Source organism: Melospiza georgiana, chromosome 2 (assembly GCF_028018845.1).
Source record: "Melospiza georgiana isolate bMelGeo1 chromosome 2, bMelGeo1.pri, whole genome shotgun sequence".
NCBI classification, from domain to species: Eukaryota; Metazoa; Chordata; class Aves; order Passeriformes; family Passerellidae; genus Melospiza; species Melospiza georgiana.
Window position 1 is genome coordinate 115,205,351 of NC_080431.1, and position 114,297 is coordinate 115,319,647.

A 114,297-nucleotide genomic window follows, 5' to 3' on the forward strand; every position below is an offset into this window, starting at 1 on the left:
GCAGGAAAGCTGCTCCAAGTGCAGTGGGAAAAACCTTGCAGCAGCAGCAGCGTCAATGAATGCTCAGGGAGACTTTAATTTGGGCTAAATGGCTGAGTAGCCTCATGCCAGCTGAGCCTTCAGCTGCCTTCTAGCACAGTTCAGGCTCCTTCTTTGTGACACTGCCACCTTCCAGCTCCCTCATACCAGCAAAGTTAACAGGAACCAGTGCTTGTGGTTGTTTCAAACAGATTTTAATCTTGTGGGGAAACTGCTGTCTAGTATTACTGCAGCATTCAGTATTGCTCTGCTCTGAAATTTAACCTCACATGTGGGCTCCTGGGAAGCTCCCTTTGTCTTCTGCTAATCCAGAGTAGAGCAGCTCCTCCCCAGGACCCAAAGGACATTTCAACACCCAAAGGACATTTCACCAGCTGTGCAGAGCTGCGTGGGTTTCCTGTAACACATTCACACCCCAAGTGTTACTTCCTGAGCTGGTGTTTCTTCAGCTAGAGCTGCTTCTCAGTGCTAAAACCAGTGCTGTAAATACTATTGATCTTGGGCTCTGCTCTGCAAAAACACAGTTCTGCTGGGTGTTGTGAACATTTACTTCTTGCTAAGCTGCTGGGAAATGCTTTAAGAGCATACAGCTTAGCAACAACATTGACCTTTATTTTTATTATTATTATTTTTTTATTTTTTAATTTTTTTTTCTTCTTCCTGGACCTCATTGCTTCCTTAGTCAGGTGGCAGCAAAGTTTGTTGCTGCAGTGACTGCCCTGAAATTAAGAGCTAAAGCAACAATGGGAAGAATTCACAGGAGGCGCCACAGCTCAGGAGCTGCGTCAGAGGCAGCAGCTCTGATGCCGGTGCTTTCACAGGGCTGACCAAACGATCTGCACCAGGCATCCTGCAAGGCATAATTGGAAATAATAATTTCACAGGATTAGAGCTCTTTGCTTTGAAAATTAGCAACTTGACTTCTGGTAAAATTTTCCAAGGTGCAGGGAGCGGAGCCTGGCTTCAGCTCAGCTCAGCTCATCAGCAGCCTACCTGGCTGTGAGGGTTGATGCTGGCAGGGGAGAAATGAGAGTCTGGGCTCAGGCTTCACCTCAGGCTGCCCCTCAGAGCCTGGTTTCCACTGCCATCACTTTTGCAGGTGTAACTCCTCACCTGTGGTAACCAAGGCCACAAACACAGCCCCACGTGCAGATTTGCCTGTTGTACACCTGTGTGCTCACATCAGGGACAACCTGAACAGGAGTGGCCCCCAGCTCCTGCTCACTTTGGGAGTGATTTGTGTGAGGGCAGGATGAGCAGAGCACAACAGAGACACCTGTTGGGGAAGATGAAACAGGAAAGCCTTAAAAATATGATTGTCTGGTAAAAGTTTTTGAGACTATAGAAACTATAAGTGAGAGTGAAATGAAAGCAAGCTTTGAGATACCTCAGTTACTGAACAACTGGAAAACAATGGTGTGGCCAGCTGAAGGTAATCCCCTTTTGATTAGACAATACCCACTGCCTGCAGACAGGTCCAAGGGTCAGAGCAGACCCTACCAGCTTGGCAGAAGGGACCCAAAGAGGAGTTTTTAGGGTTTAAAATGTAACACAGTATGGTAATGTAATGATTCTTATAGGCTGTATGGAAATGTTATAGGATTTGTATATTATACTAGATTGGTTAGTGAGAATCAGAATATTCAGCACGGAAGAAGATTTATGGAATTGTAACGGGAACCTCACTCTCTTACCCTTTTAGGCTCTCACCTTTTTTACTCCCTTATGCTCTTATCCTCTCACCCTCTCATCCTCTCTCCCCCTCTCTTCCCTCGGGCCTGCTCTGAGCTGTGGCTGGCAGCTCCCAGCAGGGCCCTGCTCCCAGGCCCTTTGCAATAAACCACAAGTTCCAGTCCTAGCTTCAGAGATCTCTGCCCTCCATCCGTCCTGACCATCCTACCCCCCTACACTCCTACAGACACCCATGCAGTGCAGCTGCACAGGGCACAGGGAAGCCCTGGGGACAAAAAGCCCCTGAACAAAACCCCACGGCAAAACTGCATTCTCCTTGGCCAGCTCTGGCTGCCTGGGGAAGCAGGAGGGGTTCCAAGCAGCCTCCATGGAGCTCTCTGCCCTCCAGAGGGGCTGCTGGGAGCCAGGAGAGCAGAGCTCACACACCACAGCCTTTCTGAGGCACTCCACACACAGCAAGGGGATCCTGTTTTCACCCTGAGAGCTCCTGAGGGGATTCCCATCCCCTCTCAGGGCCTGGCAGTGACCATCCTGCTTCTCTCTCTGCACCAGGAGATGTCACCTCACAGCTGACACAACCAGAGCACACAGCCTCGAGCTGCACCAAGGGAAATACAGGTTGGAGAGCAGGAAAAAGTTTTTTACGGAAAGGGTGAGGAAGTTCTGGAATGGCTGCCCAGGGAGGTGGTGCAGTCCCCATCCCTGGGTGTGTTTAACAAAGCCTGGATGTGGCACTGGGGGCCAGGGTTCAGTTGAGCTGCTGGGGCTGGGTTGGACTCGATGATCTTGAAGGTCTCTTCCAACACAGGGATTCTGTGAATTCTGTGAACTCAGGCTGGTCTGGTAATGCTTTCCTAAGGGCTGCCATGCCAGCAGCTTTTCCCAGGTTATCCCTCCCTCTCTCCCCCTAAGTGAATCCCACACCCGGGTCCCCTCACAAGCATCTTCTGTTCCCCCAGGACCTCCACAGCTCCAAGAAGACACAGCAAAGCCCCCTGGCACCACCAAGAACCTCTGAACTGAGGGGAATCCAGGCAGCACAACCCTTGGCACCTTGTTTCACACGCCAGCAAGAGGGATGGAGGCATAAAATTCCTTGTGGGATCTACATTATCATACATCAGCAGGGCATCCCTGCTGCTCAGAGGGCTCCTGGTGGGGACAGGGCAGCAGTAGCTGCACTGGGGTGAGCCCACACTGCAGAAACCATCCAGTTGAAGCAAATCTCCTGTTCCTGGAGCTCAGGATCACTCACAGCCCTGCTCTGGGCTCTGCTGTCCCCTGGTGCCCATCCCAAGTGCCCTCAGCAGGGTCCTGGTGGTGTTAGGAAAATTAATCCACAAACACCAGAGGTTTATGTCCAAAAAGGAGACAGAGGAGTCCTTTCTGCTTTATTCAAATTAAGGACAAGGCCATAGGGAATTCCCCTGGGATCTCTCAAATTTTTGGAGGATGCAGACTCCTTTTTATCCCAATTTCCTGGCTGTATTTCCCTTCTCTCTTTCCCCATTGGGTGAGGTACTTGAGAGGCACAGACTGCCCAGAATGCCTGATACCAGAGATTTCCCTCTAATGTATAACCCTCCTTTTGAATTTTTAATTCTTATGGAATTTAGGGGTTTTTCTTCCCCATTGTTTCTTTCATCTCTCGATGTCTAATTTCATTTATCAGCCAACCTAAAGTTTATTTGTAAAAGCAAATATCTTTTCCCATTAATCAATCAGTGGAATCTTTCCCATTGTTTGTCTCCCAGTGCTGGTTTTATCTACCAGCAGACCCACAGCTGGTTTGTAAATACAAATCTGCCATTCCTCTCAGATGGAATCCTGCCCTGGATGATGCCCGGCTCAGCTCCTGCCAAGCACTGCGGGCTCCGAGCCCTTCCAGCCAGTGGAGGGAGCCCCAGCAAAGGCAATGGAAACTCCTGCATCCCCCTGGAAGTGCGGCATCCCCCGAGCATCCCCGGAGCGATTATTCCGTGTGCAGGTCAGGAAAGCAGCACCTCTGCCGCCAGCAGGGTCCAGCACACACCTGAGGCTGCTCCTTGGCTAAAGCACAGGCAGAAAAGCTTTAGGGCCCCCATGGAGTGCCTGAGCCACAGCCTCTGCACCTGCACTGCCTCCCCTCACTGGCCAGCACAGCTCCCAGGGGATTTGGGGGAGGATTTATTTTGATTTTTCGTCTGAGCAGGGCAAGCAGAAGTGAACCTGTTGTGGGTGTAAGGTGCCTTGTCTTTCTGCAGTTTTCTGTTATGACTGGGATCTTTCCCTAAACAAAGAATTTTCTGTAAATAAATGTGAGGAATTATGTGCTCACACCGAGATAGCAGACACAGGACACCTAAATATTTCAGAGAAAAGAAATTTATTAGATTAATTCTCTTATCAGAAGAAACTATCTTCTTCCCACCGTGCACAGCCCTGATGATGCCGTCAGGATTAAGAGGAAGAAGCTGACACTGACCAGACAGAATCCTGTGTTTGAATGGAATTTATGCATCATGTATGAGGTGCAACAGGTTATTGCTTTTAAGAGTTAATTCTCTGTTAACTTGGATTCTCTTTCTGGCTTATTTTGCCCAGACTTCCAAAACTCTTTGGACTTCCAAAACTCTTTGTTTCTATTGTCTCATATTGTCCTAATCCAAATTGTCCAAATTTTTATTACTCTAATTAATTACTATTTTTATAACCATTTTATTACTATTAAACTTTTAAAATTTTAAAAAACAAATTATAGGCGTTTTTCACACTTGTCAAAAATACAACAGAAGACTGAAGAGAGAAAAGGTTACCACGCCAGGAGCAAAAAATTTTCCCCACCATGTGCTCATCCACATAAGGGAGGTTTTTTCCTTTTTAACCCTTTAACCCCTCCCAAAGTTCTGTCCATCAACCCCTTCTTCACTGTCCAGTGGTGGAGATCTCTTCCTCAGATCCTGACTGGAGGTCAGATGTGTCCATAGTGACAAGCCAGCCCTCCCAGATATCCCAACCCCAGCTGTCCTTGATATCCACGTGAGGGGGTACAACATCATTATAAATCTATAACACTTTTCTTAACCTATATACATTATATGTGTCTGTTAATTGTGAGAGTCAATCATTGCATTACTCATCTATCACAGTTCTTTCCCTAAACAAAGAATTTTCTGTAAATATATTTCAGGGTAAGTCTGGCACAATCTCCTTTTTTGTGAATGTGGAGCTATAAGCAGAGTTCAGCTGCAGATAGCAAAGGGAATGTGCAGGAGTTTTTTGCCCCTCCTACAACAACATTCTTTGATACCTCTGCTCTGGTTCTCTGGCAGAAACACCTGCTATTTTTAGATTCAATATTTGCTGATAAAAAAGCTGCACTGTGAGGGTACAGTCCCATGACAGGCTTGAGCTGAACACCTTGGCTGCTACAGTAAAGGAGAACCTTCCTTCCTTCCTTCCTTCCTTCCTTCCTTCCTTCCTTCCTTCCTTCCTTCCTTCCTTCCTTCCTTCCTTCCTTCCTTCCTTCCTTCCTTCCTTCCTTCCTTCCTTCCTTCCTTCCTTCCTTCCTTCCTTCCTTCCTTCCTTCCTTCCTTCCTTCCTTCCTTCCTTCCTTCCTTCCTTCCTTCCTTCCTTCCTTCCTTCCTTCCTTCCTTCCTTCCTTCCTTCCTTCCTTCCTTCCTTCCTTCCTTCCTTCCTTCCTCCTCTCTTTCTCTCTTTCTTTCTCTCTCTTTTCTCCTTCTCCCCCATCCTTTCTGATTTCCCTCTCCCCTCCTGCAGTGTGCTGCTCCCATCTGTGCAGTACAGCTTCATTTCCCCATCCTGAGAAAATCAAGATAAAACAATCCAGCTTATTGACTTGGCCATTTGTTCCAGTTCAAGGCACTCACAATGTGGCCACAATGGGAGATGGAACAAAATAAAATATGGGAGGGGTGGAGGGAACCCTGCCCTTCGACCCTGGGCTGAGGTCCTGCTGTACCAGGAAACCACAACCAAATGAAGACAGCCTGAAAGCAAACAAAACTATGGGATGGGCACAGCAGATCTGCAAGCTGCCTTCCTGTGTGCAGTGGGCAGACTGCTGCCCAAATGCCAGAGCACTCAGGAAATCCATCCACTCCGATCCCTTTTCCTCCTCACCAAAAAAACCAAGCTATTTCAAACTACCACACTGTGCAAAGAGCTTGTATGGGCTCAGGGGCACTGGACAAGTCATTGGAGGAGAGATGTAATGAGAGATTTCCACCAAATTCTCTCCTTTCACTGCCTTGGTGTCCTCTTGGCCCTCAAAGTACCTGAGGGCAGCAAGCAAGCAATACCTGGAGAATTCTTCAAAGAGTACTGAGAAAGGTCAAAAGACATCAACTGCTCCCACAAAATGCTTCATCCAAACTGCCCAGGACAGCCCAGAGAGGGATTTCCCTCAAAGGAGCAGCTGGCTTTGCTTATGAGATGGATTTTGCTTATTTACAGCGAATCCTTTTGGCCCTTGGAGTGAGGAGGTGGATCAGGGACAGCCCTGGGCAGCACCTCAGAAGGCTGGGAGGGGAAGTGTGAGACAGGAGAGCCAGGATTACACTCACACTGAAAGGAGAAGAAAAGGGGTTTTTCTTCTTTTTGTGGTGAATAGGGATGCCATCCCCCATGGTCACAGCACAGTGATGCTGCCCAACTGCCCACACTGGGGGAAAGCACAGGGATGAGCTCAGAGGGAGGCCAAGGGATGGGGTTCACCTTGAAAAACACACCTACATGGGTTTAGAGCTCTCCTGCCAGGCTGGAATTGCTACAGTCTCTAGTGACACCTTCTCTCCTGGCCAGGCTAGCACATATCCTGATCAAAACCTGGAATTCCTGCCTAGCAAGGGGGGCATGGGAGGGCAGAACAGGGAAAAAACAAGTGACTTGCACCCAGAGAAGGACACTGTTAACAATGGGTTAAAAAAATATTAAAAAATGAAGAAGTGGTTCTGGAGGAGCCAGAAGTGAAGCTGCAGCTGTGGGCGCCAGATGTTACTTGTGCACTGAATAATGAAGCAGAGGAGGCCACAAACACACCAGTGCTCACCACTGAGTGCAGAATATTCCTCTTTCTGTCCCCCCACCCTCACAGCCAGCTCCTGCTGCCTCGTGTGTGAGCAAGGAGACAGCATGTGCAGCCTGTTGAACCCTCCATCTGGGCCAACAAGGCTATCCCTAAATTCTTACCCTCATTCTGCTCATCTCCTGCCCACCTTGATGCTAGGAAAATCACCTGCTCTCTCTGTCTCCTCTGTAAAGGAGGGAGGGTGGCATTTTCGTCTGGCTTGTAAGGAGAGAGAGCGTTTTACACACAGCAACTGCCCCAATAATGGCCTTGACCCCAAACTACACAGCAGCTTGCTGGATGAGAGTTCTAATCGCAGCAAATATTGTGTTGAACTCAAAAGCCCTGAAACTCTATTAATTTTCCTGGTTTACAACTGTAAAGCTGTCCCTAAAAGATAATAAATCAGATAATAAATCAGCAGTGCTCCTAATCAGGGGCTGGATCTCAAAGCCTGTCCAAGGAAAAGCTTCCCTAAGACACACAGATCCCTCTGCGGTGTCTGCACTCCCCAAGGCTCTGACTCAGCATCTCTCTCCTCTTCCCTGCCACTCATCCCAGCCCAGGGACAGCTCCTGGTGCCAGGCTGCTCCAGGGCAGCCCAGCCACAGCACCAGAGCAGAGTCCCCACATCCTCACAGCAAAGGCAGGGCCAGGGCTCCCTGGGGGCCTCAGGCAGGCTCTGTCCCCCTGTGCTTGCTGCTACTGAATGGGAGAAGCCTGTTCCCTTTCCTTTCCTTTCCTTGAAATTTCCTTTCCTTGAAATTTCATTTCCTCGACATTTCCTTTCATTTCCTTTCCTTGAAATTTCCCGTCCTTGGAATTTCCTTGAAATTTCCTTTCCCTGAAATTTCCTGTCCTTGGAATTTCCTTGAAATTTCCTTTCCCTGAAATTTCCTTTCTATTTCCTTTTCATTTCTTTTCCTTGAAATTTCCCTGAAATTTCATTTCCTTTCCCCTCGTTTCCCCTCCTCTCCTTACCCCACCAGCGCTGCCGCAAGAGATGAAACAAAGCCACATCCACTCCTCCCCCAGACCCCTGTGGAAGGTACAGCTCCAAAAACCCTCACCCTTCTCTGCTGGGCTGTGCAACCTCTCCTGGGGCTGCTAAAATTGAGGATATTGTCAAAGATCTGCTTATATAACCATGGTGATTAGTGAAGTACAGGCATGCAAGGAGATTAGATGAGGCTCCCAGCTACAGCTCTGCTCTAATCTACACTGGCTGCCTTCTCAGATGATTTTTTTTTTGACATTACAACAACTTAAATTGGTTCTCTTTGCCCCCAGCTGTGCCTTGTTCCAAGGGGTGTCAAGCAGAGCACTGGCAAAATTGTTCAAAGGGCTTGGTGGGTGTGGGTCAGTAATTATCCCTGCATAGGCACTGTTAGCAAAATCCCTTTAACCTGAGAAACCAAGCCCTGTGCACTGGCCTGGAACTCCAGGTAGCTCCTTAGCACATAGTTCTGGGCTCTGGCAACAAAAAACTGCTATTTTCTAGTGAATGCTTTAAGTACTTCATGTACTGACCCCCCTGGATGAGTTTCTGTGTTTGTTTTAATCTTTTTTCTGTATCCAAGCACTGCTTTCTTTTGCTTCACAATTTTTTTTTCTGCCTTTCCTCCTTTCCTAAAACCAGCTGCTTCCTTCCTCATTTTTCCTCTCAGCCCTTTTATCTCCAAACCAGATGTGGGTGTCACCATTTTGTCCTGGGTGGATGACAGCGGGCCTTAAGGAGGCAGAGCAAAACAGAGGAGGGGTTGTGGCAGCGTTTAACCCAACAGAGCTGAGCAATTTGGGGCAGGGAGTAACCCACAGTAAATCACTAACCTGAGATTTTCAGATAGGTACAAAAAAATGGAAATATGGGAAAAGACTGGCTGCTGTTACCATGCCAGGCAGAGCACCCTTCCCCTGACTGACACTAGCACACAACCCAGCGTGTTTAAAATATTGAAAACGTGTCTTGATTCCCCAGGAAAAAATTATTTTGACATATTTCAGCTGAAGGCTTAAACAACAACATTGGAGCAAAGATCAGTGCAAGTTTGCAGGAAGGAGCAGCAGGGAGCAGGTGAGGTTTACATCCCCAAAGAGCACAGAAAGAACACAAAGGACATGGAGCAGTGTCTGTCCCTGTCCTGAGACAGGGCACAGCTCAAACCAGATCAGGAATTGCAGGAGATACCAGGTTGGATGGGGCTTGGAGTGGAACCTGGGATAGTGGAAGGTGTCCCTGACCAGGGCAGGGGCTTGGAACGAGATGATCTTTAAGGTCCCTTCTACCCCAGACCATTCCATGAGTCTGTGAACAATCCAACTGGAGCTGTGAGCTCTATGGACGGTATTTGTTACTGCTTCAGGGAGCTGCAAAACATCTGAGATGAATTTTACTCATCTCATGCTAAGCACTCAGTCTCGTTTGCTGAATCACCACAACCATTAAGTTTATTTCCTGATGTGGTTTTCAGTGATGTACAGTATTGGACTCTTCCACGTGCATTGCTGCTCCATCACAAGAATTTCAGTTCACTGGGTTCAGCCTTGCAGCTTTTGGCCTGTAATTCCATGAAACCTCCCCGTGAAAAATGCTTATTTTATGTTTGGCTTTCCACAAATGTTAAAATTAATATTATATGTGTTATGTTAGAAACTAATGCTGTATTAATTCTCTTAAGTAGTGTGTTAAATATAGTTTAGGTTATAACTTATAATGTTAAAATAGAAACTATGTATATGAGATTTTTTTTTAAGAAAGGAATGAGGTACTCGCACCAGACAGCAGCCACAGGACACCTAAATCTTTCAGAGAAAGAGAACTTTTTGCCCAATTATCAGAAGAAATTAACTTCTTCCCACCTCGCTCAGCCCTGAAGATGCCAGAGGATTAAGACGAAGAAATTGACCATGACCAGACAGAATCCTGTGTTTGAATGGAATTCATGCATCATGTATGAGGTGTATGAATATACAACAGGCTGTTGCTTTTAAGGGTTAATCCTCTGTTAACGTGTGTCCTTTTTTGGGCTTATTTTGCTCAGAAAGGGGCACCCAGACTATCTGTAACTCTTTGTTCTTATTGTCTCATATTGTCCTAATCCAAATTGTCCCCATTTTTTATTACTCTAATTACATTGCTATTTTTATAACCATTTTATTATCATTAAACTTTTAAAATTTTAAACAACAAGTGATTGGCGGTTTTCACACTCCCAAAACAACAATCAGAAAGAACTTGGTTCTACTCTGCGCTCTGCTTTTAATTCAAAAGCAAGGTTTTGGGGTTTTTTTTAATTTAAGCCCCTTCAGAACGTGCACACAGACACTCACACAAACACGCTTTTGGAAGGAATCCCTTTATTCCAGCATTTTTGGAAACCGCGACCCCCGTTCAGCTGCTTCCCCTCAGCCGCTGCCGGGGGCGGGACTCGAACCCGCGGCCTGGAGGTTCCGCCCCTGGTCCCGCCCCGCCGCCCCTGCGCGCCTGCCGTGGCGACCCCGCGTGTGGTGCGGACCCCGCCTCCTCTCCCCCCTCCTTCTCCCAGCGCAGCGTTTCCGGCGCGGTCGCTGTGACGCGGCGGCGGCGCCGGGGCGGTCCGGCGGGCGGGCGGGCGGTGGGAGATGGCGGAGTACCTGGCCTCCATCTTCGGCACCGAGAAGGACAAGTGAGTGGCCCCATTTCCCCGCTCCCCGCGCCGCTCCCGCGGCTGCGGCACCCCCCGGGCGGGAGGGGGGAAGCTCGAGGGGAGGCCGGAGGCCCGTAGCGCGTTGCGCGGGGACGCGGCCTGTTCCGATCGCGGCGGTCAGCCCTGCTTCCCTTCTCCCTGCCCCTCCTTCCCTGCGGGGGGACCCCCGGCCCGTTTCGCCCATTTCTTCCACTCCCGCCTTGGGGGCACGTCCCCCGCCTTTCCCATCCCGCTGGAACGCGGCGGGAAGAGGGAAGCGAGAGGCGGCCGCGCTCCCCGTTCCCTTCCCCCCCCCCCCACCCCCCCGCCGCCATCGCCTCCCTCAGGCCCTTCCCCTCCCCCCCCCCCCCCGCCCCCCCCATCCCAGGCGCGCGCGCGCCCGGCAGCGCGTGGGTCTCGCGCGTTCCCGCGCGCGCGCCCGGCGGCCCCGCCCACGCGCTCCCCCCTTCCCCCCCATCCCATCCCCCTCACGGGCCGGGGCCGTTCTCGGGCACTCCCTCCCCACCCCCCACTTCTTCCTCCTCCTCCTCTTCCTCCTCTCCCTTCCCCACCCCTCCCCTGGCCGCCATGAGGGTGTGCCGCGCCTCGTGGCGCGCTGCCGCCCTCCCCCGTCCTCCCTCCGCCCTCCCCCCTTCCCCCCGCGGCTGCGCCTTCCTGCCGGGGCCGCTGGGTGCCGGAGCTTCCCGCCGCCTCCTGCCAGAAAGCGCCACCTCCTCCTCCTCCTGTTCCCCTTTTGTTCGTGTCCCTGAGCCTCGCAGCAGCCTGAGAGCTCCCGCTCTGCTGCAAGGACAGCGACTGGTTATTTCTCCCCCCTCCCCAGGGTGCGGAGGATTTCCCCGACTGCTGCATCCTGATCCTACAGGCTTCTGCCTGCAGCCTTCCACGCGTCCGGGAACGCCTCTAGTTTCTCTGGTTGTTGGAAGCACACACACAAAACCCTCCTAACGAAAATTTGGTCACCATCGGCCTGACCAAACCGGCGTGTTTTTCCACTCGTAAAAATGAAAAGGGGGCATCGATGTGCTGCTGGACTAAATTACTCTTGTCAGCCCCTGGCCGTGGGGCTTCTGCTCTGCTCTGTAGCGCTGCCATTCCAGGAAAGCAGTGTCGGCAGCCTCTTTTTTGAGCTCTGTTACTGTAGCATCCTTTCACACAAAGGAGATACATAGGAATTTAATGCATTACAGTTTCAGAGTTTTAATCAGGCATGAAATTCCTGTGCAGCTCTTTTTTTCTGTTAAAAAAAGCAGACGGAACCTTCCAGAAGGTGCTGAAGTTGGAGGCACTATTGGAAATTTTGTAGTTAGGTATTTCTTTTTGTTTCAGGTTAGAGTTCAGAAAAGACAGTAAGTATTTTATCATGCTAAGTGTTTGTTTTCAAAAACATAATCAAGAGTGAGCATGTTGCAATTTTACAGTAGAATGCTTTGCTAGAGATCAGATGTGCTTTATTTAGTACTTTAATAATTCTCCCCTCCATGAGTTGATGTTGGTTACACAGGATTGTGGAAAATAATTGGTGTTAATTATGGGAATAATAATTTTTCTTCCAGGAGAATTCTAATATTTCATTTACCCATATATAGCCCATCATAGTTTTCTAGCCCTTCAGAATTTTGCATTTCCCTGTCAAGGTAACTAAACTCCTTGTGGTTTTCTTTCATCATTCTGTGTGAGTTACACCTTTTTGTGGGAGTTTCAGTAGCATTTCTAAACCCAGATCATTATCAAGGTGTCCTGAGATGGATCATTCAAGAAAAGCTTGTGGTTTAAAACAAAAAGCAGCTTACTCTTAGAATCATTCATTATATTCATGGAAATAGCTTAACTAAATGGATTTATTTTGCTGATGTGTATTCTTTCTGTAACATGATTTTCTGTTCCCTGAATTATTTTGGATACTGTGTTGGTAGCAGCCTGAGTTACCCTTAGAGTATGATTTAACCAGGTGGTTTGTAAAGGTGAGAGAGGTGCAAGTGTGTCAGTTTTAAATCAGATTCAGCTCAGCCACAGAGCTCCCAGTGTCAATTTCAGACCGGTTTTCTCGTTACTTTCCATCCCATCACCCACTGAAACTGATGCAAAGACAAGAATGGAGAAGCAGAAGATAAAACAGAGATCACTTGTGTGTGGTGAATCATGGAACCACTTTGGGGGAAATTGGTCAGACACTGGCTGTAAGTTAGGGGTAAAAGGAAAGAATATGGACAGGTTGGTTGGAATGCTTTCCTGTACAGTTCTGATGTGGATTTTTCTTTGTATTACTTATCCACATCAAGATAAAGCCATTTAGGGCATAGGCTTTTTTCAAATGATTGGTTTCTGTGCCAGTGTGTAACTACCTTATTCACTTTTTTCTTGCAGAGTCAACTGCTCATTTTATTTCAAAATTGGAGCTTGTCGCCATGGAGACAGATGTTCTCGGTTGCACAACAAACCAACATTTAGCCAGGTTTGTTTCCCCTTTTTTCTCTTTCTTGTGGAAATATACTCTGGCTTCTTTAAAACATAGAGTCTCAGATACAAGTCAATAATTACCAAGCTCCAGATTAATTAGTTCAGTTTTAGCCCCAGTTTATCTGGGTCTTTGCTTTTGTTTTGGGGTGTTCCATTTACTTCTCCCAGCATTTCTAATTATCTCCTGTCACCCTTAATGGCTGCAGGAAGCGATGCTGTTGTAAGCTTGCCTGTAGTAGAGACCAACCAGTGCTAACTTTCAGGTGAGTGTGCCTTCTCAGTGGTGTTCAGGCACTTAAACCCTCCCAGAGTTCTTAAATCACAGACAAAGGCAGCTCATCCCACCTGGCCCAAAGGTGGGAACTTCAATCTTTTATGCACATAATAAAAGAAACCTAATTAATGAATAAAAGTGACTCATTTGTCATTACACTTGCTCTCTGACCCAGGCTCTTTAATTTCAAGAGTGACTTGCATATTTCCTTTGAATGTGGAAGAAATTATTATTGAAAACAACTTGCCTGGTTGCTGAGGGTGAATTGTCAATTTTCATGACAGATTGTTTAATCTTTGCCTCAGTAAATATTATTAGGAGACAATGATGTGTGACTGCACGTCTGCCAGAAATAAAAATAAATTTGAAAAGGTGCAGGGAGTGACAGGGTTTTCATTATTGTTGTTGTTATTATTATGAGCTGTACAATATTCACAAATTACGTTCCTGGAGAAATGTATTTTTCCCTCTTTCTATCATTGCTGATTGTCAAGGTACACAGATGAATTTCTTTGGGAATTCTGTACATGAGCAATAGTGCCTTTGAAAGTTACTGCATTTTTCAACTGCACTTTTAAAATTACAGAGAAAAAGTTCACATAACAGCAGAGCCTTCTGCAAGTTCATTGAATCTGCTTAGGAGCAGAGTTGATGAGAAACGTGAGCTGATGCTGCTTTGGGGAGAAATTAGGGAGGGGAGTTCTATCCATGTGACAGGTTCAGAGCTGGGATCAAGGTAAACTGTGAGTGGGCAGGGGAACTTCTAGGGGAGGATGTCAAAGTTACTGGTAAATAGGGACTTCTGGTACTTAAGCAACAAAACCACCTCTTTGCTTCTGGAATTTTAAAACTTTGAAATGCAGATACTTTATTTCAAATGAGTATTGTCCATTTTCAAAACTATGCCATGCTGCTGACCTACATGGAGCACAAGTTGAAGTGCAGTTGGTTATTTAGAGACCTAAATTTAGGTCATTGACTATGAAACAATAACAATATTCCTAAAGCAGAGAGTTTTACAGTAGTTGTCTTTTAAGTTAAAAAAAAAAAAAAATGAAAAACCCAACAAAAAACCCCCTCAACCTTTAATTTTTCTTTTTACCAATAAAAGTTTGTGTGCAACTGCAGCTTTCTGTCAGGGCAGCCTTTAGCTTTGCTTTAGGCTGTGGGTGGCAGTGCCAGCTGCAGTGGGTCAGCAGGGCACATCCCATTCAGCCAGGGCTGTCTGGCACTGCACAGCCTCGTGCTGGCAGCTCTGCTGTGACATCTCCCAGGTCCCTGGCACTGTGTGGGGTCTGCAGAAATCTTCATTTGTGTGCAGGTTGACAATCAGCTGCGATAGAAAATAGAGCAGACATCCTGCTAATGGGAAGTTACCAGCACAATGTTTTAACCTTGTGCAGCTCTTGCTGGTGCAGCTGCTTTACAGAAGAGCTGTGTTAGGAAAGGTCACACAATCCAGGGTGATCAAATTACCCCCATCAGCAGAAACACCCTAACCAGATGCCTGATTCTGGCACTCTCCAGCTGTAGGCTGAAGCACAGGTAGTTTAAACCTGGGCCATGGAAGCACAAAGCTTTGGTTGGTATGGCTGGGCCTGTAATAAAACGAGTGTGTGGTTTTAAATGTGATGGTACAGTTGTATTTTTTTTTTACATGTTAAATGGGTAGTGTATGTAGGTGTGACATTGCTGGTCCTCTGACTTCTTTAAGCTCTGAATTCTTACTGTGACTAATAATTATAATGTCTAAGCTAAAGTTACTTGGGGATTGCCATTCATACTGACTAACATTGAGCTTGTATTTTAAGTAATCAAATCTCAATTTTTGAGCTGCTTACAGTGATATGGACGTTTGGAATTTTTTTGTAATATTAGTTTACTAACTTAAACATGGTTTGTTTTTTCAGACAACTTGATTTTAAGAAGAACGGTACAAATGTAAGGTTTCAAGTCTGCCTGGGCTAATTCTTCAAGTAAAAAGCAGAAGGGCTAAAAGGATATTGTCCTTATTTGAAGGATCGGAAACATGTGAACCTATGATGCTATTATATTATTTAAACAGAAATTCCACCAAGAAAACCCTGATGCACAAAATGAGATGTAGCAGTTGCCTCAAGGCCTTATGGTCTGGTGTAGCATTTTGGACACTGTGGCATTATGTATTACATGCTGTGCACGTAACACTTCTTTTTTTCCCCCCTAGACTTGCAGTAGTGAATCTGGTCTCAAAAGTTTAGGCATCTCCAGAGTACCTCGTGTGACATTTTAGGTTACTCACACCTCCCATTTTGAGGCTAGCTGTTGAGACAAACGCAGCTCTTTCTTGGTGGTTAATTAAAACTGTTTTCATAATATGATGGTCTGGATGCAATTTTGGAAGATACTCTACAAATACAAAAGGAAGTCTTAAGGATAAAATATGACTTTTAGCTGTTTGCAAACAAGTTGTCTCTTTGCAATTGTCTATTATATGCACAGCAGCCAGTAGAATTCCCCTTTTTATTTTTTTTCCCCGCAGACCATCTTGATTCAAAACATCTATCGTAACCCCCAAAACAGTGCACAGACGGCTGACGGCTCACACTGTAAGTCCCACAGTTGGAGAAATTTTTTTAAAGAATGGTGTTAAAGAGCCCACTCCTAATTATGATAAAATAATGTTGGCTTCTGAGCTGCTGACATAAAGCTGTTGCAAACAGGACAAGTGACGGAACTCTTCTTGCGCACAGATCAAGAATTTGTGGAATGTCTGCAGTTGTGAGTGCAGAAAGGGCTGCACAAATTGGACTTGGTGCAGATTCCCTTTTGTGCTACAAAGTGAAACTTGGTTACTTGGTAACACTGCATTCTTTTGAAAGGGTTAAACTGCAGACATTTCTCAAATTCTTGATTTAACACCCAAAAAAAAAAAAATAGGTATATATGTACGGTAAGTCCCAAACCTGGGTTTTCTTTCATCTTAACTTTTTTAGGAAAATGGAGATTTCATGTTATACTCTAATTATTGTATTACTTCCTTTCCTGGGATTTTGCTACTAAGAAGTCATTCAGTAATACCAAATTAAAATTATTTTGCTTGTAGCACGACTGCTCCATTTGGATACCACCTGTTTTCAGAGCTGTCTGAAATCATGCAAAACCCCTCTATAGTAATATTGGTGAATAGAGTGAAATTAAGAATACAATAATGGAGTATCATGAGATCTCTATTACTTTACAGTGTTAGGTTGATATAGAAAGGTCACCAGCTAAGTGCAAGTTCTCCTGCTTGGGAGAGAATAACCACCTCTCTTTCAGCACAGACTCGACTAAAGCGACCCTAAAGGAAACCAGTTTCTTGTTAAAATTATTTTCCATAATATAAAGTTGTTGCGTTTTGTATTTCAGACCATTGCCCTCTTGAACATTTACCGTAACCCTCAAAACTCTTCCCAGTCTGCTGACGGTTTGCGCTGTAAGTTCATACAAGTTCCTTCACTGGTTCCCTGGGCTTGATTGTCAGAGCTCAGTGTCGACTTAAACTGGTCTGCCATTTTAGTTTAACAGATCAAACTGACCATGTTTCGTTACATGTGTTCAAAACAAACACAAAAAAACCCAAAAAGCAAAAATAAAACGCCCCAGTTTTATTTGTCCCACTACCTTTCTCCCTGCTCCCAGAACTATGGGGCAATCTGAATACCAACTATTAAATCAAAAAGGGTTAAAATTATACTTCCCCTGTGAAGCAGTGTTGGTTGCACTGCTTTCTTCCTGTCACCTCTCTCCCTGCCAGTTGCCTGCATCCTAGGAATGGTTTTCTGTATGTTTTGTGCTATCCATTAGGTTCCACTGTCGGAAAGAGCAGGACAGTGACACATTGACTTCATTCAGAACAAATGTCCTGCTCTGTAAATGTTAAGAGAACTTGAACTGAAACTTTTCAGACTGCATGCATAAATTTGTCCTAGGTTAATGCAGCTTCCATTTAGGGAGTGCACTTTGGAAGAACACACCATGACTGACTAGCCCCTCCTGGCAGCTGTCCTTTTTGGATGGGTGCATGCTTAAAATTCTTTCCATACTTTGAAAATTCAAATTCTGATGCCGTTTGGCATATTTACCTAAGACAAATATTTTTTTAAAGTACTTTTGAGGAGGGGAAGGCATTTGGGTATGGTCATGAAGTAATTGAATGACTCCTCCTGAGATACAAATGGGCATAAGCAAACACACCTCCTGTGAGACTGGCAGCAGTTAATGCCCAGGATTGCTGATCGGCGATTAACTGATTTGTCATTGTAATTGAATCATCGATATCAAAATAAGATTTAAAAAAAAACATTTTAGAACCAAAAAAGGGTCGGTGTTCTTTTCTAACTAATCTTTCTTGTTGAAGTGAGTATTTACTGTGTGGTAATAAAGCTTTGTTTGGCTATTCTTTTTTTTTTTTTATTTTTGACTGTTGGTTTATAGACCAGTTCAGATTAGTTACCAGCATTTTGATTAGAAGTGCTTTGTGAATTGGCCACTAACTTCAAAGTCAGCACTGTCTCTCTTGCTTCTAAAAGCAATAATGGCTCTATTATGTAATTTGTGTTTTTGTCACACAATCAAGCTGGACATGTAAATGAGCTGTGTTGTTTTGTCTAGATGCTTGACCAGTCCCATTGGTTTGTAGGCTCTCTCCTTGCAGATGCTTAGTAGTTAATGCTGTTTCAGTAGACCAAAACATTTCCAGTTGGGTGTTTCCACTCTCTCCCTGAACTCTCAATGAGCTGGTAACTAATTTGCACAGAGTTACAGCAGTTTGGTCTGTGGAGCTGTTTAGATTTACAGCTGCAAGAGTCCTGCACAGATCCTCCAGTGTTGTAAATGCTGGTATCCAACTCTAGTTTGTTGTGACAAGCCAGCAGCTGTGTGCCAGAGCCTGCCTGTACCTCCTGGGGTAGAGCTGGAGCTCTGCAAGCAGTAGGTTTGCTGAAACTCCTGGCTCCTTGGTTTTTGATATTTGTCCCTACATAAGTATTTGCATGTATTTTAAATGGATAACTTGGGTAGCTGTTTAATGCCTTGTCATTGTTGCTTAACTGTCTTCCTTTCTATTGCCGTCGTAGAGGATTAACCTTAGTTTGGAACAGCAATAGTTTTCCTGAGTATTTTAATTAGTAATTGGGCTTCTCATGGTTCAGATACCATTAGCCCTGGAATATGGATGTTTGTAAAGCCTGTCATGTATACCTCCCACTTCAGAAGGTCATTGAAGTAGTCATTAACTAACTGTTGCCTGTGATATCCTAATTTGACAAAAAAAACATTTTTAGCTCTTGTCCATCTGGTAAAAAGTAATTATTCCCACTGAGGCTCCCAGAGCCCCTGTCTGATACCTTTAGAAACAAAACAAAAAAATCCTTAGGTGTTAGTAAGCTGTTATCAGTGATGTTGGCAGAACCTTGAGAATATAGTTAAGTATTAAACTGCCTAGAATTACTGGTTTAATGTTTGATATTCCTTAATTTGCTACAACCATGGGGGAGAAGAAATTTTTTAAAAGCAAACCTGTCTCAAATGCAGAAACACTGTCAGCCTAAACTATAGACCAAATGCCCCTTAGCCTCTTGTGGGGGTGAGCTGGGTGGAAGAACAGGAACTGCAGTTCCAGAGAGTGTGGCTGGTTAATATTAGAGCCTTTGAAGAAAAGCACAAAGTTTGTCCAAGTGCTAATACTAGCCAAAATTTTTTTCATACCAGCCTGAAAATGAATAAACTCAGCCTTATTGGCTCAGTTTCTTGTCTTTCACATTCTGTTAACTAAACCACTCTGGTTTGTAGTTTTAAACACTAGCATATTTTCCTAGCATAAAATGCAGGGTTTGTTGTAAAACTGCTCCGCTTGATCTTAATAAACCACTTAACTGCTGAAGAGCTAATCTAATGGCTTTAATGTATAGAGCTTGTTTAAAGTGCTGTAGACTGGAAGAAATAAATGAAACTGATTTTTATACATTTAATGCTTTCAAAAAGAGGCCACACTTATGTTGGGTTTTGTAGCAGCAGGCAAGCAGCACTCGTTTTTAAAGTCCAGCTTGTAGCATGAAAATAATATTAACTTGAATATTAGGCTGGCTTGTCTTGCACTGAAAGATGTTCTGCAGGACTACAGAAAAATGAAGTGACACTCAAACTTAAACTAGAAAATGGCTCTCTGTTGCAAAGCATTGAGGGCACTGAGAAAAATGTGTCATTTCAATGACTATTTTCAGCAAATTAAAAAAAATTCTGGGCTGTTTTACATTCTGAGCTCTCAAATTGAAGTGGATATGCTGGAGAAGTAGGCATAAATTTCTGCCTTTAGGAAGAGTAATACTAAATTTTAGTAATATTTTAAGATATGGAATTGTAACAAAGCACTTGCCTTCTGTTTAGGTAAAATTGTTGGTAGTTAGAGAGTGGGACTATACATTAAATTTTAAGTGATATTTCAGAGTAATTCTTTTCCCCTTTAAATTTGTGGCATACAACTTTGGCTCTGATTAAAACTTGCTTTGATTTGATCATACCAATGTAATATTTTGACAGATACTTTGGGGACTCAAAGCTCTTCACACATCCTTATTTTGCAATATTCCTGTTAGTTAGCTCCATGCTATATGGTGTCTCTCATGCTCCAGATGGCCTCTCTAGATTGTTTTGTAGTTTGATCAAAATCTCCCCTTCCTTATTGGCAGGCTCTAATCAGTCTGACTCTTTGACTTTTGCAGGTGCTGTGAGCGATGTTGAGATGCAGGAACATTATGATGAGTTCTTTGAGGTATGTAAAGGTGCATTGAAGTCTCCCTGGATTGTTAAATGGATGTAGTGGATAGCACAATTAGACAGATTCAGGGAAAAAAACCACTTATTTCCTTGGGTGTTCCTATAAAACATACAACTTTGTATTAAATATTTCCTGGATAACCAGTGGTTAGTTTGGCCTTCATTTGACTGCTTGAAATAGTCTTTGTGTAACATCAGCAGTGACATAGCATTTTGATTGTATAATCTCCTTTTGTATAAATTTAAAGCATTCTTAATTATTTGTATAAAAACAAAGCACCTGAAGCTAGCATCAGTTTCTGTGTTGTGTTTTCAGTGCATCCTGTGCATTCTGTAAATGCTGTGTCTGTTTTCCATAGATTTTTCTTGTATGTTGGTAGTGCTGTGCTTACAGATGGCCAAGAAAGTATTCATTTTAAACCCCCAAATGTAAAAAAGAAAATAAAAATCAAGTGATCTTGCTTTTTTCCAAGGAAGGTGTTTTTATATACTTACTTAGAGGTAGATGCAATATTTATTTCTGTACTTACAAGTAATGTGCTGCAAACTTGTGCTGGGTTGCTTTGTGCTTAGGAGGTCTTCACAGAAATGGAGGAGAAATACGGCGAAGTCGAGGAGATGAACGTGTGTGATAACCTTGGAGATCACCTAGTTGGAAATGTATACGTAAAGGTAGGGTGAAGAGATGTTCATGCAGGCAGGGGGGGTGGTGTTTATTGATTTGGAATTTTAAAAGCTGCTGTGTGATTGTAGCTGCTCTGCAGGAAAGCTCTTCAGTATATAAGCTACTCTCCAACCTCACAATTTAAAGTAAAAATGTTAAAGGAATCCAAAAGAAATTTTAATGAATTTTGAGAAGCTTTCTTGATAGTCAAAATCCATGTAATTTTCAGAAATAGAAACTTTTCTTTTCTTTTACATAGTTATAAACAGTCACCACTAGTAGACTGCTTAGTTTGGCAGGGTTAATTTGGGATCTGTCTTAGCATCACGCTGCCCCTGAAGCACATCAGTGTGAGAGAGGTTTTATATGCCACAGGTGCATTAATTTTCTAACTTCCCAGTTAAACACAGTATCTGTGACCAAGTTAGATTTGGCAGTAGCTGTGTGGTTTAAGGTGCAAACTGGAGCACTTAGGCTTAACTTTAAAAAGTCATTGGTATCTCTTGAATAATGAGTACAAAATTGTCACCTGCAGAAATTTTACTGTGTGTTCAAAGTGAGGGGGAGGTGTGAGAGAGTTGCTTTGAATATTTTGGCTGTACATTCCCTCAGCTGGAAAGTATTTTCACACCTGAAATTCTTCACTGTATAGGTCATAATCAGAAAAAAAAGTTGTTTTAAAAAATTACTGTGAAAAGACGTTTCAAATTTAAATTTTACAGTCATCGTAAAATGGGATCTTAATTTTTGCAAATTCTCATATAAATGAATGCAATCTCCAGTTTTTATATAAATTTCCCTTAAATGTTTGAAAAATGCATTACATCAGGACTATGGTGCTCCAGAAACTCTTTACAAGCATTCTCTTGGTTTAAAGCTGTACCAAGAAAACACAGTATCTTGTATTGACTAACTTTCCCACTTGAGACACCAAACAGAGCATAATGAAGAGGAAAATCAATGTTTTGATTAGCCCTTGAGTCCCAGCTAATGAAAAGCTTTGATGGACTGTCCAAGAAATCTGAAGTAGCTTCTAATTTCATTACTAGAGCCCTGAGCCTCAGCTATCACCCAACTGAAGTGATAGGAATCTTTCATCTCTTGCTGATTTTGCTTTCAGTTCCGCCGTGAGGAAGATGCCGAGAAGGCCGTGATCGACCTGAACAATCGCTGGTTCAACGGGCAGCCCATCCATGCCGAGCTCTCCCCTGTGACTGACTTCAGAGAGGCCTGCTGCCGTCAGTATGAGATGGGGTAAATAAACAGGGCCTTCCTCCTGCCTTGGCCACCAGGGAGGGTGCTGGAGTGTGGATTTCATGGAGCTGAGTGCAGGAAATAAACCACTGCAGGTACCAGTAGTGTGGGCGGCTGTGGTGTTTGTGAGGGACCCAGGACGAGGTGAGAGATGAGAATCTGATTTATTATTTTATGATATATATTAAAAGAATGCTATACTAAAACTATACTGAAAGAGAAAGGATACATCAGAATGCTTAGCAAGAACGAATAATAAAAATTCGTGACTGACTCAGGAGTCCAGCATTGTCACAGACACATTTTATGAAAAATCATTTCCATAGGATATTTTCTCCTGAGAAGCTGAGGGGCCTCAGGAACAAAATGTAAACAATGATTATCTGCTGCTGTGGAATGCAACAGGTGCATCTGGGATTGGTGTCATGTGGTTGTTTCTAATTAATGGCCAATCACAGACTCTCTGTCTGAGCCACAAGCCTTTGTTATTCATTCCTTTTTCTATTCTTAGCTAGCCTTCTGATTAAATCCTTTCTTCTATTCTTTTAGTACAGTTTTAATATAATGTATATGATAAAATAATAAATCAGCCTTCTGAAGCATGGAGTCAGATCCTCGTCGCTTCCCTCGTCCTAAGACCCCTGTGAGCACTGTCACACGACATAGCTGGCCGTGATTGGCCATTAATTAAAAATAATTCACATGTTGGGATAAATAATCTCCAGACCACATTCCAGAGCAGCAAAACATGGAGAAGCTGAGGCTTCTCATCTTCCCAGGAGAAAAAAGCCTGTCAAAGGGATTTTTTCAGAAAATATCACAGTGACAGAGAACCTGCAGTGTGAACCTCTTGACTTCTACCATCTTTTGAGGATTTTCTCCTAGAAGTATGACAGGGTCTAGGTCACTAGTAATTTACTGTGTTTAATATCAGAGGCATTGAGGTCTTAGCAGATAGTGCAGAGCTGGGAATTGTAACTGTGCCTCTTGATTTCTGTTCCAGAGAGTGTACACGAGGAGGTTTCTGCAACTTTATGCATTTGAAGCCCATTTCTCGAGAGTTAAGGCGCGAGTTGTATGGGCGGCGTCGTAAAAAGTAAGTTTGTTTTTAAACACTGCTAAAAGTAATTTAAGGATCAGTTGCTGAAAAATCTAAAGGCAAATCTTTAAGCTTGTGCCAAGTCCTCTTGTTTTTTCTGACACATTTCTGGCACATGCCAAAGGGCATCAAGTCAAGCTGGCAGGTGGCCAGTTTCCAACAAAGGAGTAGGGCTTTAAAAACATGGTGCTTCTTGCTCTGCAATGCTGTGGATTCTGAAGGTTGGTGTGGCAGGCAGGGTTCAAGGAGAAGAAGACTCACTGAGTTACTGAGGATATATAGGCCCTTCCTGTTCAGGTACAGATGGACATCACTAGAAGTTGCTTTATGCTTCTTCTGTTTTATTCTCTTCTAAATGTGTTTGCTCATGGCCTTTGTTAGATGCAGGCTACTTGGCCAATGGGCATTTTGGCAGCTTTCAGCATTATGTGCAATCAAGCATTTATAGATTATACTAAGGATCAAACCTTATTTGCCCTTAACTGTTAATGGTGAAATGTGGTAGCCTGTATTCATTTCTTACTGTTTAATACCAGCCAGTTAGTGTATGGAGCTCACTCTTAGCTTCACAGTGTGTCCCTTGATAGGAATTCCCAGTGGGAAAAAGGAGAAATAATTTCACTTAATGGTAAAGAAGAAATTTATAAAGACATTTCATTATGTACTGAATTATTCATTTAGTGAGGTACCTTGCAGAAAGGCTTTTACCACTGCTGTTACTGTGATGGTTCACTTGGAACTGGATTCAATCTGGTTGCATTTAAGACCTTGCTATTTGGAATAGGCATATAAAATCTTTGATCTTGCTTTTATATAGAGTATGATTTTTGTAGCTTTCTCTCAATCACACAAGGAGCCTGGGATTGTGAATGTGTTTTTCCTGTGAACGTCTCTAATTGGCAGTGTTTCAGAATCTGTGAGGATGAATTAAACTTCAAAAAACATAGATTGTGTTGCTTAGCCACATATATTTGTGGCTAAGTAATTTTTCATGTATTTGAATGCTTTATGAAAAAGACCAAGTGTGTTTTATATTAACCTTTTGATCACTGTTACAAATCTGGAACTCTCAGGTTCGGTAATGCTGATTGGTAGTGGCTGTGATAGCAGTATGTTCTGGGTGGTTGTAGCTCCCTTCCTGAATTTATCAACCTAAGAGGCAGGGAAGATCATTTGCCAGTGCTTGTGTCCTGGAGGGGTAGAAATCACATAGAGGGAGCAGCAACAGAGAACTGGATTTTAATTGCTACTTAATTGATTTAATACAAGTGGACTTAGAAGCAGCTGTAGACTTCTGGTGTGTGTTGCTAAGAGCTATTCCTGTCTGCCAAAACAGGTGTCCCCTTCTCCTGCTTTAAATAACAGCAGTGTAACCGTGCCTCTCCGCAGGGCTTGCACATCCATTGTAAGAGGAGACTGCAGGGAGCAGCCAGTTCTTGTACCTGTTTGTGCTGACTCCCCAGCATGAAATTTGGGCACTTTGTAAATCCGTTGTGCTTTGCAGCCCGAGTGCCAATTAACCAATCCTTCTAATGACACACTGCTTTCTTCTCCCTCATCACTCCCATCCTTAATTACATGCTCCACTGTGTGGTACTGCAAGTAAATTACTGCCTGGGGTGAAACAATAAAATGTCCAAACTCTCTTTGAAGGCATCGATCCAGGTCGAGGTCCCGTGAGCGCCGGTCCCGATCCAGAGATCGCGGCCGTGGCGGCGGCGGAGGAGGCGGCGGCCGCGAGCGCGACAGGAGGCGGTCAAGGGACCGCGAACGATCCGGTCGATTCTGAGCCATGCCATTTTTACTGTATGTCTGCTAGAAAGTGTTGTAGTTTGACCAAACAAGTTCATAATGACATTTTTTTTAAAAGATGGGCTTCTGAATAAAAAATTTGTAGTGATACAGTATTCTTTGTGTAACTTGTTTCTTGTGGGGGGAGTCTTTTTAACTGTCATTCCTCTATCTTGACAAATACCTGGATAAGTCTGCCTGAGGGAAAGGTGGTAAATGTATTGGAGGAGCGCCAGTTCTGGTTTGGGTTTTTTTTAAATTTTATTCGGGTATCATTTGAACTGTTGATGAAAATGTGTGTGTATATAATATAAAATATTATATACATAGTAAAAATAATATACTGCTTAAGAAACAGTTACTCACATAAGTTTCCCTTTTCTGCTATGCTGTCTGCTTATTTAGGTTAGTTTAGGCACATTTAAGAGGAAGGCTGTGCGAAATGCATTTATTTACTGAGTAGAAACGCTTAGTTACAAAAATGTATGTTTGTTTGTTACCAGAAGTCTGTGCTCTGTCTATCAATGTGACTGTGGCATTTACAATAAATCCAATTTCTTGGTGTAAAATCTAAAGCCTATTTTCTAAGCACTCTGGAGTAGTTGAGTTGCTACTCCTAGCTGCCTATTTTCTAAGCACTCTGGCATAGTTGAGTGGCTGCTCCTGGCTGTGCCAGAGTTCATAGTTCAGGTTTTTATAATTCTTGACTAAACTCCTTTCTTTAGCTGGAAAGAAAGTTGCCTAGTGCAGTGTGGAAAAAAATAATATTTTTATTGCAATGATTCATAATAGGCAGGTGAGGGTTTTGTGAAAAAAAAAAGCCACCAAAATTATGCTCCATGCAACATAATAGAGAAGTGCTATTGAAGGAAATGCAAGGATCAAAGTCCTTAACAGACATTTTTTTCTAATCTATGCTCTCTCACCCGTCATTTAATAAAAAGCATTTTGTTAGCATTCAAGGTCATAGAAAACTAATTGGATGCTAGTGGAAAATAAATCTTATTTCCACCTTTCTGATGGTCTGGAGTGTGATGAAAGCTAATGGACAGATGGCAGTTCCTTCACAAATACTTCTTTTCTTTTTTTTTGAGCTCAGATTGCTCAATCACTGAACATTGTAGGTTGTGTCCCAAAGCATTAAAGCTCCAGTGGAAATGTTGGCATTCTGAGAGACAGTTTGTACAATGGTTGACTTGCAGTTTCATCTCATTCATGTCTGCTTTTATTCAAAGTGTAATGTAGCAAGAAGTTTTGGTCATTGACCATATTTCTGCAAAATAGAACTGTGTGTACACAAAGCTACGCAATAAACCGCAGCTTTCCAGTGGGGGAGAGAATTTGCTACTGCTTCCTTAGTTCTGAGCCAGATAACTTGCTAAGTGATAAATCTCCTTGGTGATTCTTTTTAAAAAAAATGGAAATAGGATAGGAGTGCATCACATAGTCAGATGATTAACAAACCGGCTTCTTTCTGCCTCTTAAGTATAGACCATTTTTCTCACTGGAAATTGGAAAACAAAACTATCAAAAATTGAGCTTTTCTAAATTAATCTGCTTTGCTTCTTAGACTAAATTCTTGTATCAATTCAGTTTGAATTTTTTTTGTTCCCACTGGATGGTTTGGCTAACCAGACTTTAGAACTTGGTGTGCCAGGACCCTTTTAGAAGAAATATCACTCAAGCAGTGAAGCCCATCTCCACATGATGTTTTGTTGTAAGTACATAAATCAAATGATGCTTTACTGAAAGAAATTGAGCAGTGCCTGGCATTAAATGACTGAGATGAAATGTATTTCTGCTGGGCATTAGAAATTTCACATTGATAATTTAGTTCTTAGAGTTTACAGGATATTAATCCAGTTTCATATTTCTCGTAAATGAGATTCAGGATTATTGGTGAGCTAATTTAAATTTCAAACTACAAAAGGTGAGGATAGTTTTTGGTTTTTAAACAGTATCTAATACAATGTGGATAGTATTTAAAAGGTTTAAGATCTGCTCTATAAAGCTAGTTTAAAAGTTAGTTGTTCTATAAAGTTAGTTTAAAACAAGTACAGATGTGTCCCTGTAATGGCTTTAATCAATTTATCTAAATCCTCTTTCACTGCAGGTATATTTTTGCATGAACAGATAGTGGAAGGTGGATTTTTCTGTCTCCCCTAACACAATTTTGCTGAAGAAAGCATCCTAGAATTCTACCAAATGTACAATTTTGTGATCTGATTGCACAGTTGCCCAAAAATTCCCCAAGTAACTGGGATATGTTGGAATGGGCACTGAAAGCAGTGGATTTTACTGGATACTCTAATGAGTGCCTAGTGACAGCATTCAGCATATGAACTAAGCTCATGACATATCTTTTTAGGTTATCCTTTTGAGACTGTGCTGCCAGTAAAATCCATCAAATTTGAAATTTAAACTGCACCAATTTGGTTAAACATTTACACCAAGTGTTCGTTCACCAATACAAACCAAGTGGAAATCCTACCTCCCCCTCCTCTTGTTGCCCACAATGTCTTTAAGATTTGTTTTTTTCCCCCTCCTCCCCAAGGTTCTTACTTCTCAAATATTTCATTGTTGACTCTTCTGTTGAACAGTGGATCTTAATTTATGGAATTCCTTTACCTCAAATAAGTGACAGCATACAGGATTTTCTGAGGTCTGAGTCAATTAGGTTGAAACTGTTAATCCCAAGTGGCTTTGTATTTGGCTCTTATTCTGTGAAAACGCTGCTTGTCCATGAATATGATGTATGTGAGACTGTAAAACCAAATGGAGAAAACTTGTTCAAAATAAAGCCTTTTTTTTATAAGAATCTGACAAAAATTATCCCTTTCCTTTAAATTGGATGCCGCTCTCTAAATATCTGTGAGGACAGACTAAAGTTTTAAATTCTTATATCTTAAGCTATTTTTTTGAGCAATTCTTTGCCTTCTGTTTTTCAGAGCTGGTGAACCATGTCTTCAGCTAAAATAACCACATATTATTGACATATTGACATATTGACATGATCAAATTGGATTTTAAGAGTGCAGCTTGGGGTTAGGAGTTGGGGAGGGTTGGTTTGGGTTCTTTCAATTGATAAAGCTTTTGGTAAGGCTGTTAAGGTTAGGAAGAACCTGCAAATTTCTGTTGTGTTCTGCAGAGGACAAGAAAGGTCATTTTTACAGAAGGAATGTGTTCATTTGAAAAATTAGGTAATCAAAGGGGGTCATGACACTTTAAAAATTATTCTTCCTGGTGTTGCACCATCCAGGCTGCAAAATTTTGGGTGTTAATGATTGTTAACATCAGCACTTTAAACTGCCTCTGTTGTCTTTAATACATTAGAAGTGAAACTTCTATGGCAGCTGTGGGTAAATAATTTCATTTTCCTGACACTGTTTTACTGAAGATTCCCTAAAAACAGTCCTGGTCAGGAAAAGTTCCAGCTGAAAAGCAGAGCTGGGGTGGTGTTTTCTTTTTAGCTGGTAAGGAAGTAATGGCTGAGTGGCAAGGCTGTCACAGGAGAGAATATTTGTTGCTGCATTAATCACTTACAGCAAGGCTGGACTGAGCTGTGTTACTGTACAGTCTTACCCTGGAGCAAATGAATTTCAATTAAAAAAAAAATACCAAAATTATATCCAGATGTCTGTAAGAAAAAATTAATGTGTCTTCACGTTGAATTGATACCTGGTGCTTTCTAAAGCCATCCACAAGTATTTCAGGATTCATCCAATTAACTGTTTTTTTATGAAGGATATAATAATTTGAATTGGAAGGCACCTCAATGACCATCATGTTCCACCCCCCCTGCCATGGGCAGGGACACTTTCCACTGGACCAGGGTGCTCAGAGCTCCTTCCAGCCTGGTCCTGAACACCTCCAGGGGCAGGGAGTGCACAGCTTTTCTGGGCAACCCCTGTGGCACTGTCAGTGCTGAGAGTGTCTCCAAATTGTTCTTATATTTTGTGATTTTCATCGTGTTAAATGCACTCGTATAAAAATTCAGCAAGTCTCCTCAGCTATGTAGAGAGTCTCTCCTTGTCAGCAATGTGCTCATCAGCCAAGTACTTCTGATCCTGTTAACCTTTCATATTTCATTTTTAACAAAATCATAACCTTAGCAAGAAGAGCCGTGAGCAAGAGAGGTCATCAGCCAAAATCTTCTGATCTCATTAACATTTCATGTTTCATTTTTACCAAAATCATAACCTTAGCCAGAAGAGCCACGAGCAAGAGGCCAGCACAGTCCCACTCAGCAACCCCGTGGTTCTTCAGCACCAGACCTGCTTTAGCAGATCCCTGTTTCCCTGCTGATGGTTCCTGCCAGGAGCGGAGTTAATTCAATTGATCTCAAGTTTCAGCTGTAAATGGGATGTGTGGGATCGGGTGGAACGGTGGCAGCCGAGAGCCCAGGGCAGCTGCCAGCTCCGGTAGCAGCGGCTCGTTCGAGGTATCAAAGGCTGGAGGGGGCGGGGTGTGCTTATCTCTGATTATCTCTGTTCAGATGCAAGCGCCGACTTCTTGGTGCTCTGCTAAGCATCGAGCCCGGTACTTTTGCATAATTTGTGTTGTTGGGTGTTTGCTTTCCAAGATTGTTTTTACAGGACAGCTGCTGAAGGGTGGGATGTGAGTGAGGAGTGGACAGCAGCCTGTGTGTGTGGCTGCCCCTTTTATCCAAGTGCCTTAACAGCATTTTTGGAGCTGTTTTCCCTAGGAAGAGATAATTACTGTAATCCAGGTGTTCCTATGGGATAAACCCGTGTGTTAATGACAAAAGTCTGCAGAACATTTATTACTGCGCCTGAGTGGGCGCTGCTGGTGATAGAGAGATGGTGAATCTTGTTTCTTGAATCAGAAGGCTTATTTATTAAGATATTATATATAATACATTATTATACTAAATAGAATATAGAGAGAGGTTTGCAGAGCAGCTAGGCTAGGCTAAGAATAGATAGAAAAGAATCTATAACAAAGTTGTGGCCAAGGACTCAGTCCCCTAGCTTGCACTGGTGATTGGCCCTTAATTATAAACATAGGAAATGAGCCAATCAAGGTGTCCCTGTTGCATTCCACAGCATCTGATAATAATTGTTTACCTTGTCTTCTGGAGCCTCTGGCCTCCTGAAGACACAGAAATCCGAAAGAAAGGATTTCTGTGGAGAAATGTCTGCGACAAACATTGTTTTCCCAAGCAGTGTGGGACTCTTCAGCTCTGCCCTTCCATGACTGCACGTGTAATTAAGTCTGGAGGAAAAAAATAGTTTCTGCTGTGATTGAACAGTGAGACAAAGTGGGGAGAAAGGCAGCAGGGAGCCATGGAGTCTCCCTGGCTCCTTGTTTTTCAGGGAAAAGCCTTTAGTCTGCCAGGCTGAGCCCTGCTGTGCTTTTGCCAGCACCTGGCTTCATTTCAAGTCTTGCTACCTATTCAGCTGAATATTGGATGTGTTTCAGATCCTCCTCACTGTCTTCCTGGAGCTGTCTGGGATTCTGGCCAGGCACAGGGGGAAGGAGGGAGGAGCTGCTCCCACTGCAGGCTCTGCACCAGCCTGCTCCTGGGCCCGGGGGCTGGGGGAAGAGCCAAGGGGAACCACTGCTCCTCCCTTCTCTGCCACCCATTTCCTTGAGAGCAAATGCTGCTCATGTCCTAGAGAGAAATGGGAGAGAACCTCACAGATCAAAACAGTCTTGTATCTTCCATCATCCTTTTTCCTTCCTCTTCAGTGAACATGAAAAATGTTTGCTCTTGTGTTGGAGGAAAAAAGTCCTGGAGAGAGGAGTTGATAAAGGGACTCCAGGCAGGACGTGAAGAACTGATTTCTGGACAAAGCACCAGTGGAGAGTGAGCGGCCAGCCCTCACTGGCTTGGGGATTGCATGCAACATTAATTATTGCAGTGCTGGACTGGAGATGGGCAAGGGAAGGTCCAAAGTCTCACCAGAATCTCACCAAGTAACTGTCTCGTTAATGTCTGGGCCATTTTTTCATTCTGCAATGGTTTAACTTGTTATATTTTACCCTTTCATGACCACAATAAAGAGACATTTAACTGCCTTCTTTGCTCAGTCTCCAAGGAGGCCAGCCTTTGGTTTTTTGGACAGCCTTGGGATTCTCAAGCACACGTGTGGTGGCAGCTGTTACACCTCACCAAAACACACCTTCAGCAAAGGGCATAGACCTGCAGTGCAGAGCAAACAGCAAATATATTATTTCCCCTTGTAGTACTTGCAGCTGATTTGAGTAAGGTTTCTGATTGTCTGTTTTCCCTTCTCTGACAACTTCACTTCTTTCACTCTTCACTCCTGGCTGTATTTGTCTCTACAACTTCTCGTGTTCCCCAGGCCACGTCACACATGGCCCATGTCACTCCAGGTGGGACAGGTACCTCCCCAGAGCACGTGGCTGCTGGGAGTGCCATGTGTCCTGCAGCCTGGATCCCTGTTTGCTTAACCCTGTATGGTGTTTGCTTTTTGCACAACAGCAGGGCCTTGTTGACTCACATCGAGCCTGCCTGCCACTGTAGTCATCCCCTCCACTCCACACAATTCCTGGCCAGGTAATGGCCACTCAAGCCGATTATTCCTCCTGCCTGGCTGCAAAATTTAGCACTTGCCCTTATCAGCCACCTTCCTCTTTTACTTTCTCTTCTGATTTCTCCAGTCTGCCAGAGATCACTTTGAAATATGTTTCTGTCCAAATTGTGGCTTATCCCATGCAGTTAAAGAGTAATTCTTTTTTGGGCTGTGTTTTCCCCTCTTTGCATAAAAACATTTCCATGAACTTGTGCAATAGGCTTCTGCTCTCCCTTCCCAAAAGGGCTCTGGGTACCACCAAAGCTCCATTGGCTCTTTTGGTGACTTCATCTGCTGCTCATAAAAAGCCTCCTCCACTTGATCTCCTCCTTCAGTGATCTTGCCACAACAGCATTTACCTTTTCTCCCCTCTCTTTGATCACTGACTGTGCTTCTCCAAGGGGTTCCTCTTCTTGACCTTTCAATCTTCTCATATCTACTCATCACTGATACAAAAAAAACATCATTCACTGCTTACCTAAAAAAGCTGTTTATATCCATGTTAATATTCCAGCTGCTGTCCCTTCACTGCTAAGCTGATCAGATGATAGTTCTGCTTTTATACCAACACTCACTGCAGCTCCTCTTGTCCCTTGCAAGAGAAAAAAACCCAATCATTGCCAGATCTCAGGAAATGGATTAAGTGCCTCTCCTTGTGAAATTGGTGCTGATGTTTGGGAATTATTCTCAAGGCTGGGATGAGGAGTAATCTGTGTCCCACTGATTGGGCTAAGCCCTAATGGAGCAAATTAGTGCTGTGTATTCATTCCCAGACACCATGATTGATTTTAATGGCTTTAATGCCAATGGCACAGTGTGGGTTGATGTTGCTGTGGAGATCATTTAAATCAGTTTATTATGTGCACCAAAACTCCCTTGTAGCGGAGAGAGACTTTCCAGAAGAGCATGTAGTGACAGGACAATGGGGAATGGCTTTAAGCTGGAAGAGGGCAGGATTAGATTGGGTATTAGGAAGAAATTGTTCCCTGTGAGGGTGGTGAGGCCCTGGCACAGGCTGCCCTCAGAATCTGTGGCCGCTCCATCCCTGGAAGTGTTCAAGGTCAGGCTGTTTGGGGCTCTGAGCAGCCTGGGACAGTGGAAGATGCCCCTGCATGTGGAAGGGAAGTTGGAACTAAGACTTTCTTTAAGGTCCCTTCCAACCCAAACCATTCTTCACCTGGCTTGGTGAAGGAAATCGAATCTTGAGTGCAGAGCTGTGCTGCAATTACAAATCCCTCTAATTTGCCTCACACATCGTGTTCAGATAGTTTCCAACGCACTTGGAGCTGTCACTTGGTCTTACAAGTTTCTCTGAGGTGTCTGTCTTACATCTCTCAGGATCTGGCACATCCATCTGTGCTGGCAGTTCCACACTCGACTCCCATCTGCTGAAGCTGCAGTGGTTGCTGCAAGGCTGGCGCTTCTCCAGGTGCAGCAGCTGACTCAGGGCCTCTTCTCCAGTGCCAGAACCCAGGACACCCCTCTGGCTGTGCTGAGCAGCCAGGACCCCTGCCAGGGGCTCAGAGACCCTGGCACAGAGCGCAAAATGCCCCTGTGGTTCTGATTATGACCCATGGAGCAAGTTACCAACCTTAGATGAAGATCTGCAAGCCACGACAAATTAAGTAGAATGATAGTGAATTTATCATGGGGTGAAAAAGTAGATTTTGGGCATGTCCAGTCTTTCTCCTTCTTCTTGGCCTCCATCTTCTGCTGTGATGTTGGCACTTTTGGATTGGTTTAGAGTAGAAGCTCACTGTCTAACATAGGTGATAGGTATTGGAAAGTAATTGTAGATATTGTACACATAGTTTTTAGTATAAAGACATAACACTGCCCTGGGGGCAGGCAGAGTGCCTGGAACTGCCCTGCTGAACGGACCTCATCTGGACAGGAGGAAATATTTTATAGATAGGATACAATAAACAACCTTGAGGCCAAGAAATTAAGAGCTCTGACTCCTTCTTCAAGCTCCAGGCTGGGAAAAGAGACTTTCAAACTTTTCTTGGGGTCCCTCTGAGCAGCGAGAGGCGCTGAGACTCCAGTCCCTCCTCAAAGGCATGAAAGGTGTGTGTGACCGTGTTCACAGGGGTCTGAGGATGAGGAAGGGACAAGGATCTGACTCCATGTTTCAGAAGGCTGATTTATTGTTTTATGATATATATTACATTAAAAGTATACTAAAAGAATAGAAGAAAGGATTTCATCAGAAGGCTGGCTAAGAATAGAAAAAGAAAGAATGATAACAAAAGCTTGTGTCTCAGCTCTCTGTCTGAGCCAGCTGACTGTGATTGGCCATTAATTAGAAATAACCACATGAGACCAATCACAGATGCACCTGTTGCATTCCACAGCAGCAGATAATCATTGTTTACATGTTGTTCCTGAGGCCTCCCAGCTTCTCAGGAGGAAAAATCCTAAGGAAAGGATTTTTCATAAAATATGTCTGTGACAGGAGTGGATATCCCTCCTTGGCTACTCCAGTAGTTTTGCATAAGAAGCATTCACAGGAGTGGTACAAAACTTCTGTGTAATTAACAAGCTGTTTAAAACTAAAAAGCTGTACACACCTGTGTGAAAAACACGTTAAAGGCAAAAGAAACCCAAAAACTCTCTTTTTTCCCCTTCCAGCTAGCAAAGAGGTAACACCTCTTGCTGTTGCAAGCAAAACAGCTTCAGAGAAAAGATTTGGATTCTTGAAGGATCTCTCAGAGAAAATCCCATGTTAAGTGAAGTGCCTTTAAATGCCACAACAGTATTTAGTGATGGCTCCAGGAAAATACACAAATCAGGAATAACATGATATGACCAAACAACTAAAACATGGGAATCAGACATTCAAACAGTCCAAGGTTCTGCTCAAATTGTCAAATTAGCAGCAGTAGTTAGAGCATTTCAGCTGTTTCAGGAGCCTTTCAATTACAGTTGATTACAGTTTCTGCTTATGCTGCTAATGCAGTTAAAAGAATAGAAAGATCATTCTTAAAGGATGTTAGGACATTCTCAACCAGAAAATCTTAAATTAACAAACCAAAACCACTACAGCTACAACTGCAGTTTGTCAGTGTTTGCACTCCTTCTGTTCCAAATATTGATGGATTTTTGCAGAGCTTTGCCTCATGTGTGCCCTGGCATTCTCTGAGACCCAAATCAAAGGCCAGGCTTCCTCCTTAACATCACCATTTTACACTCTGTGCCCATCCCATAATTTATCTGCACCAGATGAAAGCCACAATCTTATTCCACATGTTTTTCCAACTGATGTTTTACCAGTGAGGCTGATGGTTACTTGTACAAATGTCACTTTATAGCATATTTCAGATGTAGTTAACTAAGCAAACTATGATTTAGAGTAAATTGTTTTGTTTAAGAACACTATTTTCTAGTAAACTCTTCTGTAGTAAAATTAGAATACGGAGGGTAGGGAAAAAACTGTGTCATTTCAATCAGAAATTGTATTTTGATGATCCTTGTGGGTCCATTAAACTCAGAATTTTCTGTGACTCTGTCATTCTGTAATTTGCCATTATGTGGATGTTTCTCTGCAAGTTGTGAATTTTTAACAATGTAATGAGACAGCTGCTTCAGCGTCTCTATTTATGGCAAATATAAAATATCTGGCTCTTCTCTTGATTTGTTTTTAATTGCTCAATGTTTTTGCTGCATTTTTTTCCATAAATTTCACCCCACATTCTAACCATGCTCCATTTCCTTACCAGAGAGACAAACCCTTGACTTTTTAATGCTGAAACTGGTCCCTCAGCTTTAGACCAGTCACATCCATTTGGAAAGTCTTTTCTGTCACTTTTACCACTTGATTAAAACATCCTATTTCTTATTTTTCCTATTCCCACAGCATGCAATATTCCCCAAATAGCTCCATATAATGTATATCATGTGCAGATGGAGACATGCAGCTGTCTCAACTCCTACCATGGCCTGAAACACAAGGAACACTTCAGGGCGAATCTCATGTCCTAAAATAAACTACCATGAACTGCTTTTCTCTGTATTGGTACTTTTTATAGATACAGAAAAAATTGCTGCTTGGACTTTGCAGAGCCACAGGCTGCATTCTTGAGGAGCTTCTCTTTGGTGAGGCCTTTCAGTACCTTCTTTCATGCAAATATTTCTGTGGTTTTCTTTGTGGTTTTTTTTGTCTTGTTTTGTTTTTTTTTTAAACTTTCTGAATAATCTAGAGCAACTTTTTTTAAGAATTACTGTGAGATGATTAGCATGGAGTGTATTAAATTCACCTGCACCCTGTGTTCCACACCACCAAGCCCTGTTCTCAAAAGTGAGGATGGAGCTGTTGTGACACTGAACAACTCATGGTCACACTCTCACAATGGCCTTAGGCTGAAGAAAGGCAGGGTTTCAATACAAATTAGGAAGAAATTTTTTACTGTGAGGGTGGTGAGGATCTGGCACAGGGCTCCTGAAGGTGTGGCTGCCCCTGGATCCCTGGAAGTGTGTGAGACCAGGCTGGATGTGGCTCTGATCACCCTGGCCTAGGGAAGGCGTCCCTGCCCATGACAGGGGGTGGAACAGGATGGTCATTCCCTCCATTCCAACCCAAACCATTCCACGATTCAGCAGGCTCCCTGCCCTGAGATGGGGCATTTCTAGGGCTGCCTGCTCCTCTCTCCCACCTTGCTGGCCTGGGCAATGCCTGCACAACCCCAAGGCCTTTTTGGGGGAGCAGCTCACTGCTGCCCAGCATGAGGCCCCTCACAGACCCCTCAGATGCAGTGGGAATTGCTCCCAAACCAGACAAGCAGCCACTGCCACAGGCTGTGTGACTGTGTTCACAGGATAAGGGAAGAGATGAGGATCTGACTCCGTGTTTCAGAAGGCTGATTTATTATTTTATTGTATATATTATATTAAAACTATGCTAAAAGAATAGAAGAAAGGATTTCATCAGAAGGCTAGCTAAGAATAGAAAAGGAAAGAATGATAACAAAGGTTTGTGTCTTGGATAGAGAGTCTGAGCCAGCTGACTGTGGTTGGCCATTAATTAGAAACATCCAACATGGCCCAATCACAGATGCACCTGTTGCATTCCACAGCAGCAGATAACCATTGTTTACATTTTGTTCCTGAGGCCTCCCAGCTTCTCAGGAGGAAAAATCCTAAGGAAAGGATTTTCCATAAAAGATGTCTGTGACACAGGCTGTGCTCGGGAGCCACTGGCAGCCACATCTGTGTCCCCACTATGCCCCTGGGGACATGAATAAAACATCTTCCAAGGTGCCCTGGCAGTGCCCTTTCTCCAGGGTCACAGGATGAATGAGGTTGGAAAACACCTCTGAGGTCATCAAGTCCAACCTCTGAGTGATGTCCACCATGTCAACTAGACCATGGCATGAGTGACACATCCCATCTCTCCAGGGACAGTGACCACCATGCCCTTGGCAGCCATTCCAATGTCTCATCCCCTGTTCTGTGAAGAACTTCTTCCTAATGGCCACCCTGAACCTTCCTTCCTGCAGCTCCAGGCCATTTTCTCCTGTCCTGTTGCTGTTTGCCTGGGAGAAGAGGCTGATTCCCCCCTGGCTACAACCTGCCAGGGAGCTGTAGAGAGTGACAAGGCCATCCCTGAGCCTCCTTTTCTCCAGGCTAAACACCCCCAGCTCCCTCAGCCGCTCCTCCTGCTCCAGACCCTTCACCACACCCCTCACCATTCTCTGGACACACCCCATCACCCGATTGTCCCCCCTGAACTGAGGTGACCAGAACTGGACACACTCTCTGGAGGCCCTGTGGGAAAACTCTGGGTGTTTCCCTTGGGGATCCGGCCGGACATTGCTGGGCATTGTCAGACATTGCCAGACCATCATCGGACATTGTCAGATACTGTTGGGACATCGCTGGACATTGCCAGACATCGTCAGACATCGCCGGACATTGCTGGACATGGTCAGATATGGTCGGACATCACCAGACATCCCCGGGCATTGCCGGACATTGCCGGACATTGCTGGACATCCCCGGACATTGCCGGACATTGCTGGACATCCCTGGACACTGTCAGACATCCCCGAACATCACCGGACATCGCCAGACATTGCCGGACATCCCTGGACCCTGCTGGACACCGCCGGACATCCTCGTACATCCCCGGACATCCCTGGACATTGCCGGACATTGCCGGACACCCCAGGACATCCCCGGACAGTCCCGGACACTCTTGGACATCCCGGGACACCGCCGGACATTGCCGGACATCCCTGGACATCCCCGGACAGTCCCGGACACTCTCGGACACCCCAGGACACCGCCGGACATTGCCGGACATCCCTGGACATTGCCGGACATCCCCGGACATTGCCGAACATCCCCGGACACTCTCGGACATCCCGGGACACTGCCGGACATTGCCGGACATTGCCGGACATTGCCGAACATCCCCGGACATTGCCGGACATTGCCGGACATTGCCGAACATCCTCGGACACTCTCGGACATCCCGGGACACCGCTGGACATCCCCGGACATTGCCGAACATCCCCGGACATTGCCGAACATCCCCGGACATTGCCGGACATTGCCGGACATCCCCGGACACTCTCGGACATCCCCGGACACCGCCGGACATTGCCGGACATCCCCGGACATTGCCGAACATCCCCGGACATTGCCGAACATCCCCGGACATTGCCGGACATGCCCGGACACTCTCGGACATCCCGGGACACCGCCGGACATCCCCGGACACCCCTGGACACCCCTGGACATTGCCGGACATCCCGGGACACCGCCGGACATTGCCGAACATCCCCGGACATTGCCGAACATCCCCGGACACTCTCGGACATCCTCGGACACCGCCGGACATCCCCGGGCGCTCCGGCCCAGCGCACCGCGCTCCCATTGGCTGGCTCGGAGTCGCCAACGCCCCCGCCCTGACCAATCAGCGCTCGCCGCGCCTCTCCCGCCCCTCCGGGGAGCGGCGGGGGCGGGGCCGGGGCGCGCGGGGGGCGGGGCCGCGGCTCGCGGGCTCCTCTTAAACCCCGCGCATCCCCCGCGCCTTCATCTTCCTCTTCCTCCTCATCACCATCATCATCATCATCGCCATCCTCACCCTCACCCTCCTCACGGGCTCCATCCCCGCCGTCCCCACAGCGGCGGTGTCCTGGGCAAGGTGCGGATCGCGCGGGTGAGGTGGCGGCCGGGGCGGAGGGCAGGGCAGGGCGGGTCCGGCGCATCCCGGCGGCCGCAGGTTGCATCATCCGCGGGAGCGGGATGTGGGGGCTGAGAGCGGGGGCTGGCCGTGCCCCTCATCCCGGAGGGGATGGATGGGGCATGGAGGGCGGCAGCGGAGTGCGCGCAGGGGCTGCGGAGGCTCCCTGGGTGAGGATATTCCAGAACCGTCTGGATTCCATCCCGTGCCATGTGCTCCGGGATGGCTGTGCTGGAGCGGGGAGCTCGGACCAGCTGCAGCACTGTGGTCCCTCCCATCCTGACCCCTCAGTGGGTCTGTGCTGCGTTTCTCTTTCGGTTTTGCAGTGGAGGAAGCGGCAGCCGCAGCCGGGGAGCCCCGGGTGGTGCCGGCTCCGCTGCGGGGCCCGGGACGGTGCCCGGAGCAGAGATGGGCTCTCGGCTTTTCCTGCAGCCTCACGGGATGACTTTGTGCCTTTTGGGTCTCTCTCGGGGTCCTGCACCTGCTCTTGGCTCGCTGCCCATTGTTCTCGTGGGTGCCATGAGGTTCTTCTGCAAGGCTGATGCACTGGACCGTGGAGCTTATTTTTTACATTTGATTTCATCTATTCTCCCTCCCCAGCTGGGAGGGATCTGAATGTGGCTAAGTCATGAGGGAGCTGTTCAGTAGCAGTCATTTGGTCATCCATACTTATCTATAATATACTGAAAATATTTCTTTATCTATAATATACTGAGAAAATATATTTATCTCTAATATACTGAGAAAACTTTCCCAATATATTAATATTAATAACCCTCCTGGTGTCTCGGAGCAGCTGTAACTTGAAAGGCGAGTGATTCTCCTGCTCCTGGTTGAGTATCCAGTCTGCCGTGTATCTCTGTGCTCCCAGCGCCTCTGGCCACGGAGGTTTTGGAACTCTGGGCCCGTTCCAGCAGCGTTGCTCACTCTGCTCGCCCTTGCCAGGGGTTTGTTTGCTGATCCGAGGTGGTTCCGCAACGCTTGCGCTGTGCAGAGGCGGAAAAACACCGAGCGTGGGGGCAGGGGAGCGCGGGGATCCTGTGGGGGACAGGGAAGGCATTCCTGGAGAGCTCAGAGCCTGCTGCTTCCCTTCTGCTCGGATCACCACTGGGGAGGTGGGGTCTGGGGGTATTGGCACTGAGCATCCTTGTCCAGAGCAGCTGGTGGCCCTTGGTGCCCTGCCATGCCCTGTGTGTGTGTCCCCTTGGTGCCCTGTGTGAGTCCCCTTGGTGCCCTGCCATGCCCTGTGTGTGAGTCCCCTTGGTGCCCTCTGTGTGAGTCCCCTTGGTGCCCTCTGTGTGAGTCCCCAGCTGCCCTGAAGAGGAAGAGAAGGTTAGAAGCAGAACCTGCTCCCGACGAGGTGGTGGCAGCCAGGGGCAGGAGGGACCCATGTCCTGCAGTGTGCAGGCTCAGGGACTGAGGTGGCACTGGCAGCACGGCAGCCTGGGGTGGCTGGCATGGGCTGGCCCCAGCTGCTGGCCTGGAGATGCTGCTAAAAACACAGGAATTGGGCACACAGCAGTGCTGTGCTCTGAGAATCCTGCTAAAAACACAGGAATTGGGCACACAGCAGTGCTGTGCTCTGAGAATCCTGCTACAAACACAGGAATTGGGCACACAGCAGGGCTGTGCTCTGAGAATCCTGCTAAAAACACAGGAGCCAGGCACACAGCAGTGCTGTGCTCTGAGAATCCTGTTAAAAACACAGGAATTGGGCACACAGCAGTGCTGTGCTCTGAGAATCCTGCTAAAAACACAGGAATTGGGCACACAGCAGTGCTGTGCTCTGAGAATCCTGCTAAAAACACAGGAATTGGGCACACAGCAGTGCTTGTGGATGCTCTGGGGATCCTGCTAAAAACACAGGAATTGGGCACACAGCAGTGCTGTGCTCTGAGAATCCTGTTAAAAACACAGGAATTGGGCACACAGCAGGGCTGTGCTCTGAGAATCCTGTTAAAAACACAGGAATTGGGCACACAGCAGTGCTTGTGGATGCTCTGGGGATCCTGCTAAAAACACAGGAATTGGGCACGCAGCAGTGTGAGCCTTGCCCATGAGGCTTTCTGGATCTCATCCCTTTGTCCCACTCCTCTTTGAGACTTAGGTTGAAGTGGTTTTGCAAATTCTCTTTCTGATTAATTCTGCCAATCCTGCTAAAAAGACAGGAGCCAGGCACACAGCAGTGCTTGTGGATGCTCTGGGGATCCTGCTAAAAGCTCCACAGAGTGATGGCAGCTGGTCTTTCCCACCAAATATTCATCAGCCAAAAGCTGCCTCCCTCCCAGCTCTGTGCCAGCCTTTATCAGAGATCTCAGGGCCAGCAAAACCTGTGGAGCTTTGCAGGAGGCAGCACAGTGCTGGGGAAGGAGTGCTGTGCTTCTGCTTGTCTCACAGAGCTCGTCAAAAACTGAGAGCAGCTCCCTCTTTTTGTGATGCTGAGCAAGATATTTAATTTCTGAGCATGGAATCCTCCTGTCCCTGAGCTTGGGCTGGGCACATCAAGAGCCCTGCTGCAGTGCTGGTCCATCTCTGTGCTCAGGAAGGGGAACTAGAAGGGAGGAAATACTGAAAGCTTCTGATTGCAGCAGGTGAAAACACAGATAAAGCATGCTCCAGTCTTTTCTTTCGTGCTGCTGTGCTCCTGAGACATCAGGAGAGTTATCAGTGAGTCCAGGTGGGGTGAGCTGAGGAAATGGAGCTGTCAGACACCGGTGTGAGGGCTGCAGGCTCAGCTTCCCTTCCCTGGGGCACAGCAAACTGAACACTCCCCTCTTCTCCCAGGCTGGTTTCTAAAATAACAATTGCCACAGCAGTGGGAGTTGCTTTGCTGCCAGAGTTTGATCTTTGCAGTGTTACAGAGGTGAGGGCATTAAAGAGCTGCCCCTTTCCTTCCAGAAAGTTCTGAGTTGTGCCAGTCTGGCTTTTGAAGAGTGATCATGGAGAGGATGTGCATGTTCTCACCTGCTCTGCAGGAGAAAATGGAAATAAGGCTTGGGATTCTTGAAGGATCTCTTCCTGGAGCCAGATGTTAATTCAGGTTGCTTGAGGTCACTTGGTATCTCCTGGCACAGGAGGGATGGCTGCTCCTGGGGAAGTGACAAGGACACACACACACTCACAGAGAAACCACAGCAGCAAAACAACCCAAATGTTTGCCTTTCTCCTTAATCTGTTTGAAACAAAGTCAAAATTCTCCAGAGTAGAAATCCATTTTGATTTAAGCGAAATGTACATCTTTAAGTCTGTAGTTGGAAAACATAGCTGTTTAGCCTGACTGCAAAAGCCTAAATCAGAGAAACTGCTTCAGGGAAAGACAGAAATAAAAAAAGAAACAAGAAGTGATGAAAAGAAACAGAAAGACTGCTGTGAGAGCAGGTCAACTTGACCTAAGAATTCTTTCTGGTAGAGAAGAACTAGCAAAAAATGTCATGCAAAATTTGTAAAAATGAGTATGTGTGAACCTATTGTGAAATTGTATGCATATGGATTTGAGAAGAAGATAAAAAAATCCTAAAGTTCATTCCCAGAAGTAGGCATGTCTTTTAAGGAGAGTAATCTCCACATGCATCCAGCGCTGTAATAAACATACCAGCTTTACAACTTTCACAAAGTTGTAGAATTTTTAGTTATCTCTGCAAAACATGTTCCAGTTGTGGTGTTTCCAAAGGCTGCATGGTTACCTACAAAGATACCCTGTGGCGCTCAGGCTGAGCAGAACAATGTTCTGCAGTGCTTTATTTGTACCTGCTTAACACCACCAAGTTTCCCTTTGTCAGGTGCAGCAGAGAGAGGGACGGGATACAGGAATTCTGTGTCTCATCCCTGAGATTCAGCTCTCACAGCTGCCTCACACAGCTCCATCCCTGCTCCAGGCTGGGCTCAGCTCCTTTGCTGCTGCTCAGGGGATGTTTGAGCAGTGCTGAGAGCACACACTGTGCACAGCCGTGGAAACTCACACAGCTCCTGACTCACCTGGGCACTGGGTTCAGCTCAGGGTTCATTTCAGTCATTGGCCCTCAGTCCTGCTCTCGAGCAGCTGAGGAATAATTTAGGTCTTGGCTCCCCTGTGGACATGGACCCAGGGGTGTGAGCCTTGCCCATGAGGCTCTCTGGATCTCATCCCTCTGTCCCACTCACTCCCCTTTGTGACTTAGGTGTAAGTGGCTTTGTAAATTCTCTTTCTGAGTAATTATTCTTTTTTTTTGTTTTGTTTTGTTTTTTTTTTTGCCTTGTGTGATCTTGGAACAAAGCTCTGTGGGGAACAATGGAAGGAGCTGGGGCTGTTCAGCCTGGAGAAGAGGAGGCTCAGAGGTGACCTTGTTGCTCTCTGCACCTTCCTGAAGGGAGGCTGCAGACAGGTGGGGTCGGTCTCTGACAGAACCAGAGGACACAGCCTCCAGCTACATCAGGGAAGGGATAGGTTGGATATTAGGAAAAATTTTTTCACTGAAAGAATACTAAAGCACTGGAATGCTCTTCCCAGGGAGGTGGTACAATCACCATCTCTGGATGTGTTTAAAAAAAGCCTGGCCATGGCACTTGGTGCTATGGTGTGGTTGAGGTCTCAGGGCACAGCTTGGACTCGATGATCTCAGAGGTCTCTTCCAACCTCATTATTCTGTGATTCTGTGATTCTGTGATCTGCAGATGTAATGGCAGGAGCTAGTCAGGCTGTTCTAGTTAGACTCTACCCACACCCCCAACTGGTTATGGCAGTGCTCCCCTTTAGAGGAAAATTAAATTCAGGCTGACAGATTCTTTTTCCTAAAGACGAGCAGCTCTTCCTGCAGCTTATCATTTCCCTTGGCCTCTGCTGAGCAATGTTCACCTACAGAAGCAGAGTTGCCATCCTCCTGTCCTGCTTACCCCCCAAAAATGCTGGTTTGGGCCTGTAGGGAGGATCAGGATGGGGATTTGGATGTCCTAGACCACATCTGACCCCATTTTTCTGAATTTGTGTCCCCTAGGGCTGTAAGAAATTAATTATGTTGCTTAAGGTTTGTATTTGGTGACAGGATTTTGAGCTTTTTGTCTCTCTCCTTATTTTTGTTTAGAGTTGAAGCCTTGTTATTGAAGCTTTGATCAAACATCAAGTATTGCCATTATGGAAATGTGAGAGAATCTCACAGCTTATTTGAGGGAAATAAAGACAGCTTTTTCTCAATTTCTGCTGTTCAAGAAGTAATGGGAGTTGATGTTAGTAAATTATTAATTTTTTGCCTTACAATAAAGGAAATGAGATGCTATTGCTTTGCCCAGTCCAAAAGGCAGCTTTTTGAGAGCCACATTAATTTCTGTCCTGCCATCAATACAAATAACAAATACTGTAAACCTCTTATTTTTTACTGCAGTGAATTCCCCCCTCTTTCATCTCAGCTTTTGGACACTCTTGAAAGACACTGAGAGCTGGTGCTTTAAAGCTTTTAAAGGTTTTGTGCTCTTATTTTATTATAACTTGGAAGCAGAACAAAATTTTCAGTCTCCTGTTTCTAAACCCTTGCTGCTTTTCTCCTGTATTTTGAAATTATTTGACCCTTTGGCAGCAAGGCCCCTTTTCAGCTGGACTTTGTCAATATTGTCAGTGTTACCCTGTGGCACAGGCACTCACTCCATGTGTTTCATGCCAACCTTGAAAATCCTCCAGTACTTTTCCTTTCCCAAAAAAACCCCAGTGATACTCTGGACTGTGAACCTGAGCATCCTAGAAAGAGAAATGAGGGCAGGGTTTCAGTCTGGAACTGGGAGTGTGAAAAACGCCAATCACTTGTTTTTAAAATTTTAAAAGTTTAATAGTAACAAAATGGTTTTAAAAATAGTAATGCAATTAGAGTAATGATAATTTGGACAATATGAGACAATAAATACAAAGACTTATGGATGTCAGGGTACCTTTTTCTGGGCAGCATAAGCCTGAAAATGGACACCCATTAACAGAGGATTAACCCTTAAAAGCAACAGCCTGTTGCATATTTATACACCTCATACATGGTGCATAAACTCCATTCAAACACAGGATTCTGTCTGGTCAGTGTCAGCTTCTTCCTCTTAATCCTACTGGTGTCTTTGAGGTGGGAAGAAGTTCATTTCTTCTGATAATGGAGCAATAAATTCTTTTTCTCTGAAAGATTCAGGTGTCCTGTGACTGATATCTCACCGCGAGTCCTTTCTTTAAAAAAAGTATCCTACATGGCACAGTTTCTATTTTAACATTTTTTATAACCTAAAACTATATTTAACACACTACTTAAGAGAATTAATACAGCATTACTTTCTAACACAACACATATAATATTCATTTTAATATTTGCAAAAAGCCAATCATAAAATACATGCATTTTTCACAGGAGTAAGCTGATTTCTGGTGGCAAAGACAGGTTGGTGGTACATTTTGTGTATTTATGGGATCTGTGCTTTTTTAGACTGGTGTCTGTCATTCTAATCCTGGTCAGCAGTCTATGGCAGGTTATAATCCATCTATAACAGGTTATAATCCATCTTGGCTCACGTATTAACTGATCAAATAGAATTGTATCATTTTGGTAGCATGGAAATATTTTTGTTGAAGGAAAATTGCTTCAAGTCTTAGTCTGGAAAGTTGATATTTTCAGAGGTTTTTGGGGTTTTTCCCCTAGAGGAGAGCAGTTTAAATGCTTTAAGCCTTGCAGTGCTCAAGGCAGCAGTGGTTAGTGGCCTGTGTTAACTTGCAGGATCAAATACTGAATTTCACTGATGCTGTGATCCAGATTTTTTTTCCAGTTTTCTCAGCTGTGTGAGATCTTAAATATGTGTTTTGTGTACCTCTGCCAGGAGGATGAGGCCAGGGACCCTTTCCAGCAAAATTCAGTAATGGAAAGAGCTGAACCTTGCTGCGGAACAGTGATGAAGAAAACAAATATTAGGGGAAAACACCTCATGCTTTCCAAGATTTCAGCCAGATTTTTGTCTTTAATTGATAGGGAGCAGCCAGGCTCTGTGAACAACTGGTAGGAGAAATGAACTTTGTATTTACATTACTATTTTGTATTTACTCATTTCTGAAGCTAAAAGCTGCTAGAAGCTTGAAGTGTTTGCTGTGTGTGTTTTATGCAGCACCACTGAAGCTGTGCATGAACACTAATTAATTTTGGGTAGGAACTTGTGAGATTCTGCTCTCCTTGAGGGTGGAGAGGCCTCTGTTCCTGGATAAATCCCTTTCCAAAGTTGTGTACAGGCTCTTTTGGGGACAGCACCATGAAGGACTGTACTGAACAAACTGTGTTTCCTATTACTTTTTGTGGCTTTCAAGCTCCTGGAGTTGCAGAAGGTCTGATAAAGATGTTTTGTGCTTACTGTGGAGGACAGAGCAGAGGGAAGATTAATAATGCAGGAGGGACAGGGTCAGGGCACCCTCCATCAATCCTGCACAATTTCTCTGCTGCCCGATTTATTTTTAATCCTATTTATAGAAGTCATCTTCACTTGCTTTTGCAGCTTCCTTTTTTTCCCCCTATGAAAAAGATGTGTGTGTTTTGCCCCTGTGAGAGAGTTTCCTGATAGTTTGTTTTTTATTTTTTTTTTCTTCTAACTTATATGGTCTACAGCTTTGAAGAGAACTCCAGTCTTGTGACCCACAGCAGTTCTTCTCCTGAAGAAAATCCAGTTTTCTGTGCCACCACCCCCACCAAAAACCATGGAGAAGTTTGTATCAGAAAAGCCTGTTCCTGTCTCTAAGGTACTCACAGCTCTTTGGGGAATACTTGTTTCTTAATCAGGCTAAGCAATATTTCTTATCAAGACAATTAATTTATTTACCTATATATGTGTGTGTTAAAAATATTGCCTCAATTATTTGGTTTGTTCCTTACTTGTTATATCTAAAGGCTGGCTTTCCAAAATGTTGTTTCAGAATTGTAAAATGTGTTGAAATAACTGAAGCAGAGCCCAAGAGAGCTCTGGAAAGTTCTGGATTTCCCCCACACACCCCATTCAAGGGATTAATAAATAAAAATAAATAAAATAAGCTGAAGGGATTAATGCTGGGAGTACTGGAGTGGGAATGCAGGCTGAACAAGGGGAGAAGTTTTTTCCATTTTTTCCATTTTTTCCATTTTTTCCATTTTTTCCATTTTTCCATTTTTTCCATTTTTTCCATTTTTTCCATTTTTTCCATTTTTCTCTTTGGCTGGAGAATTTTCCAGGGAAGGGCCAAGCCCAGGAGGTTTCAAGGCCAGGTTGGATGGGGCTCTGAGCTGGAGGAAGGAATTGCTGAAACCTTTCTGTGAGAGCTCTCTGTGACCACTCAGCCATGCAGAGCCCTCTGGCACAGATTTCTAATGAGTCACCAAGCAGCCTCACTGTGTTCCAGTCTGCTTGCAGTGGGGAGGTTTTATGTTTTATTTCAGAGAGCCTTTGGTGTGGGAGGGTAGTCTCCCATGAGAACAGCCCTGGGTTTTCTGTGTCTGTGCAGGCTGGTTACAGTGAGCCACGTGTGTTTAAATTATCTTTGTGCAGAGCATTGTGGTGAGCCTTTGCTCCCAGACTTGCAGTGCAGGTTCTGGTGTTGGTGATAGGGATTTGGCAAATCAAGGTGATGCTGGAACACTTCCCATCCTCACAGCACTATGGAAACATCAACTCCTTTTTTTTTTCTCCTTCCTTTTTTTTTTTCCTTTTCTTTTCCTTCTCCCTCCCCCAAGAATGGAATCCCTACTCTTCCTTCCCAGAAGAAGCCAGATACCAACTCATGCCCTCATGCCCCTGCCAAGTGTTTTGTCTCTGGTGGGGTGGACACTGAGAACTGCAAGAGCAGTGAGAAAGAGAGGCAGTGGATCCGCCCTGACACACCCAGCAAATGCACCTGGAAGCTCGGGAAGCCCCTCTCTGCCTCCCCCCATCATCATGCCACCCTGTGAGTGTTACCTTATTTGCTGATTTTCAGCACAAACCCAGCTCTGATTAAGTGATGTTTTCGATCAAGGGCTTGATGTTTTGAGTTTGTATCCAGTGGATATTCCTTTGAGCTAAAATAGCTAAAATAACCAGCCTGATAAAGGATGTGGGGGTACCAGTTGTGGGTTTCTCTGGGTCTGGATTGAAGGCACTTGAGGTGGTGTTTCATGTTCACACTCAGGTGTTTATTATTTGTTATCAGTAAAACAGTCTCACTGCTGTGAGTTTGGCAGCTTTTCATTAAAGGCACAAAATGGCCAACAATCTCTTGGTACAAGGGCTTTTAAGACTGAACTATCCAATGAAGAACTGACACCTGGATTATTTTCCCTTTTAACCCAATAACTGATCCCACAGAGCTGCAATGGGGACTTTTCTGCCCAATTACAAAATGCCACCCAAACCCATGGAGAAGGAGGAAGAAGCAGCATGAAGAAGAAACCCAGGACAACACTCTGTGCCCTCCACCTTGCTTCCATCCACAATACACTAAAAACCCCAAAACCTCAATTTTTCACCAAGTGATACACCTACACTGCTCTCTATAAGCTATTTCTCACTTTTGTGGATTCTAGGAAAACTAGAATTCTAGTTTAGGAAACTTTCTCCATGAATGAGGGTCAGAGTCAGTGCTGCCCTGGGGGTCAGGGCACCCCAGAGCAGACAGAGAAATATTCCCAGTGCCCTGGGTTTCCACAAAAGGAGAAATAAAAGCAATAAATGCTGTGTGGTTGTTGTGTGACCCTTCTGTGACTACATTGACTTTGTTTGTGTTTGTGCCAGGCCAGAGCCTCCGAAGATCCTGCCCAGCATCCTGAATAAAGTTGGCAACACACCTTTGGTGCGGATCAACAAGATTGGGAAGCACTTTGGGCTCAAGTGTGAACTCTGTGAGTTTCTGCAGGCAGAGAATAAATTACAAACACTGGTTCAGAAACTTGGGTAGCTTGGGTTAGTAGTGTCATATAACCTGGCCACAGGAGTGCAGGTGATTGGCAGGAAACGGTGAGGAAAAATTCCTAATTTTCCCTGGTAGATTTTCTGGGTTTTAGGACTTTGTCATCTAAAACATCTTTCAGTTTGTACCTCATGAGAACAATTCCTGCAGCTTTTCCATTTCTGTAGAAAACACAAAAATGTTTTTCATAGAAAATAATTTTTTATATTTAAAGCAGTTGTGTGAAGTTTTTGACTGCTTCTCCTATTCAGAGTATTCATCAGTGTGTGCAAAATGCAGCTCTGCAGTTATTACTAAAGATCACTGGAAATGATTAAAGGGGTGAAATGGTCAGTGGATTTTTTTTTTGTTGGGGGTTTTTTAACCCAGCCAATACTGTATATTAATACTGGGAGGAAAAATTCCTGGTTTTCCCTGGCAGATTTTCTGGGTTTTAGGATTTTGTAATCCAAAACATTTTTGGCTGGAGAACTTACCAGGAAAGGGGAAAGGGACAAAAGCAGGGTTTGAGGCCAGGTTGGATGGGGCTTGGAGCAGCCTGTTCTGGTGGAAGATGTCTGTGCCCAGGGCAGGGTGAGGAGCTGGATGAGCTCTGGAATGCCCTGCAGCCCTGCTGGTTGTGTGTTTGCAGTGGCCAAGTGTGAGTACTTCAACGCCGGCGGCAGCGTGAAGGACCGCATCAGCCTCAGGATGGTGGAGGATGCTGAGAGAGCTGGGATCCTGAAACCTGGGGACACCATCATTGAGCCAACCTCTGGGAACACAGGTAGGGCATGGAGAGGCTGGGGAAAGCGTGGGGAGAGGCTGTGGTGGTTTTCCTGGAAAAGGCAGGTTTGAGATCACAGCCTGTGCAGGGAGGGAAGGGGATCTGTTCCTGCCTGCCTGGTGCAGGGAGCTGTGCCTCTTCACCTCATACCAGGAACAATTCTGAACTGTCCTCTGCTGACCAGAGCAGGTGGGAAGGAGTTCTGCTGAACTGCAGAGCCTCTTTGATTTAAAGAAAGGAAGTGCTAGGCCAGACTCATAAGAGTCCTCGGGAATTCAATTCTGACTGAAATTACTGTGTAAAGAAGCACCCATAAGACTGGCATTGATGCCTTGTGTAGGCAGACTTAGAATAGAGGCCAAACAGAGCTAAATAATAAAGCAGGGATTTATGAGAAGGCCTCCATGGATGCACCTTGGGCAGCACCAGAGCCCAGCCAGGGCTGCACCCAAGATGAACCAAAATGGCCCCAAAATGCACGGCCGGGCACGGGGTCTGTCCCTGGGATCAGTTCTGCTCCATTTGCACCTTGCAGTTCATTGTCCCATTCCAGCTTTAGCCCTGCAGTCCCACCCTGCTTGTTTTTCTCTCTCCAGCCCATGGTGTTTGTGCTCCTGGGCTGAGATTTGGATCATTTGTCCTTGGTGCCCAGCTGGAGCAGGAATTGTTTTGTCTCCCTGCTCTGTGCACAAAGCTCACCATCCCCTCATATGAAGCTCAGACCCACACACTAAAGCAGAACAGAACCTGAAACATATAAAAGCTCAAACCTGAGTGAATCTGGATCTTCCCCTTCTTTCAGTTCTTCCAGCAGCAGGAAACTGGGAAGTCACATCTGTTAGCTCAGGAGCTGCTCTGGGGGGCATTCAGGGGATTCATTCTGGGGCCATTCAGGGGATTCTGGGGCCATTCAGGGGATTTTGGGGCCACTCAGGGGATTCTGGGGCCATTCAGGGCAGCTGAAGCCTTGGTGAGTGTGGCTGTAGCTCCTGCCTGAACCATGGCCAGGAGTGGAAAATATCCTTGTGTGTTGCATTCCTCCAGTATCCAAGGTCCTGCCATGACATCCCTCTCTCTGGGTCAGTAGCTGATAAATGATTCTACTTGCCACAGAATCCACAAAGGCAGAACTGAAGGAGATACAGGGCAATTACTTCAGAAAGCTGATTTTTTTTTTTTTTTTTTTGTCACATAAGAGCAAAGAGCAGGGCACACAGTAACCTGAGAGAATTGGTTTTTGCTCTCTACTGCTCAGAGTTACTGGGTGTGTTGAATGTGAGAGCTAATGTGTTATATTTTTATCCTCTCTGCATCCCAGTTCTCCGTCAGCCAAAGTCCTGTTTTGATGTTTTGCTGCATTTCCAGTAGCAGAAAGTACAAAGTATTAGAGTTCAGGTCTCAAAATCCTTTCTTCATCACAGACCATAAGGAAGATCTGGATGACTTCTCTTCAGCCTTTGGCTTTAATGAAGCTGCTGCTGGTCTATTTTGTGTATTTGGTCATCCATATTTATCTATAATATACTAAGAAAACATTCCCTTCCCAATATGTTAAACACCACTTGAGTTGTTTGAGGTGTGGGTTAGGCTTCTCTTACAGGAACAATTAAAGATGATTAAGGTGGGGATTTTTTCTCCCACAAAAAACCAGAGGCAGCTTTGAACAAGCAGGCCTCTGTGTAGGGTGAGCTGCATGTGCTGGTGCCCAGAGGAGCAGGAGAGCTGTAGCCTGAGCTCCACACCTCTGAGCCAACCTGATCAGCTCAGGCTGTCCAGCAGGGAGGTGATCTGATAGCAGGTGTGAGCAAAGAGGTGATCTGATAGCAGGTGTGAGCCTCTCTCCCACAGGGACAGCTCTGCTGAGCTCAGCCCTCAGGTGAGCAGGCAGAAATCAGGCTGGACATGGAGTGGAGATGTTCAGAGTGGAAATGAGATGTCTGTCTCCAGCAGCCAGGGTGCTTCACTGTTGTGGCAAGCTGACACTGTGTTTTAGAACCTCAATCACCAACAGCATCTAAATAATGTGTTTTTAGACAGGACTTAGTCTCAGCACATTGTGAATTGGGATTTGTGCAGCAGTGAGTCAATAGAGGCTCTGCAGACCTTTTGTAGAATCAAAGTGATTCTTCTCATCTCCTCCAGCTTAAAGCACGTTCCTTTCCCAAATTAGACCTGGCAAAATGAAGTGGGTGAGACAGGAGGAAGGTGATGTGCATGTTGCAAAGGCAGCAGTTTGCACAAGCCAAGTTCCCCACCCTTGGCTAAACTTCCTCTGGGCTGTGAACCTCAAACAAGGATCGGCACCTGTAAACCCCACAGGCAGAAACGTCCCCTTTGCCACCCCTCTGGTGGAAATGCTGGAAGGCAGGGCGTGCCAGAGCTGTCCCTGTGTGTTCTGTGCCCTGCTGCTCACTGAGTGCTCTGTGTGCCTTTGCTGTTGCAGGGATCGGGCTGGCCCTGGCGGCGGCAGTGAAGGGCTATCGCTGCATCATCGTCATGCCAGAGAAAATGAGCATGGAGAAGGTCAGAGCTGCCTCTGCTTGCAAGAATTTAAACATAAACGTGTCTGCACTCGCTGAGCTCCTGCTGCAGATCAGTGCTGGGGCTTCAGCAACGAAGGTGCAGGATCTTGGCCAGGGAAAACTCTGGTGAGGTGCTGTTGCCAGTGCCCGGAGAAATCCAGGCTGGCTTGCCATGGATAGAAAATGAAATCCAGGCTGGCTTGCCATGGATAGGAAATGTCTTTAGGACCCATCCCCACAGCACTGCCACTTTGAAAACTCCCATAATTATTTTAAATACAGATAATCTGAGGTTTACCTGGCACGTTGAAGGGGTTACCTGTGTCCCAGGTGAGCTGTTCCTCGCTGAGCAGAGGGTGAAAAAAGACAGTGCTGGAGCTTTGAATATCCTGCAGATATTCTGGCCTTCGGGAGGTGCAGGGGGCCTGTTGAGGGTGTTTTGGGGTTGTGACCACCTTTATTTGCTGCAGGTGGATGTCCTGAGAGCTCTGGGTGCTGAGATTGTGAGGACCCCAACTACAGCCAGATTTGATTCTCCTGAATCTCACGTGGGAGTGGCCTGGAGGTTGAAGAATGAAATCCCCAATGCACACATCCTGGACCAGGTGAGAGCCAGGGTGTCAGAGGTGAGGTGTAGCATGGAGGAGGCTCTGGGGTGTTCTGGGTTGTCTGTTCAACACTCTCCATGTGTCTCTGGAGGAGAAGATGCCCCAAATCTGGAGGTGGAGCTGAGCAGTGAGCACGTTGTAGGAAAGGAAGTTTTTGCAGTCACTAGAGAGCAGCAATGAGCTGGTGTTTGCCACAACCACAGCACTCAGGGTGTCTATTTCCAGTGAGCTGGCAATCCTGTGAGGAAGAATGGACACAGGGGTCACATTGCTAGGAGTGCTGTCCCACAGACAGGACTGATTTTGGCATGGGAGGGTGCTGGCACCTTAGGACTGCGCTTAAATTAGGTCACTTAAGAGGCCTAGTTCCAGATAATACACAATGATACATTCTGCAGAGAGCATGGTTAGGTGTTGTGGGGTTTGGGGATTGTTTGAAATGCTTTTGAACTCGCTCAAAAGGTGATTTTTGTACTTCTGATCTGCCTTTGAATTCAGTACCGCAATGCCAGCAACCCCCTGACCCACTACGACACCACGGCTGAGGAGATCCTGCAGCAGTGTGATGGTAGGTCTGCTCTACTGCTGAACCCTTCCAAGGGCCCCTGGCAGGGCCCTTCTCTTATGTGCCTGGAGAATGAGCCCTCAGATGAGAAAAACATGGATTTTGATAGAGCAAACCCCATACATGTGCTGTGTGTCCTTAGAGAGTTACCTTGTTTCAGTGGTTGTGGTGTTTTCTGGGACCCCCGAGGAAGGAAGGAATGATGATGTTCTTAGAAGGCTAACTTATTACTTTATGATCTATATTATATTAATTATATTATATTAAATATTTTGTTATATTAAATATTATATATATATATATATTATATTAAAGAACACTAAACTATACTAAAAAATACAGAAAGGATACAGACAGAAGGCTAAAAAGATAATAATGAAAACCTGTGACTCTCTTTCCAGAGCCCTGACACAGCTTGGCCCCAACTGGCCATTAAGTCAAAACAATTCACAGCAGAATCCATGGAAACAATGTCTAGACACATTCCAAAGCAGCAAAACACAGGAGAAGCGATCAGATAATTATTGTTTTCATTTTTTTTGAGAGGCTTCTCAGCTTCCCAGGAGAAAAATCCTGGGCCAAGGGATTTTTCAGAAAATATGACAGTGACAAGTGGTCATAGTAATGACTTTTTTTCCCATTAAAGAAGAATTCTTTATATTTTAGACTTTTCTGCCTGTGAGCAGGTGGAGAAAGCAGTGCTGTTTAAGTTACTTCAAAACCCTTCTGTAGGTAGACTGGTATAGAATAGGGTCATTCTTTGATCACAAATACAGAAGTAGGTTTTAACATTTGCAGAGCAAATACTCCAATACACTGCGAGCATCTTCACTTAGGAGTGCAGCACACTTAGTGTGCTCTCAGGAGCACAGGCTGCTCTGTGCCACAGCTGTCCCCAGCAGCACCCTCTGGCTCTCAGGGCTCTCTCCAGCCCCAGAGGGGGCTGAGCTGAGGCAGCAGAGCTTCAGCTGGGCTCGTTCTCAGCTCAGGAGCTGCTTTGGGAGCTGTTGGAGGCATTCCCTGTGATGCTGCAGCACGTGGGCATTTCCATAGGGCACAGAAGGGAAGGCTCCAGACCTACCTTAATAGACAGTGCAGTTTCTGATTGGACCTTCTGATAAGAAAATCAGCAATTAAATTCATTCACATAAAGGTGAGAGGACCATGTGGAAGGTTCTCCTCTGGCTGTTTAGAGGATTTGCCTTGTCCTTCTGTGACAAACTTGGAGTTAAACTGATGGCACTTTTACAAGCTGCCATCCGACAAACTGAGAGTCCAGATGAGTTCCAGATTTAGGCTTCTTGTTTCTCTTTACTTCCCCTTACAGCCCAGACACTGTTCAGTTACCCCTGCTTGGTGGGGTGTTATTCTTTTGGCTGCTAAGCAATTGATTTTGTGTGTGGTGACCTTTTAAAAACCCTTTTTCCTTTTAAATTAACAAAGCTGTCATGTGGGTGCACCAGAGAAGCTGCAGGTGGTGACACAGGGATGAACTGTCCTATCCACACTCCCTCTGAGTGCTAGTGACCAAAACAGCCTTTCTCACATGAAAATGAGGGAGTAGTTGTGTTAACACTTCTCTCCAGAGCTGCCTGTCCCACGCTCTTGGCACTCACTCAGTTAATTAACAAACATAATGGGCTGCTCAGTTTGACTCAGAGAGTGAGTTGTGTGTATCAGCAGATACAGGAACAGGAAAACTGCAGCTGTCAGCTCTGTGGGCCACATCCAGCTGTGTCCAAAGTGCCACAGATTGGTGCCTTGCCAGGCCTCTGGCTGGGCATTTCAAAACCCTTGCTGGAGAAAATGATGATTGAGCAATGCAGTTTCAAGGCAAAGAGTCCTACCCTGCCCTTTTCAGCCACTTTTGTGCATTTTTTGTTGAGGAAAGTCCATCCTTAGGTGGGTGTGAGCTTTCAATCCATCCTTCTGCTGGAGATTTCACACTTCTCTCCCACACTCTTAAACAGGAAAGGTGGACATGGTGGTGGCCACGGCTGGCACAGGAGGGACCATCACTGGCATCTCCAGGAAGTTGAAGGAGAAATGTCCAGGCTGCAAAGTAAGTGAGAACCCCACTGCTTTTGCCTGTAATGTCTCCTCAAGCTGCTCTCCTTGGCACATCCCACTCCTTGTAAGGCTCTCTGAAGGGAGGTTCTTGGGTCTTCTCAGTTAAAAGGTTGTTCTGGCTGCAGAGAGGGTTTCAGAGTGTCTGAAATCATCATGCTCTGGTTCCCTTGGTGACCAGAGCTCAGGTTTGGCTCAGCAGATGAATACTGACACTCAGATCCCTCCATGGGGTGCCTGGGAAACTTCCTTCTGCCTGGGAAACTTCCTTCTCTGGAAGTTTCTTCTTCTTCTGTGCTCTGCAACCTTTTGTTTCCTCCCTGGCTGTGCCATCCCCGGCAGCTCTGGAGCTGCTGAGGTTTTGCCCGGTGGAATTCTCTCTGCACACACCAGCCTGTGTGTTTTCCTGTGTGATGCGTGAGATTTCCTCACAGAACTCAGGATCCTGCTTCAATCTTGAGAGTTCTCCTACACAGGCAGGGAGTGGTAAAGGAAATAAAACTGATCTGCTTGACTTGGCACAAAATGAGTTGTCTGTGATGATGCCTGGCATGTGGATGAGGACAACCTTGTCTCAGGGAAAGCCTGGTTTCTGTTTTCTGTTTAAACCAAGCAAAACCCATGTGTGGAATAAGTGGTGCCATCACCCTGAGAAGCTGGGATGGGTTTCCAAGGGGGCCAGAAGCAGCAAAACCTTTGAATATTGCCAGGAGGAAATGAACAGGAGAGCAGGCTGGCTGTGTGCCACCAGCAGCTGTGACAAGGCCAGTGCTCTCCAAAGCTCTGTGTCCTGGTGGCCTGAGGGGAAATCTTCTCCAGATTGTAGGTGTGGATCCTGAAGGCTCCATCCTTGCTGAACCAGAAGAACTGAACAAGACTGACAAGACAATGTATGAAGTGGAAGGAATTGGATATGATTTTGTCCCCACAGTGTTGGATAGATCTGTAAGTCACATTGCTGGGTTTACTGCCCTTTGCCCTCTGCTGGGATGCAGGATTGAGGTTAAAGGCAGGGGAAAACTTGGGGGAGGATTTCTTCAAGCTGAAATAGAAGGGTTAGCAGGCAGAACTATTCCTGTTCTTTCCGTCAGCATAAACAGCCCTTGAAAGGCTTAAGACCACATTAGTTTTACAAATCTAAGTCAAAGTGCTGTAAGTAGATAACATTTTCCTACAACACACACTTTTTTCATGCTTAAAACAACCCCAAAACACACCTGGAAAAAACCAGTCATGAAACACAGACAATAAAAATAAAACTGTTGAGTTTGTGAGCGTCCCCAGGACAAGGTGAGAGATGAGGAGTTGAGAATCTGACTCCATGTTCTCAGAAGGCTGATTTACTATTTTATGATATTATATTAAAGAATGCTATACTAAAACTATACTACAGAAAGAGAAGGATACAGACAGAAGGTTTAACAGAATGAATAATAAAAACTCATGACTGACTCTTCAGAGTTTGATGGTGATTGGTTATTAATTAAAAAAAAATCACATGAAACCAATCAAACATGCACCTGTTGGTAAGTAATGTTCAAACTACATTCCAAAGCAGCAAACACAGGAGAAGCAATCAGATAATTTTTATTATTTATATTTTTCCCTGAGGCTTCTCAACTTCCCAGGAGAAGAAATCCTGGGGAAGGAATTTGTCAGAAAATATGACAGTGACATAAAACAGACACACAGCAAAGAACACCAACTTACCAATCACAAAAACCCCACAAAGCAACCAAACCAAACCTTCCAGCAGAGCATCCCTCCTGGACAAAGGGGTTATAAGACTGTCCTGAACAGAGCCTGTGTCCCTGGGATGCCTTCCAGGGGGGGCGGAAGCTGATGCTGTCTGAGGCTGCTCTCACAGAAGGGTTCCAGCAAGGAGCCTTTTGTGCTGATGTGATCATCTCACCTTGGCAAAAATCCCCACCTGGCATTTGGAGGAGGATGGAAACCCGGGGCTCAGCTGTTCCCTCAAAGAGCCAGGGCTGAACCCACACTGCTTGTGCAGTTCCCCTGGCCCTCCCCAGTTAAACAGAGCCTTGTTTCTGTCTCCTGCCCCTGCCCAGACAGTGGACCAGTGGTACAAGAGCAATGATGAGGAGTCCTTTGCCCTGGCCCGGATGATGATCCGCGAGGAGGGGCTGCTGTGTGGTAAGAGCAGGCAGGAGCCCCCTGCCCTCCTCTGATGCACATCAGAGACCTCCTTCCGCTCCACATCTTGTCCCCCTCGCTCTGGGCTCCTCTGTTCTGTCTGCTCCTCCCCTGTGATGGCTTCCATGGGGTGGTTTGATGGTTTTGCCCCTGCTGTGTATTCTGCAGGGGGCAGCTCGGGCAGTGCCATGTCTGTGGCTGTGAAGGCAGCCAAGGAGCTGAAGGAGGGCCAGCGCTGTGTTGTCATCTGCCCTGACTCCATCAGGAACTACATGTAAGGATCTGCTGCTCTTCTTCTCTGGGAGAGGGGTGAGGGAGTCCCTCAGACCTTGGAACACCCAGTTATCCCAGCAAGGAATGTCTTGGGGCACAAGTTCTGAGCTGTCTAAAAGGGGCCTGGCACATGGAGCAGGGAGGATCCTTTCCCCTTTAAATCTGAGCTCTGATTTCAGTAGATAATCATCACTGGTTAGCATTTCTCACAGCAAAGGCCTTGCTTTCACTGTGTTATTTGTGGGGATCACTGATTATCCCAATCCTGGAAGGGTTCCTTTGCCCTTGAGCTGGGTTCCTGCCCTGAGCAGGATCCAGCAGTCCTGCAGCAGCAGCAGCAGCCACACTCAGGGTGAGTTTGCAGGTGGAAATGTCAGGGCTTTAAGCTGTGTTGAGAAGTTTTTCTCCAATCACATTGAAACATACCCCAAAACATGGTATTTTTAGCTGAGTTTCCTCACCCATGTTACATCCAGCTCAATATTAGACAGACAGAAGTTGCAGACAAGACACATCCCCATTCCAGGCTGTGTCTCTGTGATATTGCAAGGGGCTGATAGAGTTGGAGCTTTGTTTCCTGTGGGATTCCTTTTTGTCCCCATGAGTATTTCTTCTCCATGTCCCTGCCACCCAAGCTTGGATGTCCAATTTCCAATTCCACCTTATCTGTTGGTGGCAGTGAGCTGTGAACAGCTGTTTCTGTTTGCTGTCAGATGTTCAAGCCCTGCTAATGAGCTTTTCACCCCCTGGTGCTCTGCAGGTCCAAGTTCCTGAGTGACAAATGGATGATTCAGAAAGGGTTCATGAAAGAAGAAGACCTTGGCAACAAACCCTGGTAAGCCAGTCAGATCCATCTGGATTTCCATCAGTCTATTCAATAGAGTTCATGGCAGCTGCTAATTTAAAGCTCATTTCAATTTACACTTCTCCTTTGATTTAGCTGATCTCCCATGCTATTGTCTTGTGCAGCTATTAATCAAATTTGCTTTAATTAGTTGACATCCTTCCTTGAGTTGTTTTGCAGCAGCAGAAAATTTGGTACTTAATGATTGGGGTTTTTTTAATGAAAAGCATTATATCTGGAATTTAAACAAAAAGGAAATAAGCACAGAATCCTTCCAAAATCAGAGTTCTTGAGTGCAAAGCACTGCAGGTCTACATAGCTAGAAGGGACTCTTCCCTAAATGTTGTCTATGATAACTGTAAATACAGATAGGTCTTTGAGTAGGAGTGCAAAATTTTCTGTGTGAGAGATAAATAAAGAAATTGGGGAGATCAGTGCTCTCCACTGACTATCTGTAATTGTAGAAAGCAGATGAAATGAGGAGAAAGGGTTTGATTTTCAAGCCATCTCACACTTCAGAGACTTTCTGATGCAGGGAGTAACACCTGAGAGCCCTGAAGCTTTATTGACTCTGGCTGAATCCTGACTCTCCCTGCAGCCTTTGTCTTTCCTGTGCTGCTGGAGGCCACTGTGCACCAAGGGCTGGTTCTGTGTTCTCCATAAAACTTGCATGGGATTGTTTTTCACTCCATCCCCAGGTGGTGGAACATCAGCATTCAGGAGCTGAGCCTCTCTGCCCCCCTGACTGTGCTTCCAAGTGTTACCTGTGCCAAGACTGTGGAAATCCTCCGCGAGAAGAGATTCGACCAGGTACCAGTTGTTGATGAATCTGGGTATGTGCACATCTATCACTCTTCATCCATTTCTACCACTCCCCTCAGCAGGTCCCCAGGGATGTCTTTTAAATGCTTGCTGGAAATAAAATGTCTTCTCACCCATCCTTTTTCATTTATTAACACAGTTCAGAAATGTTGCCTTGAACACGCCAGTGCTGGGCTTTGTGTTTTCATGCCAGGATTGTCCTGCCCTTCACAAGATTCTAATGATCATATCATATCATATCATATCAATCATCATATCATATATTATATTATGCTGTACTAAAAGTATACTAAAGAAAGAGAAGGATACAGACAGAAGGTTTAACAAGAATGAATAATAAAAACTCGTGACTGACTCCTCAGAGTGATTGGTCATTAAGTAAAAACAATTCACAGGAATTGTTTTTACTCAGTCATTGTGTCTCTGCAGGATAATTTAATTTCTTTTAATAATACCAGTTTAACTTAAAAAAAAAAAAAAGCAAAAATTCCTGTTAAAAACAACCAACTCCAAACGTGTCCACATCTATCAGAGCTTTCTTCAGCACACTGTGTTTCAGTGCAGGGCTGCAGTGACCCCCATAAACCAGGGTTTTCCAGCAAGCTGGAATGTTCCTTATCACCCTTCAGCCCTCCTGCAAACAGGCTGAGTATTGAGGATTGCTCAGTTGTGCTGACCTGAAGGATGAATTCTTGTAGATCCTCACAGGGAGAAGGGAAATGACCCCAGCTGGGGTGAGCTTGTCTCTGGCTGTCACACCTTTCAAAAGCACAGATGGGAGTGTGAAAAAATGAAGTGGTTTGTGCTTTCCAAAAGCTCTCTGAGATTGCAGGCAGCTCTCTCCAGCTGCAAGGAGCAGAGATGAAAAGGTCCTGGTGCTCAGAAGGACCTGCAGCATCTGCTGCCTTGTGTGTGAGTCTCCAGCACCTCTGAGAGCTGCACCCTGTTTCCTGCAGACACACACAATCCAAGTGTGCCATCAATAATGCTGCATTATTACCATGAAATAGCTGAACTGACTCCTCCAGGCTGGCTGGGAGTGGATGCTTTTTTCTACAGGAGCACCTGAAGCTTTTGTGTTGTTTATCCCTGTCTTGTGTCTCCTTCCCCAGGGTGATCCTGGGCATGGTTACCCTGGGTAACATGCTTTCCTCACTGCTGGCTGGAAAAGTTAAGCCTTCTGATGAAGTCAGAAAAGTCATCTACAAGCAATTTCAGCAGGTAGGCAGGTGTACTCTGCAGCTCCTGGTTGCAATACTAGAGTAGGTGTGCTAACACTGCACAGGCTGGGTGAGGTTCACCTGGGGCCAAGCCAGCACCTGGTACTGAGCATAGAATTTCCTTTTAAAACCATGGAATGCTTGACTTCGTTTCCACCAGGATTTAAGTTCCAGCACTGTCCCAAAGTGGACTGAGGGCTGTGTTCTGGAAGTGTGTTTAATGCTTCTGTTCAACCTGTGAGCCACCTGAGGCTACTGGTTCTTTATGGACAAATGTGAATTTATTTTTTCCTCCCCAGACAGATAATCCAGCATCATGGGGACCTGTGGTGGGTAACACAACTGCCTGGTTCATGTTCTGCCTTCCTTGGACGCCTCAGGAGTTTCTGGGGCTGGTGGTGTGGGGTGGTGTCTGGGGCTGCTCTGGTGCTGGCTGCATCAGCCAGTTCTCTGCACTTCTGAGGTTGTGGCTCTGGCCATGGGCAGCTTGAAGGCTTCTTTAGCAAAGAACAGCTGAACCATTTCTTCTTTCTTTATTTCTGGTATTTTCTTGGTGGGGGCTGGAAGGGGAGTGACACAAGCTGTGGTACTCTGACTGTTAACTAAAATGGTTATTTTCCACTTGAATTGATGGGTTAATGGAGAAACGTGGTGGAATGCACATAACCTCAGAAGTATTGTGGGTATTGCTTCTCTTGCCACTTTAGTCAAGCTTATTTGGTTTATTTATGGGTGAAACTGGGAAAATGAATCTTTTGTGTCACCAAAATCACTTCTGGTATCCTACATGGCTGCATCAAATGAGAGGCTTAGCCTGCAAACCAGGGGAAAAGTACATTTTGGAAAGATGGGTTTTTTGGCTTTTTTAGGTTGCTCAGAGAGGTTGAGGATTTCCCATCCCTGTTCCAGACCAGGCTGGATGGGGCTCTGAGCACCTGAGAATAGTGGAAGGTGTCCCTGCCCCTGGCAGAGGAGCTGGGTGATCCCAAAGGTCCCTTCCACCCCAAACCATTCTGTGATTTTACAACATGGGCAGCCAGCTTTGGTAGGATCACCACAATTATTTTATGGTAATTCTTAGAATGGAAGCAGAATGGTTAGAGCTTTTTTGAAAGTCCCTGGTATAATTTCAAATCTGGGGATTTGAAACACCAGTCACAGGATAATTTGCCAACCCAAACAAGTGCTAGTGGAGGGAGGAGCCATCCTTGTGGAGTCAGATGTTAGTTCCTGTGGTTTGACTTCTCAGTCATGTGTAGTATAGTACTCACTGCCTAGAGACCTAGTAAGCTTAAAAGCAAAGCCTAAATGTGAAAAAACCCGTGGGCAAAACGTTTAAGGAGCTTGAACAAGCAGGTGAAATCTCTGTGGGGGTTCTGTTAAATTTCCACTGAGCATCTCCAGGCATATTTATGCCTTCATGGCTGTCCCAGTGCTGCCAAGGGGCTGCTTGTCCTGGTTCTCTGTAGCCTGCCCAGTCCCTGAAGACAGATTTGGGACTGATGGGTGACTCCATGTGGCAGATTTCCCACCTCCTTCCTTTCCTGGCCCCCAGGTTTAAATATTGGTTCCTATAGCAGGTCTCTTAAACACAGGCTGCTGGGAATCCTCTGACTCCCACTCTGTGCTCCAGTGCAGCCCAACTGTTCATGCTGTGGCATTTATTTAACACAGAGAGGCTTTTTTGAACCTGCAGTGCAAGACTCTTCCTTGCTGTGAGTTCCTTTAATAAAAGGATGTCAGATGGTGGGTGATGGGGAGAGTCACCTGGAGCTGCTGCTTCAACTCTTAACTCATGTTTGAACAGTTTTAGGCACTTTTTAAAATTATTGCAGCAGGAGGTTGCTGAAGTGTTTTGGAAATAGCTGCATTTTTTCAGAGTTGACACAGGATGGTTTCTTGTTCAGTCTTAGCAAAGTTGAGCTTCACAAAGAAAATGAATTATTAAATCTCAGTTCCTTGATTTGTACCCGAGTCCTGTGTTAGCTGAGCAATCTTTCACCCTTGGTTTTGGTTTTGGCTTGTTTGGGCTTTTCTGCCTTTGCAGATCATATTCACTTCCACAATGATTGGCAGCCTGATTCATTCACTTTTTCAATCTTTTTAGAATAAAATCACCAAATATAAAGACTTTTGTGGTCACTTCTTTTGTTGAGACACATGGAACACTTAACCTTCTTTGATTGCTAGCATTTTTCAGATCTTCATTCTATTCATTATGTTTACAGAACCAGAAGGAATAACTTCATGTAGTGCTTTGTGCTTTTTGGAAATCAGAAACAAAGAAAAGTGATCTTTAAAGTTGGCCTTGATTTGTTGGTGTTCTCTAGTGCTTCAGGTGGGAGCAGAGCATAAATGTTGATGTGTTGATTTTAGTTCTGTACAAAGCGTATGGGGATTATTGACTGCTAAACATAGAAAGCACTGTTTTACTCAAGCTCTGTAACTCTCTCCTCAGATTAACCTGAAAGACAACTTGGGGAAACTCTCTCACATCCTGGAAATAGACCACTTTGCTCTGGTGGTTCATGAGCAAATTCAATGTGAGTACAAAGTGCTGCACCTTGAGAGAGCAAATCTTTGAGTGGCAACAAGAAGCAAGGGAGAGTGTGAATGTATAAAGTGAGTTCTGATGTAGCAAAATGCTAATTTTGTATGTAAATTTGTGCTACTGAGCCTAATTTCCATCCCTGGAGGTGTTCAAGGCCAGGCTGGATGGGGCTTGGAGCAACCTGGTCAAGTGGAAGGTGCCCCTGCCTGTGGCAGGGGTGGAACAAGATGATTTTAAGGTCCCTTCCAACCCAAACCATGCTGGGATTAGTAAGACTAAATAAATCTTCAAATCTCAGGAATATCATTCTTATATGTGAATAATATTTTGTCCTGTTTAATCTCCCTAATAGCAGACAACTTTGCAAAGTTACAAACACTGAGACACTGAGACTGAAAACAATATTAAGTCATGCCAGATAAATTTATCTTTAGCTTCTCAATTGTAACTGGAAAAAGAAAAGCCATCAAATTTGGGGTTTTTCTTAATAATCTCCATAAGGATGTGCTCTTGGCTCTGAGCGGACTATTTATAAACCTGGAGTCTCAATGGAAGCTTGCAGTGAAACAGAGATTGAGTGAAAAAAAGCCCAGGACAGTCCAGCTGACTGAAAAAAACTGAGAATAGAAGTAGATTCAACATCTCAGTACAGACAGATTTTAGGAACTGGAATTTAGACAATTGATAAAGGGCCAGAGGTCGTGTGGCCACCTGGTTCCCAAGTCAAGTCCCAAGATAATGAGAAAGTCACTTGAGCCTGTGCTGTCAATGCAGCAAAGATTAAATGGTTAGTACATTTTTTGGATATAAATGGGGTATTGTGGTTTTTATACTGATTCTGTGGTTGGCAGGGATGCAGGAAGAAGGCTGTGTCACATTTCCTCCTCAAAATGTGGTTCCATTGGGCCATTCAAGCGGCCCCTGGTTTCAGTGGGGTAATGCCACTTGCAGCTGTTTCAAGTAATTAATGTTTATGGAAAATACACTTGTGTCAAGAACAATAAATCCACTGGATCCTTATCCTTCCTTCCATAAAGTTCCAGTGTCCCTTTTGCTGAGGAGCCTTTCTGAGCTGAAAATCCTTGTCACTGCTCTGTGACTCTTGGCCAAAGGTGCCTTTTGTGTTCCCCCTCTGTGCCAGGACCACCCAACACCTCCAGGATGATGGAGCTGGGATGGCTCAGCTCCCCATTTCACAAACACTAGAACCAAGCAGGAGGGGATGTGTTTGTGCCTCCTGGAGCCTGAATTCCCTTTTTCCTCCCTGCAGATCACACGGATGGCTCCTCCAGCAAGCGGCAGATGGTGTTTGGCATCGTGACAGCCATCGACCTCCTGAACTTCGTCACCGCACGCGAGCGGGAGAGGAAATCCAACTAAAGCCAGCAGCAGCCTGGAGCCTGCTCAGCATCCTGCAGCCTCAAACAAAGAATCGGGGTCATGTCTTAACTAGAATATTTTTTTTCCTTTTATTTTTTCTCCTTTTTTTTTTTTTAATTCTGAAAATAAGTAGTTAGCCATCTTGCTGTCAGCTCTCCAGCCAATGTGTCCTGCTGCATTGCCCAGCTTCTGGGATCTTGTTTCTTAATCAGGCTAAGCAGTATTTCTTATCAAGACAATTTATTTTTTTACCTATATATATATATATATATGTATGTGTAAAAAATATTGCCTAAATTAAGTGGTTTGTTCCTTACTCGTTGTGTCTAAAGGCTGGCTTTCCAAAATGTTGTTTCAGAATCATAAAATGTGTTGAAATAAAGAGTTACTGAAGCAGAGGCCCAAGAGAGCTCTGGAAAGTTCTGGATTCCTCCCCCCCTATTTAAGGGTGTTCAGTTAGATATTACCTGTGTTGAGACAAAACTGGGACTGGGGCATGGGCAGAAGGAAGGAGGGTTTCCCTTTTGGTGGCATCATTGTAAAACAAGAAAATCCTCAGGGCTGAAGCTGAGACTTCCTCCAAGCATCTGCTCTGAGGAAAAGCTGGTTTGAGTAGAATCATGGCAGTGAAGTGGCAAACATCAGCCAGTGACTCTGTTTTACACAGTGCACCAGCTTTCCCTGCCACAGACCTGTTTTTTTTTTCCTGTTGTTTTTTCCTGATAAGTAAGCACAAGTAAGGAAAGATTTAAAAGGTGAGATCAAGCATCTTGCTTGAAAATTTTTTAAAATCATGCTGTTTCATCTGTTACCTTCTTCTCCCTCCCCATTTGTCTCAGAGTGCCTTTTCTGTGCCTGTTTCAGGAGAGCCAAAGATAATCTCTGAGGAGCTGTGAACTCTTCCAAGTCTTGTTTAGGTGCTCCTACCCTGTAGTGGCTCATTCCAAGAGAAAAGCCCTGCATTGGCTACCCCCTCAGATTAGGGCTATTGCTGAAGGCAAGTGACCCATCCTAAACTTAAAATGTGGTTTGCCATTAAATTCCTGCACTTCTTTAAGACTTAAAACAGTTTTTCCCAAGGCTCTGGGAAAGAAAAATACTATAAATCTAAAAATGTGCAAATTCAATAGTAATTGAAAGTTTCTAAAGAGTGATGAATTTCTTTCTGCCATCGCAGTTATCACTGCTGCTAGATTTTGGCATTACTTTGAATATTTACTTTACTGGCTTTTATCTGATTTTTTCCCCCATTTTCCATCTGACCTTTGCTGACAGCAGCAGGGAGGGAGGTGCTTGAGTAGCTGAGGTTTGTCCTTTTCCCATGTCAAACCTGACCTGACTGAATTCAGCAAGAAATATGAGAGTGGTAGCAGGAGGTTCCCAAAGCTGCTTTTCAGAGCAGCACAAGAGGGGAGTTTAAGGTGAGGCAGCAAAATAGTCAATTATAAAGAAATACAAAGATTTGAATCTGTTTTTCTGATTCACTGTTCATACACAAATCCCTGTAGTGCCATGGAAACTGGCAGTATTGTGGAGTGAGGCACAGGGGATGGTTAGAAATGGTGGGGAACAGGGGAAGGGAGTGTAAACCATCCCAAATAAGCCAAAGGATCCAGAGAAATTCACCTTCTCCCCTGGGGTTTGCTAAGAACAGAAGCTGTCTCCTCTGCACTGGCACAGGGAGGAGAAGGCTTTTCTTATTCCCAGAGGAACTGGGTAAATAAACGGAACTGCTGCACAACTGAAAAACTTTCCAGAGCTCTTTCCCATGGCAGGGGTGAAGGCAGCAAAGGGAAGGGGACAGGGAATCCAGCAGGGCTGAAATTGCTCTGCTAAAGTTTGTGAATGTGATGCTTTTTTGCATGTCTGAGAACCTCATTGCTGGCCTGGTCCTGGTTAGTTGTGGTAGGGCTGATTAAAACTGGGCTTATCTTTGTTTCAAGTGCTCTGAAGACCAAGAAAGACACTGCAGTTTGTTCAGTCTTTTACCTGAAATTGAAGGCCAGAGCCTGAACAGAACTGTATTTTTTTCCTGAAGTGAGTGCCTGCATCTTCTGTTTACCTTTGCTGCTTTTGCAAGCACTGACTAAACCTGAAAACTACTTTGCACATGAATATTTTTATCAGCAATTTATGCTGTATTTGTTTGTCACTGTAAGAGATTATCAGTGCTAATGTTGGCTCTGCAAAAATATTTCTTATTTTCTCACCTGAAGACAGCTGTTCAGTAAAATCTGTACAATATTTTGCAACCAGTTACCAGGCAATGACTTAAGGTTCATTTTCACATTGTCATGTCCTATGTTATTTCCCATTTCTTGCACAAGCTGGGGCTGACTCCAGAACTCTGGCTAGCAGGGGTTCCTCTGAGCAGCCAGACCAATCTCATCTGCCCACCAAGCCCATTTCTGAAAACTTGTTTGCTATAAATCTACACTGTCAGAAGTTTCCTGACATTGCCCCTGTCATCCAACAGCTTTTCTTACTGTGCAGTGTCAACCGAGGGAAAGGGAAGACTCCTTATGCTTCAAGGAGCTGGGAAAAATCACCACTATGTGCTGTATTTATTGCACAGATGTTCACAAATGTACCATACAAAGAGTTCAATAAAGGCTGTTTGATTGCAGAATGGCTCTGGGTTGTTTTTTTAATGCCAGTTCAAGCTTGTGTGTTAAGATTGTAAGTTTTTGTTTTTTTTTTTTTTTTTAATGCCAGTTCAAGCTTGTAAGTGTATTAAGAAGGCTGTAAGATTGTTTTTTTTAATGCCAGTTCAAGCTTGTCAGTGTGTTGAGACTGTAAGGTTTCTTTTTTTTTAACACCAATTCAAGTTTGTAAGTGTGTTAAGACTGTAAGAAAGATTGTTTTTGTAATGCCAATTCAAGCTTGTGTGTTGAGACTGTAAGGTTTCTTTTTTAAATGCTAGTTCAAGCTTGTAAGTGTGTTAAGACTGTAGAATTGTTTTTATATGCCAGTTCAAGCTTCTAAGTGTGTTGAGACTGTAAGATTGCATTTTTTAATGCCAGTTCAAGCTTCTAATTGTATTAAGACTGTAAAATTGTTTTTTTTTAATGCCAATTCAAGCTTGTAAGTGTGTTAGACTGTAAGATTGTTTTTTTAATGCCAGTTCAAGCTTGTAAGTGTGTTAAGGCTGTAAGATTGTGTTTTTAATGCCAGTTCAAACTTGTGTTTATACTGTAAGGTTGTTGTAAGATTGTTTTTTTAATAGCAACTCAAGCTTGTAGGTGTTAGACTGTAAGACTGGGGGTTTTTTTTAATGCCTGTTCGAGCTTGTAGGTGTGTTAGGCTGTAACACATTTGTGCAGAAGACCCCTGGCTGTCAGTGTGAGGCTCTGCAGTTCTTTCCATGTCTCCAGGCTGCCAGGATGAGCTCCCTGCTCTCATGCTGGGTATTCAGGTGCCTCCCCACACACACAGTGCTCTGTGCTCATCAGCTCTTCCTCTCCTTACCCCAGTCCAGCAGCATGGGCTGACTCCATCCTGCACATCCTTCTCATGTGGTACCTGAAATGCTGCTATTGCTGGCAGATCCCTGCTCTTCCTTTTGGCAGCCCCCTCAGAGGGTGTCATGAATGGGTTTCGTGATGGTTTGTGGATTGATCTCAGGGTGCAAAAACCAACACAGCACAGGGGGTTTGCAGTAATAATCAAAACAAATGCACCTTTATTGAATGACCACAGCAAAATGTGATAGAGGGATTAAGGGAGAGAAAAAGATAGAGAAGGAGAGAGAAAGAGGGGATAGAGTGGCAAACACAGAGTGGCAAAGTCCTTCGATGTCTGTGACCGTGTTCACAGGGGTCTTAGGATGAGGGAAGAGACGAGGATCTGACTCCATGTTTCAGAAGGCTGATTTATTATTTTATGATATATATTACATTAAAACTATACTAAAAGAATAGAAGAAAGAATTTCATCAGAAGGCTAGCTAAGAATAGAAAAAGAAAGAATGAATAATAAAGGCTTGTGGCTTGGACACTTTGTCCAAGCCCATTCACTGTGATTGGCCATTAATTAAAAACAACCACATGAGACCAATCACAGATGCACCTGTTGCATTCCACAGCAGCAGATAATCAATGTTTACATTTTGTTCCTGAAGCCTCTCAGCTTCTCAGGAGGAAAAATCCTAAAGAAAAGATTTTTCATAAAAGATGTCTGTGACAGATGTCCAGCCAATGGAGCTCACCAGGTCACGTCCGGGGAGATCTCGAAATCTCTAGCTAACTCTAGAGGTTTTTATTATAATAACTCTTGGAAATTGTGAGGAGGGGGAAACAGATACAATAAAGAATAGATGTAACAGGTAGCCCATGTTCTCAGCAGTGAGAGCCGTTGTTTTCATGGTCCAGTGGTCACAACCTGCAGGCAAACATCTTGCTTTGGTCAGCTTGCCTCCCCCACACACCTCCCCTGGGCTGGGGGTTTCAGTTGCAGTCCTTGGAAGGAGGAGAGGGGCCTTTTCACATGGGGGTTTCATGTCTCCGTCCTTGATGGAGAGGCTTCTTACATCTCAGTCTGTCTGTCATGGTGGTTGCAAATGAGTGAGAGGGGTCTTCTGTGGGTGGACCACCCAAAAATTCAGGAGAAGTCCAGCCAGGCCTAGAGGTGGGGAAAAATCCCAGAGCTATTGTTGCAAAAGGTCAGAATGTCCTTCTTTCTTCTTGTTGAGCTCACTGTAACATATAGTAAATACACTGGTGAAAACAATAGCTTAGCAATGTCCTTAGGCCTCAGGGCCTTGTTAGCATGTGTAACTTTCTCCTTCAGAGCCAAAGATTGTAGACACAGTGGGTCTTTTCTTCAGTAGTCCCCCAATGACGATTGTGAGGTGTGACAGTGTTCACAGGGGTCTTAGGATGAGGGAAGAGACAAGGATCTGACTCCATGTTTCAGAAGGCTGATTTATTATTTTATGATATATATTACATTAAAACTATACTAAAAGAATAGAAGAAAAGATTTCATCAGAAGGCTAGCTAAGAACAGAAAAAGAAAGAATGAATAACAAAGGCTGGTGGCTTGGACACTCTGTCCGAGCCAGCTCACTGTGATTAGCCATTAAATAGAAACAACCAACATAAGCTAACCAAAGATCTACCTGTTGCATTCCACAGCAGCAGATAACTATTTTGTTCTTGAAGCTTCTCAGCTTCCCAAGAGGAAAAATCTTAAAGAAAAGATTTTTCATGAAAGATGTCTGTGACAGTGAGGCAGATGAGGGATATTTCAGACAGACTCTCTCAGAGGGGGAAAGGGGATCCTGCAGTCCCAGCCTGAGGGCAGCAGGCCAGCATCCCTGCTGTGTGCAGGGAGCCCATTTCAGCAAAAGGCCAAAGGCTGCACAGGCACACAGAGAGGTGCAGGAAGTGTGAGGGATCAAGTTCCACCTCGCAGCAGGTTCAGAAATCCCTGGGGAGCCACAGCTGGCTCTGCTTGCAGCCCTGAGGGCTCAGGGCCCCTCAGCAGCTCCCAGGCCAGACCTGGGAGCAGGGCACTGCCCAAACCCCGTTTTTGCAACAAGAGCTGCTGACAGCTGAGTCACAGCCTGGTGACAGCACTGGGACCCAGCTGTCCCCTGGCCCCTCCTCCTGGGTCACCAGCAGGAAAATTACTGGGTACAATCAGCTGTGCTGTCTCTGCAGATAAAGGGAGGACTTCAGTCCAGGAAGGCGCCTTATGGAAGCAATAAATTCCCTTTGGGGGAGGAGAAAAAAATAAATTTAAAAAAAAAGCACAAGCACCAAGCTAGGCTGGTGTTGCTGATGGAAGGGCTGCTGGCTTTTGTCACGTGCTGGAGGATGGGGGGTGAGGGCAGAGCCCACAGGACCTGGCTCCAGGGCACTGAGAGCAGCCAGCTCACCTGCACCACCCTGGCCTGTGGAAAAATCCACCTCTGCTTGGAGGAAAAAATAAAAATAAAAAAAAAAAGCACAAGCACCAAGCTAGGCTGGTGTTGCTGATGGAAGCGTTGCTGGCTTTTGTCACGTGCTGGAGGATGGGGGGTGAGGGCAGAGCCCACAGGACCTGGCTCCAGGGCACTGAGAGCAGCCAGCTCACCTGCACCACCCTGGCTTGTGGAAAAATCCACCTCTGCTTGGAGGAACAGCCAGGTGCTGCTTACACTGCAGCTTTCACTGCCCTCTCAGGAGCTAAAAATATGCCATGGCTTCTTTCACAGCTGCTTGTGGAGGTACCTGCCTGGTGCAGGGGCAGCCAGCTGGGTTTGTGTGCCCAAAAAACAGGGCCAGGGCTCTGAGGGCACCAGCTGGGCCTGCACTCCCTGTAATGTAGGGGTCTGAGGCTTTATATCATGTATATCATGTTGCAAATTGTAGGATAGATCATGATACAAATAGTGCAATGGGGAAGAAGGTAAGGGAGTAGAAGTCTATTTTTAGACTGATGGGGATTTCGAAGTTTACAATGAACTTTCATCCAGACCCTGCACATCCCTGGGGAAGCTGCAGAGCTTCAGGGGATTCACAGTGAGACCCTGCTGGGTGCAGCAGGACACAGGAAGGAGCTGATCAGCCCCAGAGCAGGTCTGGCAGTGCGTGGGGGGACACAGGGTGTGCTGGGAGCTGCTGGTGCCTTGTGCTCCTTCCAGGAATTGCCAGCAGCTCTGCTCCCTGTGACCGTGTTTACAGAGATGAGGATCTGACTCCATGTTTCAGAAGGCTGATTTATTATTTTATGATATATATTACATTAAAACTATACTAAAAGAATAGAAGAAAGGATTTCATCAGAAGGCTAGCTAAGAATAGAAAAAGAAAGAATGATAACAAAGGCTTGTGTCTTGGACTCTCTGTCCGAGCCCATTCACCGTGACTGGCCATTAATTAGAAACAACTGCATGAAACCAATCACAGATGCACCTGTTGCATTCCACAGCAGCAGGTAATCAATGTTTACATTCTGTTCTTGAGGCCTCACCTTCTCAAGAAGAAAAAATCCTAAGGAAAGGATTTTTCATAAAAGATGTCTGTGACATCTCCCCCTTGGGTGTCTCTGGAGCCTCCAGCAGCAGATGCCGCATCACAGGAGGCTCCTCAGATTTATGGAGCACTCCAGGCGTTGTAGTGATGTTTTTTTAGGAATACCTAAAAACAGAGGCCAGACAAAATTCAGGGAATAAAAAGCAGATTTATTGAAGGGCCTTCAGGTACATTTAGGGCAGACAAAGCCCCCCAGGGGCTACACCCAAAATGGATGTGGGGTCTATCCAAGAAGTTTTCACACTTTCATAAGTTTGGTCCATTTGCATATTGGAGGTTAATCTTCCAATTACAGCTTCAGGTAATGAAGTCATTTACTCCAAGTTTACACCCCCCAAACTCAGTTTTGTTTACACTTTTTGGGGCCTGAAACAGTGAGGTGTCCATGATTCCTAGGCCTGGAGAGGAATTGTGTTGTCTGACCAAAATGTGAAGACAATAGCTAACACTGTTTATGGAGTTTAGAGCTATACACTGAATAATTGCAGAATTACAAATATATGAAAAATATAAAAGCTAAAATCCTAAGGCATCAGTACAAGCAAATGGTGACTTCTCCTGAAACAGGAGGGTGTGATTGGCTGCTCCAAGGCAGTGACAAAAATGTAACTTTTCTAACCTATTCCTGCCTTGGCCTGTGACAGCTGGGATCCTGTTTCAGCTACCATCATTTTGCACTGTTGAACAGGTAAAAAAAAAAAATTAACAGCAAGTGACAGCCTCCCTTTTTCCCAGTTTTCCCACATTATTCAGATAGCAGGTACTATCACCAATTCTCCAACTCACAGTATTTAATTCTGCTCAGCCAGAAGCAGTTTTAACCTCATGTCCTCACAGCAAGATGTTTTTTCCCTGCTGGCAAAAAATAACCAAGGAAAGCCTGTTCTGCTCTGAATTATTTGCTAGGCCCTCTCAAAACATTGCTAATCCTTCTCCTGTCATCTTCTTAAGCCCTGGTGTGAAGTTTCAACTGCTTTGATAAAGCCATTATGGATATTAAATTTGAATATCGAATTGCATGGGAGGGAAAATGTGGATTTCTTCCCACTTGGTCCAGCAGAATCAGGAACATTTTAAAATCAGGTTGTTTTCATCTTCTAGGAAAAAAAAAAATCACTGGTGGGGGATGACTGTGGTCACCCTCTTTCCTCCCAGGTGTCCAAAAGTAAAACCTGGGTGCTGCATCCCCACAGGGGGAGGGTTTGGGTTGGAAGGGACCTTAAAGCTCATCCCATTCCATCCCTGCCATGGACAGGGACACCTTCCACTGTCCCAGGTTGGTCCAAACCCTGTCCAGCCTGGTCTTGGGCACTGCCAGGGATCCAGGGGCAGCCAGAGCTGCTCTGGGCTCTGCCAGGGCCTGCCCATCTCACAGTAAAGATGAGGCGAGAACTTTAAAACTCCCTCTGCAAGGAGCCTTTTGGATGGTTTTTACAGCAGAGTCCCTCTCCCTGGGCATGAAGTTTGGTGTCACAGCCTCTCAGGAAATCCCAGAGCCATCCAGTGTTCTTCCCATTTTTTTTGGCTGGCTGATTGCTCTCTGCAGTTGTTGCTCCCAGCCTGGGGATGCAGATGTTAACCAGAGCAATCCTGCAGGTTAAATGCTGCAAAGAAGCTCTTCAGGTGGAGGATGGGGCAGTGCAAGCCTGCTGGGGAATGAGCTCCTGTGCCCTGTGTTGCCTTGTGTGATTTTTGAACTTAGTGACACCAGCACTGCAAATCACAAGGTAAAATTGGATTTTCTGATGTGTACAGGCTGTGAAATACCTGCTGTTCCTGTGTGGGTGAGAGCATGGCAAATATCCCTGTGCAGACCCCAGCTCCTCCTCTGCTCTTAACCCAGGCACAGGCAAAGCAGGAAAACCCACACCAAAATACCTGCTGACCTCAAAAAGCCCCCAATTTTTGTGTGTGTGACCACAGGGCTGGTGATGCTGAGCAGCCCAAGTGCAAAGCAGCTCTGGGGATGGTGATGGGAAAATATTGTGGTTTAAACCCAGCCAGCAATTAAGCCTGAGTATTCTGGCCAGATGCAGTGAACAGCTTTAACCTTGCCCCCCAAAAAAGGGGACTTTTTCTCTTTTTAAGTCCCCAAACTTACCATTTAGGCCTTCTTTCATTTAGACTTTTTTTTTTAAGTATTTAATTTAAAAATGTATTTCTCTAAAGGAAGCATTTTATTTCAAAATTGTCTTCTATCCCCTCAATACCCATCGAAATCTTGTTGCCTTTCAGGTTGAAAAAAAACCCATTTCTTGCAGTTTCGTCACTGAAGGGAATAATCTTATTTTTGAGCACACAGTGCTTCAGGAGACAACCAGGAAGGGGTGGCTGGGTTATTCTGTAACTACAATGCCCAGAAAACATAATTCTTGCTGGGGTTGGGGTTATTTGCAGACTCTTCACAGGAGAGCTGCATGTTCTCTGTCACATCAGATAGCCCACAAGAGTTTTCTGTGATGGATTATCTCTGGCAATGTTTTCCAGAGAGTCCATTTATTGCAAGAAGACCAAAGGTAAAGTCATCCCTGTGCTAATACCTACACCAGTCTTGTCTTCAAAAGTTTAATTCCAAAATGAGCACTCTGACAAGCCTTATTCTTGCCTGATCATGTCAGCAGTGGGGAAGTTTCCTTCACCACTGTGTTCTGGAGGAGCACAGCCCCAGCACAGACCAGGCAACTTCTTCCTTGGGGGAGAAGTGGGGAAAAGAGGGACTGAAATCCTCAGGGGCTCTTCCTCTTCCAGCGAAATCTGCATCCATGCAATTTCCTAATCCCCAGGAGCTGATGTTTGGGAATCACCATGAAGCTGAAGCTGCTCAGTGCTCTCAGCTGATTTGATAGAAGAGCAGTTGCATGAGAAGCAGGAGACAGAGGTTTAGGGCTGGAGGTGGTGCAGAGGCTGACCCTGGGACCCCAGGGGACGCAGAGAGGCCCCAGCAGACAGCACCTAGCACAATATATCGTTTCTGTCACCATTCTGCCTGATTCAGCAAGGCCCACGCTGACACAGATGAGCTGGGCTTAAATTCCAGCTCAAGACACGAAACCAAAACAGCAACGAAATTTCTACAACCAAACTGCTGGGGGAAGGGTTCAGAGCACTCCTGATAGATAAGTACATATTAAAACAAACAATAAATGGCTTATCTGCTCTTTTATGCCCCAGTCACCTCCCCTTGCAGAGCAATCAGGTGCTGGGCACAGCGAGGTGTGGGGCAGGACCCAATCGCGCCCCTCCCGCGGCTCGCAGGTGTCCCCAGCACCAGCACATATTAACTGCGGCTCAGGCCCGGCCCTGACACTTGCCTGACGGGCCGCAGGGGTGAGTAGTGCCTCATCTGTCCCCCTCCCTGGGAAATGGGGACCCTCAGTGCTGTGGGGAGAGCTGGAATTTGGCCTCCAGATAATTTCCCTCCCCTGCTGAGCGTGCTGATTCTCACCTGGGGGGCGGCTGCGCCTTCAATAAGTCCTGAATGAATCAGGCAAGAGGGAGGGTTTGGATTCACATTACGAGGTCAGTGGGGTGGTGGAGAGGGTTTTCTGGAGAGATTGTACAACTCCATCCTTGGAGGTTCTCAAGGTCTATGGTGGGCAAAGCCCTGAGCAGCCTGGGCTGAATTTAGAGTGCCCTAGCTTTGAGCAGGAGGCTGGACTGGCACCTCCCAAAGTCCCTGTCAGCCTGGCTCACTCCATCATTCTGCTAAACTGATGCTGCATTTGTCTTGCTCAATGGCAGCAGTGCTGTTTCTTCAGAGTAAGGCAAGAAAAAAGGCATTTTGGTTCTAATGGAGCGAGCTTGCATTGTTTTCTGCCCTGCTGAGCTCATCTAAGCTTTCCCTCACTTTACTTAATGAGCATCTTGATTTTTTCCCCATTGAAGTTATCAGAGTCTGATAACCTGATAACTGCAATCTCCTATCTGCAGAGTGCTCTGTAAACGTTAGCCTGTGCTCCTTGTCATATATTTTCATTAAGTGGCAGCAGCTGGGTGTTATCATTCCTGGTCTCTTGGCCTGCTTCCCAGCTCCAGTGGAGATTTCCATTTATCCTTTGCCCAGCCTTGTGCCCTCTCAAGACTCTCCATTCAGCAGCGAGTAACGGGGCTGTGGCAGGACACAGCAGTGGCTCAGGTGCATTTGGTGGCTGACCAGATCACCCCTGAGCCCTCAGCCAGGGACTGGGAGGAGTTTTGGGACACAGGTAAGAGTTTTAGTAATCCAGAGAGGATGTATCTATCTTCGCTTTGTGATCTAAAACTGCACTGGAGGCAGCATGGGGAGGTGTTTGCACTGGATGTTGCTCCTCTCAGCCATCCCTGGCTGCAGTCCATGGCTGTCCTTTCTCCTCACACCCCACCCAGCCTGTGCTGATGGATGTCACTGAGGCTGGCAGCAAGAGACCAACTCAACCAGTGCTGTGTCAAAGCCTCCAAAAGTCCTGGATTCTTCCAGCCTTTGGTGCCATTTCAGGCCTTCTGCTGTCTCATTTTGGGGGTTCTGCACTTCAGGCAGTTTTCAAAGTTACCGTCAGAGCCACTGTTATATTAATGTAAATATGGATCCAGGCTCTGAGCACAGAAATGCAGTGATTTGAGAGTGTTTTGTAATGGAAGGAGGACATTCATGCCATTCCTGCAGCACCAGGAATTGCCCAGCCCTTGAGGAGACACTTGAGGCCTTCTCCAGCAGAGAGGGGTGTAGATGTTGACAAATCAAAGGCCAGCCCTGGCTTCTTTGTTCCCTGGGCATCTAGAAAATGTGTCTGCATTCACTTGGGGTGAGAGAACAAATGAAAACCCCATTCTTGACTTATTTTTGTATCAGATGTCTGGGACACCGAACACAGTGAGGAGGATGCAACCTCATTTTAGAAGCTGGGAGCCAGGAATGCTCTTCCTTCCCTGAAGCCCTCCTGACCCAGGGTTGGAGGGGAAAGGGGGCTTGTGTAGGGAGGCCCTGCAGCCCCAGTAATTTCACCCTCCTGCCTTGTCCCTTTCCACCCTACCATGATTATGGTAGAGATGGGCATCACCAGGAAAAGAGAGGAAAAAAAAATACACTTCTAAAATCTATTTAGCCAGCTGTTGATTTTGCATCTTTTCTTTTTTGGGGGGATTAAGGTAGGGATTGGAAGTGCTTGAGATGGAATTTTATGTTTGGACTTAGATGTTTATTATTTTTATTTATATTATAGTCTTATAATCTGTGAGTTCTATAGTATTTATATATATATAGATAAAAAATGGTTCTCTATCTCTACAAGGTCTTTTAAGGAAAAATATGTAATTAAGTAATGACACAAATTATTTTTACTTTTAATCTAATAACTACTTACGTCTTGCAATGCAAACTTTTTTGTCTAATTACAAAATACTAAAACTTATGAAGAAGGTGAAGAAGAAGCATTAGCTACTGCTCTAAAACTTCTATCTCTCTAAAAAACCATCTTCTACAGTTTTATATATATTATAAAACTATATTGTGCAACTATATTCTATAAACTGTATATTCTAAAACTTTAAACTCCAAGTTTTCTACTATGTGATATTACACACTTTTATTCAAACTACACACTCATAATCTTAATGCTATTATTCAATTTTGGAAGTTTTCTCTACAGCTTCAGGTTAAATGTAGTGTTCTCTTGACAGCCTGTGTCTTTCAACACAAAAAAAATCTAAAATTCTCAATATCTGGAATTCTAACAGCCTGCATTTTGGGTGGTAGCTGATGAGCTCAGTTGTGAAAGCCTGCTGACCACCTCTGATACACTGTGGATTATCTCTTCTTTACCCACAGGTGACTTTTGCTCCTTCCCAGCTAATTAGATAGGAAAACACAGATTTGCTGTGGGAGATATACTCAAGGCCAGCATAAAACCTGGCTTGCAAGGAAATGAACCATTTTTTTCCCCTTTAATCCCTCTCCATGAGCAGCAGTGGTGGGGACGAGCACTGGGAGGCAAAGTTTGCTGGGAGAGCTTTTGTTGGCTGCAGGATTTGGCATTTTGGGGTGACTGCCCTGCAGCCTCGTGGTTTCCTGCTGCTCTCTGAGGCTGGGGGTGCTGTCTCTGGAGAAGAAAAGGTGGCTGAGCATCCGGTGTGGGGCTGGACCAGATTTCTCTGTCTGCTTTAGCTGTGGGGCCTGGTTACAACAGGAATTGCTGACCTCCAATTTCAGAGATGCTGTGGTGCCTCTGGATAAGGAGAAAGTTCAGCCACTCACCACAGGCTGTTCCACCCCTCTGGTGTTGCTGGATTAACAATGTGGGGTGTGTTTCTGTGTTCCAGGGAGAGCCCAGCCCCATCCAGCGTGGAAGCCACCAGGGAATCACAGCACAGACCTCGGGCTGTCCTGCCAGGCTGCTGCAGAGAAACTCCCACCAGGAGGGTGAAAGGAGCAGGCAAGCAGCAGGAGGATGGCAGAAATGGTAATTAAGGCTGCCCATGGGCTCGTGTGTCAAGCCACAAGGAATTCAGATAATCAGGACTCAGCCACAGCAGCATGCTGGCCGCTGTGTGAAATAGGTGTGTCTTTGAGACAGGTCTCATAAGCTCTTAAAGATATATTTCACACTTAAGATAGCTCAGCTACCTTAGAAGGCATTCAATTAGCAGAATAGCTTTTGTGGGAGTGTTAGAAACAAAAAGGTTTTAATAAAAGGCAAAATAACAAACTCTTTACAGAGAAAAACCAATCCAAGTGCAAGAGGCCCTCCCGCCCCTGGTAAAACACCTCACGAAACCATTAATTCAGTTGTTCTCTTCTTTTTCTAGTAAATTGCTCAAGCAGGACTTTTTGTCTCCTGCCCCGTTAGCTATCCTTCAATTTGAGGTGAAGCCCAATGAAATACCTTTTCACCTAATTGAAGAGAGAAACATCTGGGCTTATTTCCTTTTTAGGGGATAGTTTTGTCACTCCATCAACAAAGACCACAATTCTATCACTGTGAGCCACAGCTACTGGCAGGGAGCCCAGGGGCTGAGGGGGAACAGGGCTGTGGCTTTGTGGCCTGGGCGGGGGAGATGAAGCTCCCCAACTAAACTGGATTTTCCATGGCCCCTCCACATGGCAGCAGGCAAGTCTCTGTGTTTAGAAATGAGATGTTTCTTCTTTGAGTCACTGGCTTGGTCCTGTCAGATGGCAAAATGATGTCCCTGTTCTCAGTCTGAAGTTAAATGCAGAAGGAATGTCCAGCATCATGTCTTTGATAATTTCTGCTGCAGCAGAAGGTAAGGAAAGGGTCAGACTTGCTCTAATTGCAGAATGCACCACGACAGAGGTGTAGGGAGACAGGGCATACTAAGCAACCTAACAGCAGCTCCCATCATCAGTCTAAGTGAGACACAAGCCTCCATCCATGACCCTGTGGAGTTTCAAGGTGCCTTTATTCACTAATGGTTGAATCAAGGTAATTCATTCTGTGAACAAGCCAGAAAAGGAACTTACAGGTACCAAAAAACATGTGGTTTTTCTCCATGTGGTTCTTTTTTTTAGCACACGCATGGTGGATGGATTGCAGAGAGGATCAGAGCAGAGAGGTCACACCAAACCTGCATGTAACCCTTTTCTGGGTTTATTTGTTTCTGCTGCTGTTCACTAGGAGTTGCTGAAAATAAACTTTAAGCCCAGACTCCTCCTTTTGTCTGTATATGCACCAGCAATACAGAGAGAACAGCCCAGCAAATTGCCTTCCTGCAGAGCACTGATACCATCAGGGCTTGTGTGCTTAAAATCTGCTACTGAACTCGACCCTTTCTAACTTGTTTAACCCTTTTCTCATTCCATTTTTTATCTGCTCTGCCTCTGTAGTTGATCCTGATAATTCCATTCTGCATTATTATTTATTGCTCATTATTTGATGCAGCTTCTCCAACTCCCCCAGGATTTAGAGCCTGCTCTCAGCACCAGACTCTTGTCTCACTTCCAGCCTGATGAATCCTCCTCTTTTTAAGCTGCTTTACTGTGGGAGTTGCTCAGTACCCCAAGCACATTTGCTGCCCTTTGCTGTTTAATTTTTGTTGGATCTTTTTTCTCAGTTTTAATACACTTGAATGCCAGAGCAGAGGTGACCTCTAAGTCCCACCATCACCATAAAAGCATTCTCCAATTATTGCTGGATTGATTTACCTGCAGGTTCTTCACTGCTAGGGTGAAAAAAAGCTGTTCTTGACCAAATAATTAAATTAGGAGCATCAAATTTCCTAGTGGAGCTGATGATTTTGAGATGGGGAAGGAGATGTACTGGAGAGGATGCCCAGATGATGTATGGGGTCTAACATACCACTCCAAAAGAGGAATTTTGTCATGGAATCATGGAATTGCTAAGGTTGGAAAAGACTGTTGTGATCATCAGCTCCAGCCACGAACCCACACCACCATGTTCACCACGAGTCTGTGTCCTCAAGTGCCACCTCCACAGGAGTTTTGAACACTTCCAGGGATGGTGACTACACCACTTCACTGGAGATTCCATTCAAGTGCTTTACAACCCTTGTTGTCATTATACTGCAAAGATTTCATATTGTTGTGTTCTTAGCACAAGAGCTTCATACCTCCTTGATGGTCTTCACAGGCAGCTCCTCCAAGCACTGACTCTTTCTTCTTCTTGCAGTAGCCACCTGACTCCAGTTGCCCTCAATTAACCAATCCACTCTTTTATAACACTCTTCTTACTGGCTACAGGTGTGGCCTGTTAAAGTCAGGCCTGCTCCTAATCCTTAATAATTAACCCACCTGCAACTCTTTAGGGGGTAAGATTACTTTCTATACTACCTTAATTTGCTTATATTCTATCCCTCTACAAACCCTTGCATGAATTGAGGGTCCCCAGGATGAGGTGAGAGATGAGAATTGACTTCAAGTTCTCAGAAGGCTGATGTATTACATTACATTACATTATACTAAAACTATACTAAAGAAAGAGAAAAGAGACAGACAGAAGGCTGGAAAAGAATGAATAATAAAATCTCCTGACAGACTCAGAGAGCCTGCCCCAGCTGGCTGTGATTGGCCATTAATTAAAAACAATTCACATGCTGGGTAAACAATTCTCCAAATCACATTCCAACATAGCAAAACATGGAGAAAGCAGAGGCTTCCCAGGAAAAGAAATTCTGGCAAAGAGATTTTTCAGAAAATATGACAGTGACATGTGGCCTCTGTTTCCACCCCACAGGAGCTGGGTAAGAAGTGCCCCCTGGTGAATGGCAGGGGTGCCAATGGGCAGGACAGCACCTGGATCCTCCCCAACTTGCCCAGTAAGTGCACATGGACAGCCACAACTCCTGCCAGCAAGTCTCCACACTCCTGTGTTCCCTTGTAAGTAATTCCTCCATGCTGCTTTCTTCAGGGTGCACCTCAGCACCTTTTCCTGGAGGTTGTTGTTACACCAGGATGCTCATGGCCAGAAGCCAGCTATTGTGTTAATGATGGTTTATATTCCAAATGGCAAAAGCAGATTAGTAACTCCTCTCCAAGAAGATTTTTTTTCACTCCCTTTTATTTTTGCAGAAGGATGTGGCTTGAAATGCCTTGCTCTGCAAACACCTAGGCTCGAGTCTCATGGTTTGTGTTTTCCAGAGCACCTCCTTGTTTGGGGGCATCTTATTTTAGATGGCCGAGAGGCCTTCACAAAAATGGATTACCAGGGCCTGGGCTTTTATATCAGCAGTAAATGGCCCCAGTGCAGAGAAAAGTTCTTGCTCTGAGCTGTTGTTGCCCTCAGAGCAGCAGGTTCCCTCCCAGGGTGACGTGAGGGCCCAGACTAGTCCTGACAAGAGGTGCTTTAATGACCCTGCAAACCAGACACAGACAAGCTACTAAAGATAAGGCTCTCCCATAAATGTCAGAGGAACTACAGACACGTCCTGCAGTGCAGAGATGTGAAGCAGGGATCCAGCTCCAGCCAGTGGAGTAAAACTCCTGGAATGCAGCTGCAGGGATTGGAGGCCATGGGAGGTGCAGCACTGACCATGTGCCAGGCAGGACAAGGTCAGGGCACAGCCACCAGCATGTGGGTAGCCCAGAGCAGCCTCTGGGTCTGGCCCATGCAGGAGGGAGGAATGGATGGAATGCAGAGCCCTGGAGCTGATCCAGCAAGCTGTGCATGGCTCAGTGCCACCCCTGCAGCTGGTGCCTGAGGGGAGAATCAGTTTCAGTCAAAATGAATTTTTTTTTTTCCCACTCAATTATCATTCTGAGCAGGATAAAATTATATTTTTGCAAACAATTTAGCATCAGGGTGCCATGGTGGTGCCAGTGGCTGGGCCCATCCCACCCCCAGATGGGAGATGGGGAGACATTTCCCAAACTCTGCTCTGGGAATGGAGTCTGGCTGAGGGAGCCCACGCAGCCCTGCTGGGGCAGGAGCTGGAACATAACTCCCTGTGTGGCAGGGAAAAAAAGACACTGGGACACATCACAGCTCTGCAGCAGGGCGTGGAGGGAGAGGTGGTTTGCTTTCCCTGCTCTGGGTAAGCCACAAAAGATGGAGCAAAAATCTCTGGACTTCCTGAGATTCCTAGGTGAAATCTGATTGAGTTTTGGGGGTAGAAGCAGAGGGAGGAGACAGGTTGTTATTTTAATTAAGAATATTAAATATTTGAATTCTTTAGAGATACAGAGGTAGACTAGTTCTGCCACCCCTCGAGCTGGTTCTGACCCAGCCTAACCTCAGCAGGAATCCTTTGCTTTGCCAGGACTGGTTTTCCCCCGGACATCTCAAGGAATAGCAAGCCATGACTAAAAGCTGGAATCTTAGGGGAAAACCATCCTTGTCTGCTGTCCTGAGCTGACATCAGCACCTGCAGGATGCAATCCAGATGTGCAATGCAGGAACTCAGGTCACCCTCAAGAGAGCCAGGCTCAGTTAAACCTTGCCTGAAGGAGCCAAGGCTCAGCCCCACTGAAATAAATCCCTGGGCATTTCAAAAGTGGCTTTTGGAGCAGCTGTGGGGGAAGCTCATTTATTGTGGTGTTGCCTCACATTTGGCAGCACCCAGTGGAGCCTGAGATGTCTCTGCAAACCCTTCCCACAGAGGGAAGGGTAATAACACATCCCATCATTTCTGGGCTAGGGATGCAGGGAGCCTGGAGCCTCCTGGTAGGAAAGACCTTCACTAAACCCCTGCACTCGTGCAGGGCAGGAGGTGTTTGTATCACACCTGCAGAATCCAAGGTTTTGTCTCACTGTGCTGTGTTGGAAATTGGGTGGGGGGAGGAGGAATGTTTTGGAAGGTTTTCATTCTGAGTTGTGTGTGTGTTCCTTTTTGCATATAGCTGTAGGTTAATAAATTGTTTTTCTTTACTTCTAAGCTTGAGCCTGCTTTGCTCTATTCCTGGTCACGTCTCACAGCAGCCACTGGGGAGAATATATTTTCATGGGGGCACTGGCATTGCACCAGCATCAAACCATCACAGCTTATGATGTGGCCCAAACAAACACAGCCCTTGTCAATCTGTGACAGAGCTCAGGGCTGTGAGTTACCTGGCAAGGTGTCGTGGCCAAACAGGTTTTTTTTCAGGTTGCTCTTGCTGTGGTTTTTGACTCCTGCTGGAGCAAATCTGGGCAGCTGAATCTCACTGATCACAGAGCTGCGTTCAACTGTTTGCAAAACACCCCCAGAACACTCTGAGGTTTGGGCTTCTCTGATGGAGCCATCCTTGCAAGTTTGGCAGTCCTGGGCAGCAGCAGCAGAGGCAGCTGGAAATGTGGGGAGCAGAGATGGGGCTGGGCAGGATGGGGAGAAGAGGAGGAGCCTCGTGCTCTATCTCCTGGTTTTATCACCCACAGCATAAAGTCCTAGGGCTTGCCAGCATCTTCTCACTCATTATAGATCTGGCCTAGAGTTTTGCAGAGCAAGGCATTTCAGAACAGCCCTGAAAATGAATTAGTTTACTTTTTATGTAAAAACCCTAATAACTCATGAGGGAGAACTGTAATTAACTCCTGGTGCCACTAATTGTTGATGGGGACTTCTTCTCTTGGAGCTGGGCTGTGTTTTGGTGGCCTTGATAAAGCTGCTGAAACCTCACTTAGATTTTCTCTTGGTTCATGTTGCACAACAATAGTTTTGATTTTACTTTTTCCTTTGTTTTTCCCTGCATTATTTCAGGACAGAAGAAAAGAAGATCTTGCCCAATATACTCAAGAAAATTGGCTGCACCCCAATGGTCCAAATCAACAAGATTGGGAAGTCCTATGGGCTCAAGTGTGAGCTCTGTGAGTGTCCCCTTGCCAGCAGGTTTTTGCATGCCTTGAGGTGAGGGTGAGGGGTGCTGGAGGGGGGCTTCAGAAGAGGCTCTGTGAGAGGAACAGAGATGGGGAGGGGCAGAGGTGGCTCATGTTGGGCTCTCCTGCTTGTTACGCAGCAATTTCTTGGGCCAAACAGGAGGTTTCAAGCAGCAATGAGCAGGTGGGCAATGGTAGTGGGGCATCTCTCCTGCCAGATAACAGCAGCATAAGCTCAGAGCAGAGCTGGCCCAGATTTGGGGATGGATCTCAGTCCTCTCCCTAAGGAGATGTTTGCTGGTGCTGTCTCATGTAAGGTTTGGCTTTAGGCTGGTCCCCTACAGTCACAAGGGTGATAAACTCAGATGTGTGCATGTGGACTTTTCAGTCTCCTTTCCTGTAACTCCTAACCCTGATAATTAATTTGGTCCAAATTGGGCAGAAAGGCAAATTCTGAGAGGCAGAGAGTGCCAGGAGTGTCACACAGCTGAGCAAGAAGAGACTTGCTGAGCACTCATGGCACAACAGAGCCCTGCAGTGCTGTGTGTCAGCTGGGAACCACAGAGTTATTCATGAAATAACCATGATTAAATTAAATAACTATGAATAACTATAAGGGCAGCCAGACCCCACTGAGCATACAAACACAGGGAAAGCACTCTGGGCTTTCCCACCTGATCCCTTCTCAGCATCTGGGATCCTTGGGCCACCAGCCCTGCAACCTCCACACTGGAAAACCAAGGATGGTTTTCCCCATAGATTCCAGCTTTTAGTCATGGCTTGCTATTGCACCCTGCACTGCCTCACCCTGCCCACAGTGAGAGCTGAGGGGACACCAGGACACCATGGGGGTGGGAGGACAGATGTGCAGTGCCTGCTGCACCTCTGGAGCAGCCTGTCCCTTGGAGTGTGTCTGGCTGGTGCTTTAGGTGCTGGGAAAAGCAGGCAGATCCCATTTTCTGGGATGGTGTCTCCCTCCCCTGGCACAGGAGGGGAAGCAGAGCAGAACAGGCAGAGCAGCTCTGTGTCAGCACACAGCCCCTTCCCAGCAAACACAGGAATAAAAGGAAGCAGCCACAGCTGGATGGGATGGCCTGGTGTTTTCTGTGCCCCCAGGCACCCTCGTGCAGCTGGAGCTGTGGCATTTTGCATTATGAAATGTAATGATGAGCACAAGATTCCCTTTCCTGTTCAGGCTGCTCAGGTGCAGGGCTGATTTCTCAGCCTTAGGTCGCTGTGTCTGCCAAGGTGAAGGGAAAAACACCCCTGGAAATCCCCATTTCTCCCTGCTGTCCATAAAACAGAGCTCAGTAGCACCAGTTCAGCTGCAGATGTGCATCAAAGGCTTGGTAAGAAGAATGCTGTGGTGTGGAGGCCCTAATGAGGACTGGGATGTGCCTTGCATTGCAATCTGAATGTGCCTTGGAAAGTTTCTTAGTTTGTTGCTAGCTCAGTGAAAAAAAACCAACTATAATTTAGCCTGACACTTGAAAATGTTCTTTCTATTGTTTGGGATTTTTTATGGCACCTCAGTCAGGACTACAGATCACTGCAAAAGGGCAGCTTTTTAGATAAATATCTGTTAAAAACCTCAATGGGCCAGGAGAGACAGTGAGGCCTTGCTGCTATCCCTTGCCCACAGAAGAGTCCTCAAGGAGTGCTGTGCCTTTGTGGGACCTTCCACCTTGCAGTGACCATGCCCAGCTGATTTTGAACCCATCCTGGGCCATCCAGGTTGACTTCAAACCCATCCAGGGTGAAGGAAACGTGGGGGAAAGAAGGAGTCTGTGCTGATGGATAATCCCAGACAAGCAGATAGTGGGTGCATTCCCCTGAGCAAAGGACAGTCCTGCAGAGGGGGAAGAGGTGTCCTAACACTGCAGTGAGGCCTGGGGGAGCTGGTGCCTGATGGAGTCTCCTCTTTTTTTCCCTTTCCAGTGGCAAAATGTGAGTACTTCAATGCTGGGGGCAGCGTGAAGGACCGCATCAGCCTCAGGATGGTGGAGGATGCAGAGAGAGCTGGGATCATCAAACCAGGAGACACCCTGATTGAACCCACTTCAGGAAACACAGGTGGGAAGGGCAGGGATGCTCCCTCTGCCTGGGAACTGGGCAGGGGGGAATTTCTCAGGAGCAGGGATTTGCATTTGGGGTTACAAGGTGGGTTCTGGCTCCATCCTCCCCTCAGCTCCCCTCCTGGTGGCATGGGCTTCCTGGGATGCTGAGATGCCTCCTTGCTGAAATTCCTGAGGGTCCTGTGAGGGTCCCACACCTGCACAGGTGTGCCTGGAAGGTCTCCTTGCACCAAAGCAGACAGCATCAGGAGCTGGGGCAACCCTAGGTGTTTTCAGGCTGGGAAGCTTTTGAATTCTCAGAGGTTCCCAGAGACCATTCCATGATGGGTTGGAAGAGAATTCCTGTGATTTTTTGCCCTTGTTGGTGTCACTTGTCACCCCACCACACTGTGTCACCCCAGACATGGAGCCAGGGAGGTCTGTGCTCCCCCAGAGCTGTGTCCCACATGGATCACACTGGCTCCCTGCCTGCCTGGGGCAGCTGGAATGGCAGCAGGCTCCCTGCAGCCCTGGCAGGGACAGGCTGCTCCTTCCTGCTGCCTCACCTTCCTGCTCTAGCTGGGAGCAGCTGGCTCCATCCATCACCCCAGTGAAACTGGAGCAGAGGTGTCATGGATAAATATGCAGAGTCCTGTCTGTCTGTCTGTCCCCCACAACTGAGGGGAGGGAAAGGAAAATCACCACTTTCCTGAGTTTCCAAACCCATAGGAAGGTGGCTGAGCCTCGGTGGGGGGAGAAAAGCTCTCCCTGTTCTCTCAGTGAGAATGAGGAGCTCCTGGGAGCAGGAGTGATGCTGCAGCTCCTCTTCCCTGCCAACACATCCTCCCACCCTCCCTGGTGCTCCCAGCACATCCCAGGGGGCTCGTGGGGGATGCCCTCACCTGTGGCTGGGCAGTGACCCCTCCATGGTTCCATCCAGGGGAGAGGAGCATGGGCAGGGCTGCTCTTGCCAAATTTCCAAATTGTGGTGGTGCCAACCAATTCCCTGTGCTCCCCACCCTGCAGGGATCGGGCTGGCACTGGTGGCTGCACTCAAGGGTTACCGCTGCATCATCGTCCTGCCAGAGAAAATGAGTATGGAGAAGGTCAGAGCTCTCTTTGGTTTTACCCCACAGCCAGGGAACATCCTTCCTTCCTCTCCCTCCTTCCTTCCCCTTCCCCTTCCCCTTCCCCTTCCCCTTCCCCTTCCCCTTCCCCTTCCCCTTCCCCTTCCCCTTCCCCTTCCCCTTCCCCTTCCCCTTCCCCTTCCCCTTCCCCTTCCCCTTCCCCTTCCCCTTCCCCTTCCCCTTCCCCTTCCCCTTCCCCTTCCCCTTCCCCTTCCCCTCCTTCCTTCCTTCCTTTCCTTCCTCCCTCCCTCCCTCCCTCAGCCTCTCCCTCCCTGGAGCCCTTTAAAAGCCAACCACCCACTGCCACAGCTGCTTTTCAGAACTTTGCCTTTTCAGGGAAAAAAAAGCAGCCTGTGGTGGCCTGGTGGCTGTCTGGTGTCAGAAGTGCAGCTGGGATGGTGAGATAGCCAAACCCAGTGTGTGGGTGCAGGGACAGAGCAGGCTCTGCTGCACATGAAGCACAGCAGGAGAAGCAGGCAGGGCTCCCCTGCCAGCCCTGCTCACTGCCCCCCTGACATCTGACAGGTCACTTGGCCTCTCGGTGTGTTTATGGTTTTCTTTCACCTGGAGACAGTCAGAGTTGCCTGAGCTGTTTCTCAGGGTGGTGCCTCAAGTCACTTGCACGAGAGCTGATGGTGAGGTGAACACAGAGTCCTGGAGATGGCAGAAATCCCTCACTGGTGAGCCAAGAGCCTCACAGACAGCTCAGCTGAACTCCTGCCAGTGCAGCCAGACATGCACCCTGACCTGGCTCAGGACTGAGCCCTTCTCCAAAGTGTCACCCTCAATTCAACCCAAATCTCACTCAAGCTCAGATGCCACTTCCAGCTGCCGTGGGCTTCATCTCCAGGTGTCCCAACACTCCCTGTCCCACTGACAGCCCCATCTCCCAGGGGCTGATTGCTCCTTCCCTGATTTTGGTGAGACAAGAGAAGGGGCCTATGGCAAAAACAGCTTCTTTATCTTCCCTTTGCATGCTGGGGCTCCAGGCCCAACACACAGGAGACCCTGTTCCCTGTCCAGCTCCCTCTGCCCTTTTCCTCTGGCCCCAAGGAGCAGCACACTGTCGCCTCCCTCCACCCTGTCCCCATCCTGCCCTCCAAGTAGGACAGGGCAGGATGCCAGGCTCAAATCCACGTGCCAGCTTTGGGCAGGAGGCCCTGGGCTGCTGGAGCTTGTCAGAGACAGCAGAGCCCAGAATTGGACATTGTATCTCCACATGATAAATGCCTCCCACATGCAAAGCTGCTCTGGCATCTGGCACTGCCCTGGGCCTGCAGGCTCAGGTTACCCTCCCTGAGTGGGATCAGCTGTGTGCAGCTCCTCTTCTCATCCCAAAGGTCGATATCCTGAAGGCCCTGGGTGCTGAAATTGTCAGGACACCGTGCACTCGCTTTGATGCCCCCGAGTCCAACGTCCGCGTGGCCTGGAAGCTGAAAAGTCAAATCCCAAACTCTCACATCCTGGACCAGGTAAAGGCCATCCCTCCACTGGCTGCCTTTCCCAAGAGGGTTTATAGGGTGCTCTCCAAGTGTGCCTGTGTTTGGGGGCTCCATTTGGACTGGCAGATTTCATCAGTGTTTTATGGCATTTGAAATTTAATCACCCCTCTGCAAAGCACAGGGGGACAGAAACAAAATAAGGGGCACTTCCAAACCTGCAACACTTCTGCCAAAGCCTGGGTGTGGGTGAGGCTGGGTTTTATTGCACAATTCAGACTCCTCAAATTGCTTCAGATTTAACTTTGACCTGAAAAAAACCCCACTTTTTAAGCCTGGCTAGCAGCCTCGAAAATAAACCTCGTGCTGTAAAGGGCAAACCCTGGTGACTCATGCCAGAGATTCTTGCAGGGGACTTGGTCCACTTGGGACCAAGGAGGGCACTTGGTTTGACCCCTGAGCAAGGAGCCCCTGAAGTGCAGGAAAATCAGGCAAGCTCCTTCCTTCTGAGAAAAAAGCAGCTCAAAGACTTGGATGAGCTTTTCAGCTCATTTTTTGGTCCATGGGTGTGAACGTGGGGTGCACAAATATCAGTGCTGCAAAATCCCTCTGTTCATGAGAGCTGATTGATGATCAGGACAGCTTCTCCAGCCTCTGAACCATCCCCACACCTAATGGGCACCAGGTGCTGGAGAATAAGTGTTTGTGGGCACACTTAACCTCCCAGTGTGGAAAAACCCCAAGAGGGCTTGGAAATCTGTGCCAGTCTGTGCTGATTGATGATCAGGACAGCTTCTCCAGCCTCCGAACCATCCCCACACCTAATGGGCACCAAGTGCTGGGCAGTGAGTGTTTGTGGGCACACTTAACCTCCCAAGTGGGTTTGGGAATCTGTCCCAAAGCGCCAAACAGGAGGAACACCCGTGACCTGTCCTGGTGGGGTGGGTTTCCCCTGGGCAAGGAGAGCAGGGGCTGCATGCTTTGGGTACAGCTGTGTCAGGAGCTGTGGCTGGTTTGGTGTTTGACCTGCTCTTCACATGGTAACCCTGCTGTTCTCTGCTGGAATAAACAGTACAGAAACCCCAGCAACCCCCTGGCTCACTACGACACCACGGCCGAGGAGATCCTGGAGCAGTGTGAAGGTACTGTCTGTGCCTTCATTTACATCATTTATTGACCTGATGGTCTAGAAACAGCCCAAAGGCCCTCTGGAGGAGCAGAGGCAGCATTATCTTAATAACACTGACACACAGAGTGTTGTAACCTCTCCTAATCCACTCCAGAGCCACCTCAGCCAGCAGGGCTTACCGGCTCTCCCCTCCCATTGCAAAACCTGGGGAGGGACACCAGAGGCTCAAGGAACTCAGGTTGTACCTAAAGGAGACAGAACATGTCTCTTGACAGTGACCTGCCAGCTGGCAGCACAAGAGGTCCCACGAGGCTTTGGAGGGGAATATAAATCCACCAGGGCATGGTCTGATCCAGCGCTCTCATTTGCAAATTAAAACCTCCCAAACAGTGCCGTTGGAAGTGAGGGCTGGGGGAGGATAAAGGGCTGTCCCAGTCCATGTTTGTGCAGATAGAAGTGACATTTATTGCCAGTTCTGGAGCACTGTAAAGCATGACCAGGACTTGGGGATTTTAATTGGAGAGCTGTTATCAGAGCTGTAAAGCAGTCAGGTATCAATGGCAACAAGAATCCCAACCTTGCCTCCTCCACAGGGTCAGGGTTTGCTCCAGCTGGCTGCCAGCTGTGGGTTGCAGGTCCCAATGCAGCTGCAGCATCAGGTTTTGAAGGCCAGGCTCCAATTCTGCTCCTTCCAGCCCTAAATCTGTGTGATTTCAGCCACGCCAGTGGGGCAGCATCTGGTGAGGCAGGTGCCAGTGCAGAGCTCAGCCCTCCCTCCTGTGGATGCAGCACAGGCTGCAGGTTGTGCCTGTCCGTGATATTCATGTGTGTGGCTTGCTTTGATACACTGTGGTTTGAAGGGGTGGATGTGCTGAGACATTCCCTCCCCTTTAAACCATATCACAGAATATCCTGAGTTGGATATCCTGAGTTGGAGAGGATTATCAAAGTCCGTCTTGTGGTCCTGCACACCTAAAAAGTGACACCACGTGCCTGAGAGCATTGTCCATACACTCCTTGAGCTCTGGCAGGCTGGTGCTGTGACCCCTGCCCTGGGGAGCCTGCTCAGTGCCAAACCAACCCTCTGGGGGAAAAACCTTTCCCTAATATCCAACTTAAACCTCCCCTGACACAGCTTCATGCTGTTCCCTCTGCTCAGTAGAACCAAAGAAGCAGAAATCATGGAGATCTGGAGGTCACCTTCAGCTCCCTGCAGTGAGGCAGGATCAGCTGTGCTCAGCTCCTGCAAGCTCATCTGAGCTTTGCACAGGACCAGGCTGTGACACCAGCACAGCCTGACCTCTGCTCACAGGGGTTCTGGGGGACACAGGGCTCTGAATAAAGGGGAGATCCTGCTGGGGGCTGTGCTGAGCCCCTGCAAACCTCTCTGCCCCCTGGTCTGCAGGCAAGGTGCACATGGTGGTGATTGGGTCTGGCACGGGAGGAACCATCACTGGTGTGGCCAGGAAGCTGAAGGAGAAGTGCCCAGAGTGCAAGGTAAGGCAGGACTGCCGGGGTTTTCATGGAATCACAGAGTGGTTTGGGTTGGAAGGGACATTGGGGGTTGTCCCATTCCACCCTCCTGCCGTTGTCAGGGACACCTTCCACCAGACCAGGTTGCTCAGAGCTGGCCTTGAGCAACTCCAGGGATGGGGCACCCACAACTTCTCTGGGCAACCTGTGCCAGGGCCTCACCACCCTCACAATAAGAGATTTCTTCCTATTATCCAATATAAGTCTACCCTCCTTCAGCTCAAAGCCAATTCCCCCTTGTCCTGTCCCTGCATGTCATTTCCTGCCTAACCCTACAGCTCACCTGAGGGAATTGTTGCTGTCTGCACCTGAAGCTGTGTTGAGGGATGTGTGGTATTGTGAGGTTCTCAGGATGAGGTGAGAGATGAGAATTTGACTCTATGCTCTTAGAAGGCTTATATTATATTATATTATATTATATTATATTATATTATATTATATTATATTATATTATATTATATTGTATTAGTTATACACAGTATATTATATATAGTATATAATATCTACTATATATAGTATATTATATATAGTATATTATATGCTATACTATTACATTGTACACTATTATGTTCTATTATATAATATACTATTATATTATGTTATAAAACTATACTAAAGAAAGAGAAAGGACAGATCAGAAAGCTAAACAAGAATGAATAATAAAAACTCATGACTGACTCCTCAGAGTCCGACACAGCTGGCTGTGATTGGTCATTGATTAAAAACCATTCACATAGAACTAATCAAAGATGCTTTCCTGGTTGGTAAACGATTTCTAGACTACATCCCTAAGCAATCAGATAATTATTGTTTTCTTTTTTTTTTGAGGCCTCTCAGCTTCCCAGAACAAAATTCTAAACAAAGAGGATTTTTCAGAAAATATCACAGTGACAGGGAAGCACACCAGCCCAGACACAAAGCTGTAAATATCCAGGGAAAATCACCAGAAATGACCATCAGCCAGCACAGCTAGGTCCAGAAAGGATGTGTGTATGCACAGGTTTCCACAGGTTGGAGCTCACTGCTGGCTTCACCTAGAGCAGATTAAGGAGCTCTGGTCTGGCACTGTGCTCAGGGAAGTGGCAGGCTCTGCCAAGGGGGTGATGACAAACACCTTGAGAGTGATAACATTTTAAGCCACCAGTCACTTCTGCAACAGCTGAAGGCTACCTAGGATCTATTTAAGAAGACAGTGAAAAACAGCACCCTTTTATCCTGGAAGCTCTCCATGCTGCCAGTGATTAGGAATATTAATGAATATCAGGGGAAGGAAACACTGCTGATCAGTGTGAGAAACAACTGCTCACTTTGAAAATTTAAAATGGTTTATTAAAGCTTAACAAAAATACAACAAAGGACTGCATAAGGAAAAAGCTGCAGTGCTGGGAACTGCTCTCATGGATACCACATGGTTGGGTCTTCTTCAAGATGGATGCTCAGTCTTTTATACCCCTTGGGGCTGCATCAGCCAGCCCTGGCCCCTCCCAAAGTCTGTCACTCAGCTCTTCTGTGCCATTTATCAGTGCAAACTGCTTTCTTGTCACTGGATTGGAGCTCAGCTGTTGCCGTGCTCACCCCCTGAGCACCCCCAAGCTTTTCCATTCCCAGCTGCCCCATGCAAGGGACACCTGTGCAGCTTCTTTGTACCTGTCCTGGACAGCCCAGGCTGTGTGATGGCAACAATACAGGGGGAAAGGGAACTGTGGGGAGAACAGAGGGCATCTAAACCACAATAACATAACTGTACATCACTAAAGCTTTTATTAATATTCACACAACTGTTATCTTTTAATTGTGAGAGCAAATCATCTCATTATCCATCTATAACATATGGGTGTGGGTAACTTTTCCTTTGAGTTTTGTGCTTGGCTGTTTCTGAATTCCCATTTTGGTTTGACGAAATGCCTTTCCCTCCCAGATTGTTGGTGTGGACCCTGATGGCTCCATCGTTGCCCTGCCCAGCGAGATGAACAAAACCAACACCACAACCATCGAGGTGGAGGGCATTGGGCACGACTTCATCCCCACTGTCCTCGACAGATCCGTGAGTAACCCTGTGATATTGAAGCAGGCCAACCCCCGTGGTGGGGAGAAATTATGAGAAGGACTCCATTGATATCAGAAGGCTAATTAATTACTTTATTATACTATATTATTCTATATTATATTACACTATTTTACATTACATCTAAACTGAATCTGCCAAGCACTCAACTGCACAGAATCTCGTGGCTGTCACCCAACAGTCCTGACTCACACACCTGGCCCTGACAGGCCAAGGAAACAAAACACCATCACTTAGGGTAAACAATCTCCATATTGCATTCTACTTTTGCACAAACACAGGCACAGCAAATGAGATAAGAATTGTTTTTCCTTTCTCTGAGGTTCAGAGAATGTGAAACCCAGAAATGTTCTTGGGAAGAATTGTGCCTTGCTTTTCTCTGTGAAGAGAAATGTGGTGACACTCTGAGGAGGGGCCTCTGCCTGCTCTCTGCCTTGCCATTCAGCCTGCTCCCAAGGCCAGAGGTGTGGTGGTCCTGATGTATCTTCCCAGTGCAGAACAAGTTGTTATAGGGGGATTGGGATACCCAGTTACTTTCTGAGTAACTCTGATTATAATTCACTGTAGCGGTTTTGGTTTGTTAATTTAAGGTTTCTTCAAATTTAAAATTTCCTGGCCAATGCACCAAAGAGTGTGGTAGGTTTTGGTGCTGGTCAATCACTAATGCATTCACTTCCTGCTGTGAGATAGATGAAGCAAGCTCAAAGCTTTAAAAGAGAATAAGGAAAATTTTATTAAAAGTAATTAAAAGAAAAAAAAAAGTAGTAAGAATCAAAACAAACACTTCAGAACACTTCTTGTCCCCCCCACAACCTTTTCTTTCTCACTGATAATGTAAAGAAAAAAACCCTAAAATTTCCAGTCAGTTTACTACCTTTAAAATGGTTTTTTTTCAGTTCACTTAGGCAGAGAAGTCCCTTTTGTTAAGGTTATGGAGACTTTTCCACTTTTCCAAGAGATAAAAACCATGTGTTTTTCACAGAGCTGTATTCGGCTTCTCAGTGGTTTAACAAACTGTCAGTTACACAAAAAGCTTTTGCCTCACTTCCCTAAATTCCTCCCATGTCAAACAATGACACTGACCCCCAAGGAGAAGGCAGATAGAGGTGAAAAGCAGGCATTGAACACAGTGTGTGTGTCCTCAGCCTCACCATCATTCAGAGGTGCCCATCTGGCTGTGGTCACACAGGTGCCTGTGCTGAGGCTGTTCCTCATCACCTGCTCTTTCCTGAGCCTCCTGTGCCTCAGGCAGCACACACAGAGAGCAGAAATCCTGCACCATGCACAGGCTGATGACAAGATCCAAGCAAGACAGCAGAATGTGAACCTTGCAGCTCTTGTTATCAGTGTCTCAGCTGCCACAGAGCTTTACATCCCTAACACAGGCTGCCTGTGTTGCCCTGGCCTTATTCTAGAAAGGTTCCTCACAGCCTCAGACCTGTGATTATTTCTGCTTTCAGGTGTTGACTACATCCCTGTTGTCAGCACCTGGCTGTAGAGCTGTCACCTTAATAATCCACACTGATTCTTGTAGCTGGATCTCATTTTGGCAAATTTTGAATCATTAATGTACCCTAACCTGGGACATCATAAATACTCCTCCACATCCTAACTCTGGACCTGTCAGGCATCCCTAACTCTCCAAGGAAAGGATGCTGGAAAGGTATGGGTGTCTGCAAGCAAGAACTCCAGCACATGGGTGTTCTGACAAATCCTTTCAGCAAATATGGAAGGCAGCTCAGAGCTGCCAGATGTTGTGGGCATCAGCACCATGGTGTGCCTCAGAGGGTCAGGGCAGCCTGAAATGACATTTCCAAGACTCATCCTCCTTGCTTTCCTTGCAGGTGGTGGATCAGTGGTACAAAAGCAACGACAGAGACTCGTTCCTCATGTCCCGCAGGCTGATCAGAGAGGAGGGCTTGTTGTGTGGTAAGCACAGTGCAGCCACAGCAGTCTGTCCCCTTCACAAACCCTCTGAACCTCATCCTTCTGGGACCAAAACTCCCCAGAGGAGGTGCCCTCTGCATTTTTGTGTCTGCTGGGTCAGCAGGGCTGAAAGGCTGAGCCTGGGGCTGTGCAGAGGTCACTGCAGGCTCCAGAGGTGTTTCCCTCAGTCTGGTCTGGGCTCTGACTCACCAGCCACAGTAATTATAGAAGAAATAATTCTCTCCTTACTGGAGCACTTTTGCAGTGGAACTGGATCTTCAGGCAGTGTAGAGTTACAGAGGCTGCAGGGAGGATTAGTGGGGCTCAGGGCAGGACAGGTGGGCTGTGCCAGCAGCTCTGTGAGGCCGTGCTCAGTGTCACTGCCACACCAGAGGTGCCAGCTTTGGACCAGCAAGGCCTGAAAGCAAAGAAAGTGTGAGATGTTCTTACTGAGTATTGCTCCCCGTGCCAACAAGCTGTAAGTGATCCCTCTGGCTTCCCAAAAGGAACAGGTGCCCTCAGACAGACCCTGCCTGTACCCTGAGAGCCTCCACAGAGCATCAGCCTTGTTTTCAGCCTTCCCTGACGCCAAGCAAACAGACACAGGTTTGCACCCAGGAGCAGACACCACGTAGGCTCGTAGTTACAGCTGATAAAAGCCCTGAGCACTCCTATCCAGGGAGTTTTGGAAAAAGATCAGCCTATATATATGTAATGAAACACTTAAATGTTGATTTAACCTGGCAGGCAGGGAGTCACTGTGTTTCAACAGAAACCACTTGTTTGAACTCAACCATAATTTGTGAACAGCTTCGTGTTCCCTGAGCTGCATTTTTCAGGGCCGTTCCTCGTTTGTTTGAAAAATGTGACCCAGGGATAATTAACCTGCTGTAAAATACGTGCTGCCTTGAATGCAGGCTGTAATTGGCACACAGATAGTGGAATGTGTCTGACTTCCAGTGCTCAGACTGGTGCTGGAGGAATTGCCCCTGTAAAGCAGGGACCTGCTTTCCCTACGTGCAGCAAACCACATGCGTGCACACAGACACGGGCAGCATTCAGGCCTTCCCATCATGTTGGCCTGGTATTCCAAGCATGAATGAAATGTTTATGGGGTTTTTTTTTCAGTCTTTACAGTGCATTTAAAGCCAGTCTTTGGCTGCCAAGTATGTCAGCCAGAAGCTCCAGAACTGGCGTGGTTTCTGCTCATGCAAAGGGAGGGTGTGGTGTGGGCAGTGTGTTCTGAATGTCCCTGCATGGCACTTCTCAGAAGAGGTCTCCATTTCTTGGTCTGCCCACAAGAAATGGTTCATGAAGTCCATGAGGTGACTTTCACACTGGCTCCAAAGCCAATATGAGCACATCCCACCAGTCCCCACCTCTGCCTGGCCCTAAACCCTACAAGGCTTTGGGGTTGGCTGTCCTCCCATCCCAGTGTCCCAAGCAAGGTGCCACCTTTATCTGTGCTTCCCACTGCAGGACAGTGGCCCTGGGCAGCCCTGACCCTTGTCCCCCTGTCCTTGGTGTCCCTGCAGGTGGCAGCTCGGGCAGTGCCATGTCTGTGGCTGTGAGAGCTGCCAGGGAGCTGCAGGAGGGCCAGCGCTGCGTTGTCATCCTGCCCGACTCCGTCCGCAACTACATGTGAGTGTCCTGCTCCCTGCCCTGCTCCCAGGGCCTCCTGGGACAGCAGCTGGGGCGCAGCAGAACCCCAATAAATCCAATAGCAAGGCACATGGAGTGAGCCCAGAGCTGGGAGTCTCCCTCAGGAAGACCACAGGGAAAAAGCAAAATAAACAGCAGGGAGGAACAGCACATCAGCGTGGCAGCCATCAGGGGATGGGTGTTGGGACACTTGGGGGTTATTTCCTCTTTATTATCTCCTCTCTGACTCACTGCACAGAGCAGGGCTCAGCCAAGCTGCACTTTCTGAGCCTGCATGCCTGAAGTGAGGAAGGCAAATAGCTGGAGTGCTTCAAAGAGTTACTGAGCACCCCATGCTCCTGTTGACCTTAAAAGGGGCTGAGAGCAGCCAGCTGCAAAAATCATGAGAGCCCCGGGGCAGTGCTGTGGTCTGCTGCACAAAACTTCTTCTGGAAGCCTCACAGAGTTGCTCTTTGTTGGTGATTTCTAGGTCCAAATTTGTGAATGATCAGTGGATGATAAAAAATGGGTTCCTAAATGACGCCCAGGAGCACAAGCCTTGGTAAGACAACTTCTGCTGGGATAAACTGTGCTGAGGGAATCAGCTTTCTGAGTCTGGAAATCATTATCTTCAAAGGAAAATGTTCCTTTTTAGTGTTTAGGACAAACACAGTAAAGTCCAGACCCCTCTGGGGAGGCTGTGATGTCAGCTCCTCTCTTTTGAGTGGTTATCTCTCAGCTCTACAATTAAAGTCTATAAAGGAGCCATTTCTGTCCCAAAGTAGCTGCTCCACTCCCACGTGGCAGCCCAGGCCACCTAAAACACCCTCTGGAAACCTCTCTCTGCTCCACATCTGATGTTCAAAGGACCATCAGGCTGCTGGGGAGGTGGGTCCCTGTTGTAGCAAGCCCCCTTTCAAACAGCTCTGCAGCTCTTTTCAGGCATAAAACAGGAAATTTTCACCTTCCAGAGCTGCTGGCCAGAAAAGTTGGTCAACTCTGCTGTGCCTTGGACACCATGGGGAAAGAGTCCCCTCAGGGAGTCACAGGCAAACTCCTGATGCCAGTTGATGTGTGGCTGGGCAAATGCCAGTTGTTTACAAAAGCTCATGGTCTCACCCTAAAGACAGCAGATATTACTAATGTCACCTTCTCCTTTACCAAAAGTTCTTGTAAAATATTTCCTAAAAACTTAACACATTTCCAAGGCCTCTTGTGTCTGGTTAGAGCTGCTCTTGGCCCTTCCAGGCTCCAGCAGTGCCTTTTCTGCAAGGACTCAGGGCTGGGATGTTTGGGAGCTGCTTGTGCTGCCCCACAACCCAGCTCAGCTTGTCCCCCATAAGTCACACGAGCGTCTCTGCGAGGCTCTCTCCTGCAGGAGCTGCAAATGCTGCCTTGTGAGGACCAAGGATACAGAACAAAGGAGTCAAACTGGTAGGTCTCCCATTTCTGAGCTTGAAGTGAAGCCCTTCCTTGGATTCAGGACAGCTCAGCACCTTGCTGGTCTCATCCCTGCCTCTGGAGCTGCATGAACACTGGGCACAGGGAAAGCTTGGCTTCAACAAGACCGGGCCGTGGTGGCATTTCTGCTTTGGCTCTAGGAGTGGGGCTGGCTTTTCAGGCAGACAGACTGTCCCTCATCTCCTCTGGCCTTGTCCCTCTGCTGAAGGCCACAGCTGTGCAGCAGCCACAGCTCAGCACTGCCATTTGTCTCCCAACAGGTGGTGGGACATCAAGGTGCAGAAACTGAATCTCTCGGCCCCTCTCATCCTCCTCCCAGAGGTCAGCTGCCAAAAGGCAATTGAGATCCTCCAGGAGAAGGGATATGATCAAGCTCCTGTTGTTGCTGAGTCAGGGTAACTATTTCTGCTCACTGCAGATGGGCATTTGGACAGAAAAATCAGTCATGATGAAGCTCAGGTGCCATTCACTCATGGGTAAATGTGTTGGACTCTTGTGACAGTCACCCTCTTCACAGGGGTTCTTGGATAAGGGAAGAGATGAGGATCTGACTCCCTGTTTCAGAAGGCTGATTTATTATTTTATGATATATATTACATTAAAACTCCACCAAAAGAATAGAAGACAAGGTTTCATCAGAAGGCTGGCTAAGGATAGAATCGGAAAGAATGATAACAAAGCTTCTGTGTCGGACAGAGAGTCTGAGCCAGCTGACTGTGATTGGCCATTAATTACAAACAAACCAACATGAGCCAATCACAGATGCACCTGTTGCATTCCACAGCAGCAGATAATCATTGTTTACATTTTGTTCCTGAGGCCTCTCAGCTTCTCAGGAGGAAAAATCCTAAGGATTTTTCATAAAAGATGTCTGTGACAGACTCCGATAATTTTAAAAAGTCATCTGCCTCCTTGGGAAGATTCATCAATAAAACTCCTGTAAAAGATCCAGTTAAAGCCCAGTCCAGTGCCCACCAAAGCAGAAGATGCTGGGTCAGTGCACAGGCAAGGGGAGCCCAGGGGAGTGAGAGCTGGGGGAAACCCTCACAAATAAGCAGCTGAAGAGCCCATTCTGGGTTTTCCTTCTCCCAGCTGCTGAATCCTGGACTGCAGCAGCAGATTTTAACTGCTGGGAAACCAACAGCTTGGTGAGGACAAAGACTTCCTTGTTCTGCCCAAGTGAGGAGAAACCTGGTGCCTCCCCTTGACTGCAGCAATTTGGTCACTGACTTCAACACAGCAGTTCAGCCCCTGCATAAAATGTGTGTTCCACCTCAGGTCTGACCTTCTGGAAAACTCCCTGTTCCCTTACAGGCTTATTTTGGGAATGGTGACCCTCAGCAACACCCTGAGCTCCGTGCAGGATGGAAATGTGGAGTTGTCAGACCCTGTCACCAAGGTCACCTACGACCAGTTCTCCAAGGTACCTCTGAGGCTGGGGATGGTGTCAGCCTGGCTGGGGACAGGGACAGAGGGACAGGGGCACCAGCAGCACCCTGGGGTGTGAGAGGAGCTGGGAGAAGAGAAGGCAGAGAGGAGTGGGGAGGGCCATGGTGACATCTTGGGGATGAGAGTAAGGACAAGCACCTGTAAAAGCCCTGCAGAGCTTTTCACACTAAGCACTGACAGGGGATTTCATCCAGCTGGGGAATCAGCACCCTTCAAAATCACAGCTCAGCCACTGCCAGGTGAAGTAAAAGGTTAAATGTTGAATTTTGCCCTGTTTAGGTCGGCCTGGAGGACAGCCTTGGGAAGCTTTCCTGCCTCCTGGAGAACGACCACTTTGCCATCGTTGTGCACGAGCAGATGCAGTGTAGGTACCTGCAGGAACTCCTGGCACAAGTGTTTGAGAGGGGAGAGGGACATTCCCAAGCTGATTGAGGCAGGTTTCAGTGCACCTGTGAGCCCCCAGAGGTTTCTGCTCTGCAGAGCCCTGAACTGCCCACTCCTCACCCAGGACTCCTCCTGACACCACAGGGATGAGGGGAGAGGGGCAAAGCAAGCAAGGGGGAAATTAGGGATCTCTGTAGAGTTCTGTAGCCCAGGGACAAGGTCAGAAGGAGCATTTGGCCACAACAGGTAAAGCCTGGGTGGAATTCAGGCACCTAAGGTGAGAAAGCTGAGAAGAATTGGGGTGGGCCATGAGCAAGCCCTGTGGGTCACCAGGGGCACTGGTGTAGCCTGGGGCAGCTGTGTGAGCCTGCCCTGGACCATGGCTGGGTGGAGGGATGCTGGGCCAGTCTGGCAGCACCTTTAAAGCAGATTTTATTGGTTTTATTCTCAATCCACTGCACAACCACCTTCCCCTTGGTGTGCAAGCCAGCCCAGCAGAGTCACCTGCAGCAGCATCAGGATTGCTGACACACCCCAGCAGGGATCAGCCCTTGTGTCTCCTCTGAGCCAAAAGAGGTGTGGTGGCAGGTGCTGCTCAGCACACCTTCCCAGAGCAATTACACCACCAGGAGCACAGATCTGACCTTGGCTGGGAAAATGAGCAACACAAAAAGCAGTCAGAAGAGCCAGGTTTAGGTCTTGTGAATTAGGGCTGAAGGGTGTAATTGTGCTGATTTGATGGGATTGCACACTGAGCATGCAAAGCATCCCTCAGGTGAGCAGTGAGTGGCTCCATCAAGGGATGCCTGCTCAGCTTGGGGCCTCCAAAACCCAAACATCCCAAACCTTCCCTCTCCAGGACCTGCTCCCCCAGAGCCCCATCAGCTCTGGAGCTTTGCGAGCCCATCCATGTTCCCACAACTTGGGAACACATAAAAATCTGTTACTCAAAACTGCCTTTGATGCACGTTTCAAATTCGGTCACCAAAACTAATGCCAGGCAGAATTTCCTTTCTCAGCTGTGTTGTCATAAAATAAGGAATATCTCTTCTGTATCACATTTTGATATAAATTAAATGGTATCATCAAATTAAATGGCACCCATCAAAAAAAATACCAGCCAGCTGTCTGCAGCAGCTCTTGTTCTGATTTTCAGGCAACACCCACTTGCTTTATCAGAGCTGCTGTTCTAATGCTGTCACACTTAGTCCCTTATTTATTACTTTCTTCCCACACCTTTGGAGCTTGCATTTTATCTTGTGTTTGGGCTCTGGTGGCTAGTTTTATTTTTATTTAAGCAAACATTTATCAGACAGTTAAAACAATTATTGAAGTGCTGTTTCATTAATGGTGGTGTGGGATGTTATGAGAACAGGGCAGAAAAGTGCCTGACTGCTGCTTTTTGAGAGTCTCATTAGTTTGCTCTGAAAAGTTCTGTGGTGACAGGAGCAGGGCTGGAACAGAGATTGGCTAAAAACAACTGGGAAATTAAGTTTCCTGCTCTGGGAAAGGTGGGTTATTTGCAGCAAAAACCTCTCTGGTGTGATCACAGTGACCTGACTGAGGCTCCACCATCATTTCTGTGGAGGCAGAGCTCAGGCAGACACTGTCCCTGTTAGGGTTTTCTTTTAATAAAAAACCCAGCAGCCTCTGCACAGCTGGAAGGTGCTGAGGGGGCTGGTGGGGGTGGTGTTTTTTTAAATTTTTTTTCTGCCACTAAGGTGGAATTTTCTGTGCTTCCAGTGAGTGGGAATGGCAGCTCCTCCAGGAAGCAGACGGTGCTCGGCGTGGTCACAGCCATGGATCTCCTCACCTTTGCCAGCAGCAATGACAAGAAATAGCAGAGCAGCTGGGCTGCCTCCCCTCCTCCAGCAGCTCCAGGTGTCCCCCTGAGCCCAAACCCCCTGGGCAAGGCAGCCTCTGGCCCAGAGCAGCCCAAAGTTTCTCAAAACGCCCAGGAGGAAATTGTGATGTGTTACACTTGTCTGCCAAACGCCACCCAGGGTACCCCTAAAGAGGAGATAACTGAGGAAATTGTGTTTGACAGCCACGGAGCTTCCCAGGGCTGGGCAGGGAGTGAGGGAAGGTCAGCATGGCAAGGGGATGGCTGCTCCTGCCCAGAGTGTAGCAGGAGGAGCTCTGGTGGGTTTGGCAGCTGCAGGTTCCTGTGCAGTGCCCCTGGTGCAGCTCTGAGGGTTCTCCTCAGGGCCGGAGCCCATTTCTGCCCCAGAGCACAGGGCTGGGGGCAAGGCCGGGCACTGCTGCACCCCCTGCCCCTCTCTGCCCCCCAGGCAGGCTGCAGGCACCCCCAGGACCAGTCCCCCCTCAGCCCTGGGGGTGTTTGCCTCCACGAAGGCAGCAGGAGAGAGTGGAGTCTCAACTTCTGTTTGCCTGGCTCGGGATTAAATGTGTGAGATGCTATTTCTTGTTCTGGCTCAGATGTTTATTAGTTCTTCCCTCTGCTACAGTCTCACAAACTGAGTTTTACAGCACTCTAACAAACTGAAAATGGAGATGTATCTCTCTCTCTACAAGGCCTTTTAAGGGTAAACTGTCCAATTAAGAAATGACAGCTAAATTATTTTTACTTTTAACCCAATAACCAACCACCTGTGCCCCGCAATGTGGACTTTTTAATCCAATTACACAAAACCACCCAAACCCATGGACAAGAAGATGAAGAAGAAGAAGGTGAAGAAGAAGAAGGTGAAGAAGAAGAAGGTGAAGAAGAAGGTCCAGCCTTCATCCTAAAACCTCCATCTTGCTTTATCTCTATTACTATATTCTAAACCCTTAAATTCTAAGTTTTCCACCCTGTGATATCACACACTTCTATTCAAACTCCACACCCATAATCCCAGTACTATAATTCAATTTTGGAAGCTTTCTCCATGGCCTCAGGTCAAATGCAGTGTTCTCTTGGGGGTCAGTGCCTGGCAGCACAGAAAGGCCAAAATTCTCAGCATCCAGGGTTCCAACAGGAGAGGTCTGGCAGGGAGGGACACAGAGCACAGGAGGTGACAGGTGCCAGCAGGAGGGGTGGGAAGGGAAAGCCAAGGGCTGTGATGAGCAGAGGGGATGAGGTGCTGGGCTGGTGGTGATGCCCACCCCTGTGGGGGCTTTGGGAAGCCCTTCCCCACCTCTGGGGGAGCTGGTGGCTCTGGGTGCCTCCTGCATGGTGAGGGGACAGTGCAGGGAGCCCAAACAAGGAGCAGAGACTCAGTCACAGAGCACTGAGAGGGGCCATGGCTTCATCCCTGAATATGCAGCCTCAGAGCTCCTTATCAAGGGCTGGAGGGGAGGGCAAGGTTTGGTCCTAATTCTGCTGTCAGGCCATTGTGTTCTGGGGACTGACAATGAGGGTCAGCAGAGCCATTTGCCATGGCTACCAAAAAACTTAAATAAAAGCAAATGACAAAAGTGGGCTGTGGGAGCAAACTGAGGTGACACTGAAACCCAGTTTGGGGGAATTGCTCTCAAAAGACCCAGAGAGGTTCACAATCTCTCTATGAGTTTCTGGAGCTGCTCCAAGATGGCAACAACCAATTTCAATTTCAGCTAAGTGGCTACTCCATATTCTCAATCTAATCTAGTTTGTAGGAGACTTTTATTAAGTTATAGAATGCTGAAGTATTTACATTTAGGAAAAGTGCCTCTGCTGTCTCTGTTTCCTCAGTGACACGAGTGATTATCAGATTTTCTGAGGGTTTTTGCTTGAGCAATAACCATATTTGTCCAGAAAAACAAACTGATTAGCTCAACCCTCATTGTTTCATATTTATTTTAACAATTCTGTGGCAAAGTGAAGCCTGTTAGTCCATGCACGTATCCCAAACTCACAGGAGTAAGTCTGAAAGTGCCCCATAACTTCATGAAGCCCAGAACTGAGTCTGAACCTGGGCCAGCCTGGCTGTTTTGGATTAACCCAAAGCCCAGGGCTTCCAGCAGCAGGGCTGCAGGGCAGTGAGCTGCAGACAGGCTCCAGGACAGGCAGCAAAGGTGAAGTAACTGCTGAGTATCCACCTGGAATATTTACAACTCCTTCTCTATGTTAACTATGAGTGTGGGAGCTCATAAAGGTGGGTGTGAGCTGCAGATATCCCAGGATTGCTCCACCTGGGCTCACCAGGGCCCTCCTGGCCCCCTTCCCCTGTCCTGGGGCTGCTCTTTGCAGGCACATCCGACAGTGGCACTGCCCTGCCCAGGGATGTCAGTGCTGTGTCTCCTGGTGTTTGCCAGCTGTGACCCTGGGGATGTCCCACAGGGCTGGGTGGCTGCCTGTGCCCTCCTGCCTCTTGGGTTGCTGTTGTTAATTGCTGCCCTGAGATGTGCAGGATGTCTCTGCTTCAGCCTGTGCAAATGAAGAACGAGTCTGGACTCTTCACTTTTCAGTCTTGAGGTTGTTTATTAATTCTTATCTATAAAATTTTCTTTCTGCCCAGCCGAGGTCTGCTCAGCAGGGCAGCCACAGGCACTCTGTGTTGCCCTTTTATACTACAAACTACATATAACATATTTACACAATTCCCAATACCCATCACCTATGTTAGACAGTGCCCTTCTACTCTAAACCAATCCCAAAGTGCCAACATCACTGCAGAAAATGGAGAACAAGAAGAAGAAGACGAAGAAAGACTGGACACGTCCAAGTTCCTCCATCTTGTCCCCATAACCCCCATACCAAAAATCCTAAATCTACATTTTCACCCTGTGATCATTTTGTCATTACACTATTCAAACTGTGTGACTTTTATGTCCTCATACAAAGTTGGCAACTTGCTCCAAGAGTCAAAATCAAATCCCCAGGTGTTCTGGGCTGCGTGCCAGGGCCTGCGAGCCCCCGACGAGGTCCTCGGCAACTCTGGACACCCTGAGGGATGCGCTGAGTTCTGACACTTGCCCACCATGTCTCTGGCATGGAAAAGGCCTCAGGAGGCAAGGGAGGAGTTTTCATTTGAGTTGTCTGCAGAAATCCCTGCAGGACCATGCAGAACCATCCCATACAGCATCAGTGTGTCCAAGTGTCCCTCCCACCACCCTCTGTCCCTTCTCCACACATCCCTGGGCCTGTCCTCTGGCAGTGATGACCCCCTCTGGATAAACAGGCCTTGGAGTTCCTTTTCCTTCCCCTCCCATTGAATTCCTGTCAGTATTTTATGTCTCCAGTGAGAGGCACCTGCCCAGCTTGGCACAGCTCAGTGCTCTGGAGCTCTGGGGGGTTCTGGACCAGAGGGATGGGGGTTCCAGGCTTCAGGAGCCAAGAGAGGGGAGCAGGAGGTGGATGAAGCCAGGCAGCATCCCAGCCCACTGTCCTGAGTGCAGAGTCCAGCTCCAGAGCTCCCTCAACCTGCAGGTCCACCCCTGCTCTTCTCCCAGCACCTCCTGCTCTGTCACCTTGATTTTTTAAGATTTTCTAAGATTTTTTTAGATTTTTTTAAGATTTCTAAGATTTTCTAACCCTTCTGATGTTTACATGCTTGTAACGAACTTTCCCACACACTTTATGTAAGTAACTTAGTGTTTTGCATTCTTTTATGGAAGAAGAGAAATTTGATGGGCTGTTGGTTTGTCCAGTGTCATTGGAGAGGTGGCACTGTCACCCTCCAATCCACTGCCACTTTTGGAAACCTATAAATGTTGGAGTCAGAAAATAAACTTCCCTCTTTTCATCTTGTGTAAGAGCCATAAAGAGGGATGGGGGACTCCAGGCACTCTCCAAAATGCAGTTTATTCCATCCAAGAGGTTACAGCAGCCCAGGGTGGTGGGTGACAGAGCTGTGCCCACAGATGTCAGCTCCAGCTGCAGGCAGGCCTGGAGACCCTTTGGGTTTGGTTACAATGCATTATAGACTTTTCTTTGCTGAGCGTCTTCATACAGCAAAACCAATCTATACCTTAACTTTTATCTATAGCCTACCATAACTACTGTAATTACCATATTCATGTTACTGTTCTCCAATCACTACAAGTCAGTACATTACAGTTTAAACTAGAAGTTGTTTTTCAATTTTCTTGCAGTGGAAAGTCCTAAGACACTTTTTCTATTTGCAACTTTGCTGACTTGTTTGCCTGTGCTCTCTTTCTGCTTGGTAGAAACATCTTCTTGTTTGGGGTGGGTTTATCCTTTGCTCTAAGCCATAAAAACCCCTTCTAACTAACACACCCTTTGCCTCCTTGGTTATCCAGTCAGACTGGCTCAGCAATTCTTTTCTTCTATATCAAAACTTGCTTCCATCTCTATTCCTTCATCTACATTTAAAAATCTTTCTGCTAAGCACACATATCTGTGAGACTTTATTGCCAAACTTTCATCCTTCCCAACTGTGAAGGTGTTCACAGGGGTCTCAGGATGAGGGAAGTGACGAGGATCTGACTCCATGTTTCAGAAGGCTGATTTATTATTTTATGATATATATTATATTAAAACTATACTAAAAGAACAGAAGAAAGGATTTCATCAGAAGGCCAGCTAAGAATAGAAAAAGCAAGAATGATAACAAAGGCTTGTGGCTCAGACTCTCTGTTGGAGCCAACTGGGCTGTGATTGGCCATTAATTAGAAACAACCACATGAGACCAATCCCAGATGCACCTGTTGCATTCCACAGCAGCAGATAATCATTGTTTACATTTTGTTCCTGAGGCCTCTCATCTTCTCAGGAGGAAAAATCCTAAGGAAAGGATTTTTCATAAAAGATGTCTGTGACACCCAACAATCCTGAGAAGAGCAGTGTGTGCCTGTTGTGTTGTTTCATGTCCTGTAGTGACACTGCTCCAAAGGGTGAGCCCTGTGTGCCCCAAATCCCTCACTGCTTTCCAGCCCCATCTGCCCCAAGATGCCTCTGCTCTTCCCGCTCTGTTCTGCAGGGCTGGGGACACATTTCCAGGGAGATCATGAGCACATCAGGACAGTTCCACAGCAGGAACCAGATGGCCCAGGGAGGGAAGAAGCCCAGGCTGTCCGTGCTGGTCAGGGCACAGAAATTTGTGCATCCCTTCCCTGCTGAGATCCACAGCCTTGGCTCCCTGCAGCTCAATCCAGAGGAGAACAAACCCCAAGGGCTTTAAAGGCTGCATGCCAAGCATGAGGCACAGGAGGGCTGCCCTGTCCTGGGAATGTGTGTGCCCTGAGAAGGTCCGTGCCCACTCTTGGCTCCTGCATTTTGGGGTGCATCACCCCAGGGCTGGCTGCACTTCAGGCACAGGGAGGGAATTTCTGCCTTCCCAGAGCTTTGAACTCGCTCTGCTCTCCCTGCGGCCCCGGGTGTCCCTGTCCCCAGCACTCTGTGAAGCACAGGGGGCTGATGGTGCTTCACAAACCCCGCTGAGGTTTGCCCAGAGGGGCGTGGGGAGCCAGCACAGGGCTGGGATTGGCCTGAGCTCGGACAGCACCAACACCAGGAGCGAGATAAGCATCTCTCTGGCCCTGCCCAGCACCTCGGAGCCTTCCCCGCCTCCCTTTTCGCCCCGCCAGGGCCCCCCAGTGCAGACACATAAATAGAGGTGCGGGCAGGAGCGGGGCTGCATCTCGAGGGATCCCAGCGCATCTCAAGGAATCCCAGAGCATCCCAGCATCCGTCCCACCCTGCAGGTAACCCGGGGGCCACGGGGATCCGGTCAGGGCCAGCCTGCATCCCCCAGAAAGGCGGGGAGGATGGACATTTCCCCGGGGAACAGCGGGAGCCCGGGGATGCTGCTCCCATGGAGTGGCTCTGCTGGAATTGGCTCTGTCGGAGGTGCCCAATTCCGCTGCTGGGTGGGGTGGGGTGTTTTGGCAATGGATGGGAGTGGTGAGGTTGGGGTGTGAGAAATCTTCTCACAGGACTCGGTGATGGTTGGAGGGGGTGTCCTGCTCTGTCTGTGTGGGGCAGCCAGGAGGGAGCTCTTGGGGAAGGAAGGAAATTCCTGTCCAGCAGCAGCTTTTCCATGGGGAGCACGGCTGGGTGTGACCGTGTTCACAGGGGCCTCAGGCTGAGGGAAGAGATGAGGATCTGACTCCATGTTTCACAAGGCTTGATTTATTATTTTGTGATATATATTACATTAAAACTATACTAAAAGAATAGAAGAAAGGATTTCATCAGAAGGCCAGCTAAGAATAGAATAGCAAAGAATGATAACAAAGGTTTGTGGCTCAGGCTCTCTGTCTGAGCCAGCTGACTGTGATTGGCCATTAATTACAAACATCCAACATGGGCCAATCACAGATGCACCTGTTGCATTCCACAGCAGCAGATAATCATTGTTTACATTTTGTTCCTGAGGCCTCTTAGCTTGTCAGGAGGAAAAATCCTAAAGAAAGGATTTTTCATAAAAGATGTCTGTGACAGCTGGGTTCTCAGGTAATGGCAGTCAAATAACCACTAGATTAAAATGTGTGAATGAAAGGAAGGGGCAGAACAACTCCAGCAAAGACAAAGCAGGCCTAAGCAACCTAAATAGCAAAATCTTGCTTTAAAACCAGAAAAGCTCCAAAGTCTTTATTATTTTTTTTTCAAATTGATAACGGACAGGGTCTGTGCTTTCAAGGTTTTTTTTTTTTTTATGGTTGTGCAACTTGCAAATACTTTCTGTTTAAGGAGATGTTGAGAAATAACTGCAAGTAATCGCATGCCTGCAAGAGTAGGAAATTGAGGTTATCAAAGGGTGATGATGGAAATGTAATCAAAGGTGGCAATGGGAGAAGAGACCAGAGCTGGAAGGACCCAGTGCAGGAAGGAAGAAGGTGGATTTAATACAGCAGGACATAAGGGGACTCAGATAGATGGAAGGGATCCAAAAATGCACTTAAAGGACACACTGGGTCTTGGAAAGCTGAAAATAAATTTAAAAAAAGAGTCCTCAGCCTTTAAACAGGAAGAGGATTCAGCATGGGTTGCCAGGTGCTGTGCATCCAAGGTGTGAGTGGAGGAGGAGGGAGCAGGCACAAGGAGGGGATTTCATGGCAGGACTGACTCCCTGAAAACAGGCTGGCCAAAGAAATGGAGAACACAAAGGGGTGAGTCCCACAGGGATGCCCAACACTGGAAACATCTTCCTTAAGGAACAAAGGTTTTTGCTGCTGAAATAGAGATGGAGTGACCCCCTTGGCTTCCTTTGAAGGAAAAGGCAGGCAGTGAGGGGCACAGCAGGACAGGTTGGGAGCTGACACCCAGACCTGGAGCAGCCACAGGACAAACCACCAAAGCAGACAGAGCTTCTGTGAGCCCTGCTTCTGCCCAGGCCTGCATGCCTTCCAGGAACAATTAATCACTCATTGAAATGTAAATTATTAGCACCAACACCAGCGTGAACAAGTCCCATTTGCCATGGGGCAGCCGTGCCAAGGCTCAGTGAGTGCTGCAGTGTGGGCTGTGCCCAGCAGTGCCCACCTGAGCGACCCCTGGGGATGGAGGGCACTGGGGCAGGGCCAGGATGGGCTCTGGCAGGGAGAGAGTCTGGTGTAGAGCAAACCCCCGTTGGCACCTGATGCTGTTGAGTCAGGGATGGAAAGACTGCAGTGTTCAGGTGGATCAGAAGGCTCACTTTAATGAAAGTAAAGGGTTTTATATAATGTGACTTGCTAAAGTGATCCTCGGTTGGTCTCAGAGTAGGAACATCTCACACCATTGGTGACTGTGGGGAGCACACTGTGAAGAACTATAACTATAAAGAATAGTTACAGAAAGAGAGATAATAATTGTTTTAATTCCTCCCTCTAAGATTTCCAGGTTTGGGAGAAATTCTCTCTGCTCTTTCTTTGAACTGAGAATCTCCACAGGCAGCTGTGGGTGACCCAACCTGCAGCCACGGGCTCATCAAGGGGATGGGGCTGATCCCCTTGGCTTTAAACTGTGGAGGGGCCTGGGAACTTCAGTGTGACACTCCCTGCGTGTGACATACCGTGTGTGTGACACTCCCTGCGTGTGACATACCGTGTGTGTGACACTCCCTGTGTGATACACCTTCAGTGTGACACTCTGTGTGCGTGACAGTCCCGGCATGTGACACACCCTGTGTGTGACACCCTGTGTGTGTGTGCCACTCTCTGCGTGTGACACTGTGTGTGTGCGTGTGCCACTCCCTGCATGTGTGACAGTGCCTATGTGTGACACTCCCTGCCTGTGACACTCCGTGTGACACTACGTGTGTGCGTGTGACACTCTTTGCGTGTGACGCTGAGTGTGCCCATCCTGCGTGTGACACTCTCTCCGTGTGACACTCTCTCCGTGTGACACTCTCTCCGTGTGACACACCCTACGTGTGCCCACCCTCTGTGTGACACTCCCTGTGTGTGCCCACCCTGCGTGTGACGCTCCCTGTGTGACACCCGCTCCCATTTCCCCGTTTCCCCCCAGAGCCAGCCATGCCTGTCCCCGCCGCGCTCCTCCTGTGCCTCGCCTCGCTCCTGCTCGGCATCGCATCCCCCAAGCCCACCTGCGACCCCACCTGCCCGCCGTGCCCCGAGGGCGGCCCGGAGGCGACACCCGGTGCCACCAGCACCTGCTGTGCCCCGTGCCCGCGGTCCTGCCCCTGCCCGCCCCACCTGCAGGCCGACTGCGAGCTCCACGGCTTCCCCGCGGGCCGCGTCCCCGCCGGCCGCTCCTTCTACATCGACTTCGCGCGGCGGCTGTGCCGCTGCGGGGACAGCGGGGACATCGCCTGCAGCGCGCTGTGCCCGCGCCCCGAGCCCGCCTGCCGCGCCCTGGGCAGCCCGGTGGCCGACGGCTGTCCCCGGTGTGTGTGCTACGGCCCCGAGGGGATGGCGGTGCCCGCCGGGGCCTCGGTGCGCAGCGGGGCCCGGGAGTGCCGCTGCCCTGCCCTGGGCGGGGACTTGGAGTGCGCGGAGCCCCAGGAGTGAAACTCGCCTTGCCCGGGTCCCTCCGGCGGCGAAACCTCCGTGACCGTGCTCACAGGGGGCCGAGGGAGAGGGAGGAGATGAGGATCTGACTGCGTGTTTCAGAGGGCTTGATTTATTATTTTATGTTATATACTGTATTAAAACTATACTAAAAGAATAGAAGAAAGAATGATAACAAAAGCTTGTGTCTCAGAGTCCAAGCCAGCTGACTGTGATTGGCCATTAATTAGAAACAACCAACATGAGACCAATCACAGATGCACCTGTTACATTCCACAGCAGCAGATAATCATTGTTTACATTTTGTTCCTGAGGCCTCTCAGCTTCTCGGCGGAAAAAGATCCTAAGGAAAGGATTTTTCAGAAAAATCATCATGGCTACACAAAATCTTCCTGGGCTTTGAGGCATCCTCACCGAGAGGCTTTGAGAGGAATGACAGATTTTGTCCTTACAAGCTGTGGGTCTGCTGGTGGATAAAACTGGCACTGAGAGATGAAAGAAACAATGGGGAGGGTTCTGCTGATTGGTGAATGGGATTCCACTGATTGATCAATGAGATTCCACTGATTGATGAATGGAAAAAGAGATTTTGCTTTTACGGATAAACTTTAGGGTTGGCAGATAAATGAAATTGGGCGTTGAAAGGTAAAAGAAATAATGGGGGGAAAGGCTAAGTTCCATAAGAATTAAAAACTAAAAGGGAGGGTTATAGAGGGAAATATATATTGGAGGGCAATCTCTGGTATCAGGCATTCTGGGCAGTCTGTGCCTCTCAAGTACCTCACCCAATGGGGAAAGAGAGAAGGGAAATGCACCCAGGAAATTGGGATAAAAAGGAGACTGCATCCTCCAAAAATTTGAGAGATCCCTGGGTAATGCCCCCATGGCCTCTCCCTTTATTCCAATAAAGTAAAAGGACTCCTGTGTCTCATTTTTGGACTCTTTGAACAGCTTCAAAGGGTTCCTGAGGATGTGGGGGTTGCTCCCCTCTGAAGGGGGAGATGCCATGTTCTCTGTCATTCCTAGGCCAGGACAAGGTGTCTGCAGGGGCTGAGCTTGCTTGCTTGTGAGGTTTGTTCCACAGGTACAAACTGGCTGAGAGCTGTTTGTTTATTTGGAAGGAGATTCTGCTTTTGTATGTGTTTGTGTTTATATAGGCTGTTTATATTAAACTCTCTGGATGAACTTTCTCCCAGGTGCCAGGCTTTTTGTTCCTGTAATTGTGTCCTGTGGTGGGACCAAGATCAGAGGGCTGGCTGACACCTTGTCTCCAATCTTTTCATCGGTGGTGGGTGAGCACAGCTCCTGGTTCTTAGGAGATAAACCCCTCTCCTGTCTCCACCCTCTGGAGCAAAGCCTTGGCTCACATGGGGATGGGGGCACTCAGGGCTCTGTCCTGCACAGCCCCCTTGATCCCACCCAGGGCTGACCCCACTGTCAGTCCCAGTTCAGCAGGAATGCCCCAAAATGTGTCTCAGTGCCGGTGTCCTTTGGATACAGTCACAGGATACAGAATGCTGCAGCTTCTGAGGGCTTTGACATATATAAATACACACACAAAAATAAATATATCTACATAGAAACCCCACAGCTTCATCAGGCTGTGTTATTAACACATGCTAATTGTTTAAGGGTTGAATAAAATAATTGTTTTGTTGTTTAAGGATTGAATAAAATAATTGTTAATTGTTTAAGGATCAAATAAAATAATTGTTACCAGTGAACTTTTGAAGACTTTACTAATAAAGACACATATTTTCCTCTTGTCTTAGCTAGTGCTACTTGGGCCACACAAGGCTCTCTCCAACCACCTTGGCTGCTGGTACAGCTGGATGCATTAAGTGGGTCCCTTGGATTATTTAAATTTTCTCCTCTTCTGCTCTGTCTGATGCTGTTTGACTGAAAAAAAAAAAACCAAAACCAAAAAAACCCCAAAAGAACAACAACAAAACAAAAAACTCCAAAAATCCCCAGTGAGCATGTGGGGTTCAGGTGGAGGGTGAAGAAAAGGTTGGAAGAAGCAGGTGAATTTGGGTTTTGGGATGCAGCAGGGGTCTCCATCCATTGGGCAAGGGACCTTAAGGATTATCCAGTTCCAACTCCCCTGCCATGGCAGGGACACCTTTCACTGTCCCAGGCTGCTCAGAGCTCCATCCAGCCTGGCCTTGGGCACTTGCAGGGATGGAGCAGCCACAGCTGCTCTGGGCACCCTGTGCCAGTTCACCACCTTCACAGTGAATAAATTTTTTCCTATATCTAACCTAAATTTCCCTTCTTTCAGTTTGAAGCCATTCCCCCTTGTCCTGTCACACCAGCCCCTTGGGAATTCTCTCTTTCCATGTTTTTTTAGGTCCCTTCAGGCACTGGAAGGCCACAAGGAGGTCACCCCAAAGCCTTCTCTCCTCTGGGCTGAGCAATCCCAATTCTCTCAGCCTTTCCTCACAGGACAGCTGCTCCATGTTCCTGTTGCAGGGAAGGGGGTTTGACCTGACAACACTTCACCCTCTTCTCTTCCCCGTTCAGTGTAAAAATCTCAGTTTTTAGCAAGGTTAAAGCTCATTGTTCACCTTCCAGACAGACACCAGACATCCCATGCCACCATGTCCACCAGCAGGACAAGAAATTCTTCTCATGGCAGGTTTCTAATTACAAATACAATGGAGAATACAAATTCTCCAGGTATTTACAAATTATACATCCTCTATGCCCTTGTGAGGTGAGGGTGTCTGAACCCATGGCGGGGGGGCTCCCTTTTGTGTCTGCCGAGAATTTAAGGAGATCAGGACGGGTTTGCAAGGGCAGTGATGGGTTTTGCAGGCACAGGGATTATCCAGAGGGAGTCAGGAGGGATTTGGAAAGGCTCCTCACTGCCTGGGGAGGCTGGTGGGCTATTTGGGGTCGTTTATCCTTTGTCACACATCTTATCTGTCTCAGGGCTCCCTGCTTTGTGTGACTGATAACCTTGGAGCAGGGGGAATGACCGACAAATGGGCAGCCCCTGCATAATGTTGGGATTGTCTGCTGTGCCCAGTGTCAGCGCGGGGACAATGAGAGAGTTATTGGCCAAATATCCCTGCAAAAAGGTCCCTGTTGGCTCCTTTGCAAGCTGCTCCTTGGAGGTGGTGCAGAGTTTCTTTGCTCTGATGTGAAATACCTTCTGTCTCCAGGATCTCTGTCTGCATTTCATCACCATGAAAGCAGGAGCTGCGTTATTTTACTTTTTCCATGAACAGCACAGGGAAAAAATTAAAAACTCACAGTGATCAGTTGTCAGAATTCATTCACTTAAATTGAATGTCCTGGGGTTTGGCATGCTTTGTTTGAGTGGGTGTTGTCCTGGATTCTCCAGTATAAATCCCCCAATTTGGACACAGTATCGCTGGTGTTATTTGTATTTTTCCAGATCAGATTTTCCCCAGTCTGGGCAGTTTTGTGGCTGCTCCTTTCCGTGGTCACTGTCACTTTGCACCACAGCCAGGCACATGTTTGCAGGGAAGGACTGTAAATGTTTCTCAAGAGCAAAGGAACACAAACTCCTGTACATCTCTAAATGAGCCCTGAGAACTGAAACCAAAGCTGAAATTTGCAGCTCCTAAAAAGAACTCATTTTGCTCATGGAGCAATCAGGTTTTGGGTTGGTTTTTTTTTTTTTGTAAAGGATCATTACTGATGTTTAGTTAGTTGTAGAAGGGACAGGGACTTTCCTCATCTGTTAATCATAAAATGGTTGATTTAAATAGATCCATGCTTTAGCCCTCAGTTCCTT

The 114,297-nt window shown here is 46.7% G+C and overlaps 3 protein-coding genes across 9 annotated transcripts; all 3 read left to right on the forward strand.

The window, feature by feature from the left end:
• Positions 1–10,373: 10,373 nt before the first annotated feature.
• U2AF1 (U2 small nuclear RNA auxiliary factor 1) lies at positions 10,374–27,640 on the forward strand. 6 transcript variants are annotated; one of them, XM_058019253.1, is made up of 9 exons: positions 10,374–10,464; positions 11,306–11,831; positions 12,850–12,937; positions 15,738–15,804; positions 19,960–20,009; positions 20,588–20,686; positions 21,799–21,932; positions 22,936–23,028; positions 24,685–27,640. In XM_058019253.1, exons 2-9 carry the CDS (start codon positions 11,662–11,664, stop codon positions 24,818–24,820), a joined length of 837 nt encoding a protein of 278 aa, XP_057875236.1. In that variant the 5' UTR covers positions 10,374–10,464; positions 11,306–11,661; the 3' UTR covers positions 24,821–27,640. The 6 variants fall into 6 exon arrangements, with proteins under 6 accessions (XP_057875236.1, XP_057875235.1, XP_057875238.1 ...); XM_058019252.1 differs by lacking the exon at positions 15,738–15,804 and adding an exon at positions 16,607–16,673; XM_058019257.1 differs by lacking the exons at positions 10,374–10,464; positions 11,306–11,831 and adding exons at positions 13,149–13,205; positions 15,127–15,157 and having other exon boundaries at positions 12,891–12,937.
• A 10,770-nt stretch (positions 27,641–38,410) lies between these two features.
• Positions 38,411–66,852, forward strand: LOC131080731 (cystathionine beta-synthase-like protein). 2 transcript variants are annotated; one of them, XM_058019246.1, is made up of 17 exons: positions 38,411–38,529; positions 46,152–46,282; positions 47,247–47,458; positions 48,283–48,389; positions 49,089–49,223; positions 51,667–51,746; positions 52,216–52,350; positions 52,852–52,921; positions 54,889–54,980; positions 55,805–55,930; positions 57,055–57,139; positions 57,308–57,413; positions 58,173–58,247; positions 58,955–59,089; positions 60,191–60,299; positions 62,757–62,841; positions 64,120–66,852. In XM_058019246.1, the coding sequence occupies exons 2-17, from the start codon at positions 46,241–46,243 to the stop codon at positions 64,227–64,229; spliced, it is 1,704 nt and encodes a 567-aa protein (XP_057875229.1). In that variant the 5' UTR covers positions 38,411–38,529; positions 46,152–46,240; the 3' UTR covers positions 64,230–66,852. The 2 variants fall into 2 exon arrangements, with proteins under 2 accessions (XP_057875229.1, XP_057875230.1); XM_058019247.1 differs by lacking the exons at positions 62,757–62,841; positions 64,120–66,852 and having other exon boundaries at positions 58,955–59,066; positions 60,191–60,293.
• A 10,328-nt stretch (positions 66,853–77,180) lies between these two features.
• On the forward strand, positions 77,181–101,533 carry LOC131096956 (cystathionine beta-synthase-like). The gene is given in 18 exon segments (XM_058045589.1): positions 77,181–77,218; positions 77,543–77,645; positions 77,647–77,682; positions 80,431–80,573; positions 83,369–83,475; positions 85,423–85,557; positions 86,565–86,644; positions 88,006–88,137; positions 89,177–89,246; positions 90,639–90,730; positions 92,685–92,810; positions 94,676–94,760; positions 96,293–96,398; positions 96,889–96,960; positions 98,120–98,254; positions 99,174–99,282; positions 99,588–99,672; positions 101,436–101,533. Coding segments are annotated over 18 exon segments (1,752 nt in total).
• Positions 101,534–114,297: the final 12,764 nt, after the last annotated feature.

What these genes read in the sequence shown, in the direction of transcription:
- U2AF1 (XM_058019253.1), top strand. Translation starts at nt 11,662, where the DNA reads ATGCATTACAGTTTCAGAGTTTTAATCAGGCATGAAATTCCTGTGCAG. An exon ending in ACAAACCAACATTTAGCCAG is followed by an intron (nt 12,938 to 15,737) that starts GTTTGTTTCCCC and finishes TTTTCCCCGCAG; the next exon opens with ACCATCTTGATTCAAAACAT. An exon ending in ATTATGATGAGTTCTTTGAG is followed by an intron (nt 20,010 to 20,587) that starts GTATGTAAAGGT and finishes CTTTGTGCTTAG; the next exon opens with GAGGTCTTCACAGAAATGGA.
- LOC131080731 (XM_058019246.1), top strand. Translation starts at nt 46,241, where the DNA reads ATGGAGAAGTTTGTATCAGAAAAGCCTGTTCCTGTCTCTAAG. An exon ending in AGAAAATGAGCATGGAGAAG is followed by an intron (nt 51,747 to 52,215) that starts GTCAGAGCTGCC and finishes TATTTGCTGCAG; the next exon opens with GTGGATGTCCTGAGAGCTCT. An exon ending in CCACAGTGTTGGATAGATCT is followed by an intron (nt 55,931 to 57,054) that starts GTAAGTCACATT and finishes GCCCCTGCCCAG; the next exon opens with ACAGTGGACCAGTGGTACAA.